This window comes from Lygodium microphyllum, chromosome 19 (genome assembly GCF_053477565.2).
Source record: "Lygodium microphyllum isolate KBCC chromosome 19, Lygodium_microphyllum_v1.1.10, whole genome shotgun sequence".
Taxonomy (NCBI): domain Eukaryota; kingdom Viridiplantae; phylum Streptophyta; class Polypodiopsida; order Schizaeales; family Lygodiaceae; genus Lygodium; species Lygodium microphyllum.
In genome coordinates this window covers 106,572,416-106,716,594 of record NC_141153.1, presented here as the reverse complement: position 1 = coordinate 106,716,594, position 144,179 = coordinate 106,572,416, and the positions used below count along the sequence as shown (strand labels likewise).

General features: G+C 41.1%; 2 protein-coding genes across 2 annotated transcripts; one reads left to right on the top strand and one right to left on the bottom strand.

Annotated features, from left to right (window-relative positions):
- The first annotated feature begins 42,402 nt into the window (after positions 1 to 42,402).
- On the top strand, positions 42,403 to 58,701 carry LOC148020251 (protein LHCP TRANSLOCATION DEFECT-like). The gene is made up of 2 exons (XM_087700582.1): positions 42,403 to 42,720; positions 58,208 to 58,701. Exons 1-2 carry the CDS (start codon positions 42,445 to 42,447, stop codon positions 58,451 to 58,453), a joined length of 522 nt encoding a protein of 173 aa, XP_087556708.1. The 5' UTR covers positions 42,403 to 42,444; the 3' UTR covers positions 58,454 to 58,701.
- Positions 58,702 to 62,276: 3,575 nt separating this feature from the next.
- LOC148020250 (uncharacterized) lies at positions 62,277 to 108,806 on the bottom strand. The gene is made up of 5 exons (XM_087700931.1): positions 108,645 to 108,806; positions 108,371 to 108,519; positions 108,147 to 108,195; positions 107,835 to 107,977; positions 62,277 to 62,487 (listed from the first exon to the last, which is right to left on the bottom strand). Exons 1-5 carry the CDS (start codon positions 108,691 to 108,693, stop codon positions 62,404 to 62,406), a joined length of 474 nt encoding a protein of 157 aa, XP_087557057.1. The 5' UTR covers positions 108,694 to 108,806; the 3' UTR covers positions 62,277 to 62,403.
- Positions 108,807 to 144,179: the final 35,373 nt, after the last annotated feature.

Genomic DNA, 144,179 nt, shown 5'->3' with positions numbered 1-144,179 from the left:
AGAGAAAGAGAGGAAGAAGAAAGAAAAGGAGGAGTCGAAGAGGTTGAAGGAAGAATAAAGAAAATTTAAGGAGGATGGAAAAAGGAAGGCAGCAGAAGAGGAGGAGGAGTTGAAAAGGAAAGAAGACAAAGACATGGCTCTGGCAACACATCTATCTATAAAGTAGCTATGTAGGCAGGACAAGTTGGGTGCCATGAGCCCGCCGTCTAGAGATGAAGGCCCAAGCTCAAGCACACAAGCACCATAGATCACGCCACTCGTAGTAAAAAAAGCCAAGGGCAAGGTCCCAATCGATCCCACCCCTACTCTCGTAGTTCCCACCACTCCCACAATCATATCCACACCAAGCTCCAAAGAAAAAGTGGATGCTACCAACCTCATGGCCTAGGTACAATACTTTATTAATAAGGAAATGGCCCAAAAAACAGGAGAGGGTGCCCCCATAATAGGAACTAAAATACCTGCAGCAGCACCAAACACCGAGTCTAGCATTAGGGGAGTTTTGAGGTCTCGAAAATGCCCTGTAAGAGATCCTAGAGAGAGAAAACAATTTACGAAATAAAATCATTTTATAGAATTTTTAAAAGGTTTATATTTCGGTAAGTTAAAATATCAAAATTCGTTAATAAGTCATTGTCGTGATATTCTCGTGGTCACATCAAACCTAGAAATCTAGGTCGCCATAAAGGTGGCAAGGTTGTCATAATGAAGATCTTACCTCTCCTCATTAAAGTGAAAAGTAATATTCAATTTGAATTTTGGTGGATACTCGATTGCCTCCCTCCATCGTTTCTCCATCGTTTCTCTCTTCTTTTTTTCTCCTCCTTATTAGTCTCTTCTTTGTTTTCGTTCTTGCTTCTAATTATATCCTTAGCTATGGATCAATCACCCAATGATCTCTGTAACTCAGCTATGGATCAATCATCTAATGATCTCTGTAGCTCTCATAAAAGACCTCTCTATCATCTTCATATTGAGTTGGACAATGAGTATGAACCAATAAGAAAGAGAACAAAATCTATCATGGTTACAGAGTCTATGAAACATACTGAGGTTTGAAGGAAAGAAGAATATTGATCTTTGGTTAGATGGAAAGCTATATCCCAAAGATCCTAGCAGAAATAGCACTCCTCCTTTCTATAATAGCTCATCATTAATGAGGTTTATTGGTGATGGCTACAATGGATTTTTAGGTTATACACTTAATCTTGTTGCAGAAAAGGATATCCTTGGACTAGAGAATCATCTTTTGATGAAACACAATATAGAGTTGTTGCAGAAGCTAGAGGATTGTCAACAAAAAATTCATTCATTGGAAAAGCGTATCAAAGCTTATCAACAAAAGCAAACTTTATTAGGCCTTCGAAATCGACAAAGAGCTCTTAAAAATATTGAGAATCTCAAACGAGGAGGAGGAGGCAGTGGTAAAAGAATCCAAGCAGCAAGGTATATTTTTTTTCACTTGAAAAATCTTAAATATGGCTTTATTTAAACTACTTGCATTGATTTGTGATGTTAATTTTGCTTAGATCTCTTCTACAACCAAATGCAAGTGAAAGAGATTCTTTAAAAGCAGCTCAGTTTTATTATCATCTTCTTCCTTCAGTAGTTTCAAAGGATATTTTGGAGAAGAAGAAATTTAAAAAGGCAAAGAAACAATGCTTGGAGTCATTTGTAAAGGATCATTCTTTGGATTCTGAGTTAGTACAGAAGACACTGGATAGTATTGGTATCAGTCGAGATGCTTATATGCAACTTTTCCAGCTTTTACAATCAAATATGAAGCAAGGACATGTACACAATTGCATACTTCCGAAACCATTTGTGGTTAGGACTATCAGACAGAGAGTTAATAACAAAGTGATGGAGATTCTAGGTGAGCCTTTTCATATCAAGGCTAGCTTCAAGGGCAAGAAAAAGGATGTTACATTCAATGAATTTAACAATATTTTCCTTGACTTGCCCACCCTACAATGCTTAATGATCAAATTTTATGACTTGTCAGTAGCAGAGGCACAGGGAGTGGCTAGATGTGTGATTAAACTTGATGAAAGTGAGATTCTGAAATGTAAAAAATTGGAGAGAATCTCTATCACCTTGATGAATAGAGCACTTTCGTCAGGTCATTGCAATCACTCAACATCATTTAGTGTTCAATTTGAATATAACATCTGGTGGCTAGGAGCATTTGAGGTAGATACTGAGAATTTTGATATACTATATTGGGTTTTTCATCAAACATCAATACCTAATGTTATTCAAAGGCAACAAGCATGAGAAGAGCTATTTGTTGAAGGATTTGGGAACTACAGGATTGAGTGGCACATAGCTGGTGACCTAAAGACACTCAAATGTATGTATAATGTATCAAAGGGAGCTAACTCGAGATCTCCTTGCTTATACTGCATGTCACCAGCTGCAGAGTTAAACTCAAGCAATTGGAATAGAGCTCCCTCTAGGCACAATAAGGTTCCACAGTTTAAACCAGTCTTGGACATTCCTTTAGCGAATGCCCATATTTGTACACTTCATGCACTTTGCAGGATAATTGAAAAGCTTGTTTATCTCTATATAGGATTTGCATGGAAGTTGAAGCCATTATTAACTAGAACAGATGCTATAACAAAGGTTGAAAAAGTTCTCTCTGCAATTGGTTTGCATGGTGGCAATGTTGTTATTGAACCAGATCTTCAAAAGTCTAAGGATGGTAATTGTGTCCCAAAAAAACCATCTATTGGTGGAGTGAAGGCTAGAAGGTTTCTAGGCTTTCATGGGAGACTTGGCAAGATAAACTTGAGAAATGGTGGCTCAACTATTAAATTTAATCAGTGGAAATCCCTACATAATGCAGTTAAGGATCACACTGATAATGGACAAGCTCGAAATAGAAAAGCTAAAGTTTGGGAAACACTAGACAAAGTGTTTTTTTATTATGATAAGACTGAATGGAATGATGATGATCTCAAAGACTTTAAAAACCAATTGAACCTTTTCAAAAAGGCGATGACAGAAGCTTGGGGTGATCAACACTTTACTCACTATATGGTAAGAAGTTTGTATATATTTGTTTCTTCATTGTCGAACTCATATAATATTTTTTAGTAACTTTCTTTATTTGTTGACTATGCAGCATATTCTATACAACCATGCTCCATACTTTATTAAACAATATGGATCTCTATCTATCTGGTCAACCCAAGGTATGGAAAAATCACATTATCAAGCAAGAACAAAATATTTCAGACACACAAGACATGGAGGTGGAAGACACAAAGCCAACAGTTTATTAGAGGTCTTTCAATGGTTCTATCGACAAATTTGGCATAAATTCAAGCTTAAAGATACAACCACATCAAGCAATACATCATCTTTAGCTGTTGGAACACAAGCAAGAGGACCTTCTTCATCAACCTGTGCACTTGTCTCGATCTCCTTTTCTTCCACCATTGTGATATTGTCACTCTTGAATAAACCTACATCAAAACCTTAGACAAGTTGATTCTCAACATCTTCTTGGAACATCTCCTCCTTCTCTTCGACCTCCTTATCCATACTTGCAATATCCTCTAGCTTTCTCTATTGGTCTATATCTGGAGAAGAATTTTCCATGTACTGAAGATACACAATAAATCCAACATCCTTGTGGATCAAAAGGCATTGGTGTTGGTACCTGTGGAAAGGGCAACATGTTTCTTTCTTTCTGAATTCCTCATCAATGAGGTTGAACCTGCCTAGCAAAGTTGACCTGGATGTATTGGTGGCTCCCATGACATCACTATAATGAACAAATCCATTGACTTCCAAACCTTGCACATGTCTATCATAAAAACATCTGTACTCCTTAAGTTTATCTTCAAGATCCTCCAATAACTCCTTCAAATCAAAAGGAACATTGAAAATTTCCCTGATATAGCCAAACTTGGAAGAATTTCCAGTGGTGTATAAGAAATCAAAGAGCCTATCATCAGATGTCTCAATTATCTCCTCCTCATCCATTCCTTCCAGAGATAGCTTCCTCTTTGTCATCTTGACCAGGAAAATATTTATCCCTGAAAAAAAAGCAGAATAGAACCAATATCCAATAAAACAAGATGGAACCATGGAAAGAGGCCCCAAAATTGATTTTCCAAGAAAAAAATCAAAAAAGAAGAAATTTTTTTAGTTGATCAGTGAAACGCGAAAATTCAAGTGTCCAAGGCAAATGCCTGTGAAGAAATCGCGTTTCACCGGACACTACCTTGAAGACAAAAATTATTCCAATATCTCGCCGATGAAACGCGATACTTAGCAAAATATCACTAACAGGGACATTGTTTCGTGTTTCACTGGTCAAAAGATGCAAATCAAGAAGAGAAACATGAACTATAAATTAATTCTATGGAAACACAGAAATTGATGATAAAATCATTTTTGGAAAAGCTATGCTGCTTTTAAAAGATACAAAGCACATAACATCTGTAATTATTCAAGTGTTATAAAAAAATCTTTCTATATTAATCAAATTTATTTTGTTAAAATACTTGTAATAAAAAAATTTTGTTACCTATCAAAGATTGTTGAACTGCTCTCCACACAGGAAGCAAGGACCTTGAAGGGAAGTCAAGACGAAATTTCGACAGAAAAGAAGACAATGTCGGAGAAATGGCTTTGAAATGCTTTTATATTGACCGTTAAGCATGTGGTGATAGTTCCAATGAAAAAGTTTGTGTAATAATGGAAAAATACGTGTACACGTGTCTCACTTAACACACCGTATCAAACTCCTCAGAAGACGTGCGCACTCTCTTTTTCCAAAAATACATCACACGTGTGTTACATAACCCTTTTCCAAGTTAAAAAAAATTTCCGATAAGCGAGAGTACGTCACACGTATGTTATTAACACTTTGCCAAGAACATTGAGTCCATGCAAATTCACCGCCTTCGCCTTTCGTCGCATTTCATCGCTACTCCACCTTTACCTTTGGTATTCCTTCCAATCTCCAAGCATTTCACTGCTTCCCCAACAAAGGAAACCTTCGAGCATATTGTCGTCTTTAGGCTGAGATTGTGAAGAACAAGCTAAAAAGAAGGTATGATTTCTACATCTTGCTTTTCAATAACAGGCTCCATTCAATGCATTCTTTTGATACTTTTCCTTAATCCTTTATGTTATTATGAGCTTATGACCACTACAAAAGAATTTTTTCCATAGTGGGAGCATTCCTTAATGTTGTGGAGATTTAAGGAAATCTTCAAACTTCTTCCCTAATTCTGTGGATATTTTATGTAATCTTAAAAGCTTTCCTTAGATCAAAGCTCTTTTTTCTTGGTTTTGTCGATTTTTATGCTATTCATGAGTTGTTCGGTGAAACGCAAAAATAAGGTGCTTCAAGCAGGTCTCCTGGCTTAAATTCGCGTTTCACTGGACACAATGGACAACAAGTCCGGTGAAACGCGAAAAGAAGCAGCTGCAAGGAGACGCCTTGCTTGACACTCGCGTTTCACTAGACACCTCGAGAAAAATTCAGCTGAAACGCGAAAACGCCATGCAGCATGGATACCTCTTGTCTGGGACTCGCGTTTCGCTGGACGTGCTGGAGAAGAAGTAACATGTCTTTTTTTGGCAGATGGCTAGGACTAAGGCAACAGCAAGAAAAGAGAAGATTGATCCTAGGGATTTAGCATCAAAGATTCATCAGTCTTCAAAGCCCCAGAAGCTCTCTAGAAAGTCAAAGCCAAGGAGAAAGTTTTCTCAAAATGTCACGTGCCTAAGGGAGATTAGGAAGGCAATAAATGCTCTTGACAATGCAATTCCAAAGTTGTCTTTTCAGAGGCTTGTCAGGGAAATTTGTGATAGATATAGTTTGGATAGTTTCAGATGGACAAGAGCAACTCTTAATTGTATACAAGAAGCCACAGAGGATTTTTTAGTTGAGTTTTTTCAAGATGCCTACATTTGTGCTGCTCATGCTCATAGGCTCACACTCATGGACAAGGACATGGTAATTCTTAGGAGGCTAAGATATAGATTTTCAAAGATCCTTGAGCCAATTCCCCTCACTGATGTGAAGACATTTAATATCCTTAATGTGCCCCCAGCTAGGAGAAAGAAAGATGATTCTAGTCTCAGGGTTGAGGATGTCACGCATGAGAAGGATACAAGGCAACATGAAAAAGAGGAGAAAGCTAAAGAGGAACAAGCAGATAAATGGAGAGAGTATAGGAGGCAAAGGGTTGAAGAAAGGGAAACTGAGCAACTAGATCCTTTGAAAATGAGCTAGCCACCCTTCTTGAAGCAGCTAATCCAAAAGGATTCAGTGTGTTTTGTTTCTTACCTGGTGACTTAGGCAAAAGAACTGAGGTTATCTCATTTGATGCTACATGTGTTCAGATTCTTAAGGATAAAAGAAGAGAAGTAAATGATAGTATTATTATTGTTGGCCTAAGGTATGTCCATCCATAATTACTTATACTTTTTGATATTTTTTTAACAATAAGATTTTTCTTATTTATACTCACTATTTCTATGCCTTTTCTAGGTGTATAATGCATGAGTTTCCTTTGGATATACAACAAAAAATTGAGGTTCTTGATCCATCTATCTCATTCTTTATGAGGAATGAGCTTGATACAAGTTTTATTGAGCACTGGCTCAATTTGATTGACTTCGATACTTTGGAGCTCCTTATAATTCCATATAATGAAAAGTAAGTGATTCAATATTCTATTAGAGTTTTTGAGATTTTATCCTACTAATTTGTTGAGATATGATTGCTTTTAGTTCTCATTGGAGCTTGATTGCAATAGACCTTGTGGATAAGTAATGCTTTTTAATCAACTCTATGAAAGGAAGCCATGGAAATACTAAATTGTAAGTTATATTATCCAAGGGCTCCTTGATATTTCAATTCTTTTTTTTGTAAGTACTCTAAATTTCAACATATTTTATATACAGAGGTGCCAAAAGATTAATTGAAGAGCTAGAGAAAAGACCCCCTATGCCGTCTGATTTGCTTGCAACAATGCAATATAGACAAGTTGCGGTAAGTTATTCATTAAAATAATTGAAACATGAGTTTATTCTATGAACTACCATTCATCCTCTTTATAGTTTTACTTTGTGTTGGTGGTTGCAGTGTCCCCATCAGGATGATAGCCATTCTTGTGGCTGGAGGGTGATTGCAAATGCTAGAAGAATGGTTAACTTTGTTTATCTTAATGATGATAAACATGTAAAGGTAATATGAAAGATGCTAAACTTTAAGATATATATTAATTGCAAATAGTCCATTGATGATAAAAATATAGTCTATTGTAAGAACAATAATGAACTAAAACTCTTTTTTCTATAAATGTGTGACAGTTTTCGAAGGATTGCTATACATCTGAGCATGTTTGGTACATCAGAGCAAAGCTCTTGAAGTATATAATGGTCAATTGTATACAACCAACAACAGAGATTGGTGGGGATTTGCACCATGAAGGAGATGCGGTGCCTATAACCACGGAAGGCAAATCCACAGTTTCAACACCTTCTATACCCAAGACATCAAAGAAAGGCAAAAGGACTCCTAGAAAGGATAGTTCTCCAAAAAAGAAATAGCTTTGCCATATCGCCTTGTAAGCCTTCATATATAGAAATTTGCCCTTTAGCCCTTGTATATCTCATAGAGATGGCAGATAGACATCTGCTACAAAATTTGTACATATATTTTATATTGATAGTAAAGATATCTTTTTTTGAATGTCATTGCAGTGTATATTATTTTCTCTCCTTTTCGATATCTGCAAAAAATAAATTACAAATGTTTGTTAGTTAGAAAGTGAGATCTTGATATACATCTAAGTAGATATAATATGATGTGAAAACTTACTCGTTTCTTGTCAAGTTGGAATACAAAGGAGCATGGTAGTTCAATGTCTTCATTTTGTAAATCCATCCTCACTTGATGTAGCGTACATGATTTTCTGATCTTTAAGATTGCAATAATATCCTCGTTGAACCAAATATCAAGATCCACTATAGGATCCTTGCTGAAATCATTAAGATTCTGGTCTAAAGCAACTAGACTACTACCAACAAAATGCTATCGACTATAATAAAAGCTAAGGATAAAATTTTGAGTAGCAATCATATATTTACAAGCTATAGAGTCTTGATCCATCTTACATATAATTTTTCCTTCTGTCCTTGTATCCCATCCTTCATCAACAAATTGTATGATATGATCATATGTTAGTCTCTTCACTGAAAGCATGGTTTTTGTTATTCTTATCTCCATATTAGAGAAGAAATCAATAAATATATTAATAGGCATAAATAAAGTAATTTTGCTTAGCCTACTTGAGATATTAGATTTTAGTGCTTTTTGGATCTCAGAAAATATCTTACAACTATAGCCTTCACTAGTAGCTGGACTTGGCAAAGGCCACTCAAAGCTTGAAAAATCTGGCAAAGGAAGGAGTTTTATTGATCCCCATTGGCAACGCCGCATAGGAATAACATAAGAATGGTCATAAAAGAATATTCCATTCTCTGCAAGCTTTGTCTTCTTTCTGCCTCTATACATTTCTTCTCCAATTGAACCATGTATAACATCAATAACATCAATAATAGATTCCACTGGTTGCCATTCCTCAAGATTAGAGGGATAGACATCTACAAGACAAACAAATATTATAATGGAAAAACCTAAACCATGTTTAAGAAAGGAAAAACTTTAAGAATCAAATTCTTACAATTTGGTCTATGCATTGGAAGCTTTGAAGATCAAGGTTTCAAACACAGCTCTCTATGCATGAACACATGTTGCACTAGTACCTCTTTGATGCTATTCTTATTTGCTCCAAGCTTAAAATCTCAGATTCTGCCCTTCCAAGCAGAGATAAACGAGCTCTCATGTCTTTGCCTTTTTCCACGTTTTGCTTGTTGCATGGTGATCCAACTACCTTTGCTAATGATAGTAAGAATCCATCTTCCATCAGTTTGGAATGAGTTAAACACTGATATGGATGTGATTTGGGAGCTTGGACGCCTTGTTGAAGGTCGAATTTCTGTATCCATGGTAGAAGAGAGAGATACATGCACAGAGAGAGAGAGAGAGAGAGAGGACTAGGCTACCATAACGGAGGGAAAAACAATAGAGGAATAAAAGAAAGGAGGGAAAAAACTGAGCGTCATGCTTTTCACCAATTTGAATTTTGATTACATCAGTCATTATCATTAATCTAGAAACATCATTAAATAAAAGTAGCCGAGACTCTATGCCATTAATGCAAAAGATGTCATAATCACGAATATAAGAGACTAAAAATACATAATAAAAATACAAATTTGTAATATTATCATATTTATATATTTTTATAAAATGATTTTTTAATTTTTTTAAAATAGAAGTTCCGTTACGGAGGCTTTGCTCTTATTGGTCTAGAGCACTCTCTCTCCACATCCTAAAAGGCATTTTCAAGACCTCAAAACTCCCCTAATGACAGGACCCCAACTATGACAAATACGTCAAGAAGCCATGTACTAAAGGGAGATAAGTGAACTGAAGGAGCAGCTATAAGTCAAGGACGAAGCAGAAACAGATTGGCATGCAAGGCTGGATGAAGAGACGCAAGCCCTAGTGAGCCTACGATGCTATAATGACGAGCTTGTAGGGCTCTATGAAGACTTGTAAGGGGAGATGGAAAAGGTCCATAAAGCCATAGAAGAGTTAGAGGTGGTAAGAGAGGAAAGGGCACGTAGGTACTGCGAAGAGATAGAGAAATTGAAGCAAGAGGCAACCTCAGAGTAGGAGGAGCAACAAAGGCTGAAAAGAGAGATCAAAGATCAAGAGCAGAAGTTGATGATACTGGCTCAAAGGCAAGGAGAAAGCCTTGAGAAAATGAAGAAGAGAGCATAGGACTGGGCGAACCATAATGAGATAAGAGTCAAAGTTTTGGCGCACTGTCTGGCTCTAGGTGAAAAATGACAAAGTGCTAGCAAAGAGCAGAGCAGAGGCTACCCAAGTGAGTTTCAAAGCCCAGCAATGCACTTTCTTGAACACACTATTGGATGTCACTCAAACGAAGGAAGGGGAGGCCGTTGACTCCATAAAAAAGAAGTTAGGGATTGCACACAGGGCCCTGAGAGCAGGCCTACAAATGCCAGGGCAGCCTGCCGGTGTCAGCCTTGGCCTTGAGGCACAACAAAATTATCTACTGTAAGCATGCTTAACCCCACATGAACTCGATGCACTAGGGTTCACTGAGGGGGCACGACAGGTAGGCCTACAAGGAGAATAGGCTAGCACAGGCTTTGACATGGGACCTCACGAAGAAGAACAAATAAGAGTGGATTTTAACCCAAGCATCCACGGCCAATATGACTTTCCATGGATCTACAATGCCAATGCTACTAAACCTGAAGAGGCCCTCGTTTTTGCACCAGAGGACCTATATGATTCAATAGTTTGCTTCATCAATAAATTCTCTTCATGTCCTGATTCCGCCTTCATCACGACCTACAATTATCTTAGACTACTTAGGATACTACTTAGACAGGATCCCATGCTATAAGAGCATTGCCTTACACCCCTCTTTTTAGATCCCAATGGAATAAACAATTGCACCATGGCAAGGTTGATGATGCGAGCTGCTCTACTTCCTTCATTTTTCTTAGCCCTCCTGGAAGATATGAATGATAGCTGCTTCACCCATTGTAATCATCCATTTCTTTCCATCACCACTCTCCAACTATGCCTAAATCTCAAAGGGTACATGCATAGCTGGCAATTCCTTAGTAAATCTCGTAAATCATGACTATGTAGTTCACAAAAAAAAGAAGAGAATAAAAATGCAAAGAGAAGGAAATCATAAGAAAAAGCAGTTAGTTCCACATTGGCCACAATCACTACACCTAGGAGTCCTCAAGTTAGAAACATCCCGTGGCTTCGGTCAACCAGATTCATCCCTAACTCCCTAGCCCATTTTAATTCCCCACTTCACGCTTAGGGTACCTCAAGGGCAGGGCTTGTAGACCTATCTCCCTAAGCCATGCACCTCACCTACAACAATGCACGAACTGGGTCCTCAAGTGGGGACAACACCCAAGCAACCCAACTCCTAGCTCCACTAGCACAAGCACAATGCACCCCACAGTAAGGTAGACACAACCCCCAAATAGTGCACCTTCTTTTCTTTTCAGGCAAATACAAATGCTACAACCCACCAACTTCGAAGGCCCCGGAATCCACTCAATTCACTCTCGGTCCCCCACCACCTCAACTAGTTTATGAGTTTCTTCCCAAGACCAATCCCCATGAAAACCACATCATCATTGATTTACATGACCACTGTTGCACAACATGTCACTATGCAGCCAAAATGAAACAAAGAAAGACTAAGGAAGCCCAAGTCAAAAAGCGAATGAAAAGTGCAACAAATGGCAACCTCAGAAAAACCATGGGAAAGCTCCAAATGTTTTGGCGTAGTTCTCTCAAGGATGAGAATTTCCTATCAAGAATGAAGGATTCTCTCTCAAGAATGGAGGAAATCACATAATATTCTAGCAAGGCTCTCTCAAGGATGAGGGACAACCTTCGAGGGCTCTCACAAGGAAAGCATGAGGTGCAATGTAGTTCATTTTATAAAAAGTGTCATGTTTCCTCTTGTGCAAGTGATAAAGTCTAAACGGACATAGGTAAAGAGATAAGGCAACTTGAAGGGAATAGGAAAAAGTCATGTTAAGCTCTTGTGTAGCAAGCTCGAAGGACAAGAGGAGGGATCCATCCAACACCATCATCAATTTCAAAGGCACATCCACCCACCTATCAATCTCTAGGGGAGATCCATCCAACACCATCTTAAATTTCAAAGACAGATCCACCCACCTATCATTCTCCAAAAGGGATCTGTCCAACACCATCTTTCAAAGGACCGATCCAGCCACTATCAGCATTAAGGAGGGACCAGCCCCAACACCATCTTCAATTTCAAGGGCCGATCCATCCAACACCATCCCCCACAAGGACTTGTATACAAACTCAAAAAGTCATCTGGCATTTCACCTTCCAACTACTACCCATTAGTGCCATGGGACTGGCACTAGGCTAGGAGGGGAGCAATGTTAACCTCAACACAAGAAAAAGTGAAAAAAGTGAAAAAGCGCAAGTCGGGAGCTGAAAGAGGTGGCCCAGAAGGAAATCGGACACAACGAAACAAACAAGAAGGAAAATAGCTGAAAGTGAAAGGGCGGCCTCAAAATCCAAGTCAAAGGCAAAAGTACATTTTTAAATGCAAGGCGCCCTTGAAACTTTTGTAAAAGAGTACCAAGATCCCTCCTATGCAAATCTCATGTGCGAATCTATTGTGCAAGATCCCTTCTGTGCTCTCATGTGCAAATTGTAAGGGTTGACGGGTGGTAGAAAGGAAGCTAAGAAGATAGGAGAACAATGGGAAAGAGGGCCTAGGCCCAAGGCCGGCTTTGTAAAAAAGGGGATGACTACCCAAAAGGAATTAGGGTTTTGTATAGAAACTCAAAAAGTGAATGAGAAGCTCGTTCTTTGGTGTGTGGCAAAGTGGACTCGTCTTCTTCTCTCCTCTTCTTATACTTGATTGTGTGTGCTTGAGAGAGGGAGCGTGAGAGTGTGGGGGAGTGAGTGTGCGAGTGTGTGAGCGTGAGGGATCTTGAAGGTGAAGCTCTCCATCATCTCCTCTCTTTTTCTCTTCTCTTCTATTCTCTTGTCTCATGCACAACTATGGAGAATGGAGCTTGGAGGTAGAGACTTGAGGATGCTTGAGCTCACATCTTGAATCGTGGAGCTATTGGTGTGCTTTGAGGAGGCAACTCATTTGGGCATCGAGATAAGCTCACTACACCCTGATAGGATCGAAGGTGTATCAGCTAGGTGAGAGATAGCCATAGGTGTTCGCTTGAAACACTTGAATAATAAGCAGTACGTGGGTCTTGGTAGTTGAGCAAGAGCTTCGCCTCTACAAAATCCCCTAAATTTACTAATAACTAGCGAATACCACCTTTCTTAGCAATATTCAATCCCATGATAATGGCTTTATATTTCGCCATATTATTAATAAATCTTGCCCTAAGGTAGGTAGCTAATTTCATCATAATTCTATGTCGAGGATCTCTAATGAGTATCCCAATACTCTCTTTCTTATTGGGACCCTTGGATGCTCCATCAAAATATAACATATACGTCCATAAAGGGTTCATGCATCTGGCCATCGTTGACTCCTTTATTCATAACTATGATAGTCAAATTTCAACATGTTTAGAGGATGAACCAAAGGCTCTATCCCACCTTCATTGAATCCAACATGGATGCTTGTTAAAATCCTTAAGCAGTGATGGTAGAAAACTTTGATCTCCCAAACAAATGTCCCATCCTCTTGCTCAATCACTTTATAACCCTTGCTCCACCAAACAAGTTTTCCCTGATGGTATCTTTGTAAGTAGGGAATTAGCCACCCCATCAACTAACTTTCAACCTCTCTTGCATGTTTTAAATTGATTCAACCTTGACATGTAAGATAGTTACCTCGTCGCTATGCCTAAAGATAACAAGGTCTAATCTTATTTAGATTAACCTTGTTTTTAAATTCCACTCCTCCCTGCAAATCTTCTAGTAATGCTATGAATTTATTTTTCCCAAATTCTAATGATTGTGTAGGGACATCCCACTTAGGCTCTAGTTTCCCAAGAAATAGCTCCCTTTGTGCATCATAGTATAAAACTAGCTGCCCTTTCTTGAAGGTATACTTCTTCACTTTTAAATTGTGAAGCTGCTTCTTTGTACACTTAGCTACTTCTTGATGTAACAAACTCTGCAAGTTGAGCTCATCGAGGTGTGCTTAAGTCATAAAGCACTCAAAGAGTGAATCTTTGTTCCCCAAAGAATGGTTACTTACAAATCTTATAATCGGTAACTTGATCTCTAGGGGTAGTATGCACTCCTCACCATAAACTAACTTGAATGGGGTGTGGCCAGTAGCCCATTTAAAGGTTGTATTATATACCCACACACAGCCACATATAGCTTCTTATCCTAATCTGATTTCTTCTCTGATACTATCTTCGATAGCATACCCACAAGCTGTTTATTGGTACTTTCAACTTGCCATTCGCTTGTGGATTATAAGGTGTCATTCTATTGTGTTCAGTATGCCATCCTTTAGGCTCTTAATCACTTTATTCAAAAAATGGGTTCTACGGTTTGACATTAACTCCTTTAATGGACCAAATCGGTAAATAATCTCCTCAAGTAAGAAGCTAGCAATCTCCTTTGCATCCCCCTTCCTTGTCACTTGTGCTTCTAACCACTTTGTAAATTAATCAGTTACCACTATGATATACCTCTTCTGTGTAGATGATGACACGGTAATAGGAGCCATAAAATCAATGCCTCCACTTCTCGAATGGTAGTATAGCCATAATACGAGTCAATGAGCACTTCCTATCTCCATACTATCATGTCTTTGAAATATATCACATCTCTTGACATATGCAAATGCATCCTGGAAAATGGATGGCCACCAATATCCAACTCTTAAAGCTTTTTGTGCAGTCAACTGTCCAGAGAAGTGTCCTCCATAAGAGGAGTCATGACACTCTTCCAAGATAAACAGAACCTCATCATGCATAACACATCAACAATAAACATCATCCACCCCTTGTTGATATAATATTCTTACAATCAAGGCAAATTTTAAAGCCTGCTATTTAATTTTCCTCTTCTCAGCTTTTGACAAAGCGGCTCCAGTCTCTCAGTATACCAAGATGGAATGGAAGCCATATCAACTTTGAATAGACCCTCAAGGTCACTGCCTTTAACCAAAATTTCTTTCAACTCCCCGAAATCCACAAGACATTCAATAATGCCCTACAACTTCGGTGGCTTACTTTTGATTTCATAGTCAAACTCCTGCAAAGTGATTAACCACTTTGTTAGACGGTCAAGCAGTTGCAACTAATTCATTAATAGCCTCAACCCCTCTGCCTTCGTACAAAAAATCACATTTTTATAAAGAATGTAATGCCTGAATTTCTTCGATGCAAAGACCATCCCAAGGTACAAATTCTCCATGTAGGTGTAATTAATCTCAAATATCTCCAATTTACAGCTAGCAAATTCAATGATACCACTTCTCCTTCCAAATCTGGGCTAAACAGCAAACTAATGTTATGCATTGTGGCTACTAAAAATATATAGAAGACCTCACCTCTTTTGGGTGCTTTTAGGGCTACCACTTTCGCTAATTTGTGCTTTACATCCTCAAAGGATACTCGACATGGGTCACTCCAAACAAACCGACAACTAAAAGATAATAGATTCATCAACGGCAATGTCCTCTCTACCAATGCATTGATAAATCTTCAATAGTATTCCACAGAAGATAAAAAGCTATGTGCTTCTTTAGGAGTACATGGCAGACTCATAGCGACAATAGCCTTTATCTTTTCAGGATCAATCATAATACCAACCGTGCTAGCCACATGGCCCAATAATAATCCATAAGGCACTCCAAAGATTCACTTTCTTGGATTAAGAGCAATTTAGAACTACCTGTAACACTGAAAACATTTTCTTAAAATGACCAGCTGTCTCTTCCTTCTATGGTGGCTACCCCAAATCATCAATAAAGATTTCCAACTCCTTTGGGAGGAAATACCACAAAAAGTCTTATCAATTGTACATTGCCAAGAAGCTGGCACATTATATAACCCAAATGCCATCACATGATATGCAAAGGTACCAAATACAGTAATAAATATCATTTTCAACTTATCTTCCTCTACAATAGCCATTTGGTTATATCCATAAAGCAATCCATGAATGAATAGATATCCCTACCTACCAGTTGATCTAGAATTTGGTCAATAAATGGTAGCGGATAATAGTCTTTGCCCGTTTGCTTGTTGAACCCCCTAAAATATTCGCAAAGCTTGATTTGATTATTCCTCTTTTTCCTAATAGCTACTGGCAAACACCACTTTGTGTGCTGTGCAGGAAATATCAAGCCAGCCTTATGCAATTTTTGCAATTCCTCAAATGGTCTGTCCCCCCTTAATTCAAAAGGCATATGCCTCACTTTTTGTTGCACAAGGTAGCTACCTTCCTTGAAGGGAATGGTATGCAGAGATAAACTAGGGAAATACCTCTCAGCTCATCATAGATCTAGGTGAAGATATCATGAAACTCTTGGATCAAGGACACATAGTCCTTCCTTTCTTCTAGATTGAGCATAGACCCTAATTTAATCAGTCGTGGATCATCCAATGTACCGAGGTCCAACTCAATCACATGCATGTCTCCTATTCTATCTTGAGCTTCTACTCATTTAGAGGCATCTGGTAGACATCCTCTGTATAATAGGCCCCTCTTTTGATTCGCCACTTGATAAAGTCCCACTATTAGATGGATCATCCAATGCATCTAATTTTGATGAAGATAAAGGTACTCTCTCACTTTGAGGAGATTTAGGATACACATACATTATCACACGTTAGGAAACTCTACCAAAGATCAAGTAGCCTATCAACTTGATAATCAGATTGCAAGATCCATGGCCTTCCTAACAATACTTGATAGCTCAGCTACCCTACAAACCTGATAACCCTAAAGTCCACAATGCATTCCACATTGGCAATAGTCACGCGAGGACTTTAGTAATGCAACCTTCAAGTTGCTTTAAACAGTCATCAGCGATTCGGAGAATTGTGGAGGTATCCTTTTGAATTTCAAGCCCTAATCTTTCCATCAATTCTGAACTCATAATATTGACAGAGGATCCCGTTTCCATAATGGCATGTTCCACTAATATGCCATCAACATATGCTGCTACCCTTGAGCAATGCTTTTCAGCATGTTCAAACCAATCATTTCCCACTTGAGCTATTCCCAAGGGATCAACGATATACCTAGTGTGAAGAATCTTCTTGAACTCTTTACACACTCCTGGAGATAGCTTGATCAACTGTAGGAGATTCACATCAGGCTTTACCTCGCAAAGAAAACTCATTAAATCAAATTCATGATAATTAGCAATGGTTCTCTTCTCACCAAACCATTCTTTCTCCTAGTTGTTGAAGAGGCTTTGGTGTTTCTTTCTTAGCTTTTGCCTTCTTCTTTGGCAACACTTTACTAGGGTCAATTTTTCCATCAACCGCTCTTTTAATGGACCAGCTTCCACATCAGGGTTAAGAACTTGCATCCCCTTATCATCTTGTTTAGGGTTTATCTCAATAGGTTTTGCATTATCCTTGTTGCCTTCTTTAGCCTTTTGTCCTCTTATGATAGCTTGCAAATTAGAAGTCTTGTTGGCATTAACATGCATAGCTTTGATAAGGTTGACACCATGCCACTAGGTAGCTCCTCTACAGTAGCTTTTCCTCTTTATAGTATTTGTTTTGGTCCTTCATCTTGTTAGAGATTGTTCCCTTGTGCTCCACGGTCTATTGCTGACCCCCTTGTTGAAGAGAGTTGATCTTACTCTAGCAAGTACTAGCTAAGTGGCCAGACTTCCCACATATGTCACACTTGACATTAGGATAGTTTCTTGGAAAGTGTTGACCCCCACTACACCATTTACAACTGAATCTTGATGGACCACCGTCTTTAGGGCATTGACTTCCTATCAAGTTCTATTGCTTCTTTAGGGAATTAACATCTCTGGCTATTTGTATATATTGTTCCATTATATCGGTATAATGCTTCATCGTGTCCTTGACTTTGCCAAGAACATTTGACACACTAGACTCATAACCACGATCATCTACTTGTCGTTCAGTCGGTCTAACCAATTGATTAGAGATCAGCTACTACTAATTAATTGAAACAACATTAGGGTTTGTTATTTGGCTTTCATTATTCAGTGGAGTTTCAAATGAGCTATTTGACTAGCTATCGACATAGTCACAATAGAGGGAGTTGGTAACATAGGCATAGTTTGCATTATGCTTCCTCTCCCATTTAAAGTGCTCATGGGTATTCCTTGACTTCCATAAGTCAAACACCAAGCTACTTCCAAGCCCTAGACTTGAATTTAAGTTTTCCCTAGAGACATAGACTACTTGTAATCATGACTCTACCTCCTTTGCTCATGTACTAGCCATATCAATGTCGACAAGAGAAACATTGCTCGATTGCACCTGGATATTAAAGTCCAGCTCATTTAAAAAGTATTATATTTGAGCAATAGCTACAACGGGAATATAAGTCTGCAAGTTATGAAATACTTCTTTTAGTTGAAATAATTCTTTCAGTTTCTTGGCATAGCCTCAAACATTCTCATGAGGTTCTTGGTGTGTTATATTAAGAACATATAGTCAATACTGACCTCCTCTTTCAAGGGCAAACTCTCTTCGAAAGGCCACAAAAAATAGATCAATCGGTAGTTATGGTTCCAGCTTCTAGGTTATGATACCATATTGCAGCTCCTTTCAGAGTCATATTAAAGAACATCATCAGGTGTCATTCATCTTGGATTCAACAATTGGACATTAACTTTTGGAACTCATTAATATGAAGCTCTGCATCTTCCTTCACTAACCCATTAAAAATGGGTAGAGGGAATCCTAATTCCAATGGGTTGCGCCATGACAATGATCAGATTTGCTAAGGGTCTCTGAGTTGTTGGAACTATTACCCCACTCAAAGTGGGCTGACCAACTGAGAGAGGTGAAGTACTAAAGCTTCCTTCTCCTCCTAGAGAACTGCTTGTAGAACTACAATTGCTAAGGCCCCTTCCTTGTCATCTAGCCCTTTCAACTCTTTCCTATTTCTGAAGCTCAACTTGATGGTCTTTTGGATCTGTTTCACTGCCTTTTGGCATACAGTAATTAACTGGTCCCTATCGACCAAGATTCGAAAACTGCCTCTTATTAGCGACTCTCAAAAAATCAACCACCTATAAGGACCTTAAATGGGCCCAACATTGGCTCTAAGGCTCTAGCTTGGTCTCTATGATCAACCAAAATACCCCATAGCCTCGTAGTAGCTAGGAGCGTTCAGAGGCTACACACACTGATCTAGCTTAAGCAAGTGTTTGTATTATTTATAGTCCAACAGATCCCTTCCCACCTCCTCACAGGGAGAACCCAAATAGATTATGTCACATACACAGGGCTCCCCTTGGCTGACTATCGAAGCCCACTTTGGCTCTTCTACACCTCAAGGATTGGCCCCAAGATGCATCATTCAAACATATAACATGTACGATACATAGTCCTCTCTTTTAATCAATCATTCTAGGAGATAAAGTATAATCCTCACTGAATAACTCCCCCAAAGGAAATGAATCACTAACCCTACCACTTGGGACTCCTCACCCTCTCAACATAGGTCAACGTTCATAAAAAAAGGTGATATGCATCCAAGATATATATTTTCAAAACCATTTAATGAATGCAATGCAAGAGTGCATGCCCACAAGTACACAAACTATTTATTTAATCAGATCAATAATGTGGATGTACACAACAAATTCTTTTCACGATTTCATACTAACAGCATATTTGCAACATTGTATAGGGACAACACCGAGTATACTCGTGCTACTAAACCCTTTATTTTTCAAAATAAATGCATTTTACATGGGTTTTGTATATAAAGTTAAAAAGTGAATGAGAAGCTCATTCTTGTGTGTGGCCATTAGTAGCTCTCCTCTTCTTCTTTTTCTTCTTGCTTGCTTGAGCTTGTGCTTGAAAGAGGGAGCATGAGAGTGTAAGGAAGTGAGTATGTGAGGGTGAGGAACCATGGTGGAGAAGCTCTCCATCTTCTCTTCTCTTCTCTTCTCTTCTCCTCTCTTCTCTTCTCTTCTCTTCTCTTCTCTTCTCTTCTCTTCTCTTCTCTTCTCTTCTCTTCTCTTCTCTTCTCTTCTCTTCTCTTCTCTTCTCTTCTCTTCTCTTCTCTTCTCTTCTCTTCTCTTCTCTTGCTCGCGGCAATGGATCTTAGAGTGTGAAGCTTGAGGATCGAGCTTGCTTGAAGCTTGCACTTGGATCATGGAGCTACTGGAGTGCTCGGGAGAGGAGGCAACTCGAACGGGCATGGAGATAAGCTCACTACACTTGTAGAGAGATAGTGCGTCGGCTATGTGAGAGGTAGCCATTAGTGCTTGACTTGAAACACTTGAACAATAAGCGGTCCATGGGTCTTAATGGTTAAGCTTGAACTCGCCTCTACATTTTGGTTCCGTTGCCGAGACCAACAGATTCAAGCTTGAGTGCTTGCATGCTTTAAGTCGAGTATTAAAGTAGGGTTTTTCTCGAACCGATGCTTGAGGTAGATAGGTAGGAAGTGAGGGAGTTTGAAGAGGTATTAGATCTCCTTAGCAAGTAGGTTTTTAGTTTTTTGGATTTGGAAAAGCAGGTTGGAGTAGTATAGGTGTTTTCTTTGTGATTTGAATGCATTAGGGTAGGAAAAAACAAAGAAAAAAAGGAAAATAGGCATTAGGGTTTCTACTATCATAATAGGGCAAGAGGGTTTGATTTGCTTGTCAATTTATATTTTGGAGTTTATTTGCTATTTCGAGTACACACAATCCTTCATTAGGGTCTATTCTTACATTTTGGAAGTTTGTGCGACCCCTTATAACCAAAATCGTTAGAATCGAGTGATTTTCGTCATCCTTGGAAACTCGTTCGTAGGAATCACACACTGTTACCAGAGTCTGATTCCTAGAATCGGGCTTGGACGGTCCGATTCCCATAATCGAACAATCTGATTTTCGGACTCGGACGAACCCATCTTGTCTGATCGGACATAACCTGTCCGATTTTGAAAATTGGATATCCCATAATTGGACTCCCAGAATCAAACGCACGAAAATTAGACACACCAAAAATCAGACACAAAAATCGGACCATCTAGAATCAAATACCTGTCAAATTGGACACACAACAATCGGACCACTTGGACTCGGCGGAGTTGGACTCGGTGGACCATCTGATTAGTCAATCGGACCAACCCAGAATCGGACATTTGATTCTGATAATTAGACTCCTAAGAATCGGATAGAAAACTGTCAAAATCGAACACGTGAATAGAATACAGATTGGATACATCTAAGCCCTGAAACCAACCCCCCGAAGACCATATAGAGTTGAAAGCACATCATAGATCTATCACCAAGCTAAAATCTAAAGCAAGTAGTTCAAAACTTGGCTACGAACAGTCCTTCAAATCGTGCATGGTGTTTAGCATAACAACCCTGCGGGTTGGGAGGGCCTGCCCCCCTAGGACTCTCACTACCCCTCTGCAACTCCCCCGTAGGTTGGAGAGAAAGTGCGCACTGTGACAAGTTCTACAAATTAGATTCTAGTGTAGTAATGGCTCTGCACAAGTATGGATTCTCACTTGCAAAACAATAAGCAAAAGCCCATATCTGAACAAAGATAAGCAGAGGCCCTAGAATCTCAATGGGCTAATCTAGCCAACAATGACAAAAAGACCACACCACAAAAGCATGTATAGGTTGCATTCAGACTGCATCTAGTCAAAGCGGAATGCAATAACATCAAGCTACAACTACAAGGATGACTAGACATGACAATCCTGACGATAGATGCACCTTGAACGGCACTACATAGATGACCCAAGACATCAGTGGAGAATCCACATCTGATTGCAGTTGGGGACTCAAAGGCATGTATCAGAACACTTAAATTTATAAGCTAAGACTCAAAAGATGAAGACATAGTATCGCCTGCTTATCTTAGGGTCAAACTCACCGCAAAAGGAGAGCAATGTGTTAATGCTCTCATCGATGAAGGAGCTAATTTTAATATCTTGACCTATGAAGCATGGAGCCTACTAGGCCAACCAAAGCTCACACTGACTAATGCAACTCTTAGTCCTTACGGAGGACACCCACAAGCACTTATAGGGAAGTGAAAAATCCTTGTAACTATTGAGACTGAAAGCTTGCCTATCCTATTCCATATTCCTCCAAATAGTGCTAATTGTGGAAAGGAAACCCTCCTAGGATGACCCTTAAAAAAGGTGATGAAGTGTGAGGCCGATTATGTAGCACAGAGGATACACATTGACACTACCGGATATGAGGATAATCAAACCTGAGCAAGAGTGACCTCATCGAACCTCGAGGGAAAGACAAGGAACATTCTGGCATACAAGGCAAGCCTAGTAACGAGAGTAAGGACTTATTGGAAAAGTTTATGCAAGCGCATCTTGAACAAAGAAAACTAGTGAGCGAGGCCATGCTTGAAACAAGAAGGCCAGGAGACAATGCCAAGGACAGGCTTTGGACTTACAAATATCGTATAATACCCAAGTCTTACAGAGATGAAGGTATCGATGGAGAGCCAACACAGCGCCACGATGGATATCAAAAGTGTTACTACATGCTCAAGGGTATTATGCAAGTAACTGATGGATTTGGGTACCAAAGCCCCCTGCTAAACCACCTCTATTAGTTGAAGGCCAGATCATATCAAAAGCAAAGAAGCAAAGGAGGAAATCTAAATGAAAATCCAAGCCTCGAGTCAACAACATTGAAATGAGTGAGCCCCTCACGATTGAAATCAAGAAACCAAACATGACTACTCGAAAGGTAGATCCTCAGCCTAGCGTGCTTAACAAGCAAATATCAAATGTAACTGTCAGGTGTGTACAAAAACCACTAGTGCCCAAGGAGCCTTTGACTTCTCAAGAGGATAATGAACACCACAGACGCAATGTTACTCATGATAAGGTTAATTTCTCAACAAAGCAAATCACAGAATCTCCAAACAACAATAAGCAAAACTTTCAACTAGTGCCAATTCCACCTAGGATTCCCAAATCTCCTACACCCTCTTTCCCTAGACGGACACAGGAAGCACAATAGTAATCGTCATGTGCGGCTGCTCAATCCCAATCTCTATCTCCATCTGAGCTTCCAAATATGCAAGGTGTGGGACATGACAACACCCCTAATTCTCAACATAGGGATATGCGTGTGCAATCCACTGTGGCTAACTCAATTGATGTTCGATCTGCATAAGTGAATGCTCAAGGGGCAACAAAAGACATGACCACTTCCGATCTGCCTAAGGACTTGACATCACAATCCACCAATAGTAGCCAATCCACTGAACTAGTTGCTACTACTTCCAATCAGGAATCACAACAGTCACAGCCTTTGGCCGTGACGATGCCCCTTGTGAAACGTGTCCTTAGCAATTCACCTGTGGAAGAGGTGTTGCAACTAACATCCTTGACACCACCAGCACTTCCAAAGCACCTAAAGCCTAGGCTTGAGGAGAAATATCTTACATATTTGGCCAAGGAGATGGAGCGTCTGACCAATGAACTAGAGATGAAGTGCTTGATGAAGCTCGATCACAAGCTGATAACCATCACATGTGCATAAGTCCATGTGGACATTGGAAGGCCAACATCAGAGTACACAAAGCTCATAGCCGAACTCCTGACTTGGAACGGGCAACAACATGTTTGCTCCCGTTATGTTCATAAAGGACATCCCAAAGGCCATAGCTAGAGAATTGCGCTTGACACCCTCACTCTATACTGCTCAATGTGAGACAAACAAGGAAAAGCTTGAAGCAATCAAACGAAAAGGAAAAGGATAAGGCAAGTTTCTGCAAAAATGGTACTCCAACTAGAGTTTGGCAGGCAAAATTGCCCACCAACTAATGACACTCGTTGAGCAAGGGAAAGCCCTTTGGACATCAATACATGATCCCATGTACGTTGCCCCGACCTCATTAAGAGTATTGGCAATGGTTCATGAGGTCCAACTTTCTACCATTGTCCAAAAACATCCCTTGTATGATAAACTACTTCTAGAAGAAGATCTACACATGGCTAGTAGGCTAGGAGTAGGGAGCATGATACTTGATGTTAGCGCATATGTCTTCTGCCTCACTCAAGATTCTACAATCCTAGATCTCTATGTTTCCCATAAATACAACCCTGACTTCTTCAGCTGGTTTGGTCCAACCCTACATGAGAGGAACCCTAAGTTGTCTCTTGGTTCTACACTAAAGTCACTCGAACCTCCTGAGAAAGAGAAAAACAACTCTAAACACAAGACCGGCACTGATAAGAAGCAAGGGAGGCATGTTCCAATGGGTAAGGACAAGAGTCTAGAGCAAACACCTAACCAAGAGCAACTGCCAATGCAAACAGATAAGGAGCTAAATGAAAGAGAATTGGCTAAAGAGCTAGACTTTCCATAAAGAGAGGCAGTTGTACCCTCACAACCTAGTGGGCTGTTCAGCAAGCCACAACTATCTCCCATGAGGACACACTAGAGAAAGAGAATGTTAAGGCCCAACTAAGCACATCAACGCGGTTGACCTAGTTCAGGGTCCTAAGTCTTTAAAGGATACACCTCAATTGCCCAAGAAAAAGAGGAGAAAACAATGAAATCAACACCAGTTGCAAGTGGCTATAGACGCTAAGAAGATTGGACCAAGTGCTGAAGAGTTGAGGAATAAAGCATCGAGTCCACCCACAAATGAACGCATTGCCATCTCTCCTAATAGCAGTGAAACCTCAGACACATCCATGTATTCTAATAAGTCAAAGCAACCATTACCATCAATAGTTGCTTGCAATACTCAATCCACAGACAGTTGAACTTGCATTGACCAATCAAGAATGGATACAACACTGTCACAATAGGTTGACAAAACTATACCGATCACATCCGAGGAGAACCATGACATAAGAGCAGCAAAGCCTTAGGAGAAACATGAAAATCCCGGGGACATAAGCAATCCTAGCATTGACCAATCTTGCTCATCTAGGCATGAGTCCCCAGCTATGCTAAAGCCTAGGGAAACTCCTAGAACCTTGCGTGAGATAGCAACTGAGCATGCCTTCATAGAACATAAAAGTGTCACTGAGTGCTTGACCGAGTTGGAGACTAAACTCAAATTATTCGCACATGCTTATGTCCTTGCAGACATGGGCACATTCCCTAGGGAGCAGCTTGAGGAATACTTGCCATATCCTCTATCCTAGGAAGAGCAAGAATATCTTAACGAGCACTATGACAAGCTCCTTCATGAATGCATGCAACTCATCTCTAATGAGGAGGCCGACGAACTATGCTTAACTGTGACATTCAACAATGCACTTTGCCAACCAAATCTCTTAGAGATAGAGCAACTAAAGTGACAATCAGAGGGTCAAAGTCAATTTGAAAAACATTGGTTTGAAAACTACGCTACAATGGCTGAACCTGGGGCCTAAGTCTTAGAGGAGCAATTGGCCAAATGGTGGTCTCAAAGAGACCCGACCTATGTGGCACCAACTTCCTTTCGAGTACTAACTACCGTTCGGGGTATGGACTTAGCCGGAACTAGCCAAGAAAACTCTCTAATTGATAAAATTCTCACCGAGAAGGAGATACATGTTGTGAGTAGACTCGGATAGGGTACCATGCTACTCGATGTTGCAAAATATATGTTGTTATTGAGTAGGCTACCATGATTCCTAGATATGTGTGCCACACTCCCTGAGTTCTACAATTGGTTTTTATCCTCACGAAGTGACATGGATTCATAAACATGTACATAAATAAACAATGAGTTTTGTGACTGTGTATAGATAATACCAAAAAAGCAAAGCCAGCACACACACAAACAATGATAATCAAGCACAGGTGATACACAACAAAGTCAACTCCATGGGATTCAGATAAGTGATGTCTCCTTGAACTGCACTTGTTCATTATGGTTGAAGCATATGACTTGCATGTACTCTCACGAGTTGCCAAGTGAACGCAAGACACATGTCTCTGTACAAAAGTGTTCAATGTCCAAGTCACCACAAGACCACCAACCCCACAAAGAGCCATTATGGAGAAAGTGACATAAATACTAAGAATAAAGAGCTATGATGGAAGCCCCACTGCTGGAAGAGAAAGTCACCCCTACAGAAAGCACACATTGCATTCGAGCATGGCCTAAAGCCTAGTCATTGGCTACTCTCTCTTTATTGGCCAGACTCTACATCCAGGGCAAGATTAAGGTGGCAAGCTCACATTCACGGTGGAAGAGCAAGCAAAGTAAGGCTTAATGGCGGAAACGAGGGGTTTCAGCTAGCTTACATTCAAGCTTACCCTAAACCTAAAAGACGCCATCATGGAGGAGCCATCCGTAAAACAACTCCTAGACCAGTGCAGTCTACAGAAGTATGTAGAGAAGATCGAGTAGGCTATCAATTACAGCAAGTGCGCAGAATTTTCGAGGAGCTTCGATGCCGAAAGAAACTATGCCATGGTGATGGTAAGAAGAGGAAAAGAAGCTTGTCAAGTAGAGGTGGAGTGGAGCCTTGTGATGGTGGAGAAGGCCTTGGGTTTAGCCAGTAGCAGGACTGAGAAATGCCCAAGGAGGGATGTGTTAGGGGTGAGCCCTCACCAATCCAAGAACAAGAGGGAGACAAAGTCCACAAGGAATAGCAAGACAACATGGAGAGAGTTACTAATAAAAAGGAGAATGACCAACCATCTCAACAGCAAGAGAGCAAGAGGAGAATCTGTGAGCAACAAGGCTCAAAAATTATCAAGCCAAGCAGAAAGGAAAGATCACACTCTCAAAATCCCCATAAGAAGAACTCAATCCACCTCCAGAGAAAATAGAGAGTTGCAAAGGGTGGAGGAGGAATCGAAGAGATTAGAAGAAGAGCGAAAGCAAATGCTAGAAGAGGAGGAAGAACGACTAAGGCAAAAATGGAGGAGGAGATTACTCTAAGGAAGATGGAATCAAAGATTTAGCCTACAAGCTAGCACATCGCTGCAACATGGACTCCATGCCATGACACCTAAGCCTAACACTAGCTTAGGAGTTGAGGAGCAATGTGCTCCCCTAATCTCAACTAGATGAACCTCACAGGAACTCTTCTTGCTAGTGGTTTTAGGAGCCAAAACAGCAAATGCAACCGCCTCAACAGGAGTCACTGGAGCTGGTCCACGAAGAAGGGTGTGACTCTAAATCAAATCAATGAAAGAAAGAACAAGTGTAGGAACTAAGCCCCTTCGTGGCCACAATAAGTATAGTCAAAAGAGAAAAGGGTTCCATGCCAATCCATGCGTTCCTTGGTAAATCTCTTAGGCCCCCTCGGAATGTAGCTATTGTAGAGCAATCGGGATGATGTCTAGCATGCCTCCCTCCCAATGCATCTCCAAAACAAACAAAAAAAGAGAAAGAAAAAAAAGAGCAAACAAACAAAGACTCGCACAAAGAAAAAGGAAAGAAAAAATGAGCTTTTCCATGTATATCAAAGTGCTACAAACATTGCACCTAGGGGTCCTCACATTAGGCATATCCGATGGCCTTGGTCAGTCGGCTCCATGCCTAACCTCCTAGCCCTTCATGTCCCCCCACTTCACATTTAGGGCACATCAAGAGTAGGACACACCTAGGGAGTTTGTACTCACCTATGGTTAGATCTATCTCCCTAAGTGACACCCACAACACCTCCCCTATACACAAACTGTGTCCATATGTGTGGGACAACCCCACAGGCTTCCCTGAGGTTCGACCCAACTCCCAGTTTTACTAGCACGAACACCATGCAATGTTGCATAGTGAGGTAGATACACCCCCATGCAGTGCACTTCCTTTTTCTTTTTTCAGGTATACTCAACAATGGTGATCAACCACCACCGACATTGAAGGACCCCACTACCCAATCAAATCTAATCTTGACCTTCACAATCTAATGTCAGCATCAATGAGATCAATTATCCTACATCGTGTTGACAAAAGCACAAATAATATCTCAAGAAGCCTTTGAGTGTACTCCTCAACATTGACAATTTTTTCCACCCATTGAACCCTCACTTCATTCACACACTGCTACAAAGAACCTAACCATTAGTCTTCTAACTATGTACTATCTAAGTATGCACGTGCACTCACATAACATCTGCACCACAATCTATACACAGTTTGGGTCCTCAATTGCAGCATAATACTCTCAGCTTGCTTAGAGTTCGACATGTCTCCCAAACTAATCAAACTATGTCTTGTGCACGATAAGAAGACTAGCATTAAGCCCAAGGGAGAGACTATATGAGAGGTTTTCAATTGCAAGTATTAAAGACTCCAAAGAAAGTATCGTCAAGTCTTCATCAACACTCAACTCTGAACTCTTATCTTTTATCATCATGCAAGCCCACCAAAGAATCATCATGTGCAGAATCCCCAAAAACCAACACTGCTGCCAGCCATTAGTGCAATTTTCAACAAAGAACAGCCCTATCACCAACTCCAACAACCCTACCACCAGCCAACTAGGCCAACAACATGCCCCCAACAACCTTCATCCACATCACCACCAAAACTCCTCCAACACAAATCACAATAGTCCCTTCCACCTACATCTTCGGTGCATGTCAAAGCTTGCTATCTACGACGGTGAGTGCAATGGGACTGGCACTCATCTAGGAGGGGGGTAATGTTAACCCTCAGACCCTCAGACGAACAAGGTGAAAAATTCAAAAAATCCAAAGTAAAAGACAAGGCCAAGACAAAAGTGAAACGGAAGACAAAGGCGCACCAAGAAAAATATGGAAACACAAGAAGTGTAGAAATGTCCTAAATCAAGGAGAAAGGCGCACAAGAAAAAGCGCAAATCCATACTTTTGTAAAAGAGTGCAAGGCACACCATGATTTATTTCAAGAGCGTTGGGCTCTCACCCATGCAAATTGTAAAGGTAGATGGGCAGTACGAAGGAAGCTAGGAAGATAGGAGGACAATGGGAAAAAGGACCTAGGCCATGGCCGCCCATATAAAAAAGGGTGCCCAAAAGGGATTTAGGGTTTTATATATAAAGTTGAAAAAGTGAATGAGAAGCTCATTCTTGTGTGTGGCCAAAAATAGCTCCCCTCTTGTTCTTGTTCTTGTTCTTCTTCTTCTTGCTTGCTTGAGCTCGTGCTTGAAAGAGGAAGTGTGAGAGTGTGAGGGAGTGAGTGTGTGAGGGTAAGGGACCATGGTGGAGAAGCTCTCCATCTTCTCCTCTCTTCTTCTCTTCTCTTCTCTTCTCTTCTCTTCTCTTCTCTTCTCTTCTCTTCTCTTCTCTTCTCTTCTCTTGCTCGCAGCAATGGAGCTTGGAGTGTGGAGCTTGAGGATCTTGCTTGAAGCTTGCACTTGGGTCGTGGAGCTATTGGAGTGCTCAAGAGAGGAGGTAACTCGATCAGGCATGGAGGTAAGCTCACTACACTTGTAGAGAGATAGCACGTTGGCTATGTGAGAGGTAGCCATTAGTGCTTAGCTTGAAATGCTTGAATAATAAGCGGTTCGTGGGTCTTGACGATTGAGCTTGAGCTCACCTCTACAACTTCACAACAACAACTGACTAATGCTTTGTCAAGGTATACTCAATGTTGGTGGCTAAAAGATTCAGGGGCTTTCTTTCATGTGACCCCTCATAGAGAGTGGTTCCACTCTCTATGAGGGGTTCCCCTCTCATAGAGAGTGGTTCCACTCCTATCACACTTTGATTGGATCTATCTGTTTGGATAATGACCTAGCACTAGAGATAGTTCATATTGGTAATGTTCATTCGTTCATGAAGCATGTTTACTCTTCATTGGATGATGCAGGTTATGCATTTTCTTTTGGTGGTTTCTTGTGAAAGATTACCAATGGAAATCTTGTCATTGCACATGGTACTAAGTCCACAATACTCTCTACCTCTTGCTTGTATCTGGGTCAATTGACCATGTTTTGGCAATGGATACAATTTCACATATATCTCTTTGGCATCATTGCCTTTGACATATGTTCTTGAAAGGAATGAAAATGCTTATTCGTTTGCATTATCTTTCATCCCTTGACTATAAGTGCTTTGAGTCTTGTGATCATTGTTTATATGGTAGGCAAACACGTAATATGTACAAAAAGTTTGGTATGACATTCATGGGTAAGCATTGGCTCTTGTTCATTTAGATGTATGTGATCCCATGCCCTGCAAGTTGTTAGGTGTAGTGTGAAGTATTTCATTACCTTCATTGATGACTATATACATAAGGTCTGGGCATATCCTATTAAGCAAAAATTGGAAGCCTTGGCTACATCTCAATGTTGGCTTGCTTTAGTTGAGAACCGATCTAGGTATAGGCTGAAATACCTACTGTTAGATAATGCAGGTGAGGATGTCTCTAAAGCCTTTGAGCAGTTTTGCGACATGAGGGGCATTAAGTTTCAGTTGAGCACTCCGTACACCCCACCCCAAAATGGTATGGCTGAGCACATGAATAAGACAACTCTGTTGTAAATCAGAGTTGGAAGCATGAGAGTGTGCACAAGAGGGAGAGAGAGAGCTCAAGTATAAGAATAAGATCTTGCTTAATCAGTTGTTCAAGGTACAACTAGTACACTCTCCTCAACTATGAGCGTGTACTTTAGGCTGTTTATATAGCCTCTGGAGAAGTTAGAGTTAGGGTTTCCCCTTGCTCCCCTATCCTCCAATCCATTTACACCTAGCTACCCTTATCCTCTCAGTATAAGAAGAGTTCCCATGCTTACTTCTCAACACCCCCCCTTTAATCCACAATGAGATGCCTTCAGGCTACAAAAGAAGGTTATAGGTAGAGAGTGTTACAAGACTCAAAAGAGTCGGTCATCTGTGGATTGGGAGGCAAAGTTGGCCTCCGATTCCTTAGGTACTTCTAGAACACTGGGATACTTACTGGTGATATGCCTAGTCTTTTTGTATTTATTACACTTCATTTTGTCAAGATATTTCTTCCAACAATTGCTTACAATATGTCCTTTTTGTGACAAAAGGAGCACTTAGTAGAAGCTGTATGGACTAGCACTTGCTCATGGGAAGTAAATGTTGAAGTTCCTTCAGTATGGTTTCACTTCTCTTCATCCAGACATGACTGGATGGTATTTGCCAAGGTTGGGTTTGGGATATTAGTTAGGGTAGTCACAAGGGTTGGAAAAACCTTCTTCATAGACTTCAGAAGAATGGCAATGGCATCTTCGTTATGAATTGATGCAAATGAAGGTCAGATGTGCCATAAGCCCTTTCATATGTAAAATAAACTTGCTTAGATATTCTCCATGTTTATACTCCAAGCCAAAAAAACTCAATCTTTAGAAAGATTTGGGAGTTCTTCCCTGTAGCGCCGTTAGCCTTTCAAGTTCATCCCACTTCTCCTTAGTACTGGAGAGTTGGTCAATATGATTAATTAAAGATTCATCCAAATAAAGCATAATGATGGCCTGAGCCCTTTCATCATCTTCTACATCAAGAGGACTGGATGGGTTAATAACTTTGGTCCCTTTTATAAAGGGCCAATAGCCTCATTCCATCATTTTATATTTTACCAGGACTTTCCAAGGATGGAAATCTTTTCCACCATTGAACTTGCGAATTTGAGGCCTTACATCTTCATAGGCCATGGCCATTATAGGAAGGTCTTACCTATTGCCTTGAGCAACGACAGTGTCTAGTCCTTTACAGGTGGCCAAGTACAAACCAAATAGTAGAAATGATAGCCCTACACATGATAACCAACTTTAAAGTTGTAGAGATGAAAAAGGTTGGAAATCGTACATATGTAATATCTCAAGATAGGATTTTGGAGGTCTTGTTCTTCAAACAACCTTTGATTTAAGCTTTACTATTTTCCTAGGTTTCAATTGACTGGACTTCAGGCTCCTCTTGATAATGTGGCCTATTAGAGGAGTTCTTGGTGGAGCACGGCTTATCAATCCACTCTATGCTATGGGATGAATCAGAGGAGAGTACAATAACACTCATTTCTCTAATTTACCAGCAACAAATAGTAAGGAGCATCAGTTGAATGCATTAGTAGTGCTAAGAAGCACTCTTACCAACATCCATTCTAGTACTCATAATGTACGTTAATCTTTACAAGCTTAATATTGTCCATGGAATGAGAAGCACTCTGCATTTAAGCTCCACAAGGCAGAAACAAATCTTGACAAGTGTTTTTCAGTTATTAAAATCACTGCAGTGATTAAAATCATTGTTGATAATGCCCATGTTGAGAAAAAATAAAAATGAGTGAGCTTGAAGCTCCATGGCTATGGCTGCCAAAAACCCTTAGCTAGGGTTTGGCTCATTGCAACTAGCACAGGAGGAATTTCTCCAAACCCTCTTAGAGGGAGATGGCCCACTGGGGGGGCTTTGAAAACCCTATGGTGGCCACCTCAATCATGCCCTCTACTAGTCGTGGTCAGGCCACCTGCAAATTTGCACTGATTTTTGTGTTTTCAATAATATTGTCCTACTACGTGGCCAATGTGGGGGTTTGTAGTGTTGGGCTGCTATGCCTTGAGCTAGGGAAGAGTGGAGCCCCAAGAGGAACACCAAGGAAAATGGAATTCTCTTGCAAGAAAATCTATCTTGTAACATCAACAAGCTTGTTTATTATGTTTCATATGATCACAATGAAGAAAAGAACAACATGCACAACAAATCTTCATACAGCATCATGTAGATCTCCCACGGATTTGATAGAATCAACCATATTCTTCAATATCTTCATAAAATCCATCAATAGAACAAAGAAAGCAAAAGAATACACCATCTTTGAATGGAAATATATCACATAGTATTCATCTTCAATATCTTCATAGTCTTCTCTCTCAATCTCTCATATACAATCACTCTGTTTCAGTAAAATTGGCTATCTCTGACTCTCTCTCTCTCTCTCTCTATCAATCATACATCATATCCTCACTACAATATCTCAAAATCACTCTCAATAATCCTTCTTAGGTCGTGGATACCCCTCCCAAGAGGTATGTCTGATATGAAGAGTCACCAGAGCCACTACAGTGTCCTTTCATAGCTCACTACTGTCACTTCACTCCAGTCTTCACTTGAGTCTTCAGCAGCTACTTCTTTCATTTCTTTCAGCTCTTTTGCACTTGTATTCACCTCTTTCCAAAGCTAGAAAACTTTCCCAAGCTACACTCTCATCCATCAGAACACATACAGAAGCATACAGAACAGTCACAGAACAGTACCAGAACAGCTACAGTACAGAACAGAACAGAACAGAAACAGAGGCTCTACAGAAGACCTATAGAAGGTTACAGAAGGTCATCAAAACCTCATAACTCATACTCAAACCATTCCATACTCTCACAAACCATTCAATAAGCTTTCACAAGATCTCAATCTTCATCAATCAATACTCCATCCCTCCTTACAGAAGACAATCAGAACAAAACAGACCAAAACAAAACAAAACAGAAGGTATACAAAACCAATCAGAACCTATCAGAACATCACAGAACCACATATCCCCACTGATAAACATCATGAAATTCCAAAACACAATCAATATCATCCAAAACACTCTCAAACCACTTCTAAACCAATCAATCATCTCATAAAATCAACAATTCAGCTCTCAAAAACAACAAAAATCAGCCAAAAAAACAAATCATTTCAACACTCAACAAAGAGTTCCTTAGAAGAACCCTTGATCTAAAACTCCTCCTTTGTTCTCCCCAAGTCCTCCATCAGAGGTGGTCTGGCTATGGATATGGTGGTCAAGAGGTAAGAGGTAGAAAATGAAGGCTCGTGTGCACTTAATGATGTAGGGAAGCTGAGGAAAGCTGAAGGATTAGAGATGGCTCTGATATCATGTTGCAAATCAGAGTTGGAAGCATGAGAGAGTGTGCACAAGAGGGAGAGAGAGAGCTCAAGTACAAGAATAAGATCTTGCTTAGTCAGTTGTTCAAGGTACAACTAGTACACTCTCCTCAACTGTGAGTGTGTACTTTAGGTTGTTTATATAGTCTCTGGAGAAGTTAGGGTTAGGGTTTTCCCTTGCTCCCATGTCCTCGAGTCCATTTATACCCAACTATCATTATCCTCTCTAGTATAAGGAGAGTTTCCATGCTTACTTCTCAACAAATTCAAAAGCGAGTTCATAGTATGCTTAGCTAGGCAGGCTTACCACAACATTTTTTGGCTGAAGCAATTACTACCGTTGTCCACTTGATAAATTGATCCCCATGTACTACTTTTGACTATTAGTTTGCAAAGGAGGTATGGTCTGGGAAACCTCCCTCATGTGCTCATTTGTGTGTCTTTGGTTGTGAGGCTTTCTACCATGTACCCAAGGATAAGTGCAATAAGTTGGATCCTAAGTCTAGAAAATGCATCTTTCTTAGTTATGGAGATGCAAGTGAGATGGGCTATCATCTATGGGAACCACAAGCTCGGAAGGTTATCTGCAGCCACCATGATGTTGTTTTCCATGATGAGAAAATGGATAAGGACTCTGAGCATGTTGTTGAGGTACGCAGGGTAATATTTCAAGAGGAGCCTCTTGCTACTATATAGCCAAGTAAATATCCTACAGCCGTGGTGGCTGATTCTCCAATGGCCCAAGTCCCTAATGCTCCATAGGATGTCCCTAGACCCCCTAGCCTATTTTGAGAGTCTACTAGAGATAGACAACAGTCCGTGTAGCTCGAGCCCTCTATGAATTACCCCTATGGTGACAGATGTTAGTAAGCCTCTTACTTATGATGAGGCCATGCGCAGAGGTGATCGTCCCACTTGGGAGAGGGCCATGCTGTCAGAGTAGTATGACTCACTACAGAAAAATCATATATAGAATTTGGTTCTTTTACCTAGTGAAAAGCATGCTTTGCCATGCAAGTGGGTGTACAAGTTGATGCCCCAAGCCGACATACAAGGCCAGATTGGTTGTTAAGGGTTTCAAGCATGAGCATGGTGTGGACTTTGATAAAGTCTTTTCTCCTGTTGTGAATATGACTATCCTACATTTGGTACTAATTTTGGTTGCTCAACTTGACTTGGATCTTTATTAGATGAATGTCAAGATGGCTTTTCTTTATGGAGACTTGCATAAAGAGATTTACATGGAGCAGCCTAAGAGCTTTACATAACCTGACAAGGACCGCCTAGTGTGTAGATTGAGAAAGATTCTTTATAACCTTAAGTAGGCACCTAGGGGATGGTACCACAAGTTTGATGCTTTTATGCATTCACACGAATATTCCTGCAGTAGTATGGATCTATGTTTATACACGAAGAAGGCTCATGATGGCAGCCTTATGATTCTGATCCTTTATGTGGTTGATATGTTGATTGTTGGGTGTGATCATGATGAGCTAGATGCCTTGAAAGGTCAACTCAACAAGAGCTTTGAGATAAAGGATATGGGATAGGCGTCACATATACTTGGGATGTGTATTATGCACGATCGCTCTAAGGGGCTTCTTTACCTATCATAGGAGTACATCTAGAAGGTCCTTGAGCAATTTTATCTATAGAATGTTAAGCCTATTGGTTGTCCTTTACCTTCTCATGTGAACGTTAATCAAGCCAATTATTCATAATCTGACGAGCAGAAGGCTGAGATGGCCAAGATCCCTTATGCATCTGCAATGGGCAGTTTGATGTATGCCATGATAGCAACTTGCCCTAACATAGTATTTATAGTAGGAGTTGTGGCACGCTATATGGCTACACCTAGCCAATGGCATTAGGATGCCTTCAAGGGTATTATGAGATACTTGATAGGCACAACAACTATGTGCATCTGTTATGGCGGCCAGGATACAGGAGTCATGGGATACACTAACTCTGATTATGCAAGACATACAGATAGTAGGAAGTCCACCTCTAGCTATGTCTTCATCTTTGCTGGAGGTGTTGTTTCTTGGATGTCGAGGGTGCAAAAATGCACGGCCCTATCTACTACACAGAGACAAAGTATGTTGCAGTCCCACTAAGGCTTGCAAGGAGGCTCTTTGGTTAGGTCGAAGACCTTGGCATTACTGATGTGGTCCCTACACTACATTTGGATTCTATGAGTGCTATTCAGTTGCCAAGAATCTGATCCTCCATGCAAAGACAAAGCACATTGAGGTGCATTATCACTTTATTCGAGAGGTCATTGAGGACAAGTCCATTGAGCTTGTCAACTAGCCAGAATCCTATAGATCTATTCATTAAAGTCTCTCAACTGAGTGTTTTGCCATCCTTAGGAAGTTAATGGGCATTGGATGAGATGATGTCTTTCCTCATCCTATTGTGTTTATATACATTTGTACTTTTTCACATTTTTCTTAGTCTCTCCTCATTAGGGGCACATTCACCTTTAAGTGGGAGGTTGTTGGAGGGAAAGGTGCCAGTGCCTAGCCACCCGTGTATTAGTTACACTAACAATACATGCACTATTCATTAGTTACTCGCACCATGTATTAGTTACTTGCACATTTGTACACTGCAGGTGGCAAGTGCCCATCATTGCCACTTTATTATTTATTCTTTTAGTGATACTTGAATGAACGAAGAGCCAGTTACACATTGTGATTGTTAGAGTTCCCTCATCTTGTGTGTGTCTCTCTTGCTCTTGCTTCTTCCATTGCTTTGCTCCATAGTTCCACTTCAAGGCTCACTTCCTTCATTTTCTACTAATGCGGAATTGTAAAAATCTCTATGTTTTTTGTGTGCACGTGTGTGTGTGTGTGTGTGTGTGTGTGTGTGTGTGTGTGTGTGTGTGTGTGTGTGTGTGTGTGTGTGTGTGTGTGTGTGTGTGTGTGTGTGTGTGTGTGTGTGTGTGTGTGTGCGTGCGCGCGCGCGCGCGTTATCAATAAGCTTATCTCCCTGATAATAGTTAATATAATTGTTGGTTTGTCAACATCAAAGTGCCATGTAAACCATATAGACTACACTATGAATGTTGCAATTTTATCAAAGCATCCTTTCGATAATAGCATGAAGAACAAAGTGAGACACAAACACACATTATGTAGTTATGAACCATCATTTGCACCAAGAGAATATATTGGGAATGTGTGGCAAGTTAAGTATTGTTGAGATAAGATTACAACCTTCACAATAAGGTACAAATTACATAGTGAAGAGGTGATCCTGGTACCTACAAACCAACCGAAAAAACTAGTTAGTAAGGACCAAAAAGCATTGATGAGTTGCATGTGTTAAGGAACCACCTCGGTTGTCATCCCCTTTACACCATATTAAATATACTTGATTAGAAGACAAAGAAGACATTTCACTTGTCACAAACAACAGTTACCTTTTGTTTCAAATGATAGAGTGTGCTCTAATCACCTAAATTCATAGAAAGGAGCACAAAATTGCCATTTCATAAGGAGATTTCTTGATTATGACATCAATTTTTGAGGACAATAAGTAGAGAGGGAGATGCAAATATAAATGGCTATTATAAGACCACAATTTATTGATGACAAAACGGACTACCTTGCAAATTTGTAAACCAGGTCCTTGTGAGCAAGAGAGTTTTGCCTTTAAGAGCTATGTGGGAGAGGGATAGCTATACAACAATCATGATAAAGGGAAAGAAATGAGTGCTTTGTTAAGTGTAGATAAGCCAACTTGGAGAGTTACAAGAGTCGTGAATTAGAGGAGTGATTTAGGACTTTGTGAGCTATGATGGTGGGATAGCCATGTGAGCTTTAATAAGGGTAGCTTAGTGAGATTGGCATACCGAATTTAGTAGACTGATTCAGAGGGGGAGTCTATATGGTTTATATAGGCCAATGCATTTTGAGGATTTCAAAGTAGCACTGTGAGAAGGAATGTGGTTATTCTGTTAGCCCTGGCAAGTGGTTGCACAAGAGAGTGGAGGCAAGGATCATCCATACATGTCAAATTTGGCCATGTCAAGACTTAAGATGGTTCCATCGATCAAAAGGCATTACCATTCCCTTGCTAATTGTCATGTTATGTGATTACCTTTATTAAAAGGTAACAAGTCTAATGTTTATAACTTCATAAGATATATCTTGTTCTTATAGATAATTAATTACTATCACCTTGTTGCAAAGACGAAGAAATGTGTATTTAAGCTAATGCCATTATGCTTAATCATTTTTACATAATTACCCTATATCTCCTACCTAACCACATAAAACATTGATAAATGTTGGTCAAGGCAAGCTACAACCCCATTGCAATCTTCGCCTAAGTCTACATTTTAGATTATACCAAATATTTATGTATAATTCCTTATAGAACAAGTTTGCCTAGAGAAGTGCCTCATGCTACATAGGAAACCATACTTAATTTCATAAGTTTGTATCTCTTATTTTGGTTTAAGTAGTATAGTCTTTCATTGCATCTCATGGGATAATTAGAGTGTATAGTGCATTGCTTTTTAGACCAATAAATAGATAGTCAAAGGTAATGTGGGTTATGTAGAGCAAAGGGGACTTTTGCTAGGATACACAATTTATGGCTTACATACAAGCTTCTTACAACTTTTTGAGGAACTGTTATTAAATGAGGGAGTACAATCACTATGCACCTCCAATCCCTGCCTCAAGTGGTAGGAATTGGCAACTAATTATGAGCACACTCCTCTAAGACTTTGGGTTACCCAAGAAGTCATTCATCAATGTATCTAGGTGGTAAGATAACCTCCAAACAAGATGTGGTCATCTTAACTTTACGTCTACATTTCAAGACGTAATAATTCAATGTGGTCATCTTAACTTTAGAGCTACATTTCAAGACCAAACAAGATGTGGTCATCTTAACTTTACGGCTACATTTCAAAATGCAATAACTCAATCTATAGGGAAATGTTCAAAAAGATAGATGTGTATACCTTTTCTTCTACTTTCCCAATGAAAAGGATAAGTCATTAGAAATAACTTTTAACAAAATATTTATTGGGAGATTGTGTGTGTGTGTGTGTGTGTGTGTGTGTGTGTGTGTGTGTGTGTGTGTGTGTGCGCGCGCGCGCGCGCGTGCGTGCGTGCGTGCATGTGCGTGTGCGTGTGCGTGTGCGGGCGTGTGCATGTGTGCACGTGTGTGCATGCGTGCATGTGCGCACGCGCGTGCGTGTGTGGAGACATATAAAGAGATATGTGTGAATATTTTGTTTTGTACTTTTGTGTTAGTGTGAGTGTGGGTGCACATGTAACTTATTCTATCATATTTATGAATTATCCAAGATAAGTTAAAAATAATCATGGTTTATATCTTTGTTATGCACGAGTATACTTTGTGAGAAAATATTACATAAGAAAAATTCGCCATCATAAGCGATATGAGAATTTTATTATATGATCATTTTGAAAGGTATTTTATCATTAGTGGGTACCCTTTAGAAAGTAGATTTGCCAAGCCTTAGCAATTGAAGGGTTCACTAGTTACTGCACACATACAAAAGATGAAGGTTAGAACTTTGCAACTAAATTTTATTGCATGTGGCAATGTGGGATCCACATTGGACATTGAAGATGAAGGTTAAAACCCTACAATTAATGGGTATTACATGTATAAAGCCATATTGGCATTGATGTCCACCCATTAAGAACCTAACGAACTCCTACTTGTTGAAGGACATCTAAGCAATCCATATAGGTCCAAGTTTCAACATAGTTTCACGGTACATGTGTATTGTCTTGTACTTTGTAGGAATACCTCTTATGTTTAAGATATTGTCCATAGTGTACCTACATTGTCTTCTAATTAACACCCATTGCATATTTCTTGGATTTTTTCTTCTTTTGCTTAGTAGTATCATCTAAGCTCAAGCTCCAAAGTGCACCCAAAGAACGTGATGTGAAGTTGAGTTGTTCTTATAAGTTAGATCAATCCTCCATCATGAATAGTTTCTACGCTAGCATAATGAACATATATCATGCATGTTATATCAACCTTATTCATGTATGATACCAAAGTAGCAACCTTATGGTAAAGTAAGCAAAGGGGGGATGTAATGAATGGGTACGTAATATGTAGAGAGTTCTATTCTAAGGTTAAAGTCTCCTACACTTGTGGAAAAGTTCTGAGAAGAAGAAGGCATTATGTGTGTGTGTATGTGTGTGTGTCTGAGCAAATGACAACTTGTGCCCTACCTAAAATATCAACTCTCTCTCTCTCTCTCTCTCTCTCTCTCTCTAAAGCACATATGTATACTATGTTTCTCACACTTTCAAATTATTCTAATCATTAGTAATCGCATTGGGCCATACTTGTTAAAAAGAGAATTTGATAAACACTTACTTATTGCAAATGTTGGAGTGTTGTACTAGTTACACTTATTCCAAGGTGATCAAATAGACAAGTTATTGTAATGAAAAATTTATCACAAAGAATAACTTATTGCAAATAATATTACAACAAAACAAGCAAATACAAGATCTTAGCAAATGTGCACGTGGTAAGACTATTCATCAAACACTGCTTGATGTAGCGGTTGACCATTGACCTATTTGGGCCTTGTCGGCGTTACCATTATTAATATGAGAATCGAAGTCATCCTCTCAATATTCCTCATGCATATTTTGAACAAGAAGATCGTGAAGAATGTAGCATGCAACAATGTACTTGAGCACACGATATGGATTAACCTTGAATGTCCCTCCACATACACAATTGATTTTTCAACATTGGAAACAAATGTTCAATATGCACTCTTCCATTTGACAAGTGGTGATTAAACCACTTCCAATCTTTGGTAGTTAGTGTGTGGGCCTCCCCTGAAGGAATTTATAAGGTGTGCACAAGATCTATAACCTGAATCAGCTAACAAATATAAGAGCATATGCATGTCTTGAAGGACAATTATTGGTTCTCGAAGAATTTGCTTGTTCTTGAAATTCTTGTAAATAGATGAGGCCTTTCAGTGTGCAACATTGTTGGTTCCATTAGGAGCCAAGACACAAACATTCCACATACACTTCTATGCATGATAAATTGCTTACACAAGAATAGAGTAGAAATGATGTCTACCACTAAGATTGAGTAGGGATATCTTTGATGTCATGCTTTTAGACAAGCTTGATGTGTATGCCATCAATGGTGCCACACAAAGATTGGGCAACCAAGTGATGATCTGGAGATCTGCAATGATGTTCCTTAGATGATCACCTAATGAAATGAAGATGAAGATTTGCCCTGAGCTTTGTCACCAGAATGTCAACAACAATGTGACAATATTAACACATTGTAGACTCACCAATGCCAAATGTAGTGGTGCATGGAGTTGTTGATCACCAAATCCAAGTAGAGCACAACTAAGTGCTCTTCAAGCTAGATGGGATGCGAACAATATCTCTATCACCTTATCTAGGCTAATGAGGTTGCTACAGAAGCTACTGGAAGGAACTATAATCAAATTTGAAATTTTTGTAAAATGGTTGGTTGCATGCGTGAAGTTCACAAATCAATATCAATTGTTGAATGTTGAGCCAAAAAGTGCATTGCCTTGGAAGAACCCACCAATTGTGCGAAAGGGAGGTGGAATCAGGTATTGCTCATCGGTGTTGGACACAAAATCAAGAAACACATCAATAATTCCAAGTAAAGGTGTGAGGGAAGGCAAGCTTTCCTTTACTTCAAACATCTCCAAGAAGGTGAGAAAATGGAACATCTAAATGGACTGGTCCATCTACTCTTTTGGCCAAAGAGGGAGGGGATTGGAAGAAACTTTAGAAGGCAAAGAATATGTGGATGACTAATGTAGAAAAGATTAATAAAAAGTAGGGATGTGGGAAAATGATAAGGGTAGTTGCAAATTGAAGGCAAAAAAAAAGATAGGATGGTGGATTATGCTTGAATGTTAGGGTGGATTATGATTGAAGGTAAGAAGGTGGAGAAATGACTTATGGCAAGGTGCATTATGGCAAGAAGGTAGATTATGGACTATTGAGATGATAAAGATCACAGTGGAAAAGGAGTAAGTGGCACTAAAGTGGCAAGTGCAAAGATTGATTATGGCAATTGCAAAGGAGGAAGAGCATTGCAAATTTGAACAATTAACTTGTTTATAGGTTCAATTATGCTACAAACATCTCTAGGGTAGACACAAGTTTGATTAAAGTGTGCTCTTATTAGCAACCAATCTAGTGCACATACCATGGTAAGGGCCATGCCACACATAGGTTCATTGATTTGAGCAAGTCCACTAAGTCACCAGTTCGTTGCACGTGCTATAACGCCATGGACTTGGAGGACATCAAAAGGCCAACAACTAGTGTGTTTCTTGGTATTGTGACCAATGATCAAAGTACCTCCAAAAATGGTGAGAGTCAATGAACGTGGCACCTATAGATTAGATACTGACATGGTAATTTCGGCTTCTCTCTCCTTACGATTGGGCTCTATCCGCTCCTCTCTCCTAGTGTTTGCTTCTCTCCTCGTTGAGCTTGAGCTCCACACAAAGCATGAACTTAGGTGTGGATTCAACACATGCACTCAATGGAGTGGCATGCACAAGTCCATTTACTCTCGCCTGCCCTTGCTATAAGTCATATGCTCTTCATATCACGAGATCTTTGTTTGTTTGTTTCTAAACTTAATATTTATTTGTTTCTACCTTATTATGTTTAGTGATATCTTTGTTTCTACCTTATTAAGTTTAGTGATATCTTTGTTTGTTTGTTTCTACCATATTAAGTTTGGAAATGGAGATCGAATTATCCTTTCGTGACCACCAGATAACATTTTAGATCGAGGCATGGCGTCTGCTGCCACGGTGTGTCCTTGCACAGTCGCCATATCCGGTGCCCGTGCTCGAGAGCCGCAACAGGGGCGGCACCAGCAGCAGCAGCAGCATTTGCAGCTGAGGAGCTTCTCTCGACTTGGCAGGCCGGGCCTCCCTCAACTTCGCCGTCTCTGCCCACCCTCCCTCTCACGCACCACTGCGTGGTTTAAGTTTGGGAAGGATGCAGAGAAGGCTGGTATCTATGCGAGCCAGGGCCGCAATGACTTCGATCGAGATGATGTAGAGCAGGTATTTTCTTTTCACACAGACCAAGGCACGCGTACGCACGTGCGCACACATACCGGCCCGAACCCCCCGCCCCCCGTTTCTCTCTCTCACATATGTGCGGTAGTGGTAGATTATTCATCATGATTGTACTACTACAGCATGCCCGATAGGGATATTTGTCTCATAGGCCTATGTGACCTCTAGCGGACAGCTCTCTCGCTTCCTCGATCCAAAACACATGTACAACACTTGCTCTTCAAATTTTGTAGTGTAGTACGGCCGCCCAATTATGTATGAATGGAGAACTTCTTAGTTTACATGCATATCTATCTGTAACAACCAGAACCAGATTGATTGGGACGAGACATTATGGAACATTATCTAGCCCCAAGTTTGCTACAGGTAAGCTCTCCAGCCGGCTGCCCATAGTTTCGCAACAGGTCATGCAAGAACTCTCTCTTGCTTCTCAGCCTTGTGGTGATCAGCAGATGTGCAGATTGCCATCAGTTGCTTTGCACTAGCGGACTTTTTAGTTTAAAGTTTGGGACTATGAATATTATATTGTGATGACCAAGAATGACAGAGTCTTCTGTTCGATTTGGAGGTAAAAGGACTGTGGATCCATGGAGCTCTTCAAGGACTAGCAAAGAATAGGTCGTTGGTGTGTCATGCCCTACTTGGTCAAGCATATCCTATGATGGGTGGACAGCTGGAGAAGCAAGGCAGAATGCTACAGATTGAAAGCATATCTATGGCAATGGAGGAAGAAGTTGGTGAAGGTGAGCACCCTGCTTGCAGTGAACAGGTGATGATACCATGTGAGACCGACAGCAGAAGAAGGAGAAGAACACTTGAGCAAAATGAGAATGAAGGCAAGAAGATGAACTCAGCTGAATGATGAAGAAAGCTGATACAAGGCTTAGCATCTTGCACACGCCACAGAGTGTAGCTGTAGTGAGGGCATTGGGAACAAGAAGGTGTGATACAGAAGAAGGTTATGGCTGATGATATTAGTGACCGACTGACAAGTGTGCCCATGCATAGATAAGATCCTACAATACTGTCGGGTGGCATGCAGAGCCAAAAAAAATCCTTAAATAAGGACAAAGGATAACATGATCAAAGCAACAATAATGAGTGGACACCGACAAAGCTCCTGATGTCCCTCATTGACTTAATGTAGGCCTCACAACCAGGACATGACCACGACCACTAACAAATGCTCTTCGTTATGCAGGTGTTGTACAATGGCAGAAGTGGAAGAGGGCAGCAATGGATAGAGGGTAAGGTGATGGTATAGGTGGTAGAACTGCTAGTACCAGGCAACTGGGCAGGACTAAAGTCAAGGGCTGCAATTACTAGTGGCAAGAAGAGCTGAAGGTGGCTCCTTGGCAACATTTGGCAACAATTGATGACAAGGGTGGTAGCAACCATTGGTATTTCTAGCACAATCAGTGGTTGCTGAAGCTTTAGCAACCTAAGGGGGTAGTCTTGTTGTACAGCCAATAGTGACAACTATGAAGTAAATGCTGATGTTGATAGGCTATAGAATCATTGAAGTTGGGGATGAGAATCAACATAGAGGCAAGGATGGAGCTCAATGGCAATGGTGGTTGTGAGGGCGAGTGATGGCAAGCAATGGGTATGGCAAAGCTAGCTCTGATACCATTACCATTATTGGCCCAAATGTGAGTGATTTTGAGAGAGAGAGAGAGAGAGAGAGAGAGAGAGAGAGAGAGAGAGAGTGTGTGTGTGTGTGTTAAATGATAATGAAGATCAATGAAAGTACTCAATTGAATAGAATTAAAGTACAACGATCAGAATGATCCACATTGATGCGCTAAAATGCACAAAGTATCTATAAATAGAAAACCCTACGGCTACTTGCACTAATTGTGTGAGAGTGCGCAACAAAAGAGAATCATGAACATGGAGAGAGAAAGAGAAGAGAAAAGAGAGCAGGAAGAGAAGAGAAGTCTGTATTGAATCTGAGATGAATGCTGAATACAAGAGCAGACCGATCAGTCCCTGCACACAGCCCAAAGCATCTGCGAGGGCACTAGATCAGACTGGAAAATGATGCCAGCACCTATGACAGTGATGGAGATGGTGATAGTGACGGAGACGGAGTGTGCAGTTTGCAGTCCTTCGACAGAGATGGAGAAGACTGCAAACTGTCAGAGCACTTGCAGAAGGTAAGAAGACAATAATCTGCCCGGCCTTGACAAATGCTATAAATAGCAGAAAAGCAGAAACTGGCCAATTGCTGATCTTCTGGCCAACCTGCCAAATCTGTCCAACTGAAATAAATGCAGTACAGCTGCATTTAATGCAGTGAAAATTGACAACATGGCAGGTCTAGGGAAAACCACAGTAGTTTGGGACTGGACAACATCTGACAGGGTAGCACAAGCTATGAAATGCTTGACAAGTACTAGAAATGCACACTAAAATGAATGAAGACACAGTCACAGCTCCTTTGTCCCTGCCAACTTTGACTAGGGCTCAGAACTAGGAGATGGCAAATTGACAAACTAAATAACGCAGGTTAACACCCCCTCTTACGTCTTGGGAGTGCATGAAGATCCAACAATCTCATGTGATGAAGCATAGAAGCCTTGGGCAATGACTTCATAAAGAGTTTGCCAGATTGTCCCTTGTGGGATAGGAGACCATTGCTAACTCAAAATCCATGATTTGCTCTTGTACATAATGATACTGAACCTCTATGTGCTTTGTGCAAGCATGTAACACAAGGTTCTTTGCTAGAGCTAAGGCACTTTGGATGTCTATGTGTTGTTGAGTAGATCCTTTCTATGAAAAGTCAATCTCTAACAACATCCAATGGAGCCAACCTACCTCTATAGGTACATAACAAAGGGCACAATACTTTGCCTCTATAGAAGAAATTGCCACAATATGTTACTTCTTACTAACCCACAAGATAGCTCCTGATCCAAGGGAGAAAGCATAGCCTATAATAGATTGTCTTGCAAATCCACATCATTAGCCCATGCGAGTCACTTCATCTACAAAGAGTACCCCCCCCCCCCCCCCCCCCCAACTTCCCTTTGTATATGATCTCGTAGGATCGAGTTCTCTATAAATAACGCAAAACTCTCAAAGTGGCTCTCCTATGAGCCTACATAAGAGTCTTCGTAAAAGAAGATGACAATGCCACCACAAAGAAAATGCTCGTTGAGTGTAAATAAGCTAGATCAACGAACTAACAAGGCACCTGTAGTGGGTAGCTTCTAGAAGGGAATCTTCAACAGCCAAAAGCTTGGACTCTGGGTCCATGGAGTAACAAATAGGTTGACACTTGACCATACTAAACTCTGAAAGTAACTCAGAGACGTACGTATACTGGGATATGAAGATGTCATGTGCCATTTGATAGATCTCCAAGCGAAGGAAGAAGTCTAGGATCCTTGCATTCATCATGTCAAACTCTTGTCACAAGATCTCCCATGTCTGATCAACCTCCTATGAGGCACTTCCTATTATAATCAAGTCATCTACATGCAAGATGATGATTATACACTTGTCACCCTTAACCTTATAATTATAAAGGTTGGGGTCATGATTTGATAGATGGAAGCCACTTTGTAAGAAGAATTAATCAATCCTCTCGTACCAAGCTTCAGAAGCTTGCTTGAGGCCATAGAGGGCTCTCCACAAACTATAAACATGGTCCTCCTTCCGTCGTTCAAGAAAACCAAGAGGCTGTGAGACATAAATCTCCTTCTTTGAGACACCATTCAAAAAGGCAGACTTCACATCCATCTAAAAAAGTGGTCAACAATAATGAGCTACAAGAGCTAAGATAGCTCAAATAGTGAACATTCGAGCTGTAGGTACAAAGGTCTCAGAGTAATCCAATCCAGTCCTCTAGGCAAATCCCTCAGCAACAAGCCTAGCATTATACTTGTCCAAGGATCCATTAGCCAAGTACTTGGTCTTATAGACCCGATGTACACTAATCAGCTTCTGCTTTCGTGGATGCGGAACCAACTTCCAAGTCTGATTACGCTTCATAGAATTGAATTTCTACATAGCACGATGCCAAATATCGTGTACAAGAGCCTCATCAACTACAGTAGGCTCATGATCCTAAAGAATTTGTGACGTAAAGGCATAGTTCACACAAAGTGAACTATCCTAATGGGCCTATAATTTGATTGATCTATGTGGGCCTAAAGGGGTAGCAAGAAAGTGGAAAGCATTGGATTTTTGCATAAGCCTTCAGTACCTCTGAGGAATGGTGATAAGCTCATCTTGCTACAAAGAAGACCGAGTAGCCTTTGATACTTGCTGTCAAAAGATGGCGTACCAGTGAGACAGTAGGGTTTGCGGGGAGGAACACGGAGTAAACTCGACAAACATGGAGAAGAGAAGAGAAGAGAGAAGATGATGAATGGAATGATGAAGTTCTGAATCATGGAGTGAATGTGATACAAGGGAACAAGGGTGCCGTAGCACAAAGAAGATGATGAAGACAGCCACAAACCACGAACTGCAATGTCCTCCTAAAGGGGTGTGAGGGTAATGAAGAGGCTAGGGAGGAGGTGATGGATTGAATGAATCAGCCGTAAGGAATGAATGAGAGAGTGGCCTATAAATAGGCATAGTCAGTCTAGGATGGCGTCCCTTTTTGGGGCTGCAAACCCTAAATGCAAAACGCAGAAACACAAACTGCGGGTGAAGGGTTTCTCAACACCCCTTCTTAGGCCCAAAAAGGGAAACAACAGAAGAGTGAGATGGAGATGCAATGCTACATGCGGAAGAATGCTCATGTAGTAGGTGCCACTTAGACAGTGTCCCTCCTGGGAAAATTGTTCACTTGCCCAAGTGCTCTAGTACAAAGATGATGAAAACATGCAATGCATAGGAGGAATGTCGGACTTTGTGTGGTGCCAAGAACCATAAGGATATGCCTGTACTCGAATCTCAGGAGGTGGCTCCATGTTGACCAAGTGACCAAGGCAAGAAGAGAAGAGGAGGAAGAAAATTAGAGGATCTCTAAGATCCAAGATTTCCATCGGAAAGGGAATCTGCAGTAAAGAACAGTAGACAGAGTGAACTGGAGAACCCTAAACTCAACCCCGGGAGAGAAGACACTAGCTCCGTGCATCCATGGTGGAAGGAATACGAAGGCCTCCTCACCAAGTCGCGGCTGAATCTCCGAGGTCCCGATCTAGGTGGTACCTGAAGATCCTGGGTATCAGTAGAAGAGATGACTGGTCGAAGATAGCCACCCCAAGAAAGTAGAGGATGGGTAAAGAACTTCATGTGGAGTAGGTTCCCCCTCTGAGGTGGGAGATGGAGGGGCCCCCACTGAAGTCGAAGAAGAAGTAGATGCCCCCTCTGAGGGCAAAGAAATAACATCCCCCTTTGAAGTAGATAGGGAATCCAAAAACTCATGGATCACGGACTCCGAAATGTCTGATGACGAAGGAAGTGCCGCCCGTCGTGCTGAAGAAGGTATTTGGGGTGCCGAAGAGCTCCCAGAGGTAGCCTCTCGATCCTGAGTAGTCGAGGGTGGGGAAGGGTGGGGCTCAGAATGAGCAAGAGGTGGACAACAATCGCTATCTCTCAGTGGAGCAGACTGGGTAGCCGAAGAAGAGGAAGGAGTCGAGCAGCCACTGTCTCTCGAAGGAGCAGACTGACGAGGAGACGATATCAAACAATCACTGTCTCTCGATGGAGTGGTCTGCGGAACCGCGGGCCATGGTAGCCATTGTACCCGAAAATAGGTGGGAGAAGATTGTCGCTGGCATTGCGACGATCTCCAGGAGGTCGTAGCGCCAATCGATCCTCCATGTGCTCGAAAGGACTTAGTGTACATCGGATGCGTCTTATTGCCTTGAGCATAGTACTCTTGATAGCCGATGCAAAACGATCTTTGTGGCCCAGAAAGGAGAGGTGGCACAAGTACTTGGTGGAAGATATGTACTTCGAAGGGGTGGGGAGCAAAGGTCAAAGTCGGCAAGCATCGGTGGTGTGTCCGGTTATGCCACAGTAGGAGCACCCAAGAATTGGGTCATCTGTTGGTAAAGAAGCCATAGATACCAATGTGCCTTGCTGAAGAAGGAAGAGGTCAGTCACCATGACCCAAGAATTGCAATGTCCGCCTCAAGGGGTGTGAGGGTAGTGTGAAACACGAATCGCAATGTCTGTCTCAAGGGGTGGAAGGGTTGGAAGTGAGCTGCTTGTGGGAGGAGGATGCGACCAGCAGTAAGAGATTGCAACCAGTAGAAAAACGCAAGTGAGGAGAGAGAAAGACTAAAAACGCAAGCAGCACAGCCTGCAGGAGAGAGAGACTAAAAACGCAGGCAGCAGGACTGTGATGACATGGCAGGCTGTATGGCAGTAGATTTGCACAGGAACAGCAGTCGCTTGGCTGGAATCAGCTCCAAACTGCATGAAGAGGGCTGGAAATCAGGCGCCAACTGATGGAGACAGAAATGGACAGCTTCGGCTGAGATGTCCTTTGCGAACGGGGTGTGGGCAGCAAGCTGAAACACCTGAAATTTGCAAAAACAAGATTTTGATGTAGCGGAAGAAGAAGAGAAGTGGATCCCAAACCCGCCATCGGTCTTTGCCATCACCGGAGTGGAGGATCTTTGTTGCTGTTTGAGCAGATCCAACCCTGATACCATGTCAAAAGATGACGTACCAGCGAGACAATAGGGCTTGTGGGGAGAAACACGGAGTGAACTCGGCAAACATGGAGAAGAGAAGAGAAGAAAGAAGAAACTCTGACGAATGGAATGATGAAGTTCTGAATCATGGAGTGAATGTGATATAAGGGAACAAGGGTGCCGTAGCACAAGGAAGATGATGAAGACAGCCACAAACCACGAACTACAATGTCCTCTTGAAGGGGTGTGAGGGTAGTGGAGAGGCTGGAGAGAAGAGATGATGGATTGAATGAATCAGTCGTAAGGAATGAATGAGAGAGTGGCCTATAAATAGACATAGTCAGTCTAGGATGGCGCCCCTTTTTGGGGCTGCAAACCCTAAACGCAAAATGCAAAAATGCAAACTGCGGATGAAGAGTTTCTCAATACTTGCGATACACTTGTCTAGGAGAGGGACTCCCCCTCACTAGGTGAAGTTAAATCCCCCTCATCCAAAGAGGAAGCCTTCCCTTTTGACGACTCAACATCCCCAAAAGGAACCGAAGGGAATGCAAATGGAGTAGAAAGACTCGAAGACGAAGTAGTAGTAGTAGTAGTAGAAGGAGCCATCAAAGAAGGGAAGCTATTACGCCCTAGAGCGCGAGGATCGAGACACGCAATGCTTTCTCATAGTAGAGAGACAGAGAGTGCAGAGTAGAGAGGAGAGCGAGCACGGAGTCTTGGGTACAAATTACAATGATGAGTGTACCTCTTTAGGTTTTTAGATAGATATATATATAAAAGTACAAATGTGCTAAGGATGTGTTTATACCCGTGTACATGTAAAAGGCATAATGGCCCTTGATTCCCAACAACCTTCCACCTAAAGGCAATGTGCCTTAAGGGGAGAAAAGAATCAGCTAAGTCTAGGTATGTACAATGCTGAAATATATATATCTATCCAACTCCCATTATCTGTCAACAATGAGCAAACCACTCTATTGGAAGACCCTTCGTGAGAAAATCTACAGGATTATCATCTGTATGCATTTTGACAAGCTCAATGCTCTTGCTGTCAAGTACATCTCTAATGAAGTGATACTTCACCTGTATGTGCTTCGTCGTTGCATGAAAGATGGGATTCCGTACATCTCTAATGAAGTGATACTTCACCTGTATGTGCTTCGTCGTTGCATGAAAGATGGGATTCCGTACTAGCATGATAGCACTCTAACGGGTATCTCATAATATCTTTCACTGCTTCCCAATGCTTTTTACCAGGGTTTGCCATGTATTTGCTAACCACTCCCACTACAAAGGCAATATCAAGATGTGTAGCAACCATAGCATACATAAAATTGCCAACAACTGAAGCATATGGTATCTTAGCTATTTCAACCTTCTCATCATCCGATGTAGGGCTGTCCTCTGCACTGAGTTTCACATATGGAGGCAATGGAACCCCAATTGTTTTCCCCCGCTCCATATTGAAACGTTGTAAAACCTTGGAGATATACTCCTGTTGAGATAGATAGAGTAATCCTTTTGATTTATCTCTGAGTATTCGCATGCCAAGAATGTGATTTGCATCACCAAGATCCTTCATGTCAAAGCTGCCATGAAGACTTTGCTTTAGTGAGTCCAAGGCATGAATATCCCTACCAGCAATCAGCATGTCATCAACATAGAGAACCAAGATAATCAGGTTGCCATTTGCTGCCTTCTTGGTGTACTAGCAGTGATCCACTTGGCTTCTATGAAAACCTTGAGACTGCATAAATGTATCAAACTTATGATACCATTCTCTTGGTCCTTGTTTCAGCCCATACAAACTCCTTTTGAGTTTACATACCATCTTCTTTTTCCCTTTTGCCAGAAAACCTTTAGGCTAGTGTATATATATGTCTTCATGCAGATTACCATGTAAGAATGCAGTCTTTACATCCATCTATATGAGCTCCATATCTTCAACTGCAACCAAGCCCAAAATGGTTCTCAATGTAGTCATCTTGACTACAGGAGAGAAGATCTCATCAAAGTCAATTCCATATTCCTGCTTGTACCCCTTCGCAACCAATCTTGCTTTGTACTTTGGCAAGGAACTAGAAGTGACCTTCATCTTGTAAACCCATTTGCATGGAAGGGTTTTCTGCCCTTTAGGCAACTACACCAAGTCCCAAGTGCCATTTTTCTCAAGAGATTCCATCTCTGATAACATGGCTTTATACCATTTCTTTTTGATGTGTCTGTCCATTGCTTCCTTGAAGCAAGATGGTTCACCACAATGTGTCGACATGACATAATCAGCCACATTGTTTGCACCAAGAACAAATCTATCAGGTTATCTAGTAGCCCTAGACGATCTCCTAACCCAATGATCATTATTTGCTAGTTGTTCCTGCAAATTTTCATTTTCAGCTTGTTGTTCTAGCATTTCAGCCTGCAAATCAGCATTAGCAGCTTGTTGTCCTGGTTGTTCCTACACATTTAGTGACTCATCATTATGGGCAATAGCTGGCTGACCATTTTCAGCATTATTTTATGCATTTGCAGGTTCATTTACAGCAGGTATTTGCTGCTGTATAGCCAGCAGATATTTGTTGCTGTACAGCGGGCACATTTTGCTATCCAAAAGGTATTTCTTCCCGGAATACAACCCTACGGACTTCCTCTGTTCTTTCGGGCTGTTTGTGCATGTGATCTTCTCAGAAGATAACATCATTGCTGTGTACTACTTTTCTTTTCTCAGGATCCATAATCTATACCCCATTTCACCTTCATCGCCATATCCTAGGAAAATACATGTACAGGACTTTGGCTCAAGTTTGTTGCATTCTTCCTTACGTATGTGCACAAATGCTTCGCAACCAAACACTTTCAAGTGTGTATACGAAGGTGGCTTGCCTGACCATGCTTCTTGGGAAACTCCCCTCCCCCAAAGACCTGTTTGGTGACCAATTAATTAAGTGTACGGTTGTCATAATGGCCTTTGCTAAAAAACCACGAGGTAAAGCAGCATGGGACAGCATCGTATGGACCTTATCCTGTATGGTCCAATTCATACGCTCTGTAACTTCATTTTGGGGTGGATTATGAGGGGCAGTAAGCTCCCTCTTTATCCCTTTGCTGTCACAAAATGCCTGAAAGGCCTTGGACACATATTCCCCACTATTGTCAGAGCGAAGACACTTAAGTGTCTTATCAGTCTAATTTTCAACTAATGCCAAGAATTTTTTAAACTTGTCAAGCACTTCGTCCTTGCTACGAATAGGGTAAACCCATACCTTTCGTGTAGCATCATCGACAAAGGTGACAAAGTATTTCTCTCTCCCTAAAGATAACTTTGACATTTGACATACATCGGAATGTACTAACTCTAGAGGAGAAGATTTCAGCGAAAGAGACTTCGTATGAGACATCTGTGCATGTTTACCATAAACTCAATGATCACAATGCTCAAAATCAGCATAACGAAGACAAGGCAAGTAACCCAAACGAGAAAGCACTTTCATTCCAGTTTGACTCATGTGTCCCAACCGGCCATGCCACAAAGAAACACTGGGCTGCTCGGTTACGGCAACAACATGGTCACGCACACTAGATACATGGAGAGGATATAAGGTATTACTTTTACAACCTCTGGCAATCACTCTAGATCCCTTACAGATCTTCCATTTCCCATCACCAAAGGTGGTATGAAATCCATCGTCATCTAGCTGCCTTGTGCTAATCAAGCTCTTCTTGAGTTGAGGTACATGCTGTACATGTTGAAGTGTGAAGATAGATCCATGCTGAAACTGCAACTATACACTGCCAATACGTGCAATGTCACATGCATAGTTGTTCCCTAGATGGACAACACCATGTTGACCCCCGTGTATAGTCAGAAAACCACTCACGATGAGGGGTGGCATGAAAGGAAGCACTTGAATCTAGAATCCAAGTGTGCATGTCATCATCTGTACCTGCAAGTAAAGCATGTGTACTAAAGTGTGAAGAGACAAAGAGTACATCATTACCACTATCATTGTCATGAGTGACTACATTCACCTCTTTAATTTTGACACTGCTTTTCTTAGGTTGACTCTCTTTCTTCTCTCTCTGCTATTATATGTCTTCTTGCCCTTTCCTTTCTCTTTCTTTCATTTGTAGCAGTCATGTTTAAAGCGACCATGCTTGCCACAATGATGGCATTCAACATCCTTACCACGTGATTTACTGCGTCCCTTGCTATCAGATTTGCCTTTATGTTTTGATCTGCCTCTAGTATGCAAAGCACTGGAAGACTTATTGGATGCATTGTTCTGCCAATTCATTTCTTCCATGAGTAGAGTACTCTCTACATTAGCATACAAAAGGATCGCATTAGAATTGCTCATAGCAGTCCTAAATGTATCCCAACTCTCTGGCAGAGTGCAAAGCAAGAACGTAGCCTTAAATTCTTTATCAATCAAGAACTTCAACAAGGCAACCATCTGGTTGAAAATGGAGTTAAACTCACTCAAGTGAGTAGACATTGCTGTACCCTCTTTCATACGCAAATCCATAAGCTTTTTCAACCAATAAACTTTGCTTGCGGCACTCTTCTGGGCATACAGTTCTTCCAGTCGAGTCCAAATAGCATAGGCAGAATCCAAACCTTCAATGTTAAATAATAAGGCATCAGAAATCGATAGCTCGATGGTTGAGCGTGCAAGCTCATTTAACTGATCCCAATCTTCCTGTTTGTTCCATGTTTGCGGGCTTTGCCTCTTTGGTCTTAATCGATTTTGCCTTCTTCTTTTGCAACAAGATATTATAGCATTGTTTTTGCCAGACTGCAAAGTTATGTGCTCCAAGCTTCTTAATATGCATGAGATTACTGCTGTCACTGCTGCCAACCATGATTTTCAGCCCAAATGTGACCAAAAAATTTAGCAAATGCAGGTCCACCAAGGTACAAGCAAGTACCAACCAGCAATAAATGACCACGTAAAAGCAGAAATTTCAGACTTGCCAATAAATTTTCAGAAGCACTAAACCTTGTTTTACAGCACTCCACAACTGATTACAGCTGTTCCAAGGACAAATACATTACATTACATGAGAAGTCCCAAATTTTAGCTGCAATTTCTGTTATACATGCATCCACAGGCACGGTCAAAAGCCCCAAAATTTTTGTGCTCAAAGCATCAATTATACATCTGCATTGTCTCTGACATGCACATAATAGACCAATTTTGCCAAAATAGAGCGATTTCAGCAAAATCCCCAAATTTTTCAAGTGCTATATGTCCAAATTGCATGGAACTAAACCCGCATGTACATAAAATGACCAAATGGCACACAAATTTTGCCCAAACAGCAAAAGCTTCAAATTGCACAGGGTCCAATGTGCATCAATGTCGAGAAATTGAGTAAATTTCAGCCCAATTCTTGCATGTACATGAAAAGCCCCAAATGTCAGAGGCAAAATGTCACAAATCCTTGCAATTTCTGAGACAAATATCAGTGTTGTGTCTTGCTTGTATCAAATTTGGACAAATCCCCAAATTTCTCGGGTTTGGTATGCACAAATTTTAGTGAAATTGAAAAAAATTCACTAAAATGTGAAAACCCCCAAAATAAGTCAAAATTGCACATTGTGCTTGTGCATATGAATACCCAACAAAGGGGAGAAGGAAAAATTTCAGGAATTTGACAAAAAATGACGAAAGAAAAAAGTTTGTCTTGTTTGGCGCCTGTCCCCGTGTGTCGCATCCCGTCTAGCGCCTGTTAGCATGTGTCGTCAGCTCGCCTGACCGTCAGTCGTTGTGCGTTAGCTACTCGACCCTTCCGCTTGGCAGCGCGTCAGTTACCTAACCCCCCGTCCATGACCTATCGTGTGCCTTGCGGTGATGTCTACAAACTGTCGTCTGCTACTCGTCGAGCCGCACCTGGGACTCTTGCAACACCTACAACACTTGCTCGCCTGCGACACTTCCTATTTGCTTGGACACTCAATGTGATGACTGTAAGCTCCTGCTCGTTTGTCACTCAGTCTAACGACTGTTAATGACTCTGGAAAGCGTGCATGACCTGTGAGCTCTAATACTAGTTTGTTACACCCTGGAGCGCGAGGATCGAGACATGGAATGCTTTCTCACAGCACACAGAGAGAGAGAGAGAGAGAGAGAGAGAGAGAGTGTGAGTGTGTGTATGTGTGTGTTTACGAAAAAAAAAGAGAGAGAGAGTGCAGAGTAGAGAGGAGAGTGAGCACGACGTTCTTGGGTACAATGACGAGTGTACCTCTTTAGGCTTTTAGAGATATATATATATATATATATATATATATATATATATATATATGTATATATATATATATACATGTATATATATATATACATGTATATATATATATACATGTATATATATGTATATATATATATACATGTATATATATATATATATATATATGTATATATATATATATATATATATATATATATATGTATATATATATATACATGTATATATATATATATATATATATATATATATATATACATGTATATGTATATATACATATACATGTATATATACATATGTATATATACATATATACATATACATGCATGTATATATATATATATATATGTATATATATATAAGTACAAATGTGCTAAGGGTGTGTTCACACCCGTGGACATGTAAAAGGCATGATGGCCCTTTATTCCCAACAAAAGCAACTAGAGAGGAAGGAGGGGGAGGAGTCCTAGACGAAGGAGTGTGAACAGGTAACTTGGAAGGAAGGGGAAGCCCATGGGTCTATCCAACATGGATCCATCCTAGATACAATTGGAGGCTCAATGCAAAATGTCCCCCTAGGATCCAACCTACACACGAGACAACACAAGCCATATCCACAAATAAAGGGGACTCGACATTAAACTCGCCTTCCAACCATAGAGCCAAACAAGTTTACATACAAACTTAGGAGCTAGCAGCATTATGAGTCACAACCACATTGCAAGGATTGGTGTCCCAGACAAGCAATCCAATCCATGCCGGTGTATAGATGTGTCAACCAACGAACCAAGAGTCCAAGAGTAGTGATCGCATGATAAATGTGTACGATAGGGTCTTGAGTCTTATAAGTACAACTCAGCGGCCCAAAACATGGACTTGGTGGTAATAGTAGGTGACAAAGAAGAGGTTGAAGGTGAGGGTATCCTCCAACACTTCTCCTCGAGGTGCGAGGTCTTCCCACAATGAGGAAACGTGGGATATTCTCTATGCTTTCCCACAAGATTTGAATTAGAGTCGGAAGATGACTCCAACCTCTTCCTTTTCCCTTTCTTCTACTTGGCTGGTCCTATACCTATAGAGAAAGCCGCATAATCATGGCCATGTGCACAAGCCCCAAAATTCGACTCACCGTGATGTGCATCCTACTCGAGCACCAATGGGAGTACCTTCTCCCAAGTGAGAGTCTCCCGGCTATGAGAAGTGAAACACATCATATATCGATGACGGAAGATGTGAGAGAAGTGTCACAATGAGGTCCTCCAAAGAAATGTCTAAACCAAGAGATGCAGGCACATCTCGAATCTCCTCCATCCTATGGATGTGAACCCTCAGCATAGGGGAATTTGCAATAGAAAGCTATCGTAGCTTCAACTCGAGATATGTGATGCCCAAATGTCCGGATCCAAAAGAGAGATGTCAATCTCCAAACCTTTGCAATGGTGTGGATATGTCTAACATGCACGAGCACAAAATCTGTACAACTCAAGAAGAAAAAAAAGCGGCCTTTGGTATTCAACTAATCCTATAAAGCTGCCGAATCCGCAATCAGATCATCATGAGGATCCGTGGTAGGTCGAGGTATAGGGATAGTAACAACATCCCAGAACAGTCGTGGAGGAGACACTCCATGTGGCATGACCATAGAGGGTAGTTTCTTCCAGCCTGCAAAGGTACTGCCTAGGAGGATTGATGACCTGCGTGCACAGAATGCAGAGTTATAAGGGCTGCTTGTGCTGAAATGCAGATTGAACAAGGGGCTGCCTGCAAGAAACGTGGATCTGAACCTACAAAATGATGCTGTGCAGCCTGATACAGGCCACCTAGGGTCAGTAATGGTGCCACCCAGCCTAGTAGAGGCTGCCTAGAAGCACATGAGGATGACACCGGGCAAGTTTTGTCGTGGACAGCACACTCCTCTTCAAGATCTCTAGCTCCCACGCATGGCTTTGTAGTAAGTTTGATACCATGTGAGTGCGTGCAACAGAAAGAGGAAAGTGAACACGGAAAGAATGAGACAAAGTGAGAATGTAAGAGAGAGAAGGAACAGTGTGACTGCAATGGCTGAAGGTATAAGGGTGCAACAGTCAGCCCCAACACGCAGCTCTACACGTCAATGTGGGCACTAAACAATAGTAGGGGGATGAGAGAGTTAGGGGGGTTGGCTGATCTCGAAGGATCAATGATGGATAATGAAAGTGGGAGGGCAAGCTGACACTTTTGGCTGTCATTTTGTCCTCGTTTGATACAAAATGACAGACAAATACAATGTCAGAGCTCCTAATGTCCTCTTGTGACTCAAACTGAGGCTCGCAGGCAATAGATGACCACACAAGACACGCACAACTGCTAATAGAGTTTGGGTACCATCCTCAAACTTACACTAGATTCTCCCTTTCATCTTAACTTGATGCTCACTAGCCCATTCTTTTCTTAACACATTGAACAATTATGTTGGTTGTTTGTTTGTGAAGCTTATGGTGAGTTCATGTTTTCTCCTTCTGATATCATCTCATCTCATCTAGTGCCTGTTTAGTTGAAAGAATTAGGCAAATCAAGAAAAATTTTGTTTCTGGACTTAAAATCTTATGGATTTGGGTATTTGTGCATGTCATTTACAGTATTTCAACTATATGGGCATGCTTGCCACCGAAGGCACCTACGATAAAATGGAGGCTTTGCTTAGTAAAGGAATACACCCTGTTGACATCTTGTTACTCTTGGCTGCATCAGAGGGAGACAAGCCTAAAATACAAGAATTGATGAGAGCTGGAGCAAAATATGATGTCACAGATGTCGAGGGAAGAACAGCATTGGATCGGGCTCAAGATGAGGAAGTTCGGCAGTATATACTCTCTTTTTCCTGATCGGCAATACCTGATGAGACAGCTGATATTTTGACTTCTTTCTTGTAGAGCAGTTTATACAATCTCTCGTTTTCTTGTTCTAATTATCATGTCTACATGTCTGCTATTAATTCATTGTAGGATAGCTTCACTATATGGAACAATGTTCGTAAGCATCATGGCACACTTTGTTCATGAGCAATGTTGCACGTTTCGTGCAGAGTAATGGTGAAAGGCTCTTCTGAGCTCGTAAAGCTTCCACTTGTTAGTGGTTAAAAGATCTACCGACTTCAAACTGTTTTGAGCTTTTACATAAGCAATTTGACGTGTATTGATGTATGTTTCATATATCTGTTATAGAGTAGAATCCAGTGTAAAGTGCTGGTGGAGGTGACCTCCTCTTGTGGAAGAGGGCAAGAAGTGGGCACAATTGCTATTTGACCCTTCATCAGTTTGGGCATGACCGCTATGATAGACCCGACTCTTTATTTGTGTTGCACTGCCTCATATGGGAGGAACTGGTTATTGCATGTGATAACGAATGACTTCACATGGATGAACCGATAGTGCATCATAAGGACTGACCTGAGTATGGTCCGGTCAGGTATGCTGAACAGTCATCTGGATATTGTGGGCCTGTCCAAACAACCATGGCGTTTCCAACTTGGAGACAAGTGGACTGCAGGGAGTCAGATTTGCTATGCGGGGGGGGGGGGGGGGGGATGATGTTGGGGCTGTAAACTACTTCGGTAGTTTTGAGTGAACTGCATTATCGGGGCTGTAGCATATGATAGAAGAGGACAGTTGAGCGCCTCGAGTTGTCCATCATGAAGTGAAAGTATAAAAAGTGTGCTTAGTGACCATGTGCTGGCCGAGCTTCTCTCGTGCATACAACGAATCAAAATTTGACAAGATATTTCCTTTAGTAGACAAATTTATGAGGCTTTGGATTGTTTCATTAAATGAAGAAACCATATAGATTACACCTATTAGGCTACGATAATGTCTAATAATCTAACGCTACGTTCCAATCTATCCCTTATCACTCTGATTCTGTGTGGGTGATCATGGTAACTGAGTTTTGCAGCATATCATCGATAAAAGTGGTTACATGTTAGATTGTATATGCCAGCAGCATCTTAAAACGAGGGCCCACGTAGCATTTGCGTGAACGTTGGCCTGCACTGCAAATTTCTTTTCGTCTCTGGAATTCTGGAAATACTCTCATCAATGATATGGACATCCATGGTTTGATGCGTTCAAGGCATGCAAGGTGCTTGAAGGTAGAACGTGTGCAGAATAGACTGCCTCGAAAAGCTGACAAATTAAGAGAAGAGTAAATATCTGAAGATTAGGCCAGTTGACATGACAACAAAAGCCTGCAAATTGTCAAGCAAGTCAATACGAAGGATATAAGACATGACCAATGTACTCTGCGGGAAAGGTTGCATGCAACGCACAAATTTGGGGAAGATTGCAAGTGATATGTACAAATTACTCAAAACCTGATTGATATAAAAAACAGATGCATAGACTATTAGAGAGAGAGAGAGCTATGCGTAGACAGGAAGCAAGTGCGTAGTCCTAAGCAAACCGTGTCAGATGCTTTTGCATATGGATATGCCTTCGATGTGTACACTAAGAGTTCCCGAGCCTACGGACAGATTAGAGTCGTGCAGAAAGACCTGTGCTTGCACAGAGAATGATTATCGCAAAATAAGTCTTATGTCAATGAGTTTGTAGACCCGGTTAGGATGATTTTATAGCTAGGTATGTACCCATAATTTTATAGCAAACATTAGGCGTATTCTTGGAATGCTCCTCAAGTGTGAAGGGACCAAATATTGGTGGCTCTACAAATGTATTTAACTCTTAAACAATACAAAGTACCCCATAGAGAATCCAAGCAACATGAGTAATAATATATAACACAAGCATGTCTAGAGGATCACAAATGAGATAAAATGTCTCTCTTGAGAGCAATCAAAGAGTAATTCACCAAAATGGCATGGGGCCCTTCTTGTCCTTTTCCTATTATACTAATGGCATGAACCTCCTCAATCCAATTCCCTCTTTTTGTTTGTATTCTACTCTTTGATATTTGTTGTAACCCAAACCCAAACTTTGTGTTAAGTACAATGTAATAACAAAGCGTGCAATTTCCAAAGAAGGCATTTTAGTATTCTAATCAAATGATTGGTGGAAGCGAGTTAATTGGTTACATTTACACAATCTTGAGGAGTCTAGAAAAATCTCTCTTTGACTACTAACTATTCTTTCTTGGTGTTTTTTACATACAACATGAGTTAGATTCCTTTCATCCATAACTTTTACCATACCATGCCTTCTTTGATCCACTACTTTGACTAAACATGGCACATTGCCCTCTTGGATTCCACCAATTCAATTAACCATGGCTCAATGCCTTCCTTAATTGTTAGCACTATAACATAATAGCATTACACGATTGCATCCTTTGAAGAGATTGGCCTCATTAAAAATAATCAAGTAACAATCATATCAATTGGCTTATATCATTAGAACCTACAATTGGTTTAATAAATATTTGATGAATTTCTTAATGTGAGTCGACAATGTAAATCTACTTTAAACCAAAAAAAAGAACTAGAAAATGCAAATGACTATTCTAAACAGATTCTTCAACAAACGACTTTAGGCTATTCAACTTGTTTTTCCTCAAGTTGCTAAGATTCTTTAGGGCATCCACACATTGATACACAAAGGCCTTTCGTAAGGTTTTCATCAACAAGTTCATGGGATATATTGAGCCTCTCTTAAGGAGGGTAAGATAACTTTTTTTTTATCTTCCTACTATAAAGCTTGTAAGCCTATTTGCAAAGAAAGCTAAATGAAATTGAACAAAGCCATGTCTCTTACAAATTGACACATAGACGACTTAAAATCCTTAAGAGCAAAAACTTCATTGCTTTGGTGGTATTATATTCTTTGCTTTCAAGAAAAGAACAAGTTAGGCAATTGAATTTTCCTCGAGAAAAGGGTGGTATTACCATAGATTGTGCTTTGCAAAATCACAAGGATCATCATGTCACTTGAAGAAGAATATTATGAAAAGACGTACAATCACGAGCATCATGAAGAGCCAAAGAAAAGTGCTACGTTGAACATAACATTGAGCACAAGCATTGTGTCAAGTTGAAAAGGACAAGGTTATATAGCCATTAGTCATCATCAACTTGTCAATCTTGGGTAACTCCTTCCTTTTGCCTTGGATTAAACGTTTTGAAATTTTAGACACAAAGTTCAACCATTGGTAATCAAGACATTCTTATGCTTAGAGCTCAAAATGTGATGTGTATGCACACTTCCGATTTGACTTCATGGGACTATTCTTCAATAGTGAGACTAACTAAAGCCACGATGTCTAAACAATTACCTTTTTTGTTTGCTTATGCAACAAAATATGAATCTAAAAAAAGGTCAAATACCCCATTTCAAAGGCATTAAGTTCTCAAACATACAAAAGAGCTAGAAGGAAATGCACAAGCAACTCCACAAACAAATTCACACTAACAAAACAATTAGTACTAAAGTGGTTTGATGAGATTCATGAACACACTATCACCTCGTTTCACGTCTTATATTACTTTTTGTGCTTCCTTAATCCCCCAAAAGTGTCAGGCCACTCATAATATGTTAATCCAACATTTGCTTCTTGAGATTTACTTTCTCAGAATTATAATTTTAATACTCAATAATCTCACTACCAGAAATATGCTTCACAAACTTCGACTACATGCAGATAGTAGTACAAGCAGCCTTGACTTGTGTGGCTCAAAATACATGGAAAACCTTGCCCTGGGTGTAGTATAAGGTGTAGAATCAATATATCCACAAACCTTGATTGCAACAATGCCCTGGTCATGATATTCACGATGCAACCCACCAACTTGATATTGACTTTCAATTCCAGAATTTGAAATACATCATTTTCATGGTGCAATACCTCCCATAAATGTCTTAGGATTGGGACAGGAGCCTGTAAATTCTGCCTGAGAGAAGTCAAAACCTGGATGCTGCATAGCAACCAATAATATGTTACTGTTTAATTATTGTCATCCTTGAATATTATGAAAAATTCTCACTTTAGAAGCTGTGTACAAAACATAGTTGAATGGTAAAACAAATACTTACCTTAAGACATGATTTAGGGAAAAGAGTGAATCTTTAAACTCTGAAATCCAACCTAAACAAAGTCTGGCAGGTGTAGCTGAAGCTTGAATAAATCTAATGCATTTGAACGAGCCAAGCTATGGTGGGTCAAGGACCACATAGGGGAATGTATGATAAAACTTTGTATGGTATGCAGCAACCGTTGCATGGAATGCAAAACCCAATGTATCAAAGGTATGGCTAGTGGAATGCAAAATCCCATGTATGGGAACATTGGCATGACTCCGAAAGGGCCAGCAAAGGACTATAGTGAAGGTGGTGAAGGGGTCAAGTTTTAATCCTTTAGTGGTGCACAATATAGGCTGAAAGCTGACTTTTATTCAACAGTTTGATACAGCCTATTCAAGAGGCAATTTCATGGAGTCTTCTAAAATTCGAAAGGCAGCCACTTTCTTCAAGGGGAATGCATTGCAGTGGTGGACCACAGCCAACATGGGTACAATTTAAGTAAATGTTTGCTTCAAACTTCTTATCAAGCTGTCCCCCTTCATGAGCAAGTGGAGAAGTATTGTTATGGGCTGCCTCAAGAGATCAAAGATTTTTGCCGCATGTCACAACTTATATAGACGGCAAGTACAGCTGATGCTTTGCTGCATGGTAAGGATTCAAGCTTCCAAAATGATGATGAAAAGTCATCTAAAAAGTCTTCCAAGGTTAAGAAAAGGTGTAGATCAGAAAATGAGACTGAAAAGTGGCAAAAACAGCAAGGAGAGACTTGGAAATTGGTGGCACAATGCAAAGAATTAATGGCTGCAAACAAATGCTTTGTATGTGAACACGAGGGGCACATGGGAAATGACTGCACAAATAAACAGCAAGCTAAAAATAAGAGAGATTCCAAGGGGGAAAAGCACAAAACCTCTGTTTGTTTAGTCCCTGATGTTGTGACAATTCAGCCCAATGATGATGCTACTGAATTATGTAGAGCATTGGGGCAAGATTAGGGATCAACATGCACTGACTTTCTTTGATCTTGGTGCACGTTTGAATTTCAACTCCTTTGACATGGCTGCCCATCTAGGCATCAGAGAGGAGGAGATGGGTCACGACTCACATGGGTGAGATTGGTATGGAATGTAAGGGGCACGTAGAGCTGATCACTCCTATCATTGAAAAGCTTGGCTTGCACATTCAAAGTTTTGTGGACAACGAAGAGTTTTTTATTGCATCTTGGAAGGATGCGATATAATGCTTGCGATGCCTTGGTACCACCGTGTGCATGCAGTGGTTGATACTCTTGATAAAATTGTAACTCTTTATCATAGAGGTAAAGTCCATACATTGGACGTAAAATTGAAAGGAAAATTTGTCCCTATTGTATGAGTTTCTGCCATATCCATCCAAAGCAATGAAAAATCATCTTTCAACATACTTGGTCTTTACTAAGAACAAATATGTAACATGTAAGAAACGTGTCTAAACTAGATCGGGATCCAGTTTCATTTCTGAAAATGTGTGTTGATTGCTTTTCAAAGTCACTCCCAAGGCAGTTATTGCCAAAGATGTTGGACGATCATGACATAGCTTTGCTTTAGTGCTGAAATTGTATTCAACTGAGCATTACAACAAGAATATCTTTAGATAGTGAGATAGGATCAAGCAAGGATGATGCCTCTCAATCTCAAAATTCATGAAGTGTTGGAAAAAATGCAATGGCTAATGGTATCAGATTGCAGGATCGTTGTTCCTACTACTGTTTTACATTGTTTCAGGTCTGACTTTTGACTTTTCGTCTGCTGTTTTGACTTGTTCTTGCTGCTGCAACTGATTTACAGCCTAGACGACCTTCATCAACTAATTTTCAGCTTGTTCTTCTGCTATTTTCTCAGCATTTTGCAGTCTACCATTTGTGTTTACAGATTTCCAGGGCTATTTCAAGACTTGAGACCTGTTATTGACCCTTCTAAATCTGCATTTTGGGGACAGCAGGCTGATGTGACCTGTTTTCTTGCAGGTCAACTGCATTTAATGCAGGTACTGTCTGTGTTTTGCTCTTTGCTTCTATGCAAGGCTGGGCAACACATTTCAAGCTATTTTTTTGGCTATGTTTGGTCTGTATTTTCCTTTTTGATACACTGCTCAGCTTTAGAGCGGGTTCATGTGCATCCAATTGTCACGTTCTCATCACTACACTCCGCTTATTGTCGATCTTTCCTCTATGTGCTTTCTTTACTACTATGAACTCATGCAATCCTTGTGAGTCTATCTTTTTGGCATACTTTTCTCCATGAAGATCCCTTGCCTCTCCTCATCTTCTCTGTATCCCCCTCCTTACAGCTCCTCTAGCATCTCCTCCTGATGGTCAGCATGCAAACATTATTTACTCGTCTACCAATGTTATGTTGGAGAATTGCTATGTTCAGCTTCACTTTTCTATGTGGATGCTATCTCTTGGTGATTCAAATGTTCCAAGTTCAGAGAGGGGTGCCATACAACGGAAGAAGAAGTCTTCGTGCTATTATTGTGGAAAGAAGGGACGCCTTCGGAAGGACTACAAGACATTAGCAGCTTTACAAAAGGAGCAGGTGAGGATGGTGATGATGTCAGAAGTGGTGTAGCAATGGAAGCATAAACACAAGCTGTAATAAACTGCTAAAGCACAAGACAAAAGAGAAAGGGAAAGAAAGAACACAATACAAATGAGAACTCAGATGTATGCTCGGGAAATGGAATCCATATATCAGACACAAGATTGTTGCATACAACATTGAGTCACTCGCTGCGTGGGCACTGACACCGGCTCTTCTCTCCACAGGAACTCCAGGTGGTGAACTGACCAACTGAGAAGGAGGAGCCCAGAATAAATAGGCACAAATAATGCCATAAAATATGTCAGGTCGGCCAGTATTTAATGCTGGTCAGCCAACAATAAATTCCCAATATGACCATAAAATGACACAATAAAAAATGCCTAAATAACTTGTTGGAAATAAAGGGCCATCGTGCCTTTTATATGTGCACGGGTGTGAACACACCCTTAGCACATTTGTACTTTCATACATACATATATACATACATATATATATCTATATATATATATATAACCTAAAGGGGTACACTCATCATTGTACCCACTAACATTCGTGCATCTCTATCTCTGACTCTCACTTGCTCGCTACTCTTGCTTACGTTTTGCTCTCTACCTAACATTTCCATCGCCGGACATTGCATCGCCACTATGCATCACTCACTTCAAACTGGTATTAGAGCTGCGGCTAAGGTGTTTTTGCTTCTCGGAGTCCATGCATGTCAGCTCATCATTGTTCTTTCACGTTTCAGTCAGGCGACAGCTCACGCAGTCACGTGGTTGCAAGCGCAAGTCAAAACGTCATTTCCTGGTCAAACGCAATCACATGGTTGCAGGCGCAGGTTAAAAACATCATTTCTGGTCAGACGCAGGTCACACGAGCATGCAACTATAAACAGGGCAGATTCGTCATTCTTCCTTTGCAAAATTTTTAATTTTTTCAAAGGTTCCTTGCAAGCAAGCCCTTTGCTCACTAACGGGCGTTCATGCGTGTAAGCACAATTCAAAATTTTGGACACGGGATTTTTCTCTCCCAACAGCGATATGTACAGGAGCTCTTGGTGTCTTTTGAGATGGAAGATTGTCGGGCCCTCTCTACTCCTATGGATCCGAACTGGAAGGCCACTTCCCACTCAGCTTCTCCTTTGGCGGATGCTTCCCGCTATCGACAGTTGATAGGGTCTTTGATTTGGCTTCTCAACACCAGGGTTGATCTATGTTTTGCTGTTGGGCTCTTGGCAGGGTTCATGAGTGAACCTAAGACGGTGCATTGGCAGGCTGCTCAGAGGATACTTCGGTATCTGAGGGGGACGTCTGATTTGGGGATTCATTACCCCGCAGGGACAGATGGGTCTGATCTTGTACTTGCAGGTTGGAGTATCTTGGTTACTCTTCTTGGATGCGTCCTTGGAAGCCATTCATTTCACAGGTTTTTCAGCTCAACATACATTTCACTCTTCTTCCTTCTCCTTTCACCATCCGACAATGAGAGGGAGTGGTCTTCTACTCTTGGTGTTTATACGATTTCAATTACTTCAAAGACATTATTATCATTATTGGTCCTTATGTCTATAAATTCTCATTCCTCCATTCTTGTATTGGATCACATCCACTTGGAGAGCGGGAGACTAGGGATCCTTCTGGTCACTAGACGCGCCATTGACCTATGTGGTTTGTACGGTACATCTCATTTATTGTGTTAGGGATTTTGTTGTTTGTTTACTCATAACTTTAGTTATTGTCTTCTACATTGCATGATTTCATCATCTTTGTACTAGGGCACTTGGGCAAGTGAATAATTTCCCCATGAGGGGCACTATCCAAGTGGCACTTGCTGCATGGGCATTCTTTAGCATGTAGCATAACTATGCATCGCATTGTGCAATGATGTAGTGGAAACACCACCCTCCTCCTTCCCATAATACTTCATCGCCCTTTCCCTCATCATCAACATCCTCGAGTGGTTGTATAAGCTTATACTACTTATTATTCATATCATTAGGATGATTATGATTGTAAAAGGTGATTTCGCAAGTGAACAATTTCCATGCGAGAGCACTAGCCCAATGGCACTATTGCATAGCATTTTGCATAAGCATGATGATCTATGAAACCAGCCTTCCTTCTTGGAATGGGTGGTGATAACCTGATTTAAGAATTAATTACAGCAATAAATAAATGCACATAAAATGAAATACACACTTTACCATAACATTCTTGGACAGTAGACTCCCTCTTGGCCCCAAAACTGGCGCCCCTTGCGGTATTTCTTTAGCTTTCATTCAATTGGAAGGAGTACAATTTGAGATTCTTCAATCTCCTCCTGCTAACCAATTGCTCCTGCTGTCATAAATGACCAGCAAGCCTTTTGGGTCATTTGCCCCTTCATTCACCCAAGACTTCTTCTCCAATTTGACCCTTCACTGGCCAAATGTTGCCCCAAATCAATTTGGGATGGGCTGGCTCTTGAAATTCCTTGATAATCTTCAATTATCAGCTGCTAATTTCAGTCCCTTGAGCCTTCAATCTCTGGCACGGATCCCAAGGTGGCTGCTAAACCCTAACTTCTGCTGTAAATTAGGGTTTACTGCAGAAATTACAAATCAGCGCACCAAAAATGGCTGAGATCTCCTCCGAATGGCTAAGAATTGCTGAGAATGGCTGAGCATAGGCTGAAGGAGATGAGAGAATGCTGTAGAGAGAGAAAATTCTGAGATTTGTCGCAAAGAACTAATCAAAATCAGCTGCTGCCCTACTGTACCAACCCCAAACGGATGCACCAACAACAATAGGAGCATCAGAGAATCTGATCTTCAGGAGAAAGTGCATCAGCAGCAATTGTCAGCTTCCCAAGGTCAAGAATATGCAATCTCCATCACCAAAATGGTCTCCAATGGCTGGGAATTGGCCCCAAAAGCTGGTAGCCACAGTCCAACAACTCCAAAATGAAAAAACGAGATTTCCCTCTCCCTTCAGCGCTATTTAGCCTTTCCCCCACTTGCATGGAAAAGTTTTGCCAAGTGGCAGCTTTCTTAATCCATTTTTAGCAATTTCCAACCATTTAATTAATTTTCAGAACTAATTAATTCTTAAAATTAATTCAGCCGTTAATCTATGCCCAGAAAATTGACCTTGCCCATCCAAAAATTAATTGGCTAGGCCATTTGCAACCCAAAGCGGTCCCATGCATTAATTGACCCTTGGACAAGCATTAATCCATTAATAAATGCCTAGTCCCTAGTATCACCACTAACACTTAATGGCCAATTAATGGTCCTAGGGGCAAACTGACACCAAAATTCACCTAGAATCTAACAAGTGTAACTTGTTACAACTTTTGCCTTTGACACCCATCTTTTTCACAGGGTCCTTTAGCCTTCAACTGTAAAAAAGTAGCTTGCACCTCACATGTGCAACACATGTGTATCTTTTAATTGCACATTTGATTAATCCTTTAATCAAATGTCAATTAAACATAAGCAAAGCATCAAATTTTCACGTCCTCAAGATAGACCACCCCCTTGAAATCCTTGCAATCGTCCTCGATTGCACTGCAATGTGTCAAAGCAAACAATATTGCACTGGAATTTTCACAAGGCATCATAGTCAACACAACATTGGCCACTGCTGGCTAACTATCTCATATGCCCACCATTTGCTGAAAATTTCCAACCAGCATAAAGCTCAACAATAGTCTAGAATTATTGCCAGAAACTCATCGGATGCATCCCAAACTCTTGTTTCTCAATAGTGTTGACTACACAACCATAGTAAAGCATAAACCGAGCCGAAACCATGGCTGAATTATCAATGGCATTCAGTACACATGCTGCTGTCCATAGAACCGGCTGAATACAACTGAAACTAAAGATCATATACTGAAAACCAGCACTCGGTAATCAGTCTCTCATGATCATAACCTGATCACCCAATAGCTTATGGAAGCTTTACCTTTGACCTTTTCTCTTTATGTGCCAAAATCTGCTCAAATAACAATATCTTATTCAGCTCCTCTACATTGGACTGAATTTCAGCATATACATCCTTAGGCACATCGCCATAAAAAGGCCTCAACAAGCTCACAAGAAAGGCATAGTGTATCCACTAGTGTAGAGGCAATTTCCATGATAGCCAGCATTAAACGGAGCATTTGCATGACCAGCACTTATTCCTTGAGCCCCAAAAGCACGATCGGGTACCGATGCTTGCCATATGCGTCATTTTGCACACCAGGCAACATACCGATACTGCCATACATCGGATTATGCACTCCATGAGCCATACCCGAGTGCATTGGGTTATGCAAGCCATGCATTGGTTGCTGAAAATTATGCAGAGGTGTGCCATACGTTCCCACATTCAGTCGCTCACCCACCATAGGATGAAAAATTGTGCTACCACCAAGGTGCTTGGTTGCCCCAAATTCTCATGTAAACCTTGCTGTCCTAAAACCATAGGATTAGCATTTACATCATGAACTTGCATTTGCATTCCTTGCCCAACTCGCACCAACTGCTTTTCGCCATGAGCATCTTTAGGAGCATCTTGAGAAGGCTTTGGTTTGTTCTTCGGTGCATCTTGCTGTCCCGAAGTTCTAGAAGAGGATTTTCTCTTCTTGCCCTTGTTGTCCTTCGTAGGAGTGTTCAAAAACCGAGTAAACTAAGGATCTTTTGCCAATTCAATAAAGATATTGGCTGCTGCCCTCATTTGATTCTTAAATGCATCATCAAATTCCATTTCCCCTTTGTTGATCATCATCCTTTTCCGCATTGAGGGTCCAACATCTTGGCCTTCAGCCACATTTTCAGCATGTTGTCCATGATTCGTGCCTTGTCCAAGATCAGGCATTGCATTTCCGTCTTCCCCATGTGAATGTGCATCATGAGAGGCATCATTACTGCTTGATTGCATCCCACTGTATGAAGACATCTTGCTGTAATTTCTCAGCTGAGCACAAAAATCAGCACTAGCACAAACCTTTAACTTACAATCAGGTACCTCAGGCCCACCAAATCAAGAGATTTGATGTATCCCAGCAAATGGAACCTTGAAACCAGCCTTCCTTCTTGGAATGGGTGGTGATAACCTGATTTAAGAATTAATTACAGCAATAAATAAATGCACATAAAATGAAATACACACTTTACCATAACATTCTTGGACAGTAGACTCCCTCTTGGCCCCAAAACTGGCACCCCTTGTGGTATTTCTTTAGCTTTCATTCAATTGGAAGGAGTACAATTTGAGATTCTTCAATCTCCTCCTGCTAACCAATTGCTCCTGCTGTCATAAATGACCAGCAAGCCTTTTGGGTCATTTGCCCCTTCATTCACCCAAGACTTCTTCTCCAATTTGACCCTTCACTGGCCAAATGTTGCCCCAAATCAATTTGGGATGGGCTGGCTCTTGAAATTCCTTGATAATCTTCAATTATCAGCTGCTAATTTCAGTCCCTTGAGCCTTCAATCTCTGGCACGGATCCCAAGGTGGCTGCTAAACCCTAACTTCTGCTGTAAATTAGGGTTTACTGCAGAAATTACAAATCAGCCCACCAAAAATGGCTAAGATCTCCTCCGAATGGCTAAGAATTGCTGAGAATGGCTGAGCATAGGCTGAAGGAGATGAGAGAATGCTGTAGGGAGAGAAAATTCTGAAATTTGTTGCGAAGAACTGATCAAAATCAGTTGCTGCCCTGCTGTACCAGCCCCAAACGGATGCACCAACAACAATAGGAGCATCAGAGACTCTGATCTTCAGGAGAAAGTGCATCAGCAGCAATTGTCAACTTCCCAAGGTCAAGAATATGCAATCTCCATCACCAAAATGGTCTCCAATGGCTGGGAATTGGCCCCAAAAGCTGGTAGCAACAGTCCAACACCTCTTTCTAACAACTCCAAAATGAAAAAACGAGATTTCCCTCTCCTTTCAGCGCTATTTAGCCTTTCCCCCACTTGCATGGAAAAGTTTTGCCAAGTGGCAGCTTTCTTAATCCATTTTCAGCAATTTCCAACCATTAATCTATGCCCAAAAAATTGGCCTTGCCCATCCAAAAATTAATTGGCTAGGCCATTTGCAACCCAAAGCGGTCCCATGCATTAATTGACCCTTGGACAAGCATTAATCCATTAATAAATGCCTAGTTCCTAGTGTCACCACTAACACTTAATGGCCAATTAATGGTCCTAGGGGCAAACTGACACCAAAATTCACCTAGAATCTAACAAGTGTAACTTGTTACAACTTTTGCCTTTGGCACCCATCTTTTTCACAGGGTCCTTCGGCCTTCAACTGTAAAAAAGTAGCTTGTACCTCACATGTGCAACACGTGCATCTTTTAATTGCACATTTGATTAATCCTTTAATCAAATGTCAATTAAACATAAGCAAAGCATCATATTTTCACGTCCTCGAGACAGACCACCCCCTTGAAATCCTTGCAATTATCCTTAATTGCACTGCAATGTGTCAAAGCAAACAATATTGCACTGGAATTTTCACAAGGCATCATAGTCAACACAACATTGGCCACTGCTGGCTAACTATCTCATATGCCCACCATTTGCTGAAAATTTCCAGCCAGCATAAACATAGCATAAAGCTCAACAATAGTCCAGAACTATTGCCAGAAACTCATCGGATGCATCCCAAACTCTTGTTTCTCAATAGTGTTGACTACACAACCATAGTAAAGCATAAACCGAGCCGAAACCATGGCTGAATTATCAATGGCATTCAGTACACATGCTGCTGTCCATAGAACCAACTAAATACCATTGAAACTAAAGATCATACACTGAAAACCAGCACTCGGTAATCAGTCTCTCATAATCATAACCTGATGCAAATGTAGAGTTTCAGAGTTGCAGTGAAAACCATACCCATTTGCATACATACTACAGTGACTAGTACACTGAATAGTGACCTCATGGCAGACATACTGTTAGCACAGTACCTTGGATGCACGCTGAATACATCCGAGATCCACTATACACGAGAGCAATCCATTCCTGGAGGAGTGGAAGTGCTACCTCCCCCTTGAGTATCAGGTGGTACTCTGGACCCTTGCCCTGCTAAACCTGAAAGAGCCCGATCCAAAGTCGGCTCTAAGTGAAAGGCATCAGGGCAAAGCTGCAACAACTGAGGACGGTCTGCCAAGTCATCCTCTTCCATCCATTTAGCATCCATTGGTGAATAGTTGTGAAACTTCACCCAATAGCTTATGGAAGCTTTACCTTTGACATTTTCTCTTTATGTGCCAAACTCTGCTCAGATACCAATATCTTATTCAGCTCCTCTACATTGGACTGAATTTCAGCATATACATCCTTAGGCACATCGCCATAAAAAGGCCTCAACAAGCTCACATGAAAGGCATAGTGTATCCACTAGTGTAGAGGCAATTTCCATGATAGCCAGCATTAAATGGAGCATTTGCATGACCAGCACTTATTCCTTGAGCCCCAAAAGCACGATGGGGTACCGATGCATGCTATATGCGTCATTTTGCACACCAAGCAACATACCGATACCGCCATACATCGGATTATGCATTCCATGAGCCACACCTGAGTGCATTGGGTTATGCAAGCCATGCATTGGTTGCTGAAAATTATGCAGAGGTGTACCATACGTTCCCACATTCAGTCGCTCACCCACCATAGAATGAAAATTTGTGCTACCACCAAGGTGCTTGGCTGCCCCAAATTCTCATGCAAACCTTGCTGTCCTAAAACCATAGGATTAGCATTTACATCATAAACTTGCATTTGTATTCCTTGCCCAACTTGCACCAACTACTTTTCACCATGAGCATCTTTAGGAGCATCTTGAGAAGGCTTTGGCTTGTTCTTCGGTGCATCTTGCTGTCCCGAAGTTCTAGAAGAGGATTTTCTCTTCTTGCCCTTGTTGTCCTTCGTAGGAGTGTTCAAAAACTGAGTAAACTAAGGATCTTTTGCCAATTTAGTAAAGATATTGGCTGCTGCCCTCATTCGATTCTTGAATGCATCATCAAATTCCATTTCCCCTTGTTGATCATCATCCTCTTTCTGCATTGAGGGTCCAAAATCTTGGCCTTCAGCCACATTTTCAGCATGTTGTCCATGATTCGTGCCTTGTCCAAGATCAGGCATTGCATTTCCTTCTTCCCCATGTGAATGTGCATCATGAGAGGCATCATTACTGCTTGATTGCATCCCACTGTATGAAGACATCTTGCTGTAATTTCTCAGCTGAGCACAAAAATCAGCACTAGCACAAATCTTTGACTTGCAATCAGGTGCCTCAGGCCCACCAAATCAAGAGATTTGATGTATCCCAGCAAATGAAACCTTGAAACCAGCCTTCCTTCTTGGAATGGGTGATGATAACCTGATTTAAGAATTAATTACAGCAATAAATAAATGCACATAAAATGAAATACACACTTTACCATAACATTCTTGGACAGTAGACTCCCTCTTGGCCCCAAAACTGGCACCCCTTGCGGCATTTCTTTAGCTTTCATTCAATTGGAAGGAGTACAATTTGAGATTCTTCAATCTCCGCCTGCTAATCAATTGCTCTTGCTGTCATAAATGACCAGCAAGCCTTTTGGGTCATTTGCCCCTTCATTCACCCAGGACTTCTTCTCCAATTTGACCCTTGGCTGGCCAAATGTTGCCCCAAATCAATTTGGGATGGGCTAGCTCTTGAATTTCCTTGATAATCTTCAATTATCAGCTTCTAATTTCAGTCCCTTGCGCCTTCAATCTCTGGCACAGATCCCAAGGTGGCTGCTAAACCCTAATTTCTGCTGTAAATTAGGGTTTACTGCAGAAATTACAAATCAGCCCACCAAAAATGGCTGAGATCTCCTCCGAATGGCTAAGAATTGCTGAGAATGGCTGAGCATAGGCTGAAGGAAATGAGAGAATGCTGTAGAGAGAGAAAATTCTGAGATTTGTCGCGAAGAACTGATCAAAATCAGCTGCTGCCCTGCTGTACCAGCCCCAAACAGATGCACCAACAACAATAGGAGCATCAGAGACTCTGATCTTTAGGAGAAAGTGCATCAGCAGCAATTGTGAACTTCCCAAGGTCAAGAATATGCAATCTCCATCACCAAAATGGTCTCCAATGGCTGGGAATTGGCCCCAAAAGCTGGTAGTAACAGTCCAACACCTGTTTCCAATTGCTCCAAAATGAAAAAACGAGATCTCCCTCTCCCTTCAGCGCTATTTAGCCTTTCCCCCACGTGTATGGAAAAGTTTTGCCAAGTGGCAGCTTTCTTAATCCATTTTTAGCAATTTCCAACCATTTAATTAATTTTCAAAATTAATTAATTCTGAAAATTAATTCAGCCCTTAATCTATGCCTAGAAAATTGGCCTTGCCCATCCAAAAATTAATTAGCTAGGCTATTTGCAACCCAAAGCGGTCCCATGCATTAAATGACCCTTGGACAAGCATTAATCCATTAATAAATGCCTAGTCCCTAGTGTCACCACTAACACTTAATGGCCAATTAATGGTCCTAGGGGCAAACTGACACCAAAATTCACCCAGAATCTAACAAGTGTAACTTGTTATAACTTTTGCCTTTGGCACCCATCTTTTTCACAGGGTCCTTCGGCCTTCAACTGTAAAAAAGTAGCTCGCACCTCACATGTGCAACACATATGCATCTTTTAATTGCACATTTGATTAATCCTTTAATCAAATGTCAATTAAACATAAGCAAAGCATCAAATTTTCACATCCTCGAGACAATCTACATTGCCCCTTACATAGCCCTATACATTGACATTTCTTGTTGTAAACATTTTGTGAATACTTATCCCTTTTTGGTCTTCTAGGGTGGTCGACTCTGAATCCACCACATTCGCAGTAGCTCAAATGGCAATCTCCCTTGCTTGCTTAGCTTAGCTTATCCATATACTCCCTATAGCTTTTTCATGCACATCTTTCTCATCATTGACACCCAATGGTGGTTGGGATAGCCTGTTTGTTTTGTGAAGGTCTTAAATTTGACCATCCCTTTATTCTCCCCAAGGGGCATAGATTACTCGATAGGATGAAAACTGATTGAAATCCTAACCTAAAGCTAAATCAATTCAAAAACAATCAAAAAGCCCTTTTATTTTATTTGAGCTTTTTCAAGCAAAGTCCATTATGGTTTCATCGGCCTTTCCAAGCCTTGGTAAGCCATTGGATAGCCGACATACATCCTTTGTCCGATGCCCTAGCCTCTCTGGGGTAATCACTTGGGATCTCTTGGTAAGATAACCATCACCCCTAGTCTTGGTAGTGTGAGAGTGCGCTGCGGAAGAGGGAATACGAACACGGAGGGAGAGAGAGAGAAAGCAGAAAATAGGGAAGAGAAATCTGCACTGACTGAAATGAATGCTGAATACAAACGGGAAGGCGGAAGGAGACTGATCAGTCCCTGCACGCAGCCCACAGCGTCAGTGAGGGCACCAGATCAGGCTGATGATGATGGCAGCACCACCACGAGGGAGGAGGAGTGTCGGAATCTGCAACAAGACAAGTGATCAAGTGGGGAGGGGGGCTGCCTATAAATAGGCAAAAGGACAAACCCTAAAAATGCCCTAAAATGGGCGCAAACCCTAAAAATGCCCTAAAATGGGTGACAAACATCAATGACCAAAAAAATGGCCGGGCAGCCCAGTGGCTGCCCACTAAAAGAGGCCAAAAAGAAATACACATCCTAAGACAGCCAGTCGAGAGTGACTAGCCTCCCCCATCATAACACATGACAGACATGTCAGAGCTCCTAATGTCCTCGTCTGACTCAGACTGAGGCTCACAGGCAGGAGATGACAAGGCATGACAAACATGACTGCTAACACCCCCTCTTAGATCCTGGATGTGGCTGAAGGCTGAAGAAGAAATAGATCCTAGGGTGGCAAGAGAAATGCCAATGTCGATGAAGTCCGTCGATGTAGACTGCCACTAAAGGAGCTCCTCACGATCCCGGAAACCCCCCTCTAAAACACTAGGGGCCAGGGAATCCACAGCCGCATCATCGAGATCGCCCCCCACTAAAAGGGATGGGAGGTACGAGGGAACCACCGGAGGAGAAGGTGGGGGATGGGAAGGAACCTGTGGAATAGAAGGTGCACAAGCGGGAATGGGTGTAGCAATAGACTGCCTCGGAGGACCCTGCATCAAAGAAGGGGAATGGATCCTATAAAGCCCGCTCTCCTGCCAACCTGTAGATAAGACAGCTCATGTAAAAGAATCCTCAATAACAACGGCGTGCTCGGTGAAGATCACTCGTGTGCCAAGCCTCGTAAGGCCATAAACTGAGAGGAGGGGAAGGCCCAAATCCGGAACATGTAGGGCCTGTGAAAATGAGCTCGAAGGTCGGTCGGTAAACAAAGGCAATGTGCCAACACCACTAATAGGCACCGAGAAAATGTCACCAACAGTGACTGAACCCTCTGATGGACGGAGATCCTGTAACAAATCACCTCGAGGAGTCATATGACTCGAAGCACCACTGTCCACTAACCAAGGCTGTGCAAAAGACACTGCAACCACGGAAGAAGGATCCTCCTCCAAAGCATGGATATGAAGGAACACTGACTCATGGATAACGGCCGGTGTAGAGGTAGAAGAAGGCTCCGATGTAGATTCACCCTTCGCTCCCGGACGAAGGTGAGAGTACTTCCAGCATTTCTCCTCGGGATGTGTCCCTTTCCCACAGAGTGGGCACTTCGGTCTCTCTGAATCTGAGTCAGAGCCTGAAGAATTGTCCTTCTTCTTAGCCTTTGACTTCTTCTTCTTCTTCTGTCCTCCCGAACCTGCAACAAAGGCTCTAGTGGAGTCGGATCCACTAGCACTGACCTCTCTGAGTCGCTCGTCATGCTCCAAGACAAGCGGGGATAGCTCCTCCCATAGAAGCTGGGCACGGGTCCTCGAAGTAAGAAGGCTGGTGTAGAAGACATAAAACCGAGGCGATGGCAGCTGAGTCAAGAGAATCATAGCCATGTCTTCAGAATATATCGTCCGACCGAGGGATACAAGCTCATCCCTCATATCCTGTAATCTGTTGATGTGGTCCTTCATGGAAGGACTATCATCAATAGCGAGCATCCGCAACTTCTTTTTGAGAGATATCCGGTGGGCAAATGTCTTCTGTTGATAGAGAGACGCGAGCTTTCTCCACACGTCTGCTGCAGTCTTCAACCTGTGAACATGAACAAGGACAGAATCCTGCAAACTTAGAAAGAGGAAAGATCGGGCTCTAGAATTGAGCCGATCCCATAAGGCTGCACGATCCATAGATATCCCATCTGCGGGATTCACCTTAGGCCGGGGAATAGGAACAGAAACAAGCTCCCAAAGATCGAAGGAGTCCGAGATACGCTCCACCTTGCAGGACCATAGAGAAAAGTTGGAGCCATCCAACCGGTCTTCTTTGGGCAGCTGAGGAAGTACGTGTACCTGTACAGGGGGTACCAAAGGCTGCATCTTCGGCCCACTGGAAGGGGCTCGCCGAGATACATGAATAGAAGGGGGACGGGAAAGAGGAATAGACTCCGGACGACGGTCCTCGTGATAGAAATCACACCTCCGTTCAGATGAGTGTCGAGACAAAAGCTTGTCATCTGAGTCATCAAAGCCCATAAACTGATGAGAAGACATCTTCCAATCTGCAAAACACCAAACACCAAAGAAAACTTTGCCGATGCCGAATAATGACCAGCAGTATGGTCACCAATCACCAAAACGCAGGCGGGGGAGGCCTACAGACACCTGGAGCTGCAAAACGCAAGGTTTTCTGATGAATAGCACCAAGACAAAAGCCGCCAGCACCAAAACGCAGCCTGGGAGTAGGCCGCCAGCAGGAGAAGAGCCGCCTAGAGATGGAACAACAGCCAGATCAGCAAAGCGCAGCCTAGAGGAGTGTCGCTCAGCTGTAGGAGTGGCCACCCTGATGAAAACGATCCCAGAAAGAGGTTGTTGATGACGTGGCAGCCACTAGAGAGGGCGCCTGCAGCAAACGCAAGGATTGTGACCTCTTGGAAGGGCCGTTTTGGCTGTTGGGGATGAGGCCAGCAGCAAACGCAAAGATTTGGGTGATCTCCCGCGTAAATCTCAGCTCCGTGTACTCTCCTTCGGCTCTGATACCATGTGAGAGTGCGCTAAGGAAGAGGGAATACGAACACGGAGGGGGAGAGAGAGAGAAAGCAGAAAATAGGGAAGAGAAATCTGCACTGACTAAAATGAATGCTGAATACAAACGGGAAGGTGGAAGGAGACTGATCAGTCCCTGCACGCAACCCACAGCGTCAGTGAGGGCACCAGATCAGGCTGATGATGATGGCAGCACCACCACGGGGGAGGAGTGTCGGAATCTGCAAGAAGACAAGTGAACAAGTGGGGAGGGGGGCTGCCTATAAATAGGCAAAAGGACAAACCCTAAAAATGCCCTAAAATGGGCGCCCCACATCAGTGACCAAAAAAATGGCCGGGCAGCCAATGGCTGCCCACTAAAAGAGGCCAAAAAGAAATACACATCCTAAGACGGCCAGTCGAGAGTGACTAGCCTCCCCCATCATAACACATGACAAAAATGTCAAAGCTCCTAATGTCCTCGTCTGACTCAGACTGAGGCTCACAGGCAAGAGATGACAAGGCATGACAAACATCCGCCATAGCCCACTGGTCACACATGCGAGCTCCATCCCCAACCGTGGTATCAAAGCAAGGTTCGAGTATCATCTCAACCTATTGTGCAAGCTTCTTTGTTCTACTTGATCACTTTTGTTGTTTTCACTACCCGTGCCACAAGAAAGAGAAGGTCTACATCCCACAACTGTTGCTGCAATAGCAGCAGCAGAAGAAGAAGAAGAAAAAGAAGAAGACAGTTGCCAATGGCCTACGGCTATGCCCGTCACTTCTGTTGTGGCTGCACCCGTCACTTCTGCTGATACGTGCTGTTGTGCCCAGGTATTGCCCTCTGTCAGTCCAGTCAGCCATCACTTCTCCTGATCCATGTGTGCTGAGTGCCGCTCACAGCCTGTCTTGCCCGTCGGCCTTTGCCTGAGTTGACTATCTACAAGCCACGTCACTTTTTCAAATGAGGCCCCGACTTAAGGTAACTATTATTTACCGTTTATTAAAAAAATACATACCTGCCCTGCGCCCACTAGTCGCCCTGCTCTCGCCAATCGACATGCCCTGCTTGTGCAATGGCACATCTTCTTGCACCAGCCCTGCCCATGCTACGCACCAAAACTTGGATCTTCACTTGCCTTGACAACCACATCAACATCAACTCGCACCAGTCGTCACATCTCCTCCAGTCCGTTGACCAGCCACATGATCATTCGGTAGTTTGATCAATCTTTTCTCCTCGACCTTTAATCATAAAGGTTTAATTATTTCTTAAAGGGAACAGTTCACACACAAATTGGGACATTTCAGTATTCTATTGAAATTTCTCAAATTTCTTCACCAAAATTTAAGAAGTTTTCAACTGTGATTGAAAATTCTTCAAATTTCATGAATAAAATTTGGGGTTTTTCAGTCTGAGCTCGAATTCTCAAAAGTTCTTCTCCAAACTTTGGGACTTTTCACATTGGTGCCTATCTACATCAAATTTTGGCCTTTGATGACATGTTGAATACCACCCGAGTGCTCACGCCTTCAAGAGTGAAAAATGACCCACTAAGCATCCAATGTTTGGTGATGTCATCACAAGCAATCAACATTGATCGCGATATCCTCCACATCAACCTTGAGGTGGGGGGGGGGGGGGGGGGGGGTTGTTATTCGGATAAAAAAATTTAAGTTAAAAATAATAAATAAAAATTAGAATATAAAATTTTTGAATTAGACATTAGCCATGCTCACACATGGGCTAAGACCTTTCCATCACTTATTAACATTGTGTGGGGTCTTCTATACAGATTAAAATCCAAAATGAGTTGTTTTTCTTTCTATTTCTTTTCCATCCAATTCACAAAGGAGTTACATTTCATGGGGGATTCTGACCACTTTGCACATGACCTCTGAGATAATCCTGAAAGCTATACCTACGTATATGGCCTCTGACCAGTGCCTCTGAACCACGTTGGCTTTTGATCAGCCTCTGAGCCATGCACACACACCTCTAAACCATATCTTGCTTCGAGTCCCTAACCTTCTCAGTAAACCATGTCATAACCTATCTCATGTTGTCTCTCTCTTACTTATGTATCTCCTTTTCCAAAATCATTGTATGGGATTAAACAGTGTCTCTTAGACATAAGACCTTTTATTTTCCTTTTCCATATATTTTGTATCACAGGTTCAATTACCCATGACCCAAAAGGGGGTTTATTAGCTTTATTTATCCTCATGTGAGGACACACATTATTGTGTATAAAAGTGTGTTCAGGTGTGAATACCTTTTACACCATTTCACATTAAATAAGGATCAAAGGGTTAGCTACACAATCTAGCCTATATATTTAGGCCTTATCACTTGTGCTTTCATCCCACATATCTCACTATCAATCTATCTACTCAATTGTGTATGAAACCATCCTTCCTTCTAGAAAAGGGTAGTAATTCATTGATTAAGCACTTAATTACAGCAATCAACAAATGAACATAACTTAAAATACACAAATTACCTTAATAATCTTGAACATTGGACACCCTATTGGCCCCAAAACTAGTGCGCCTTTTGGTATTTCTTTAACTTATTTACTAATGGAATGAGTACAAGATGAGATTCCACAATCTCCTTTGTTGTTCCAAAGGCAGAGCTCTTGTTGAAATAACAATAAGTTCATTCATTGTAAATTGGGGCAGCATTTGACCAATTGGTGGTTTCATTGGAGCAAGTCCTAGGTGAAAAATCAAGGGGCAATTGGCCCAAATTGATTGTTGATTGTTATTTCAGTGAGGGGCTTTTAGAACAACAAAGGAGATTGTGAAATCTCATCTTGTACTCATTCCATTAGCAATCAAGTTAAAGAAATACCACAAGGAGCACAAGTTTTGGGGCCAACAAGGTATCCAATGTCCAAGATTATTAAGGTAATTTGTACATTTCAAGTTAGGTTCATTTGCTAATTGTTGTAATTAAGTGTCTAATCAAGAAATTACCACCCTTTTCAAGAAGGAAGGCTGGTTCCATCACTAGAATTCCATCAATTCTCTTGACTTGGTAGGTTCGAGGTACCTAATTGAAGATCAAAAGCTTTGCTCTAGTACTGAAATTATATTCAACTAAGCATTATAACAAGAATATCTTCAGATACTGAGATGGGATCAAGCAAGGATGATGCTTCTCAATCTCAAAATTCACAAAGTATTGGGAAAAATGCAATGCCTAATCTTGGACAAGATATACAACATGGACAGCAAGCTGATAATATTGGCTTAGAACAAACTGTGGGTCCTTCTAGACCTCTTGAAGGTAATGACCAGCAGGAGCAAGAGGAATGGATAACCAATTTAAAGATCAGCTAAGGACAATAGTTGAAAAGTTTATGTAATTGGCAAATAATCCTTAGTTCATGCACTTTTGTTAAAGAAGGGCAATAAAGGCAAGAAGAGAAAATCATCTTCAAGAGCTTTGGGCTAACAAGATGCACCGAAGAAAGAGCCAATACAATAGCACGATGTTCCAAATGTGGGTGGTGAGCATAAACCAATGATGCCAATGGGGCAATTGATGCATATGCAAGGCCAACTTGAAAGTGCCAATCCAATGTGTTTTTAGCAGCAGAGCATACATGCAATGATAGGGCAGTCATGATACTTTGATGGTGGCATTAGTTTCCATGCAATGGTGGGTCAAGGACCATATATGGGGATGTATAACACAACTTGTTATGGTATGCAGCAACCAATGTATAGTGTGCAAGGCCCAATGTATCCGAGTATGGCTGGTAGCATGCATAACCCCATGTATAACAATGTTGGCATGTTGCTAGGGCACAAAGTGGCAAGTTTAGCAATGCATATATGCAATCACTATGTTTAAGGCTCATGGTATTAATGTCGGTCATGCAAATGCTCCATATAGTGTTGGTCATGAGGAAAAATGTAGCTAGTAATGCATACAATGTATGGGAAAATGTATCTTGGTATGGCTGGTAGTATACAAATTCCCATGCACAATCACATTGCAATGGTCCAAAGTATATAAACAAAAATATCTTCTAATGCATCTAGTGCTCCTCACATGTCAGGTACACATGAGGGGCTAGTCAAATGGATACATATTAGTTAAGTTGGAATTTCAACAATGTGAAAGTATAAAGCATCACAATGCTTAGAGGAAAGAAGAGCCTGCAATCTAGTGGAGGTTTGACACAAGTAAAGTTCGAGATAAAGTTTCCATACGCTTCTTGGTGAAGCTTCAGCATTGTTTCACCAATAGATACAAGGTGGATCGAAGAGGATGACTTGGCAAACTGTCCTTACTTATTGCAACTTTACCGAGATGCCTTTCAATTCAGGCTCAGTCAGGTTTAGCAGAGCTAGGGTCCGGAGCATTCCCTGATACTTAAGGGGAAGGTAGCACTTCTCCTCCTCCAGTTGTGGACAGCTCTCGTATATAGTGGATCTCAAATGTATTCACCATGCATCCAAGGTATTGTGTTGACAGTATGTCTGCCATAGCATCACTACTCAATGTACTAGTCACTGTGAGATGTATGCAGATGAGTACGGTTGTTACCACAACTTTGAGACTATACTTTTGCATTAGTTTGGGATCAACTCATGATCAGTTAGGTATGAGCTTTTGCCTCAGTTTTGAGATCAATTTCTTATTAGTTTCAGCTCAAGTTTTGATCAGTTTGAGCATTGTTTATAGTCACTTTTGGGATCAATTTTGCATTAGTTACTGATCAGTTTCTACACTTAGTTTCAATGGTTTACAGCTTGTTCCCGGGATAGCAACATGTGAGTAAATGCCATTGAGAGTTTCACCTATGGTTTATGCTTAAAATATACTTTACTCTGGTTCTGAAGTCAAAACAGTTGAGAAACATGAGTTATGGATGTATCCAATGGATTTCTAGCAACAATTCTGGATTTTTTTTCAGATTTATGTCATGTTTATGCTGGCTGAAAATTTTCAGCAAGGTTTGGGGCATGTGACATGGTTAGACAACAATGACCAATGTTGTGACTGTGATGCCTTATGGAAATTCCAATGCAATATGCTTTTTCTTTTGCACAATGCAGTGCAATCAAGGACGACTGTAGGGATTTCAAGGGGGAGGTCTATCACGGGGATGTGGCATTTTAAGATGTTCTAATCTTGCCAATAACATTTGATTAAGATACTAATCAAATGGGCAAGGTCATAGTTTTCATCATACGCGTCCGATTCACCATGCAAACTTCTGAAATACGTATGGAAACAGGAGTATGAAATCCTGTTTCATACTTGACATACTTTTTTTCAAAAAAAGGGGCTGGAAAAAGGCTAATAAGATCACAATTTCGCCAAAAAGGTTGTGGCCTTGCAAAAAGCATACAAATACTTAACGATTTTTTATCAAGATCATGTCTTGTTGCTGTCACCTGCCTTCTCCCTGCCCTAAAACATGGAAACCTGCTCATGGACTGCTCAACAGGTCAATTTAGCCTTCAGCCCTGATATTCTCTGCCCCATAGTTGAATAGTAAGCTTTTTCTTACTGTTTTTTCCCTCTCTCTCATCTTTTACATGTGTTGTTTTTGTCGGTCTAAAATTTCAGACTGCATCTCTCTCTCTCTCTCTCTCTCTCTCTCTCTCTCTCTCTCTCTCATGTGTCTTGACTCTCAAGTCTGAGTGGCTAATTACTGTTGCAGATTTCTTAGACTAAAGTCTGAAATTTTTATGAATTTCAAAAAATTTAACAGCCATTTGACTCTCAAATTCAGCCAGTGAACACTCAAATTCTTGAGAAACTCTCTTTTCTCCTTTAGTGTTGGCTTTCAAATCTCTGAAATTTCTAATTGCACAGCTGAAATTAACATTTTAGCAATGGCTAAAATAGTTGAAAATTTTTAGCGTGATGATACGGAAGATGAGGAGAAGGATGGCAATGATGAGGATGAGGACATTCATGTAATATCTCCGCACAATAAAAGTTAGTTGGTTGGTTCGTAAGTTAGTTAGTCAATTAATAAGTTAGTAAGATTACTAACTAAAGACTAACTAAGGTAAAAACTAACTAACATTAATTATTGATAATTTTTATTTAATTTAAAATATTTTATTTAGAAAAATCAAGAGTCGTAAATTCGATATTTTTCTCGAATTGGCAAAGACCGTAGCTACCCTTCACGTAAATTACAACATGAACGAGACTTATGAGTTATATTAATCACTAAGTTCATGTGTATAGTTTGGAAGGTCCAAAAAACATTAGATTTTGGGCAAAGCTAGTATATTTTAGATATTATCCTTAAAAACCGATATGAAACTGGATGTCATTTAAAAAGAAAAGACAAGTGATATTTTAGTTAGTTTGAAGATTTTATAAAAAGAAAAATAAAGAAAAGTGACTGGCGAAATCGCGCGCGCCGCGATCGCAGTTTACAGGCAGTAGACAGCACTTTGAACACAGAAAAGAAGGAGGAGTGAACTAAGAGCTTTCTAACCAAGTGTTTTGCCCCCCTTTCGGAGCCAATGGAACCATCAGATTTATGATCTGAGCATCAGATCACTGATCTTTCCAAGATCCCCCTCCACAAAGAGCTCCACTCCTCAACCACAAGCCCTCTTCTCTAATTCACTATAAATATGAGGCATGGGAGAGGCATAAGGAAGCATAAGGAGACCCCGAGAGGCTGCGAGAGAGAGGTAGAGAGGAGGATACTCCTCCACGGTTTACCGTCTTCGACCTTAGAAATTGTTAGGATAGAACCTCGATTCATGCCGTTTTAGGGGACCGGAATGGGACTGTGCCCTATGGGCAAAGAGGTTGAGCAGCGCATCCCTCTCGTTTCCCATTCTCTTTGAACCAAGTGCGGCATAGATCTGCTTCGGGTTGGGTATCTCTGCATAAAGTAGGATGTCCAAAACCCGACGCTAGAATGCTAACAGGAGACCTTGACAACTAGGAACCCAAATTTCAGGTCGATCCTAGTGGGTTCGGTCGTGAACGTTCCGTTGCGAGGCGGATTCGGGAAACCCTAGGCGACAAAACTCGGAACATTCCCTGGGAGTGCCGGGTAGCGACGCTTAGATTCGTTTCTCGATAGACCACTAAAAGAGTGCCTGGAAAGCCGATGGGCGGGGAACATTCCCTGGGAGTGCCGGGTAGCGACGCTTAGATTCGTTTCTCGATAGACAGCTAAAAGAGTGCCTGGAAAGCCGATGGGCGGGCACCTCACAATTCAGGAGGAGGATAAGGAGGGTGCATCTTGTCCATGATCAATATTTCTACTCTTCTTCGCATATAGTTTGCTCAGCCTTCTACTGTAGCTTAGACTCTAGAGTCTAAACTCTATTGTTATGCAACCCTTTGACTTTATGGGCAATTTGTTTTGGCCTTGATTTCTTTCACTTGTCGGACCTTGCCATGATTAAAGCCATCAAAGCTTTTAGGTTCTTTGTGGAATTTGTTCCTTTCACCATCAGAACAGACTTAAAGCATGTACCAGGATACTTAACTAAAAAAGCACCAAATGAAATAGGGAACAAAAGACTTCCTCGGTGGTCATTATTCTTTGATGCTCTTGATGTCACTTTCGAGCATGTACCGGGAATCCAAAATACTGTAGCAGATTTACTTTCCCGAAAATCACCCTGATAAAACTACCAAACATGTTGTACAATATTCTTTTTCACTTTTGCAAAATCCATTTGTTTGTTCCCGCCTAAAGGCTTCAACTCTCCGCTCCACTTCTTAGTGGGAAAAAGTTTCTGCCCATCTCAATTTGCCTGTATAAGGCTCTCATTTGTAACTCTTAATACAACATAAGGAATACAAATCCAAAGAGCAAGTTCCAAGCAACACCAAGTCTTCTCAGTTTTCGCCTTGACACTTCATCTCCATCTCTGCATCAGTACTTATTGGCTCTACCTTGCATCTCTCGTTTATACGCATCGCTCGTTTATACTGTTTTATCATCTGTTAGTGCTACTTCCGCTGTGTACTCTAGTGAGTTTTTATTAGAGCCAAGTTTCATTCCTTTACTTGAGTGAAGTGAGGTAGTAAGTGACATTACGAGACATAGCTCATTGTGAGGCATTGAGGCTTTGTGTTGCCGTGTTGCTGTTTCGAGCACTTCCGTCCTTCTACGTCGAGTAAACCCTTTTCAATGGCTTCCAAGCAAGTTGGGAATGCGTTTTCTTCTGCCTTCAAGCATCTCTCAGAGCGGTACAAGTCGCTTGGTAACTCTACAATCATTGTTGATGAAGCTCAACCAAGTTCAAAGTGGATCCTGCCAGAGATTGGTGCATCTCAAATCTATGGAGAAAATGGAATCTTCAAGTTTAAGGCATCTACCATGTTTATAGAAGACCAAGGTATTTTAACTGTTGGGGACTCTCTTTCAGAAGATCAGCATGTTAATTTGTTATCTTTAGTTTATCCCAAAATCCAAAAACAACAAAATAAAAAAGAATACCCTTACCTACATCTAGGCTATATTGCTATAGGTATTATTCCTTTGTTTCGCAAAGGATTAAATGCATCCTATATGGCAGCAGTCTTAGATACTCGCCACTTAGAATTACAAGATATAATAGTAGGAGCTGCAGTTTCACCTCTGTCAAATGGCCCAATATTTTTTGAGCTCAGACCTAATTATGTTATAGCAGTTGATGATCCTCACCTCTTAGAACTTCTTATGTTACATATTAGAACCTTAGGATTGCAAATGAAAGCATCCTCTGCACATCTAGCCATCTAGTACAGAATGGTACTTCGTTGTATGTCTCTAGCTATACCAAGGGTAATTGAAGGGGTTAATTCTTCAACAGATAAAGGACAGACCATCATTATGAAATCTGATGAAGTCACCCAAAGGTTCTTGCCTGACTGTGTCAACTGGTCAGAAATAGAACTACCTACAGAATGGCATCTTGATATTAGTTCTATTAGGAAAAAGGAATTACTTCCTCCAAAGATCATTAAAGTTCAGAATATAAAAGGAAAAACATTATTACTCCCACAAAAACAGTTGCTACCAAATCCTTCAGAACATTCAAAGGCCGTTGTACAACCACAACTGAAGGTTTCTCCCTCACAAAGAACAAACCTTCTCAAGTTCCATACACAGCCTTGCTCTCATGATCATGTGATACATGGAGTTTGTCAGCATTGCAAAAAGCTTATTGAAAAAGCTTCTTCCTCTGTTCTCAATGTCATCCAGACCTTTGAATATGGAGAAAATAATTATAAAGTTGCCCCTTATCTACGTCCTCAAAATGGTCACTCTTGGACACCAGAACTACAGGCAGCCAATTGGACACATTTGGCTCTTTCAGGACTCATAGAAAAGATGGATTCTCTTCAGTAGATTGCAGGCCAATTACTTGTCTTATGCCAACAGACACTAAAAACACTATTGTAAAGCAAGCTACTAATGTTTCTTCGGCAATAGTAGTACATACACCAAGTATGGCAACAGGCTGGTCTACCTTTTCTAACAAGAGGCTCCATAAAGAATGGACATCACACTTTTCCTCACCAACAACCGGTGCATTGAATATGCATATCTCCAGCAAAGGCAAAGAAAAAGAGATTATACCCACAGGTGAAGGTACTTCTACTGCCACTGAAAGCCCTAAAACACCTATACTTGATGAAGATGATTTGCTATGCTATGAAAATCTACAAGAAACAGATTATCCTGAAAACATCTTGCACCAAATCCAAGACATCTACTGTCAATCTACAGGTTCGTAGACTACAACAGAACCCCCACTGCTCCAGAAGACAATACAACCAGGCTCTACAGCATTAGAACTGTCAGAATACTTGGAATTTATGTTCCCTGATTGGTCAGACTCTGACTACAAGTTAGCTTTTGATGATATTGATCTTGATCTAAAAAAGATCAGAAGAGTAAGAGAAGAAAATCTAGTTCTTGAAAACATGCCCCTGTGCATCGACCCTGAGTAACAAGATGACGAAGATCTTACCAGAAATGTCCATAACAGACTTAACTCCAGATACATAGGTGAGAGTATTCAACAGACTCCACCAGATCTACCCTCTGTAGAAACACCTGCATGGTATGCTCGGGATCAGGCTTATTTTGAAGAAAGAATAGCCTACACCCTCACATCTTTGGATGAAGATGGTGATAGTGTGATTGAGGAGGAATTCACACCCATTAATCCTCACAGGTCCAAATCCCCTACTAGCATTCTCCGAGCACAAATGAATGCACATCATTCTGTTATTCAAATTGCTTCATTGAATGCAACTACTTCTAAACCATCCCATAACAATTTCTATAAGAAGATTGGCGTTCTAGAGAAAGTTGATTCCTTTCCTATTTGGTCCATTGATGGAAAAACACCAGAAGAGATTAAACTACTCATCTACATGATGTATGCATATGCAGGACAAAAGATAGTTGATAAACCACAAACCAGCAGAATTGATATATTAAATGCTATCACACATGGATTTGTCGGTGGAATCAAGTATTGGTGGACATCTATACATCCCCAGGTAAAAGCCGCCATTGCACAAGACCCAGACCCTGTACAGATATTTTTTGAATTACTACTAGGAGAATTAGTAGGCAATAAACTTGATGATGTTTTAGAAGCTCGTGAAGCATTCTTCAAGTCCAAGCTTTGCGACCCCCGCATGTATAAAGAATACTTGATCTATATGCGAGATCTTTTATATGAAGGCTTAGGAGCTCATGATAACACCATGAAGAAACACCTTGTTTGTTCTTTCCCAGAACCCATTCCATTTTACTGCAAACAGAAAATGAAGATAGAAAATAGAGATTTTACAGATAGTGTGGGACAAATTATTCAGACCATAGAACAAACAGTCAAAGAAGTGTGTCACCACCAGAAGATGACTCAGCTAAACCAAAGGTTTTCCCAATCCATTTGCAAGCAGGTACATAAATTTGACATGGATTTCGGATGTGACAAATGTAGCTGTGATTATGTATCAAGGTACAGACATCGGCACCACAGACATCGCCATCCCCCCAGGTACCATAGAACTTATTCTCATGCTAAATCCTTTTTCAATAAACAAGATGATACAATACCTAGGCACCCAAGGCATTCAAGGTACTCAAGGCATCCAAGAAAGTCATACAGACACCCAAAAGGAAAGCCACGGTACAGCCAGGAGCATATGGATGAATCAAAGAAAAAGGAACTAAAATGTTTCATTTGTGGAAGTCCGTCTCATCTGGCTAACAAATGTCCAAAGAAGAAAGAACAAGCAAATGCAGCCAAAGTCAATATGATGCAATATCACATTGACTATGACAGCTGTTACTCATATGACAGCTACCCGGACACTGAATACTCCCATGAAAGTGAGTATGACAGTGATTCTGTTACTGAGACAGAATCCTATACCTCAGAAGCTTCTGCTACAACAGACTCTTCCAATTCTTGGCACACAGCTGAGGAAGACGAGGCAGAACAAGAAAAAGGAGACACTGTTTCTGATGCAACAGAAGTCTCGGATGAGGATACAATCATGTCCTATAATTTTCATCCAGTAAATGCTCACAAGTCTTATTTCCCAGGAGATAGGAAACAAAAATTCATCGCTTTAGCTTTTAGTTCCTTCCCCAAAGACTTGAAAGGAAAACAAAAGAAGTATGATTCCTCTGAATCATCAAATACTTCAAATACTGACACATCCTCTTCCAAAACCAAAAAGATTAAGGATAAAATAAGAAAAGAATTTTTCTCTAACCCTTATGATTTGCCTAAACCAGGTACTTTGGCCCCAGAAACGAAGAATCAGGCAAACATGTTCATACCACATAAACTGGAAAGTCTACATCAACCAAGAACTGCATCCCAGTTGTTACAATCCTTGACACCAACAACCATTGCTACTCGACATACAGGAGAAGAAATGCTAAATGCATTTTCTCAAATGCAACAAGAAGTCAAGTCATTATGCAAGGTTTACCGAAGAATTCTTTCTAATCAGAAAGACCTAGCAGAAGGAACAACTGGCATCTTAAAGGAATTACAAGAATTACCTTCTACTTCTCAATGAAGGCCTACTCCTACATCTCCAGTGAACCAGATCAGATTACATAAGGCATGCACATTCAAGGTCAATGCCCTAGATACTGGTGGACCCATTTCTATGGTATGTGTTCAACTCAAGAATATGCCACAATTCTCTTTGAATGTTAATGCTTTACTTGACACATGATCTAGTCTTACCATTGCCCCTTTTGAGCTCTTCCCCAAAAAATGTATAAAGGTTACCACACCTATTATAGTAAAGCTCTCCAATAATAAGAAGATTACACTTATCCATGTTACACATGCATATCTTCACTTTAATAAAATCAAAGTGCCCATTGAAATTCAGCTCATGAGGCAAATGAGGTATGATCTTTTGATTGGTACGGATATCCTACAGCATCTTGTTCCATACAACTTTTGGTCTACTAAATTTGGCATCACCTATAAACACCGAACAACAGAACTCCCTCTACTCCCTCGGATTGGTAGAACAATCTACTCAATCACAGAAATCACTGGACATGGCAAAACAGTTGCCAAAGAATTCTGGATAAAACAGGAGATGAAGAAGCATGAAGATCAAATCACACATATGAAGAACAGACTTCAACAGTTCATGCATGAGGACCCCATGATGTACAAAGAAAAAAGACAAAAATATGCTATTTTGCTACCTATACAGTCAAATGCTATACCTACAAAAGCTATTCATCAAGGTATGAAAGAAGAGGATTTAATGCTCTGCAAAGAAGAGATACAATCCCTACTAGAAAAAGGGTTGATAGAACCGACAACTTCCCCTTGGGCTTGTCAGGCATTCTATGTCAACAAGCATTCAGAGCAGAAACGAGGCAAGAAGAGAATGGTTATCAATTATAAACCTCTGAACAAGTATATCATAGGTCATGGTCATCCTATTCCTCTGAAGGACCTACTGCTAAAAAGAATCAAAAAGGCTAATGTTTTTAGCAAGTTTCTTCCTTTTTAGAGGCAATTGCCAAAAGCCAGATTTAAGATCAAACTTGCTAAAAACATTAGCCTTTTTTATTCTTTTTGGCAGTAGGTCCTTCAGAGGAATAGGATGACCATGACCTATGAGATACTTGTTCAGAAGTTTACAATTGATAACCATTCTCTTCTTGTCTCGTTTCTGCTCTGAATGCTTGTTGACATAGAATGCCTGACAAGCCCAAGGGGAAGTTGTCGGTTCTATCAACCCTCTTTCTAGTAGGGATTGTATCTCTTCTTTGCAAAGCATTAAATCCTCTTCTTTCATACCTTGATGCACAGCTTTTGTAGGTATAGCATTTGGCTGGATAGGTAGCAAAATAGCATATTTTTGTCTTTTTTCTTTGTACATCATGGGGTCCTCATGCATGAACTGTTGAAGTCTGTTCTTCATATGTGTGATTTGATCTTCATGCTTCTTCATCTCCTGTTTTATCCAAAATTCTTTGGCAACTGTTTTGCCATGTCCAGTGATTTCTGTGATTGAGTAGATTGTTCTACCAATCCGAGGGAGTAGAGGGAGTTCTGTTGTTCGGTGTTTATAGGTGATGCCAAATTTAGTAGACCAAAAGTTGTATGGAACAAGATGATGTAGGATATCCGTACCAATCAAAAGATCATACCTCATTTGCCTCATGAGCTGAATTTCAATGGGCACTTTGATTTTATTAAAGTGAAGATATGCATGTGTAACATGGATAAGTGTAATCTTCTTATTATTGGAGAGCTTTACTATAATAGGTGTGGTAACCTTTATACATTTTTTGGGGAAGAGCTCAAAAGGGGCAATGGTAAGACTAGATCATGTGTCAAGTAAAGCATTAACATTCAAAGAGAATTGTGGCATATTCTTGAGTTGAACACATACCATAGAAATGGGTCCACCAGTATCTAGGGCATTGACCTTGAATGTGCATGCCTTATGTAATCTGATCTGGTTCACTGGAGATGTAGGAGTAGGCCTTCATTGAGAAGTAGAAGGTAATTCTTGTAATTCCTTTAAGATGCCAGTTGTTCCTTCTGCTAGGTCTTTCTGATTAGAAAGAATTCTTCGGTAAACCTTGCATAATGACTTGACTTCTTGTTGCATTTGAGAAAATGCATTTAGCATTTCTTCTCCTGTATGTCGAGTAGCAATGGTTGTTGGTGTCAAGGATTGTAACAACTGGGATGCAGTTCTTGGTTGATGTAGACTTTCCAGTTTATGTGGTATGAACATGTTTGCCTGATTCTTCGTTTCTGGGGCCAAAGTACCTGGTTTAGGCAAATCATAAGGGTTAGAGAAAAATTCTTTTCTTATTTTATCCTTAATCTTTTTGGTTTTGGAAGAGGATGTGTCAGTATTTGAAGTATTTGATGATTTAGAGGAATCATACTTCTTTTGTTTTCCTTTCAAGTCTTTGGGGAAGGAACTAAAAGCTAAAGCGATGAATTTTTGTTTCCTATCTCCTGGGAAATAAGACTTGTGAGCATTTACTGGATGAAAATTATAGGACATGATTGTATCCTCATCCGAGACTTCTGTTGCATCAGAAACAGTGTCTCCTTTTTCTTGTTCTGCCTCGTCTTCCTCAGCTGTGTGCCAAGAATTGGAAGAGTCTGTTGTAGCAGAAGCTTCTGAGTTATAGGATTCTGTCTCAGTAACAGAATCACTGTCATACTCACTTTCATGGGAGTATTCAGTGTCCGGGTAGCTGTCATATGAGTAACAGCTGTCATAGTCAATGTGATATTGCATCATATTGACTTTGGCTGCATTTGCTTGTTCTTTCTTCTTTGGACATTTGTTAGCCAGATGAGACGGACTTCCACAAATGAAACATTTTAGTTCCTTTTTCTTTGATTCATCCATATGCTCCTGGCTGTACCGTGGCTTTCCTTTTGGGTGTCTGTATGACTTTCTTGGATGCCTTGAGTACCTTGAATGCCTTGGGTGCCTAGGTATTGTATCATCTTGTTTATTGAAAAAGGATTTAGCATGAGAATAAGTTCTATGGTACCTGGGGGGATGGCGATGTCTGTGGTGCCGATGTCTGTACCTTGATACATAATCACAGCTACATTTGTCACATCCGAAATCCATGTCAAATTTATGTGCCTGCTTGCAAATGGATTGGGAAAACCTTTGGTTTAGCTGAGTCATCTTCTGGTGGTGACACACTTCTTTGACTGTTTGTTCTATGGTCTGACTAATCTGTCCCACACTATCTGTAAAATCTCTATTTTCTGTCTTCATTTTCTGTTTGCAGTAAAATGGAATGGGTTCTGGAAAAGAACAAACAAGGTGTTCCTTCATGGTGTTATCATGAGCTCCTAAGCCTTCATATAAAAGATCTCGCATATAGATCAAGTATTCTTTATACATGCGGGGGTCACAAAGCTTGGACTTGAAAAATGCTTCACGAGCTTCTAAAACATCATCAAGTTTATTGCCTACTAGTTCTCCTAGTAGTAATTCAAAAAATATCTGTACAGGTCTCGGTCTTGTGCAATGGCGGCTTTTACCTGGGGATGTATAGATGTCCACCAATGCTTGATTCCACCGACAAATCCATGTGTGATAGCATTTAATATATCAATTCTGCCGGTTTGTGGTTTATCAACTATCTTTTGTCCTGCATATGCATACATCATGTAGATGAGTAGTTTAATCTCTTCTAGTGTTTTTCTATCAATGGACCAAATAGAAAAGGAACCAACTTTCTCTAGAACGCCAATCTTCTTATAGAAATTGTTATGGATGGTTTAGAAGTAGTTGCATTCAATGAAGCAGTTTGAATAACAGAATGATGTGCATTCATCTGTGCTCGGAGAATGCTAGTGGGGGATTTGGACCTGTGAGGATTAATGGGTGTGAATTCCTCCTCAATCACACTATCACCATCTTCATCCGAAGATGTGAGGGTGTAGGCTATTCTTTCTTCAAAATAAGCCTGATTCCGAGCATACCATGCAGGTGTTTCTACAGAGGGTAGATCTGGTAGAGTCTGTTGAATACTCTCATCCATGTATCTAGAGTTAAGTCTGTTATGGACATTTCTGGTAAGATCTTCGTCATCTTGTTGCTCAGGGTCGATGCACAGGGGCATGTTTTCAAGAACTAGATTTTCTTCTCTTACTCTTCTGATCTTTTCTTGATCAAGATCAATATCATCAAAAGCTAATTTATAGTCAGAGTCTGACCAATCACGGAACATAAATTCCAAGTATTGTGACAGTTCTAATGTTGTAGAGCCTGGCTATATTGTCTTCTGGAGCAGTGGGGGTTCTGTTGTAGTCCACGAACCTATAGGTTGACAGTAGATGTCTTGGATTTGCTACAAGATGTCTTCAGGATAATCTGTTTCTTGTAGATTTTCATAGCATAGCAAATCATCTTCATCAAGTATAGGTGTTTTAGGGCTTTCAGTGGCAGTAGAAGTACCTTCACCTGTGGGTATAATCTCTTTTTCTTTGCCTTTGCTGGAGATATGCATATTCTGTTAGCAGTCATGTTTGTCATGTCTTGTCATCTCCTGCCTGTGAGCCTCAGTCTGAGTCAGACGAGGACATTAGGAGCTCTGACATGTCTGTCATGTGTTATGATGGGGGAGGCTAGTCACTCTTGACTGGCTATCTTAGGATGTGTATTTCTTTTTGGCCTCTTTTAGTGGGCAGCCACTGGCTGCCCGGCCACTTTTTTGGTCACTGTTGTGGGGCGCCCATTTTAGGACATTTTTAGGGTTTGCGCCCATTTTAGGGTTAGGGTTAGGGTTTGCCCTTTTGCCTATTTATTGGCAGCCCCCCTCCCCACTTTATCACTTGTCTTCTTGCAGATTCCGACACTCCTTCTCCCCCGTGGTGGTGCTGCCATCATCATCAGCCTGATCTGGTGCCCTCACTGACGCTATGGGCTGCGTGCAGGGACTGATCAGTCCATTCCGGTGTATTCAGCATTCATTTCAGCCAGTGCAGATTTATCTTCCTTATTTTCTGCTTTCTCTCTCTCTCTCCCTCCGTGTTCGTATTCCCTCTTCCGCAGTGCGCACTCACATGGTATCAGAGCCGAAGGAGAGTACACGGAGCTGAGATTTACGCGGGAGAACACCCACAACTTTGCGTTTGCTGGTCAAGACGTCTCCAACAGCTGAGGCGTCACCTTCTGCACCATCTTCTTGATCAAGGCAGCCTGTTTTGGTGTCACATCTTTGCGTTTGCTGTTGGCGTCATCCCCAACAGCCAAGGCGGCCCTTCCAGGAGGTCCAAAAAATTTGCGTTTGCTGCTGGCGCCTTCTCCAGTGGCTGCCACGTCATCAACAACCTCTTCCTGCTTGCGTTTTCAGCCAGGCGGCCTCCCCAACAGCTGGGCGACATCTTCCTTACTGGCGTTTTGAGGCAGGAGGCTGTTTTTCTGTGGCGATTGCATCGTTAGCATTTGCGTTTGACATCATCCTTGCGTTCTGTGCAAGGCGGCCAGCTCAGGAGCCTCTGGTGTTTGTGTTTCGGCACCGGCAACCTTCCCTTGTTGTGTTTTGGTGTTTGCAGATATCGAAGATGTCTTCTCATCAGTTTACGGGCTTTGATGACTCAGATGACGAGCTTTTGTCTCGACACTCATCTGAACGGAGGCGTGATTTCTATCACGAGGACCGTCGTCCGGAGTCTATTCCTCTTTCCCGTCCCCCTTCTATTCATGTATCTCGGCAAGCCCCTTCCAGTGGGCCGAAGATGCAGCCTTTGGTACCCCCTGTACAAGTACCCGTACTTCCTCAGCTGCCCAAAGAGGACCGGTTGGATGGCTCCAACTTTTCTCTATGGTCCTGCAAGGTGGAGTGTATCTTGGACTCCTTCGATCTTTGGGAGCTTGTTTATGTTCCTATTCCCCGGCCTAAGGTGGATCCCGCAGATGGGACATCTATGGATCGTGCAGCCTTATGGGATCAGCTTAATTCTAGAGCCAGATCTTTCCTCTTTCTGAGTTTGCAGGATTCTATCCTTGTTCATGTTCACAGGTTGAAGACTGCAGCAGACGTGTGGAGAAAGCTCGCGTCTCTCTATCAACAGAAGACGTTTGCCCACCGGATATCTCTTGAAAAGAAGTTGCGGATGCTCGCTATTGATGATAGTCCTTCCATGAAGGACCACATCAATAGATTACAGGATATGAGGGATGAGCTTGCATCCCTTGGTCGGACGATATCTTCTGAAGACATGGCTATGATTCTTTTGACTCAGCTGCCATCGCCTCGTTTTGATGTCTTCTACACCAGCCTTCTTACATCGAGGACCCGTGAGAAGCTTCTATGGGAGGAGCTATCCCCGCTTGTCTTGGAGCATGACGAGCGACTCAGAGAGGTCAGTGCTAGTGGATCCGACTCCACTAGAGCCTTTGTTGCAGGTTCGAGAGGACAGAAGAAGAAGCAGAAGTCAAAGGCTAAGAAGAAGGACAATTCTTCAGGCTCTGACTCAGATTCAGAGAGCCTGAAGTGCCCACACTGTGGGAAAGGGACACATCCCGAGGAGAAATGCTGGAAGAAGTACCCTCACCTTCGTCCGGGAGCGAAGGGTGGATCTACATCGGAGCCTTCTTCTACCTCTACACCAACTGTTACCCATGAGTCAGTGTTCCTTCATATCCATGCTTTGGAGGAGGATCCTTCTTCCGTGGCTGCAGTGTCTTCTGCGCAGCCTTGGTTAGTGGACAGTGGTGCTTCGAGTCATATGACTCCCCGAGGTGATTTGTTACAGGATCTCCGTCCATCAGAGGGTTCAGTCACTGTTGGTGACATTTTATTGGTGCCTATTAGTGGTGTTGGCACATTGCCTTTGTTTACTCACCGACCTTCGCGCTCCTTTTCACAGGCCCTACATGTTCCGGATTTGGGCCTTTCCCTCCTCTCAGTTTATGGCCTTACGAGGCTTGGCACACGAGTGATCTTCACTGAGCATGCCGTTGTTATTGAGGATTCTCTTACAGGAGCTGTCTTATCTATAGGTTGGCAGGAGAGCGGGCTTTACATGCTCCATTCCCCTTCTTTGCTGCAGGGTCCTCCGAGGCAGTCTATTGCTACACCCGTTCCTGCTTGTGCACCTTCTATTCCACAGGTTCCTTCCCATCCCCCACCTTCTCCTCCGGTGGTTCCCTCGTACCCCCCATCCCTTTCCGAGGGGGACAATCTCGGTGATGCGGCTGTGGATTCCCTGGCCCCTACTGTTTTAGAGGGGGATTCCCAGGATCGTGAGGAGCTCCTTCAGCGGCAGTCTACATCGACGGACTTCATCGACATTGGCATTCCTCTTGCCACCCCAGGATCTATTTCCTCTTCGGCCTTCAGCCACATCCAGGATCTGAGAGGGGGTGTTAGCAGTCATGTTTGTCATGCCTTGTCATCTCCTGCCTGTGAGCCTCAGTCTGAGTCAGACGAGGACATTAGGAGCTCTGACATGTCTGTCATGTGTTATGATGGGGGAGGCTAGTCACTCTTGACTGGCTATCTTAGGATGTGTATTTCTTTTTGGCCTCTTTTAGTGGGCAGCCACTGGCTGCCCGGCCACTTTTTGGTCACTGTTGTGGGGCGCCCATTTTAGGGCATTTTTAGGGTTTGCGCTTGTCTTCTTGCAGATTCCGACACTCCTTCTCCCCCGTGGTGGTGCTGCCATCATCATCAGCCTGATCTGGTGCCCTCACTGACGCTGTGGGCTGCGTGCAGGGACTGATCAGTCCATTCCGGTTTATTCAGCATTCATTTCAGTCAGTGCAGATTTCTCTTCCTTATTTTCTGCTTTCTCTCTCTCTCTCCCTCCGTGTTCGTATTCCCTCTTCCGCAGCGCACTCTCACATATTCAATGCACCAGTTGGTGGTGAGGAAAAGTGTGATGTCCATCCTTTATGGAGCCTCGTGTTAGAAAAGGTAGACCAGTCTGTTGCCATACTTGATGTATGTACTACTATTGCCGAAGAAACATTAGTAGCTTGCTTTACAATAGTGTTTTTCTGTGTCTGTTAGCATAAGACACGTAATTGGTCTGCAATCTACTGAAGAAAATCCATCTTTTTTATGAGTCCTGAAAGAGCCAAATGTGTCCAATTGGCTGTCTGTAGTTTTGGTGTCCAAGAGTGACCATTTTGAGGACGTAGATAAGGGGCAGCTTTATAATTATTTTCTCCATATTCAAAGGTCTGGATGACATTGAGAACAAAGGAAAAAGCTTTTTCAATAAGCTTTTTGCAATGCTAACAAACTCCATGTATCACCTGATCATGAGAGCAAGGCTGTCTATGGAACTTGAGAAGGTTTGTTCTTTGTGAGGGAGAAACCTTCAGTTGTGGTTGTACAACGGCCTTTGAATGTTCTGAAGGATTTGGCAGCAACTGTTTTTGTGGGAGTAATAATGTTTTTCCTTTTATATTCTGAACTTTAATGATCTTTGGAGGAAGTAATTCCTTTTTCCTAATAGAACTAATATCAAGATGCCATTCTGTAGGTAGTTCTATTTCTGACCAGTTGACACAGTCAGGCAAGAACCTTTGGGTGACTTCATCAGATTTCATAATGATGGTCTGTCCTTTATCTGTTGAAGAATTAACCCCTTCAATTACCCTTGGTATAGCTAGAGACATACAACGAAGTACCATTCTGTACTAGATGGCTAGATGTGCAGAGGATGCTTTCATTTGCAATCCTAAGGTTCTAATATGTAACATAAGAAGTTCTAAGAGGTGAGGATCATCAACTGCTATAACATAATTAGGTCTGAGCTCAAAAAATATTGGGCCATTTGACAGAGGTGAAACTGCAGCTCCTACTATTATATCTTGTAATTCTAAGTGGCGAGTATCTAAGACTGCTGCCATATAGGATGCATTTAATCCTTTGCGAAACAAAGGAATAATACCTATAGCAATATAGCCTAGATGTAGGTAAGGGTATTCTTTTTTATTTTGTTGTTTTTGGATTTTGGAATAAACTAAAGATAACAAATTAACATGCTGATCTTCTGAAAGAGAGTCCCCAACAGTTAAAATACCTTGGTCTTCTATAAACATGGTAGATGCCTTAAACTTGAAGATTCCATTTTCTCCATAGATTTGAGATGCACCAATCTCTGGCAGGATCCACTTTGAACTTGGTTGAGCTTCATCAACAATGATGGTAGAGTTACCAAGCGACTTGTACCGCTCTGAGAGATGCTTGAAGGCAGAAGAAAACGCATTCCCAACTTGCTTGGAAGCCATTGAAAAGGGTTTACTCGACGTAGGAGGACGGAAGTGCTTGAAACAGCAACACGGCAACACAAAGCCTCAATGCCTCATAATGAGCTATGCCTCGTAATGTCACTTACTACCTCACTTCACTCAAGTAAAGGAATGAAACTCGGCTCTGATACCAACTCACCAGAGTACACAGCGGAAGTAGCACTAACAGAAGGTGTATGGAACAAGATGCTGTAGGATATCCGTGCCAATCATAAGATCATACCTCATTTGCCTCATGAGCTGAATTTCAATGGGCACTTTGATTTTATCAAAGTGAAGATATGCCTGTGTAACATGGATAAGTGTAATCTTCTTATTATTGGAGAGCTCTACTATAATAGGTGTGGTAACCTTTATACATTTTTTGGGGAAGAGCCCAAAAAGAGCAATGGTAAGACTAGATCCTGTGTCAAGTAAAGCATCAATATTCAAAGAGAATTGTGGCATGTTCTTGAGTTGAACACATATCATAGAAATGGGTCCACCAGTATCTAGGGCATTGACCTTGAATGTGCGTGCCTTATGTAATCTGATCTGGTTCACTGGAGATGTAGGAGTAGGGCTTCCTTGAGAAGTAGAAGGTAATTCTTGTAATTCCTTTAAGATGCCAGTTGTTCCTTCTGCTAGGTCTTTCTGATTAGAAAGAATTCTTCAGTAAACCTTGTATAATGACTTGACTTCATGTTGCATTTGAGAAAATGCATTTAGCATTTCTTCTCCTATATGCCAAGTAGCAATGGTTGTTGGTGTCAAGGATTGTAACAACTGGGATGTAGTTCTTGATTGATGTAGACTTTCTAGTTTATGTGGTATGAACATGTTTGCCTGATTCTTCGTTTCTGGGGCCAAAGTACCTGGTTTAGGCAAATCATAAGGGTTAGAGAAAAATTCTTTTCTTATTTTATCCTTAGTCTTTTTGGTTTTGGAAGAGGATGTGTCAGTATCTGAAGTATCTGATGATTCAGAGGAATCATACTTCTTTTGTTTTCCTTTTAAGTCTTTGGGGAAGGAACTAAAAGCTGAAGCCATGAATTTTTGTTTCCTATCTCCTGGGAAATAAGACTTGTGAGCATTTACTGGATGAAAATTATATGACATGATTGTATCCTCATCCGAGACTTCTGTTGCATCAGAAACAGTGTCTCTTTCTTCTTGTTCTGCCTCGTCTTCCTCAGCTATGTGCCAAGTATTGGAAGAGTCTGTTGTAGCAGAAGCTTGTGAGTTATAGGATTCTAGTTTTCATTCAGCTTCTTAGCTTCTTTACTCAATTTAGTATAAAATACTAGATCTAGATACATTTCAGTTTTTCTTTTTAATTAAAATTAGGGCAATGTATGATTCAGCCCCAAGGTCTGAATCATACTCCAATCATACTTTCATACTCGTCTGCGTATGACGTATGATTGCAGTATGAAAAAACTATGCGCAAGGTTGTTTAGCACATGTTATGCACATGGTAGTTATTTCATAATAACAAGCCAAGGACCCTGAGAATGCAGTGGCATCAAGGGCAAAAGTTGTAATAAGTTATGCCTAACAAGTACTAGGTGGTACTCCGTGTTAGATTTGGGCCTAGACCAATTTATTGGCCACTAATGTCAATGGTGACATTAGAGACTAGGCATTTAATTAATTAATTAATGTCAGTCTAAAGGGTCAATAACTACTCAAGTGTTTGGAATAAAGGGCCACCCTGCCTTTTATATGTGCTCAAGTGCGAACATGCCCTTAGCACTTGTACTTTACATTAACTATCACAAAAACCTAAAAGAGATACAACTCATTGTACCCACACATTGTGCTTCTCTCTCTCTCACTCTCTACTGATGCTCACTCTTTCTCTCTCTCTCTCTCTCTCTCTCTCTCTCTCTCTCTCTCTCTCTCTCTCTCTCTGTTCACCATTGCCATTGCTAAACATCACATCTCCACTACGCACCCATCACTACAAGCTAGTATAGTTATCCCAGCCATGCTTCTTGAAACTAGTCCAAGCTATGCCATAAGCAAGTAGTCAGTTTGAGACGGGCGCAGGTCACAAGTCACGAGGAGCTTCGACAAACAGGCAACATTCCTTCCAGTCAATCGCAACCAGCAAAAGTCTTTGTGCAAGCTATAAGGCAATCAGGCAACATGTCTTGGCAATCAGACAACAGGTCTCAATAGTTTGACACATGTCACAAGGTAGTTCAACGCAAGTTACGGGGTAGTCAGGCCATGTCGACACAGGTCGTGTACAGCCATTGACCCGTCAACAGTCAACTTTTTTTTTAAAAAAGAAATCGCATATTTTTTTTTTAAGGGTTTATCCTTGGTTAAAGTTCTACAGGCTCTCACGCATGTACAAGCACAGTTTGACAAATCTAAAAGATTGGGCATGCATTTACTCTTGGAAATTGGGGCTTTTCAATATGCTTGAAAATTTTACTTGGCTGAGTAAAATTTGTGGAATTTGCACACTCTTGGGTCTCAAAAATTGGGGCTTTTCATTGAATTATGGAAATTGCAATGGGGTGGGTACAATTTCCTGAAATTGTGACACATTGGACCCCACACAATTTTGGGGCTTTTGATCGTATGAGTCAAATTTGTGTCCATGGATGCATTTGAAGCAAAATTTGCAGCTAAAATTTGGGCCTTGCTCATGAAATTGATGTATTAGCCCGTGGCACAGCTCCAATTACTTGTGGTGTGCTGTAACACACATTTTATGACTTTGGAAATTGATTTGCAGACCTGAAATTTGTGCAATTACTGGTTTTTCCATTGCTAATTGGTAGTTGCTTTGTACCTTGGTCATTTGTGTAACAATTGGGCTCGCATTTATTGACTTTTGAGTCACTTTTGAGCTGTAAATCATGGCTAGCAGCAATGATAGCAACAATCTTTTGCACATTAAGAAGCTTGAGGGTACACACAACTTTGCTATATGGCAGAAGCAATGCTCTAATGTCTTGGTGCAAAAGAAACAAGTCAAGCCCATAAAGAAAAATGAGATAAAACCAACAATCATGGATCCAGATGAGTGGGATGAGTTAGATAAGCTTGCACGCTCTACCATAGAGCTTTCAATGTCAAACACTTTGCTCTTCAACATAGAGAAATTGAAATCAACTTATGATATGTAGCAAAGACTTGAGAAATTATATGGTCAGAAAAGTTGAGCAAGCAAGGTTTATCGGTTAAAATTTTTTATGGACCTTCGTATGAAAAAAGGTATAGCCATGTCTGTATATTTGAATGAATTTAACTCTATTTTCAACCAACTGATTGCTTTGGAGTTCCACATTGATAAGGAGTTCAAGGCAACATTTTTGCTATACACTTTGCCTAAAAGTTAGAACACTTTTAGAACAGCAATGAGTAACTCCAATGCCATGCTGTTATATTCAAATGTGGAAAGCTCTTCCCTCATGAAAGAGCTAAATAGACAAAAATATTTCAACAAACAAGTCTTCCAATGCACTACACACTAGAGGCAAATCCCAATAGAAGGGTAATTCCGAAAACAAACCAGGCAACAAGTCTCGTGGAAAAAAATGTAAAGTGCCATCATTGTGGCAAGAAAATACATCTCAAGCGGGATTGCTTTAAGTGGAAGAGAGAGAACGGCAAGGGCAAAAGCACTGTTGATAGCAAAGATGAGAAAAAGAACAACCAACATGCAAAGAAGAGTAGTGCAAACATAGAGGAAGTCAATGTAGTCAATCATAAGAGTGATAGTGTCAGTGATGTACTCTTTGCTTCTTGTTTTAGTACACAGTCATTGATTGCAGATTCTGATGATGACATGTACACTTGGATTCTTGATTCACGTGCTTAATTCCATGTAGCACCATACCTTTGTGAAGAAATACTCTGACACAGAAACACAAATAACACCGTACGACAAAGCACAGACTGATAGAAGAACACAGTTAGGGTTAGGATAACTAGAGACAATGAATATAGAGAATGAATGAAGTGATATGACTATTGGATATACAATGCTCATGCAGCAAACACACTATGTAGTGAATGAATATTGTACCTCGAACTCCTCTATCTCAAGGATCAGGGTAGGGGTAATGAGCTAGAGAGTCGTACTCTGAACGGATCCTAAATCACAGCAAGGCAACCTTTGGATGTCAAACACCAACAAACGCAGTCAAGGAAGGGTGGATCTGATGCAGACAACAATGCATGAGAGAGAAAGACAATGCAAGTGAGGAGAGAGAGAGACTAAAAACACTATCTACAAGAGAGAGAAGACAACAAATGTAGGCTGCAGAAGAGAGAAAGACAAAACGCTAGTTGCAAGACAAAAAAAACAGCAAATGCAGGCTATAGAAGAGAGAGAGACTAAAAACGTAGGAAAAACCAACAGCTACAATTAGCATGCTGAAATCAACTCCGAACAATGTGTGGTAGGTTGGCACCGGACTGTTGTAGACAACAATGGCCAACTTGGACCGCGATGTCCTCCATGTCCGGGGTGTGGGCAACAAGCTGAAATATCTAAAATCTACAAAAATGAGATTGAGACTAAATGGACGGCAGCATATCTATTTAAAGAAAGCTTGGACCCTCCCCAGTGGATTTGTGCTTATGGGATACAGACACTCTCTAGGAACGTATTTCTTTTTAAATAAACAAGGTTTCTTCCTTAATTAATCATGTTTTGGGGCTGTTTAAGTGAAGGTAATGCATTTTCAGCTCAACAACCTTGAGAGGCGTTCTGACTATAGTGGTAATAAGACATGGTGTTGTCCACTTAGGGGACAACTATGCATGTGACATTCCAAGGATTGGCAGTGTGCAGTTGGCATTTCAACATGGTTCAATGCTCACTTTGCATGATGTGAGACATGTACCTCAGCTCAAGAAGAGCTTGATAAACACAAGGCAACTAGATGATGAAGGCTATCACACCACTTTTGGGGATAGCAAATGGAAGATATGTAAGGGATCTAGGATTGTTGCTAAAGGCTCTAGAGTAACACTCTATATCCATAACATGTATCTAGTGTGCATGATCATGTTGTCGCCATAACCGAGCAGCCAGGTGTGTCTTTGTGGCATAGCCAATTGAAACACATGAGTCAAACTGGAATGAAAGTGGTTTCTCGTTTGGATTATTTGCCATGTTGAGATATGCTAATTTTGACCATTGTGATCATTGTATATTTGGTAAGCACGCTCAAACATCAGATAAAAAGTCTTTCATTCAAATTTTCACCTTAGAGTTAGCACATTCAAATGTATGTGAGATGTCCCGGTTGTCTTTAGGGAAAAAGAAATATTTTATCACATTCGTTGATGATGCCACATACAAGGTATGGGTTTATCCGATCCATCATAAAGACAAGGAATTAGATAAGTTTAAAAAATTCCTAGCACTTTCTGAAAATATAACTAGCACAAGATATTATAAGTGTCTTCACTCTGACAATGGTGGGGAATATGTGTCCAAAGCCTTTCAGGCCTTTTGTGACAGCAAATGGATAAAGAGGGAGCTCATTGCCCCTTATAATCCACCCCAAAACGGTATTACAAAGCATATGAATAGGACTATTAAGGAGAAGGCCCATACCATGCTATCTCATGTTGCATTACCTCATGGATTTTGGTCACTAAACACATCTTTGTGGGAAAGAATCCCTCAAGAAGTGTGATCGGGCAAGCCACCTTTGTATGCACACTTGAGAGTGTTTGGTTACAAGGCATTTATGCACATACGCAAGGAGCAACGTAGCAAATTGGAGTCAAAGTCCTGTAAATGCATTTTCCTAGGATATAGTGACAAGGGTGCAATGGGATATGAATTATGGAATCTCCAGAAAAAAAAAATTGTACAGAGTAATGATGATATCTTCCGAGAAGATCGCATGCATAAACAACCCGAAAAGACTGAGGAAGTCAAAAGGGTTGTGTTCCAAGAAGAAATACCTATAGAACAACAAAGAGTGTCCGTTGTACAACAACAAATACCTACTGTAAATGACCCTATAAATGCACAAAATGATGTTGATATTGATCAACAAGTAGTTGACAATGATATACCACAGTTTCAATAAGAAAATGTGCCATTAGAACAGTCGGAATAGGTAGGACAACATGCTAAACCATTTAAACAACGAGTTGTTAATGTAGATTTGCACGCTAAACGGCCAACAAACACTAATCATTGGGTCTGTACATTGACCAAAAATACCAACAGCCAGATAAGTTTGTTTCTAGTGCAAATTATATTGTTGATTATGTCATATTGATAGATTGTGGTGAACAGTCATGCTTCAAAGAAGTAATGGATAAAAAGGACAGCAAGAAATGGCATAAAGTTATGCTGTCAGAGATGGAATCTCTAAAGAAGAATGTTACTTGGAATTTGGTGCATTTGCCCAAGGGACAGAAAGTCCTACCATGCAAATGGGTTTACAAGATGAAGGTCACTTCTGGTTCTTCGCAAAAGTACAAAGCACAACTTGTTGCAAAAGGATATAAGCAAGAACATAGAATTGACTTTGATGAGATCCTTTCTCCTATAGTCAAGATGACTACTTTGCGAACCATATTAGGCTCGATTGCATGTAAGGATATGGATCTCATACAGTTGGATATCAAGACTACTTTCTAAAATGGCGATCTACATGAGGACATATATATGCAACAACCAAAAGGTTTTGTAGCCAAGGGGCAAGAAAAGATAGTATGTAAACTCAACAAAAGCTTGTATAAGCTGAAATAGGCACCGCGTGAATGGTATCATAAGTTTGATACATTCATGCAATTTGAAGGATTTAAAGAAAGTCAAGTGGATCACTCCTTATATTCTAAGAAAGCGAAAAATTGTAGCCTTATTATGCTAGTTTTATATGTAGATGACATGTTGATTGGTGGTAGGGATGTTTATGCTTTAGACACATTGAAGCAAAACCTACATAGTAGTTTTGACATGAAGGATCTTGGTGAGGCAAATCACATTCTTGGCATGTGTATACTCAAGGACAGATCTCAAGGTCTTCTTTACTTGTCATAGCAAAAATATGTATCCAAGATTTTGCAATGTTTCAATATGGAAGGGGGAAAAGCAATTGGTGTACCATTGCCTCCATATGTAAAGCTCAATATAGAAGACAGCCCTACATCTGATAATGAAAAGGCTGAAATGGCCAAGATTCCGCATGCTTCGACTATGGGTAGCTTGATGTATGCTATGGTTGCTACACATCCTGACATAGTATTTGCGGTGGGAGTGGTCAGCAAGTACATGGCACATCCTAGTAGAAGGTGTCGGAAAGTAGTGAAAGGTATCATGAGTTATCTTAAGGGCACAAAAGATTTGTGCATCTGCTTGAAAAATTCAAAGTACGCAACAATAGGGGACCTGTTGTGGATGTGCACAACAGTGATAACCCCCTCGGCCCAAAGGATAGTGGAAGCCCTTTCTACTCCATCATATCAATAAGGCATCCAATCAAGCAGCCTCACCTTAAGTTTGGTCAAATTGGCTATTCATCTTTGATCCTTCCAAAATCCAATTCAGCCGTATCACCCCGATTGGATAGCCCATGCATCTGGTAAAAGTTCCTTGCTGAAAGATTGTCCCTTTCCAAACTAGGTTTTCTGAGCATTCCTTTATGCAGCTCATGCAATGCAAAAAGAGAAGCCAGACGAGAAAACAACCAAGCAGCCATTGCTCTGTCCATACTATCCTTCTGAAAACTAAGAACAAAAAGGAATCATTAGCCAGAACCTGCCCTACAAGCTGTAGGCAAGCCATAACAATCATCCACAACCTTGCCACCAACTGCCATTAATCTTCCACATATTCATGTGCAGGCAGCCTTCCTCAGCCAGAGATGGCCTCGGACATGCAGATAATATACACTCGGCATCCCTGCCCTGTTAACCTCTTCATCTCTGGAAGAGCATATGCAACCTGTGGACTGCCTGATAACTCCTTATGACTCCAGCAACTGCCCAGATGATTCACCTGAACAAATTCTCCTCAGGCATGCGAAAGGTATCACACAACCAATAGCTTCAATGGCCATATCTTTCTATCTTCATGGTGATCCTGAGTCGTCCTTCCCTGCCTCTGTCTCTCAAAGAACCTTCTGCATGCCTTGGTGATGCTTCCAAGAAGGTTAGTATGTGACTGATCAAAGGCATAGGAATGCACACCCATGCACACACACAAAAATGCATGCACACATAGATATTTAGCGAAAAAGAGATGTAAAACTGGCATTATTACTACACCAAATATGATAGACAAGCAATTACCTCTTCCTGAAATCGTTGAAGCATTAGGCGCCGTTGCTCTTGATCAGCTAAAAAAGGATCTAGTTCACCTTGCCCCAATATAGCTGAAGGCCAAGGTTCCCCTTTTTCCCGCTTTTGTAATGTGATATGCATTGTCTCGTCTTCTGTACACGAGTACAATCAGAACTTAGACACAAAACTCTTTTGCACAAGCTTTTCTCAAGTATTCTGGACCTACAAATATGTCAAATTATACTGTAAATAATGAGTGTAAGGATGCAATGAACAAGAATGGCGACTATTACAATTTGCAAACACTGCACAAGAACTTACCCAGAGTCCAAAATGAACTATCCAGCTTCACAGGGCCAGCCAAATCATGCTGTCATTGCAAGCTAAAAAAGTTACGTCTGAACAACTTTGATCATTAACTTCTGCATCTCAAAGATAGCACATGAATATAAACACAACAGAAATAAAAGCTCTTTTTTGTCTGATTTCTGTGCAAACAATGCCACTTAAGCGTGTTAGGAACACAGAGCAAGAACACCACATACGTTAAGGTAAGGAGGACTCCCTTTGATTCCTACTTCCAGATGCTTGGTCTTGATCGTGCAGTAGAACAGCTTCGTGGGCACACCCTTAGGCAGTTGGATATACATGTTCACTTCCTCCAATGTTTGATCCCATTCAAATACTGTTTTACCTGCCCAGGCAAACCATCTCTCTCTCTCTCTCTCTCTCTCTCTCTCTCTCTCTCTCTCAAAATCAATCAATCAACCAATCACACAATTCAAGCAGAAAACACGTGGACCAGAAAGGCCACCCTACCATCGTGGGTGAATTTGTGGCGTTTCGTAGGGGCCAACTTATCGGTCATGGCGACAGAAAGATCGATGCCTGTGCAGACACAAGTTTTATTCTGTGCGGGTTCTCAGAGAATTTTGCGACACGCGAAAAACCAACACCGATTTCGATATTGTGCTATTCTCTGTGTTTTTGGGCCTGCCCTGTGCCCATAGTGATGATCACTTTCACTAAACAATTTTCCATAGCACTTAAAACTAAAAACATTAATATATAAAGTTTTATTATGTCTTTTTCAATTTGGAGATTTTTAAAGGTTGCAACTTGCAATCCCACAGGTTTTGTACGCGCATACACGGGTGGCCAAAAAGATCAACTGCTCCCTGACATACACGGGCAATAGTAGCCCAAATAGCATAGATACCATACAACAGAGAAGCAGGACGGCCATAACTATAAATCCCAAGCACTATCAAAGTCCATTGATCAGTAAGTATCTCACATATCAAATGCAAACAAGCAATCACAGCTTAATATGCAACTGCTAAAACAAGGGAGCAATTCATTGCTCAATACATGTAAGTGCATCCAAGTAATAGCCAAGATCCATAATCAGAGTATCAAATCCCATATAGCATCCAAGGTCATAACAGAAAAAGCCAAGTCAATGTCCAACCGCTCAAGGGAATACTCAAATGAATGTTGAGATGAGCTCAAACAACTGCCATCCACAGCCAAAGCATAAAGCATTCACCAAGACATCATAACCCGTACTGGGTAGCCTAGGCATAAACCATGTCATAGATGAAAAGCCAGCTGCAAAGAAGTGATAGTCAAACCCAAATCGAGATCTAATCTCAGCTCAAAAGCATTCCGGAGCATAAACAAGGCATGTGGCATAGTCCAAATACATCATGACATCATACCAAGTAGCCGAGAGCATCCCGTGACCAATAGGCATAACCTAGCAAATCATTAAATAGCTTCAGTCCTGAAGTTTTCAACAGCATATAACCTTTGTAAACTGAGTAAATCAATGCTCAATCCAAGCTCAAATCCATAGGCATACATTCCCGTATGTATAGGCACCAACCGGGCATAATCGAGTATCAAATGCCAAGACATGTAAGCATAAAATTGAAGTAACAAGTGGCTGCCTTGTTTTGGACAGATTTGGGACTATTCAAAATAGTTAATGGCTAAGCTAAATCAGCTCCAAATGCGTCTCACATAAGAGGCATAATATCCACAAGTGATCCGATATCAATAGACATTAGTAGAAGCATCACATAAGCCATAGGCATACAAATACATGCTGTCTCAGACCTGAAATCTGTTGCATAATATTCTATCATCAAAGTTTAGCAAATCCAATATCACCACACATCCGGAGCGTGCCAAAACCCTAACTTAGACTCTTATCTTACCTGAATCGGGTTCTAAATGCCCGAGATATAACAAAAATAGTGATTTTTGAGCCATTTTTGTAAACATGCACAAATAAAACGTGAGCATGCTACTGTACTTAAGGGGCCAAATCAGGGTGGGTAGGGGATAAGCAAGAGCCCAATGAAGGCCTACAATAGGCCTACACAAGCCTAGGACAAGTCCAAGCAAGAGGTGAAGAGAACAAGCTTCAATGATGGAAGCTATGGCTGCCTCTTCATGAAACCCTGTTGTTCATGTCAAAGAATGGCTAAGAACTGAGTGAGAAGCAAGCTCTCATACCTCGTGTAGATGCTGGGGAAGGCCAGGCAGCGCTCGCGAAGGACCTGCTCTGATACCAGTTGAAAGGGATGTAGGAGATGTGGGAGAGGAGCACACACAATGTAGGTGTTGCCAACAATGTTATGATAGCCTTATTGCACTTTCATATATATATGAATAAAGAATATGGGCAGTCACTATACACGAGCAAGCCCAAGGGCCTTTTACCCCAACACAATTGTGCACATATACATTCACATGCATGCATACATCTACATTCCACCCCTCCCTCGATTCTTTGCATGTGCTTTATTTACACATCATATAATACTACAATTGAGTGAAACCACATACTCAATTTGCTTCACTTACACATTCCTCTCTCTTTCTCCTATTCTCTCTCATTCTCGTTTCATCATGCTTGAAAACTAATACAATCAAATAATTATGAAAGCACATATTCATTGTGCACATCAAATATCAATCAAGTTCCACTAGAGGGTGAAATGGATAATCCTTAACAAAGTCTAAGACTAAACCATTGAAGCACGCTAGCTAGTAATTAATATGAATAGATTAATATATTAAATACTTAATAACTTTAATAATTAATATATTAGTATGTTAATAAATTAGCTAGTTAATTAATTAACATATCTATTAGTGAATTATTATGATTGTTAAATATACTAATTAATATTGATAGTACTAAATATTGAATGATTAATGATATACTAATTAGTATAAATTAATATGTTAGTATATTAATATTAATTAATTAGTATGTTAATTAATATATTAGTATATTAATATGTTAGTTAAATAGGTTTTTTATAGAGGGGATGTAAGAGAGAGTGTGTGGGCTAGGATCATTTTGTTGTCAAAGAAGGGGTCGTCGGCACTTGCATTTTTTGTGAAAAAATATATGTTGAACACCCCTCCTGCCCCTTGGCTCTCTCTTCATATCTTACAAAAGGGGTTAGTCGACAATCAAATAGATTTATGGAATGTTGGGGATTGAGGCGGTAGGCAAGAGAGAGGAGGGATATAAAGAGAATGTGATGTAGAGTTATTTGGGTTTTGTATAAAGGGAATGGGAAAGAGAGTGCACATGGACAAGGATCATTTTATCGCCAAAGAAAGGGTCATTGATGCCCCCATATTTGGTAAAGAAAAATATGTCAAACACCCTCCCTCTCGTGGCTCTCTCTTCATACCTTACATGTCTCTCAGTCTCTTTCTTTATCTCTGACAAGTATTTAATGCTCTATTATCTCAAAGTGGTTATATAAGGCCACACACCCCCTATGACACCCCCAAGTTATGGAATATTTACTTAATTCCACACATACATACACTGCTCTTCCTTGCCCTAGCCCTCTCTCTCTCTCTCTCTCTCTATCCATCTCATCCCCCCCTCTCTCTCATATCTGGTACCTGCATCCACACACACACAACACACATATACTCTCTATTTGCCTCTCTCTCTCTTTATCACACACACACTTTATATATCCTCATCTCTCTCTCTCTCTCTCTCTCTCTCTCTCTCTCTCTCTCTCTCTCTCTAACACTCACCCCCACACTAAGTCTTTTACTGTCACCCATACCTAACATGCATATCCATACATGTGTAGATAGCTTGGGAAATAAATCCATCGTAAAGTGCTACACCAAATACCAAGGTACGCATATATGTGGCCTCCCTCTCTGCCAAACCAATTATGCACTACACAAGCAATCGGTTATTGATGTTGAAGGAGGAAGACATTTGCAATGGAAATGGCTACCGTGTTCTTACTATCACCCATGTGAATGGCCAAATACAAAGCACATTGATCCATTGCAACAATGACCATGAGGTTGGCCAAGTATATATTCTAGATACCTTGGTCTTGCAAGTCTATTTTGTTGAACAAGGAAATAAGCCTACATTGTAGCCTTCCCCCACACTAGACCTCACTTAGAGCCCTTGCAGCTTTGAGAAAATGACAATTATTGTGGAAACCTCACCAACCCCCCTCGAACATGGTAGAAAACAAGACCATCCCAATTATGCTTGGTGTGGAAAAGGAGGGGATAGGGCCATCCTCCTATGCTGTATGTGGTTGAGTACGTAATATCTTTGGGAGGGTGATACCTAGTGTTACGTTGTTTGCTTCAGAATACAAGTGTTATAGAGAGAGCGGAGGAGATCCCAATTTTGTATGATGGCAATGTGGCATATGAGCTTCCACCGGTAGAAGACAATATGCATCTTATGGAGAGAGTGGAGGAGATCCCAATTTAGTATGATGGCAATGTGGCATATGAACCGGTAGTAGACAATATGCATCTTATGGAGGGTATGGAGCAAAATTACGATGTCCATTGTTGGATGAAGCCCACGTCAACATCAATGGCATTTCTTAGTACCATTCACCAAAGTAAATATGCCATAAAACTAGAGTGTCCAAATCGAAATTATGTTAGCCGCTTAATTTTTGGATCACCAAACTAGGTAGCATGGACAAGCATAGGATTCTTCATTTGTAGAGTCATTAAAAGGATCGTGGGATAGCATGACCTAGTTTTTATACCTTATTACAAATAAATTATACTAATTAAGTCCCATAACATACCATGCAAGAAAACTTAATACCAACATACCAATTGCCAGAATGTTAGTTTTGATGGTCTCAGAAGCCTTGGATACTTCTATTGTAAGTATCCCCCCATCCTGCTCTCCAAGTGCGAATGTATACTGTATTATGTTATGTTAGTAAGCACAATGTCAAGACTGTTCATTCATCAGGGCACATATAACCATGAGATGTAAAGAGACATGTGCAAAGCTAATGTCAAAGAGGTGCAAAAGATTGTAGAGGAAATGGTGAGAGACTTTAGTGCACTTGGACCTTGACACTTGCAAATGATTGTGGCTAGAAGACTAGTGACAAGTGCCTTGGTTCACAAGCAAGGTGTTTGCATGTCTGACATTGAACTCTCAACAATGCTTAAGAAACACCAACCACTCATTCAAAGAAACAAGTAACATATTATTCCATTCAGGGATACTAGTCACACCGTAAATATCACAAACAAGCCATGCATATGATGTTCATTCAGTATTCTGTGCATGTAGGTTCAAACACATAGTCCATGCAACACACATTGAGAGTGATTAAGGGATGGAATCTCGTCTTCTAAAGTTAAAGCAACACTGTGCATACATATTTTTCCATGGTAGCCTATTTCCTGAGCAAGCCATTGACCATGATAATAGGTGCTTTATATTCAAAATGTCAATGATTGGGCTAGCCTTAGGGGTTGATTTAGTGAATTATATGCAAAGGAATGGCACCAGGGACCTATACAATAGTTGAATATGCTTCGACCATGTGCATTGTATTAATGATTGGACTACCATGGTAGCACCTATGTATGACCCAAGGTAGTTTCTCTTACAGAGTTTTACCATCATAACACAAATGTAACGAACATAGTTCTTCTTAAACTTCAAATTCTATCTTATGTTTCTATAGCATACAAGAGTTGATGACTCTAGCATTATACGAGATGAAGAAAGAGGATACAAATGCACAAGTCTTATTCTGGCAATGTTGAATGAAGTGATGGAGAAGTGTGACCACCCAAGCACTGGTCTTTGAGAAATCATGGCAAATGAGGTAGCCACCAACAACTGGAGGGCCACCCACATAGCGTTCAATGGTGGTCCAGACAAGATAATGCAAGGAAGGAAGAGATTTTGCTTATTTAATTGGGAACAACATCTCAAAATACACACATCATAGTAAATGCACAAGAAATTCCAAGATGAGTATAAGTGTTTGTGCCTCATATGGAGGTGTGCAACCACCACTGAAAATGATGCAACAATGCAATACCAATCCATTTAGGCTTGGTGAGCCTCAAGGAAAGTTGTAGATTGCAATACTCTAGCAATCAATCATTGGCTTAGTTGGTGGCACATTAGATATCCATGTTGGAGGTAAAACTTTGTTGGTAATCCGTACAAGTAAGATGTGATGTGTGGTGCACTTGTTTTCTCATGCTCCATACACTTTCATGTTGGTATCTGTCCATGTGGTAGAGGACATTGCTCATATACCAACCATGAACCTAATAGAGCTAATGCATGAAAGTGGTTGGCCATGGAGGGATTCAAAGGATCTATCAGCTTGTATGATGCATGTGTAAGTAATTTGACCAATGCTTTATTATAGAGCATGAAATGACATGCATTCATTGGTGGAAAGTTCCATGGCGTAGGATCCAATGCATAGAAGATTTTGAGTCGACTAAAAAAAGGAATTAGCCCCACAGCTCGAGTAGCAGTAAGGATGGTTGAGGAGGTAGCAATTGGAATTGAACTACATCAACAACTTGATTTTAGAGGGGACAATGTGATTGTAGTGAGGTAACGAAAGGTTCATGGAAAAGTGGGGTATGAGAAAGCAAAAGCCTCTCACATGCTTGAGTATATGATAGAAAACATACCTAGTAGAAAGGGCACAAGAAAACTAAACTTTGAGGACCCTTTGCCTTCCAACCAATCAAGGGCACTATTTCCAAATCCTTCAGAGGAAATGATGGCGGAGACAGTCCTTCATGACACTGTTTGGACTATAAGCAGGATTCTAGCTCGCAATCATGTGCAATGTCAAGGTTAGTTGAGAGCTAGACAAGGAAAATGCAAAAAAAGATAAAAAATACAATGCATGGGGTGCTTACACCTTCATCTTAGGGTATCATCAAGTGGTCTAACTTAAGAGGAGAAGCTAGCAATCAACATGGAATATAGTGCCAGTTCATGTGGTTCTGTAATGAGAGAGAGAGAGAGAGAGAGAGAGAGAGAGAGAGAGAGAGAGAGAGAGAGAGAGAGTATGTGTTATTTACACATCACAAGAGACAGAGAATGTAGAGAGGGAGGGAATATACACATAAAGAGGGAAACTCTCACTCAATTGATTGCTTACTACGCGTTCTCTATTTAATAAATTCATGACTCACTTTTCTTTAAGTGTTGATGATGATCTAGCATGGCCATGAGACCATTTAGAGACTAGTATTCCTAGTGCATCACTTAATGGGGTGATCAGAGCATTGTGAAGGGGATATCTGGTACATGCAGTACAAGTTATGAAGGGGAAAAGAAGTGTCTGCCAAGTGTAAGAGTGTACACAAGAACCAAGGAGTTACATATAAAATTGAGTTCTAAGAAGAGGAAGTGCATTAGCATTGTGTATATGTATTTATGTGTGCATCCAGGGACGCCTAGGAATGTTTACTTGTGTGTAATGAGCATTGCATTTATTTGGGGTCATCCTCTCCCCTACAAGTCAAGGTTTAGTCTTTTCTTTCATTAAGAAAGACGAGAGATGGAATTCTCTCACTAAGAAAGACGAGAGACGTGATCCTCTGGAAGTGAGGAGAGAAGTGTTTTTCTCTTTCCAAAGTCTAAAATGGCACAAGCTTTTGTGTGGAATGCAATCTTAAGGTTGAGGCTCAAGGCAATCTAATGAACTCTCCTTATCTATGACTCAAGGTGGTTGCATGGACCACAAGTTAAGAGTACAGTTTAAATAGCTATTTTTTGAAAAATCCATTTTAAAAATATATCGCAATAGAAAAATGATCTCTAAAAACGGCCCACGTAGGTTATCGAAAACAGCGAGATCTACAACTTTCATATTGAACGTTTTTTCATCCAAACAACGCACAAAGAGATATCTCGAAATTAGTGATACAGAGTGGAACAACCATATCTTGCATGAAGATCAACTCAGTTCTCTCTCCAAGAAGAGAAGCTCTTGAAAGCCTATAAAAGAGGAGGCTCTCCTTGGGTGTAAGGGAGAGGTGAATGAAGCATCACTTTGCATGTATCCAAGAGGAGAAGAGAAGGTGCAAGTGCTACGAAAGCCTTGCTAAAACGAAGTGCTACAGAAGCTCTGCTGAAATCAAGTTCCAAGAGGAGAAGAGAAGATGCAAGTGTTGCGGAAGCTCTGCTGAAATCAAGTTCCAAAAGAGAAGAAGAGAAGGTGCAAGTGCTGCGGAAGCTCTGCTAAAATCAAGCGCCAAGAGGAGAGCCCTACACATATTGTGTAGGAGAGAAGGAGACTCAAGAAAGATCAAAATGTGTCAACTTCCAAGTTGTGCAAGTGTTAGCCGGTTGTATATCGTGCAAGGAACCGTGATCTTGTTTCCAAGATCTATAAGTAAGAACTGGCTTATGCGTAATGGAGGAGCTTGCTCCTTGTCAATAATATAACTCCACAAGAGGGGGGACTGGCCCATCTTCCAGTCCCTGATGTGTTGCCAATTTCTCTACCTCTCTCTCTACATATTTCTTTTCTCTCATCTATTCTCCCTCTGTGCCAACATAATATTCACCATATATATTTTAAGTATATAAGAAAGTCAAGCGTGTATCTCGGATTCTATAACAGAAATTAAAAGAGTAAAGTTGTTAACCCTTAGACAAACAAGGGAAAATCTGGAAAACCTAAAGTAGAAGATGAAGGTGCGCCAATAAAAATATGGAAACACAAGAGGCGCAGAAGAGTCCTAAATCAAGGAGAAAGGCGCACGCCAATATTTTTGTAAAAGAGTTTTAAGAGCGCCGGCCGTGCAAATTGTAAAAGTAGATGGGCGGTAGGAAGGAAGCTAGGAATATAGGAGAACAATGGAAAAAAAGGGTCCATGCCATGTAAAAAGGGGATGACCGCCCAAGGGAAAGATGGTTTTGTATATAAAGTTCAAAAAGTTAATGAGAGCTCATTCTTTGGTGTGTGGCAAAGTGAACTCTTCTCTTCTTCTCTTCTTCTCTTCTCTTGCTTGCTTGTGAGTGCTTGAGGGAGGGAGTGTGAGTGACTGAGGGAGTGAGTGTGTGAGGGTGAGGGATCTTAGAGGTGAAGCCCTCCACCATCTCCTCTCTTCTTTCTTTCTTTTTTTCTTCTTCTTCTCGCGCGTGGCTCTGGAGGATGGAGCATGGAGTATGGAGGAAGAGGCTTGAGGATACTTGAGCGTGCATCATGAATCGTGGAGTAATCAGAGTGCTTGAGAGAGGAAGCAACTCAATCGGGCATCAAGGTAAGCTCACTACACTTGTAGGGAGGGATAGCGCATCGGCTATGTGAGAGGTAGCCATTAGTGCTTGCTTGAAACACTTGAAAGAATAAGCAATTCGTGGGTCTTGGCAGTTGAGCTAGATCTCACCTCTACAAAAGTGATAGAGCAATTTGAGAGAGAGAGAGAGAGAGAGAGAGAGAGAGGAGAACAACGAGCTATTTACAATAGATTGATAGAGAGAGAAATCGAGAAAGATAGTGGTTGTGTCCAAGTAATATATATATATATATATATATATATATACATAGAGAGAGAGAGAGAGAGAGAGAGAGAGAAGGTAGTGGTGGTGATAGTGAGGGTAGCAATGGTGATGGTGGGTGGCAAAAGTGCAGGTGGATGTATCTAGGGGTGGAATAAGTGAATTATGTGGAACAAAATTAGTGGGGTTGCCTTAAAAAGCTTGCTCAAAAAGCTCACTTCTTGCCCTTCCCCTATATTCAATGTTATGATTGAGATTGTGTTTTCATTGTCCCATGCTATGTCTTGACTAGGTGGCTTTAGCATCTGGAGCTACCTCACATTATCAAAGCTCATCAATAGATTAGTCTTATGGAGATGGATCTCAAAGATGGTGAGGTGTGAGTAATAGACAATATGAACTCTATTTACTACTCACCACCATCAAAGAACAAAGGAGCGCTAATAATGGTGTTTTGACCCTAGTACCTTACTCTTTTGTCTAGGAATTTTCAATAGCCCGATCATAAGAAAAATCTTAAGAAAATTGCTATGATATGACAATGAGCTCTATTCTTCTACATCATAAATGGATATTCCCTCTAAAACATACATTGCCACTCCAAGCTCCATTTTCAAATATCATGGTTTACTCTCTCTCTCTCTCTCTCTCTCTCTCTCTCTCTCTCTCTCTCTCTCTAATTATATACAATTTAATAGAATGATCAAAGAAACATAACCCTTACCAATGGAATTTTTGTCTTATCATTTGAAAGACACATATCACAAACAAACCCTTCCCTTTTGATCTAGATGTGCACATGAAATCCAATAACCTCAACATCCATGTATTCAATGCTATTCAATGCAACAATGACTTAATTTCATCACTAGAAATAAAGTAACACACATGCACCATGCCTTAGAAAAAAACTAGAGTAATATATCACGATTAAGAACCATAGAAAACATTAATACAATCTAAAATTACTTTAGACATTCACTGAATCTCGATCTTGACCTGCACATCCATGCTCATCGTTTGGTTGATAGTGGTGATAGCGAGGCTACTGCCATGGATGCTAGTAAGCCCATCGAACATATGATTGTTGTTAAGGCTATTGAAGGAAGGGAGGTATCATCGATTGTTGTTGATGGGGAGCCTAGACATGACTCACTATGTAGATAAAGTGGATGGTCAGAGCATTATGAAGAGTTATAATATGACAAAGGTCAATGATGTGAGTGGTTGATGTAATTAAGGATGATGATGATGATGATGGTATGGACAAGGCGATTAATGGAAGGGATAATCGTGATGATGATGTGGAGCATGCGAATGGCGAAGGGAGGCCATGGATATACATGTACCAGTTGTTGCGAGATTATAAGGGAGGGGTTGGTGGGTGCCAAGCAGAGAAGGAAGGGTACAAGGATTAGGGCTGCGATTGTCTGTTCTTTAGGAAGCTACATAATCAAGGACTAGGGTGGTTACAACAACCACAATAACCTTTGTTTCACACATAAATGGGGGCACATGGTCTGCTGCTATGTATTTTACATAGCCTCTTACCTAGATGCTTTTACATAGATATTTGGGGTTTTATTGGAGCTTAATTCTTGCAGGTTTATTTGCCACCTTCCGTTCTTGGTTGGACATGTATGTCAGTACATGGTATGAGACATTACAAAGTTATGTATACTCCTATGTTTCGAGGATGCTTATGCATTTATGGCTTCGAGGCATGCTTATGATTTTATGGCTGCGAGCTACAGTGGTTGGATATGTCATGCTTTTGTCTGCTAGGCTTGTCCATGTGGGAGCTTTTGCATCCGTGGTTGATGCCTTTGTGTTCTCCCCTTCTGGTTTGGATGAGTCCCCTTTGCAGTATGCTATGACGACTTCCAGCTTTTCTAGTCATGCAGACAGTCCTCTTGATGAGTCTGTTCTCTCTGATGAGAGTTCCCCTGATTCTTTGAGCTCCTTGGATGTATTAGACAGCCCTACTCATACTATTACAGAGCAGTTGTCCTCTTCTACAAGTTTTACAGGTTCTGTTTGCTTTCATTGTGGAAAGACAAGGCATGTGAAGCGTAAATGCTTCAAGTGGATTAGAGAGTAGAAAAGATTGCGCCGCACTAGACATGAGCACAAAGTCAGTGATATAGTAGGTGAGACCACTGTTAATAGTGGTATGGTGCATGTAGTTACCCATGATGATGCAACTGAGCCTAGACTCCTGGCATCGTGTTACCCTATAGATTACTTGCTCAGTGATATGGCCTATACCTTTGATTGGCTTTTAGACAGTATGGCATCTTGTCATGTTACTCCGCATAGAGCTTGGTTCTCTTCTTACACGGAGGTTGACGGATGTATTTCTTTGGGCCTTGAGCAAGATTGTCATGTTATTTGTATAGGGGATATACACTTGGCTTTGCCAAATGGGTCTTCTCTTATGCTCCGTGATGTCTTGCATATACCTATGCTCAGTAAGAGCCTGATCTCTGTCAGTCAGTTGCATGGTGCAAGATATTATGTCTCTCTTGAGGATACTTCATGGAAAATCCATTGTGGTTGCTTGGTATTGGCCAGAGGTGCTAGATATGGCAGTGATTATGTAGTGCATATCTCTCATGTGGGAGATTCTATGGTTGCAGTTACGCAGATACCACATGCATTGTTATGGCATTGTCGCCTAGGCCATGTACGACACACTGAGATGGCTTTATGTGACATGGGCTTATTGCCTGCTCTTCCCCATGTTACTTGTCCTCATTGTACTCGTGATCCATGCAGAGCCTCTTTGGCTTATGGCGATCATGTGAGGCATGCTCCTCTAGATCTAGTCCATGTTGCAGTATATGGATCTATGCCTTCCTAGTCACTTGGTGGAGCATCGTATTTTGTCACTTTCATGGATCATGGTACCCACCATGTTTGGGCTTACCCTTTAGTACGGATTGAGGATGCTGTTACTATGCTTGACAGATTTATGGATTCTGCTGGAAGCAGGCCTAGATGCTTGCAGATGGATTATGAGAGTCATGATATCTCTCCCAGCTTATGGATCTCTTGTCAGCAATATGGCATTGATTTCTTATGCCCATGGTATTATGGGATTGCTCATGGCATGTGTTGACTTTACAGGCAAAGGTTGCTTCTATGCTTACCACATCTAGGTTGTCTTATGACTTTTGGGCTAAGGCCCTTATGACGACAGTCTACTTGGTTAATCGGACGTCGTGTTTCTCTTTGGATGTTATTACTCTGCATGAGGCATGGAGTGGAATGAGACCCTCCTATGATCACTTGAGGATGTTTGGCTGCCAGGCATTTGTCAGTATGCCACATGAGCCTATGTCACGCAGATGCATACTTCTTGGTTATGGAGATGGTGACTTTACGGCTTACAGGTTTTGGGATTTGGATGCCCAGCAGGTTCTACGCAGCCATCATGCTGTCTTTTATGAGACGCAGACACCTCTAAGGTCTCTTCATGCGCGTTCAGTGCCTTTATGGCTGATTCTACAGCCGTATGTTGGTCTTTCGCTTTGCGGAGGCTGCATACTGCCTTGAGACCCCGTCTGCTGGGATGTTGGCCCTCTTTAAGTGATTGACTCTGGAGAGTTTGGATGCTCTCTGCTGTCTTGTATATGCCACGTTGATGCTATGCGCTGCTTTGATGATGATGATGTACAGCCTTGCACTCATGAGTTATGCTAGATTGCTTCGTTGTATGGAGCTGCGGGATCACTTGCCTCCCAGATATCTTGGACTCGGAGATTCCTGACACTTATTGCACAACTCGCTTTCCGATTGGGCATTGGGTGAGATGTCAGGATTCCTCACCCTGTCTCTTTTCTTTTGTTTTGTTTTTTCACTCCCTGGCCCATTGGCCTTTTAGTGGGAGGTTGTTGGGGTAAAAGGCCCTTGGGCTTGCCTGTGTACAGTGACCGCCCATATTCTTTATTCATATATATATATGATGAAAGGTGAGAAGGATCGAAGCTTGCACGCGAGAGCTATGGCGGGAGAGCAAGAGCAAGAAAGAGAGAGACAAGAAATGGGAACTCCAACAACCACAATGTGTGGCCGAGCCTTTCTTTATTCAAACTGTCACTAAAAGAATAAAGAATAAGTGACTGTGACAGGCAACCGCACCTGCAGTGTGCAGTGGCGGATACTGTCAGTATAGTAATATACAGGCGGCTAGGCAGAGGTGCCTTTACCCCCAACAACCTCCCACTTAAAGGCGAATCTGCCCTAGTGAGAGAGAGAAAAAAGAAAAGACAGTACAACATGTATACTTGTACAACAGGATAAGGAAAAAGATGTCATCTCATCCAACGCCCATCAATCTCCTGAGGAAGGCAAAGCGCTCAGTAGTGAGGCTCTTTGTGAGCAAGTTTGCAGGATTTTGCTCAGTCGGAATCTTAACAAGGTCAACAGACTTGTCCTCGACAACGATCTCGCGATTGAAGTGATACCTTACCTCAATATGTTTCATCTTCACATGGAAGACCGGATTCTTGGCCAACTGAATGGCACTCATAGAATCCAAATGCAGTGTAGGCATAGCATGTGTCATACCAAGGTCTGCAATCAAACGACCTAACTAGATAGCCTCTTTGCAAGCCTCTGTAGCTGCAATATACTCAGCCTCTGTAGTAGAAAGGGCCATACACTTCTGTGCCCTGGACATCCAAGAGATAGCCGCTCCAGCATAAGTGAACACATAGCTAGAAGTGGACTTCCTACTATCTGCATGTCCTGCATAATCAGAGTTAGTGTACCCCACGACTCCTGTATCCTGGCTGCCATAACAAAGACACATATCCGCTGTGCCTTTCAGGTACCTCATGATACCCTTCACAACATCCCAATGTTTCTTGCTAGGTGTAGCTATATAACATGCCACAACCCCAACTGCAAAAGCAATATCTGGACGGGTGCCTATCATGGCATACATAAGACTGCCCACGGCTGATGCATATGGAATCTGGCCATCTGCTCATATATCTACAGACAATCGGCTTGTGAAACCTTCACATGAGAAGGTAATGGGTAGCCAATAGGCTTAACATCCTACATACGGAAGCACTCAAGGACTTTATGTGCGCACTTCCTCTGTGTGATAGATAGAGGAGTCCCTGAGATCTATCACGCGTGATGCGCATACCAAGTATATGAGAGGCCTATCCCAGATCTTTAATCTCAAAGCTCTTCTTGAGCTAAGCCTTAAGAGCATCGAGCTCCTCATGAGCTACCCCTGCTAAAAGCATGTCATCCACATAGAGTACCAAAATCAGTAAAGAACCGTCACAGGCTTTCTTCGTGTACAAGCATGAATCCATAGCACTGCGGCTGTAGCCCTGTGACTGCATGAATGTATCAAACTTATGGTACCATTTCCTAGGTGCCTGCTTTAAGCCATATAGACTCTTCTTTAGCTTGCACACTAGGTGTTCCCTGCTAGGGTCTGCAAAGCCCTTAGGCTACTCTATGTAAATCTCATCATGCAAGTCCCCATGTAGAAATGCCATCTTAACATCCATCTGGTACAAGTCCAGGTCAAGCTGTGCAATCAAGGCCAAGATTGTAGGGTAGTCATCTTGACCATAGGAGAAAAGACTTCATCAAAGTCAACACCATGCTCCTACTTAAAACCCTTAGCAACGAATCGAGCCTTGTATGCCATCTTGGGGTGTCTAGGGGTACTTTTCAGCTTGTATACCCACTTGCATAGCAAAGCCTTCTTACCTTGAGGTAAGGAAACCAAATCCCAAGTCTGATTATTATGCAATGAGTCAAGCTCAGACTGCATAGCCCTCTCCCAAGAGTGACAATCACCTCGGCGCATAGCTCATCATAAATGAGAGGCTCTCTTACATTTGTAACCAGTACATAATCCATAGAGGGCACAAAATGGTCAGGAGGTCGTCTATCTCTAATAGAACGTCTCAATCCAGGCTTTGCTACCTAACCGACATCCTATCTAACATTTGGGCCATGAGCATTAGGTGATGTTGCACACTGTCTAGCTGGCCGTGGAGCAAGCTGAACGGGAGCAGGTCGCTCCTCTTAAAAAATAACTCTGCGTACCTCAACCATTTTTTCAAGCTGCATATGCATTTTGTCCTCATGAAATATGACATCATGGCTGCAGATCACTTTTCGCGCCTGTGGATCCCATAGATGGTAACCCATCTCTCTTGCATCTCCATAGCCAATGAAAATGCATTTGACACTCTTAGGATCCAGCTTATTACGTTTGTCCTTGGGCACATGGCAGAATGCCTCACAGCCAAAGACACACAAATAATCATAAGAGGGGGGTTCGCCTGCCCATACCTCCTCTGCAACCTGAAAGTCGATGCCACTGCTAGGCGACCTGTTAATGAGATACACTGCAGTAGTAACTGCCTCAGCCCAAAAGTGCTGCGGTAAGCTAGCCTGGCTAAGCATACTACGGACCCTTTCCTAAATGGTCCTATTTATGCATTCAGCTATACCATTCTGGGGTGGATTGTAAGGGGTGATCAATTGACGCTTAATACCTCGCTCATCACAAAACTGCTCAAAAGCACGCAATACATACTCACCCCCATTATCTGATCTTAGGCATTTTAGCCTTTTCCCAGACTAGTTTTCTTCCAATGCAAGCCAACGTTGAAATGTGTCTAAGACATCGAATTTTCTCTCTATGGGATAAGCCCAAACCTTACGTGAGTAATCATCTATGAAAGTAAGAAAGTACTTTGCCCCACCAAGTGACTGATAAGGCATGGACCCACATACATTTGAGTGCACAAGAGCCAAGGGCTCACCCATGTGTTTCTTACCAAAATTTTTATACGTATTTCTAGTCTGCCTGCCATACAAACAATGATCACAAGAATCAAAATGCGAAGAGTCAAAAGGCGGAAGATACTGCAAAGCACAGAGCATTTTCATTCCTTTAAGAGACATATGCCCCAAACGAGCATGCCAAAGGGATACATGGGGAATAGAATCCACAGATAAAACATGATCCAATGTAGCTCCAGATACAAGTAAGGGATAGAGGCTGCTAGACTTGGCACCTCTTGCAAGTACAAGCCTCCTACGAGTAATCTTCCATGCATAGTCTCCAAAAGACACAAAATACCCTGCATCATCAAGCTGTCCAGCTGACATAATATTGCGTGTCAACGTAGGTACATGGTGTACATCATGTAAAACAAAAGAGCCACCATAAGAAAACTGCAGCCTAACTCTCCAATGCCCACAATATCAAGAGACTTGTCATCACTGAGACGCACAGAACTAGACATGGTACGATAGGTATGAAACCAATCTCTATAGGGTGTCACATGAAAGGATGCACCTGAATCCAAGAGCCAGCACTGTGCGTACATGGAATGTATCTCCGAAGTCTGTAAACGGTCAATGCATGTGAAGAGCGGGAAGCATCATTGTTTCTCTTGTTGATTTCCTCAGCCAATAAAGCACTCTCAACATCTTTGATTTTCAGCCCATCAAGCTTGTTCATGCATATGGCAGTATAGAAGACATCCCATGATTTAGGCAAGGTGCCAAGCAGAAACAACGAGTGCAAGTTATCTTTGAACTCAATACCCTGTGACAACAAACTCTTCGTAATAGCATGAAACTGACTGAAATGAGATGAAAGGGAGGTCCCCTCCTTCATGCAAAGGTCCATTAACTGCTTCAGCCAATACATCTGTGACGCAGGACTTTGCTACACATAGAGCTCCTGAATCTTCTCCCATAAATCCCATGCACTCTGATTCTCATCTTCAACAACATTATGATGGACCTCTTCTGAGAGTGACAAAATAATGATAGACTTGCATAGCTCATCAACTTCCATCCAAACATCATCAGCCATATCCTCAAGTTTGACACCTTTGAAATGCAAGGGTTTAATCTGCAACTTCTGCACCCAAAACTTACCATATTTGGGACTTCCAATACCCATAGTTGATACCATCCAACTTGGCAATGTTAAAGAGAACTGTGTCTTTCAGATGACCAGCCATACTATCCCAAATCAATGCAAAAATGCAAAATTGTATACTGCTGTAATTAGCAAAAAATGCACTAAAACCACTGTTAAAACTGGCTGAAAGAGTGGATTTTACCAAGAGAAGCACCTGCCCACCAAATATGACCAAGATAACATCAAATAGTAAGCATTACTCTCAGAGAAGTGCTCAAAATTTGTAGATTTTAGCTTGCTATAATAAATGACAGATTTCACAAGACCATAACCATCATCATGCGGGCATAACATAGGCATATGACAGTCAATAAGCATGAATCCAACACCCAAACATGTCATGAAATATCTGCCAGTGAGTAGGCACACCCCCTAGTCAACGGAGCAAAGTGTGCCTGCCACTACCAAGACTTGACAAAAGTAGGTGTCAGCTCACAAGGAAAGGGATCCAAGTCAAAGAGTCAGCTCATAAGCATTGGAAGGAACCAAGACATATGAACCATGCATCATTCCAAAGGGTAAAAATCCCAAATAGTCTCAAAAGCTCAAATAGCATAGACCGCCTGCTCAATGTTTGTCAAGCATCCAAAGATGCTCCCATTGGCATAAAAGCTACAAATATCAAGCAACAAAGCTCAAACAAAGCATGTACAAGCACCAGTGACAAGTGTCCAAGATCAAGCATCAATGATACATCCCGAACATGTAGGCGGTAGAGCATCCATATGTAGCACCCATAGACATCAAGTACATCCCAAAATAAACTTTGGCAAGCCAATAAATAGCCCAAGTAAGCTCCAGGAGTCCAAAGTTAAGCCAAGACAAAGCTCCAGTAGCAAACGGCTCCAAACAATGTAACTAGCATACATAGGTGATATAACCCTTAATGGTGGCCAAGGCGGTCAAAGCATAGACCAAAGCATACAATAAGTGTATCAAAGATGGAGCATCCAAATGCTTTCCAAATCTGAGCTCAAGCTCAATCAATGATCCGGAGTGTAAGCCAAGCTCAAAGTCGGTTCCCAAATGTCAATACATCACTATGTATGCCCGAAACATAGCCCGAATAGCATAGGCATAACCAAGCATGAGTTAAATAGCTTCAGCCCACTATATTACAGCAATGATTTACTGTGCAAAACTGAATATGTCAGCATCAAAATCAGCTCCAAAATGGTGGCAAATCAATAGGCATGCATCCCCGAATCAATAGGCATCAATCGGGACCAACTGGGCATCAAATAGCAATGCCGGGCAAGCATAAACATCAAATATCACTATAGCACTGTTATAAATTGCCTGTGGACTATTATGACAGTCCCAAAATAGTACCAAATCAGTCCCGAATCGATATCAGTGCTCAAACCTTCAATGCCAAGCATCAAAGCATGTTCATATGCCCAAAATGGAGCCTTTGCAAGTGCCCAATGCCTGGGACGTTGGAGATGAGGAATATCAAACTGTAGCTGCTGGAAACAGGCTGAAAAAATAGTGCAACCTGATCTAGGGTTACTGCAATGCCACATGGCCTAAATTGCAAGTGTGGGGGGTAGGGTAGGCACCAATGAAGCCTAGTAAGAGGCCTTAATAAGCCACATGAAGGGGAGCAAGATATGAGCTCCATGGACCTTGGATATGGCTGCCCTGTTGGCTGCACCCTGTGGATTGAATAAAACCCAGTAAAGAATGAAGCAATACCTTTGTGTGAATGCCCTGAGGGTGCTTCAATAGGCCGAGAGGAAGCTCGGAAAGCTGGGGAGTGATGGGAGCTCAAGGGAGTCGGCTATGGCTGTCGGGATGGAGACCCAATGCGAGTAGGGAGTCGATGGGAAGCTGAGAATGCCACGAGCCAAGATCAAGAGTTGGGAAGCCGAGCTCTGATACCAGTTGAAAGGTGAGAAGGATCGAAGCTTGCACGTAAGAGCTATGGCGGGAGAGCAAGAGCAAGAAATGGGAACTCCAACAACCATAATGTGTGGCCGGGCCTTCCTTTATTCAAACAATCACTAAAAGAATAAAGAATAAGTGACTGTGACGAGCGCCCGCCACCTACAGTGTGCGGTGGTGGGTATTGTCAGTGTAGTAATACACAGGCGGCTAGGCGGAGGCGCCTTTACCCCCAACATATGAAAGTGCAATAAGGCTGTCATAACATTGTTGATAGCATCTACATTGTGTGTGCTCTTCTCTCCGGTGTCTCTTGCATCCCTTTCAAATTGATTGAGTAACAATGAGGTAACATTGTTATCCTGATATTAACAATTTGAACAATTTGAAAAAAACAAATATCACACATTTTTGTAGGCGTAACTAACTATTTGATATCATACCCTCTTGTAGTAAGTTCATGCAATAATGCATAATTGAATGTAGCAAAAACACGTGCATTGTAGTTTCATTCATGTGTGCACAGTTGAAGTATTGATATATCAAGATATAATTGCAAAACACACACATAAGAGTATAGAAGAATGTGAATACATATATACATGTGGGAGTAACAATGTGATATTCTTATCACCCTAATATTAACTAAAAGTGTTAGAGACAATGGATCTGGTGCAAACTCTTGACCCTTCCAAAATTAACAAGATTATGAAAAATGAATGCACATCATGACTTCGTGTGTGAGACTAAGCAAATGAGAGAGAGAGAGAGAGAGAGAGAGAGAGAGAGAGAGAGAGAGAGAGAGAGAGAGAGAGAGAGTGTGTGTGTGTGTGTGTGTGTGTGAGTGAGTGAGTGAGAGTAAGAGGGAGAGAAAGAGGGAAGTTGCTAATTGAGAGAGAGAGAGAGAGAGAGAGAGGTGGAAGTTGCTGTGTGTGAGAGAGAGAGAGAGAGAGGGGGAGGGAGAGAGCACGTGTGTGTGCCTGAGTGACACAAAGAGAGAGTGAGTGAGTGAGAGTAAGAGGGAGAGAAAGAGGGAAGTTGCTAATTGAGAGAGAGAGAGAGAGAGAGAGAGAGAGAGAGAGAGAGAGAGAGAGAGAGAGAGAGAGAGAGAGAGAGAGAGAGAGAGAGAGAGAGAGAGAGAGAGTGAGAGTAAGAGAGGGAGAAAGCAGGATGTTGCTAATAGAGGGAGGAAAGGAGGGAGGGAGGGAGAGAGTGATCCCTCACTCACAGAGAGAGAGAGAGAGAGAGAGAGAGAGAGAGAGAGAGAGAGAGAGAGAGAGAGAGAGAGGTGGGGAGGAGGGGGAATAGAGAGAGAATAATTGGTGGGAGAGAGAGAGAGTTGTACTTGAGATACTTAACATGGGGAAAAAAACATGGGTGGGGATGGTGGTGGCGAAAGCGATGGAGGTGGTGGTAGTGGAAGTGGTGGAGGTGGTAGTGGCAAAGGTGGTAGAGGTAGTGGTGGAGGAGGTGGTGGTAGAGATTGTTAGAATATCAAGCTCTTGTTACTCTTCATTCAATCTATCTTTATGTGTGTGATTGACATTATTTGGATACAACTGTACATGTGTGTAACATTCAATAAGTCAGTGTAGTCAGTGACTTAACCACAGTTAGTTTTGGTTAGTTATACCTATGTGTGTAAGTCTCTTTCAATGAGTATAATGGAAGAATAATGGAAGAAGAACAACAATGAGCTTAGGCTCATCTTCCGCTCCACTCTGTCTCTCTCCCTCTCTTCCAACATGGTATTAAAGCTTGAATGCCTAAAGCTTGAAGGCTTGGCAGTGACTATTTGACATCAAGACATCAGATATGAAGAAAACATCATCAAAGGAGACTATGCATGTAGCACATTTTTTTGCAGAAGCTATATCTTGCTACAAAAACAGTTTTTGGAGAAACAGCTCTTCAATCTTGACCGTTTCGATGTGGTCTACAACTTTGCAGAATATTTTTTTAAAAAATTCCTCACAAATTTTGAGATATTTCACACAGACCTGTGCATACTGACTGTTTACTGCAGTAAACATCAGGTGATTCCAGGGCATTGGTGGCTTTCATCTTAACAATGTATATGCCCTTATTATCATGCATTTGAGCATGATATTAGAGTGTTAAATGCTCAGTTTTGGAGCTTATTTGCATGTTGGAAATATTGAACTAGTTGCTATCCTGAATTTGGAAACAATATACCTACAGGGTTGAAGTATCTGTGATGCTTATTTGCTACTAACGAATGCTTGGATCATACCATTTGAGTGGTAGATGCTTTTTGGGATATTGTAAGTGCTGAAAGTCCAAAGTTTGGACTGATTTTTTATTGGTTATACCAGGGTATTGACTGGTTATTGTCTGCAGGAAGGATACCTATCATCTTCACTTGACATACATGCAATATATTTTGACCAATTGGACATGTATAAACTCTTGCATAGAGTGGCAACTGAATGAGATATTTTGGGGCTATTTTATGCATAGAGTGCTACAAAAATGAGTGGTACAAAAATGCGATGTTTGGGCTATGTTTTGGTAGTGATTTGAGCTTGGTTTATGCTCAGCTGATTGTGTTTTTTCATTGTTGGAATATAGTTTACAGTAAGCAGGTTGTTAGGAAAACTGTCTTGAATTGCAGGAAACTGTCATGAATAGCAGAAAATTGGTTTTGAAATGTAGGAAAAGGAGCCAAATACTTTTAGATTGTATAGATCACTAAATACCTAAGCTGCAACTATGGCAAATGCTCAAGGCACTGACAATATTACTCAAATTGTGGGAGAAAAGTTGGACAACAAAAATTTTGCTTTATGGAAGTTCCGTATGAAGGATTTTTTGGTTAGCAGAGGTTATTGGGACTTATGTATAGGTGATGAGGCTGAACCTGAAATGCATGAAAGGAATCTGACAAATGATCAGAAAAGGGCTCACAAGCTATGACTGAGAGAGCATGCAAGGTGTTACATTGGTTTTCCTTATGTATATCAGATGCTATGGTAATACTGATTACTGAATGCAGTTCCCAAAGGATCCATGGGACATACTCATGAAGAATTATGGAAATGTGACACATGCAAGAAAGATTCAGCTAAAGCAACAGTTCAATAACATGTTTAGGAATGACAGAAGCATTCAAGCCTACACTACAGAGATAAAAAACATAGCATATCGGCTTGCCACCATGCTGAAAATGAGTTGAGCTGTAAAATTTCATGTCTTAGATCAGATTGCAGTAACATTGAATGGACTTGGCAAAGAGTATAAAGCATTTGATACGTCTATTTCTGTGAGAGCTGAATCCCTTGATTGGGATGAGCTGATTGCTTTGCTACTGCATGAGAAAGTTAAGCTTGGGCTGAATACAGGTTTTAGTACGTCTCAAAGTAGAGACATTGTCCTTTACTCTAGCCAGTGTGGTAGAGGTGGCAGAGGCCCTAGCTCTTTTCGAGGTTAAGGAGACACTCAAAATGCTTATAGACAGCATCAGTAGAATGCCTGTCATGGCACAAATACATAGGGCTAGATTGGATCTGGCGGCTTTAGAGGCAAGGGGAGATCACTCCATGATAGAGGTGGTGGGTCTGGTTCATGGCAGTCAAATGATTAGTCAAACAGAGATAAGGACTATCATTACTACGGTAGATATGGACACATTGCAAAGGATTGTTACAAGAAGCAGGGAGATATGAAGGCAAAGGGCAAACAACATGGGCACTATGCATCTTCTAGCAGTGCTCATGATGAGCAGGTTGACAGATTGTTTGCGATACAGCATGTTTCTAAGAATGCATCGAGGCAGAATAGAGATGAGAGATGGTACATTGATTCAGGGGCTTCAAATCATATGACACCCCATGGAGAATGGTTTGATGAGATCATTGCAAGTTCACATGGTTATGTGTGTACTAGGGATGATACCCAACATGACATTCAGCACACAGGAATTGTTCTATTGTTGATGCCCGATGGCAAGCAAAAGAGCCTACATGATGTACTACATGTACCTACAATAACCAAGAATCTTTTGTCAATTGGATAGATGGCAGAATAGAATCTGCAGATGAGATTTAATAGAGATGGATGCTTTGTTGAAGAATATGGTAATGGCTGCAAATTAATTGCTAGAGACCGAAGAGATGGCAGAATGTTTACTCTTGATGCGTCAATTCTAGAATTGAAAGCAACCATGTTTGCACATGATGATGGTGCTATATGGGATGTTGAGATATGGCATAAGCGGATTGGCCATGTGAATGTACAAAAGCTGAAATCTATGCAGTAGAAGGAGATTGTGCTTGGACTGCCTAAGTTCAAGTATCATGACTTTGGACATGTATGTGATGCATGTCAGTTTGGAAAGCAAGCATGGTTTTCATTTATGAGACATGTACGGAATAGCTCACAACCCTTGTAGTTGGTACATTCAGATGTATGGGGTCTGTCTCATAATGCTTCATTTGGTGGTGCTCATTACTATGTATCCTTCATTGATGATTTCAGCCCCGGTATACTTGGCTTTACATACCGAAACATAAGGATGATGTGTTTGATGCATTCAAGGACTTCAAGAAGCATGCTGAAAATGAGTTGAGCTGTAAAATTTCATGTCTTAGATCATATGGAGGTGGAGAATATGTCTCTAATTACTTTGACAAGTACCTTGCTAAGCATGGGATTAGAAGATAGTTAACTTGCAGCTATATACCGCAGCAAAATGGTGTAGCAGAAAGGAAAAATAGGGTATTTATGGAATCAACAAGAGCTATACTGAATGAGAAGATTTTGCCAAATGGTTATTGGGCTGAAGCAGTAGTGACTGATGTCTATGTGTTGAATAGAACCCCTACAGTAGGGATTCATGATGTAACTCCATATGAGAAGTAGTATGGTCATAAGCCTGACATTTCACACTTGAAGGTATTTGGTAGCATTGCATATGTGCATGTTCCTGATGAAAAGAGGAAGAAAGTGGATCCTAAAGCTGTCAAGAGTGTGTTCCTTGGTTATGCATAAGACTGAAAAGCTTACAAGTATTATGTACTGTCTACACATGAGACATTGATTAGTAGAGATGTTTTTGATGATCTGGCATTGTGGTATGGTAATCCTGTTTCAGTGGCTACTGATGGATCAGCCAGCACTAGTAATGGTGAAAATACACCTACAGTGAGTATATCTATGAGTGGTCTGATAGGTGATGGGTCACCTATAGTAAGTCCTTGGTCAGGACATTTGCGAAGTCATACTCCTATGTCCACTGACATGGATATGTTAATGAGGGGGAGATTGGATAAGGAAAAAGAAAAGATGCTTGAGGATGTGACAAGTCCACTTACAGCAGGTTATGAGTCATCCAATAGTGATAGCTTGGATAGTTAGTTGGCATTCCATCTACTATGATTCTTGGAGCAAGGCAGAGTCGTTATGTACCGCCTCATGAGAGGCAAGCTCAGAGTGAGACACAGTTATGGAGATCTGAGAGAGTCAGAAAACCAGTTGACATGTTTACATACACTAGTTATTCAGCCTGCCATTATGCATATATGGCTAGTGTGATAGGTTACAAAGAACCTACAAATTTTGATGATGTAGTTATAGATGATAACTGGTGTGCTGCCATGGATGAGGAGTATGCAACCCTAGCTGAAAATAAGACATGGGAATTGGTTGAGTTGCCTGAAGGCAAGTCCCCATTGGCTGCAAATGGTTGTACAAGGTTAAGTGCAAGTCAGATGGTTCATTAGAACGCTATAAGGCTAGGCTGGTTGCAAAAGGGTATGCACAGCAATATGGCCTTGACTATGAGGAGACTTTCAGTCCGGTGGCTAAAATGGCAACAATTAGAATTGTTATTGCTTTGGTAGTATGCAAAGGCTGGAAATTATGGCAAATGGACGTCAAGAATGCTTTCTTGAACGATGATTTGGTTGAGGAAGTATATATGGAGCAGCTTGAAGGCTATGTTCATGCGGACTTTCCTACACATGTATGTAAACTGAAAAAAACTTTATATGGACTGAGATAGGCACCTAGAGCATGGAATGCTAGGATCAATAGTTATTTACAGCAACATGGATTTAGATTGGGTGATGCAGATCACAGTCTATTCATGAAGAAGACATGTCATGGATATGTATTTCTAGTGGTTCATGTAGATGATCTTATCATCATTGGAGATGATGAAGAGGGCATTGCTGAAATTAAATCATGTTTACAGGTTGAATTCAGAGTCAAAGACCTTGGTGAACTGAAGTATTTTCTTGGGATTGAGGTAGTCTCTACGCCTCAAGGTATTACAGAAGCAGTATGCTCATGACATGTTACAAAAGTATGGTATGGCTGAATGCAAGCCTATGGAGACATCTCTTGATCAGAATGTCAAGCTACAAATTGGTGTTGGAAATGACATAGAGAATGTGACGATGTATCGATAGATGGTGGGCAGCTTGATATACTTGATTATTACCCAACCTGGCTTATGTTATGTAGTGGGGCTAATTAGTCAGTTCATACAGAAGCCTTGCAAACCACATTTAGATGTAGTCAGGAGGATCATGAGATATATAAAGGGTACTATAGATTATGGGATGTTTTATGCATATGGAAAATCCCTTGACTTGACAAGGTTTACTGATGCTGATTGGGCTGGTTGTGCCTATGACAGGAGATCAACCAGTGGTTATGCATTTGGATTGGGCAGTAGTATGATTAGTTGGCAGAGTAAGAAATAGCCTACTGTTGCATTGTCTAGTATAGAAGCTGAGTATAGAGGAGCTGCCTTAGCGGCTTGCGAAGCAGTTTGGTTAATGAAATTGCTAAAAAACTTGTGTGGAAAGCAGAGTGAGATTGCATTGTGATAACCTCAGCAGTGTTATGTTGGCTAGCAATCCTGCTTACCATGCTAGGTCCAAACATATTGAGGTTCACTGCAATTTCATAAGAGAAATGGTTCTTACAGGGCAAATTGACTTGATTCATGTGAAGATTGAAGACTAGGTAGCATATATATTTACCAAGCCTCTTGGTAAAGAAAAGTTCATATACTAAAGGTAGCTATTTGGAGTTTATCAGATGGTTTGAGCTTGAGGGGGAGTGTTAGAATATCAAGCTTCCATTACTCTTTAGTCAATCTATCTTTATGTGTGTGACTAACATTAGCTTGATACAACTGTACATGTGTGTGACATTCAATAAGTCGGTGTAGTCAGTGACTTAACCACAATTAGTATTGGTTAGTCATACCTATGCGTGTAAGTCTCTTTCAGTGAGCATGATGGAAGAACAATGGAAGAAGAACAACAATGAGTTGAGGCTCATCTTTCGCTCCACTCTGTCTCTCTCCCTCTCTTCCAACAGAGATGATGATGATAGTGGTGGTGGTGGTGGTGGCAGTGGAGGAGCAGTAGTGGTGCTTGATATATGCCCAAGAAAAGAGAATGAATAAGTGGACTATGTGGAACTTTAGGCAACGCATGTGCTACAATATTGCTAGAGATAAAGAGTCATGAGGGCATCTCTATTTTGGTCGTACATCTTTGCTTCAAGAATTGGAGGGTGCCTAGAAATGCTTGCTCAAAAAGCTCACTTCTCACACACTCTTGAATATATGAGAGAGACAGAAGTTATTTAACACACAAAATTTCACCAACAATAATATATATGCCATTAACAATATCAAACACACACTTAGTAACGTAATATTGGTGAATTTAGAAAAATTTCAAAAGTTTGAGACTCATGGTCAAAAATTTATTTATCATAACTTCGTGTTATCTATATCCCACTTTTTTCAAAATCCAAAGATGAAAATTTAGATATTTCCAAATTCATGCATATGAAGTTTAATAAGTAATGTTTCCCTTTTAAGTGAAATTTCACTCTTTATACTGAAAAAAAGGCCCTTAAGTAAATTTGGCCACAAATAGTGACATATTTCAATCCAAAAAATTATGATGATTACCTAGGGTTAAGAATTTTTGCTTCAATTTTGGATATTTGTAGCCAAAAAATTCACTATATATGTGCTTATTTTCAATAAAAGGCTAGTGTAAGCCTATTTTTAATCTACAATAAAAACTTACAAGCATGTCTACACAAGCACCTATATGTGCATCTAGAGACCCACGTCCAAATTTTAGAAAAAACATCATTATTTGCTATCGGTGAAGGTATTGAATGTATAATAAAAAATATGCATGTAGTAGGGAAATCTTATTCTATTCATTTTATCTATTTTTCTTTGTGCATTCAATTCAACTCATGTAGAATCCTTGTTAACCCCAATGTAAAGAAAGCAAAAATAAAATTAAAAAAGATGCAGGGCAAAGCGAAAAAGGCTACTCGACTGAAGAAATATGAGGAAAAAAGACCAAAAGCAAAAGGACAACCTTAAAAGTTCAAGGCAAGTGCAAAAGAAGAAAGACACATTTTAAATATAAAAGCGCACTCTAAATCCTTGTAAAAGGTGCAAGGTTCCATCTTGTGCAATTTGTAAATGTAGACATGCATGGGTAAAGGCACAATGCAAATAGGAAGGGAATAGGAAAAGAGGACCTAGGCTAAAATGGCCAAGCACATGAAAAGGGATGGGTGCCCAAGCGGGATTAGGGTTATATATAAAAGGCAAAAAGTGAATGAAGAAGCTCATTCTTGTGTGTGGCTAAAACTAGCTCTCTTCTACTCTTTTTCTTATTGTTCTTGCTTGCTTGAGCTTGTGCTTGAGAGAGGGAGTGAGTGTGTGAGGGTGAGGGACCATGGTGGAGAAACTCTCCATCTTCTCCTCTCTTCTTCTTCTCTTCTCTTGTCTCATGTGCAGTAATGGAGCATGGAGCTTGGAGCTTGAGGATTGAGCTTGCACCTTGGATTGTGGAGCTATTGGAGTGCTTGAGGGAGGAGGCAACTCGATTCAGTATGGAGGTAAGCTCACTACACTCGTAGGTATGAGAGTGCATATACGACTATGTGAGAGGTAGCCATTGCAATTGGCTTGAAACGTTTGAAGCAATAAACAGTTCATGGGTCTTGGCATCGAGCGAAAAGCTCCCACATTTTGGTTCCATTGTTGCCGAGACCAATAGATTCAAGCTTTAAGTGCTTGCACTATTCGAATCAAGCATTGAAGTAGGGTTTGCCCCGAATCGGTGCTTGAGATAGGTAGAAAGCAAGGGAGGTAAAGAGATATTCGATCTCCTTTGCAAGTAAATTTTTTTGGTTTTTTGGATTTAGGTAAGTAGGTTGGATTAATGTAATTGGTTGCTTGTGATTTGGATGCATTTGGGTAAGGAAAAATCAAGAAAAACAAAGAAACAAGCAGTATGGTTACTGCTATAAATAGGGCAAAACCAGAAGAAAAAGGGGCAGAGTTGAGAGAGAGAGAGAGAGAGCTAGACAAGTTTATTGCAAGGCAACAGTGAGGCAATGAGAGCTTTGATTCATGTGATCGAGTATATTCAGAAGCTATAGGCGAGTTGTTTTGATTGATGACCCCTTGTTGTTTGATTTTGGAGCTTGCCATAGATTAAGAGGAAGCATCAAGCCTGATACATTGGATTTTAGTCGAGTTTGCACTCATTTTTGCCGCCGCGTGTAGTTTGAACTGTCTGACTACCTCGAAGTCGTCAGATTTTCAAAATTAGCCACAATCAGATTGTCAAATCAGACAAAACTTTGATTAGTCCAAAATCAGACATCTGATTATCGGAATTAGACAAAAAATTTGCAAATCAAATGGGAAAATTGAACATCAAATTCTGACAAGCTTTGACCTCACTAGACCCTATAGAGGCCAAGCCCTAGTTGTACGACACCACAGTAGATCACCAAGCGAGTGGAAGGGGCAATAGAGTCGATTGACTCAAGAGTTGAGACTCGATAGTCTAGGAGCCATTGCGGTCACTTCTCATACCCCAATAAAGATCTGGACAGACAGCCTAAGCCCACTACCCTTCAAACCATGCTTCAAATGTATAGCTGGGATGACCTCGAGTGGACCACTACGAGCAACTGACACTTGTACGGAAGAGCTAGCACTAGCCGAAATTGATTAAAGAGAGTGTGATTTGCATTGATTGTGATTGAATTCACACATTTCATCACATAAACACTTGGAGTGCACCAGAAAAGCTAAAAGCTTGATTTCTCACTACGCATATTGAGGAGCACCCCACTAGCATCGAAGTGCATGTAACATTGATAATTGTTTTGAATAACAAGGAATTCACACAATATAAGAGATAAGCTAAATGAATACACCAGTAGTAGGAGAAGATCCCTAGACATTGAATATGTAAAAATTACACGGCGCAGCAAACAGAATCTGAGAAAGATATAGAGAGTACACAACATATAAGAGGAGAATCATTAAATTCTTTAGCTCCAAACAACTGATACAAAGATGGCTTTGTCCACCCGTGCGCTTCCACTGTGTGAAGCTTAGATGGCGATCTAGACAGAAGATAGGTGAAGAGTTTAAGGCTAGCTGGAACAACAACTCTAACTGGGTGAAAGATGAATGATCGATGGCTGTGAAGGGGTTTAGCTTTTATAGCCCGCGAAGGCCGTTAGGTCGGCCTGACCAACCTACCATATGAGCCTCCACTAGTCGGCCAGGGAATATTCTAGGGAATAGAATATTCCCTTTACCATCGGGTCGGGGGCGCTGCCCTTGGACCCCCGCTAGGGGGGCCGCTGGCCCCCCTGGGACCCCCCAGCCAGGGGCTGCTTTCGTGGCCCCCAAACCCCAAAATAGGGGCCCCTTTTAACTCCCTTACCCCGCAACTCGATGCAATGCGCCTCGAGTGCTACCAGCTTAACCACTCCGCCTAACCCAAAGATTAGATCCATAACGGTCACCTTTTTGCCATCCGGTCACATAGACCTCATCTGATATACAAGTCAGGACTCAACCAATGTCTAGGTTCACATTTGGCTTCTCCTCATAATGGGGGCCTTACAACTTTGAGCACCATGGATCATTGGTGGCACCTAATGAGGGTGGGGCATTGATCATATCTAACAGAATAGTGGCCAAGGATCCCAATCACCAAAGAGACTTGAATCGTTGAGCCACTTAGGGAGAAACAATAATAACATGCACGATTAGGGACATAGTTCTACCTGGCTTGATCAATATGATCTAGTTGCTCAAAAAGTTAGTAGTATGTCAAGAGCTATTACCAACTAGAAAAATGATAAGCTTGACTTTGAAGAATTCCTAGTCAACATCTTGCAATAACTGATGACTCGGTATGACTTGCAAAGCAAAATGAAGCACCAGGGTACACTAGCCTCGAGGACATCATAGCCAATTTAGAGGAAGATGTTAGAATATTAGAATGTACTCATATGAACATGTACTTAGAGAATATCTAGGAAGACAATATCTAGATATACTTCACTAAGAGAACCTACCATATCCACACCTTTATTGTATATATATGTGTACTCTCACCTATTCCAATGCAAGGAGTGTGTAAGCAAGTGTGAGCAATACAAGTGTGTGGTTCATTCTCCATCTCATTGTCTCTCTCTCTTTCTCTCACCATCACTTTCACTACATGGTATTAGAGCACATCAAGCTCTTGATGGCCTAGCATCCTCCATCGTATGCAACCTTAGAGCCAGCCCTAGGTTAATAGGTTTTGCATGTATCTTAGAACTCACCTCATGTAATTGTTGCATTGCCTAATTTAGTTCACTCATGATAGGCTTCTCATTAAACAAGCACTAGTCTACATCTTGGTTTTCTCACTCATTAAGTTTGCATTAGGTTACTGAGAGGGTTTCTTCATCACAAAGTTACTTCTATATTAAGAGCTTCAAGGAGGAGTTTCTATTAAGCAAAAACAAGGTTTCTACATTAGCAAGAAGGTGTTTTTCATCAAGGACATTTGCAATAAAGCCTACATTTCAAGGTCTATTTCAAGGAGTATTTCCACATTGAGTTTCATCAATACTGGGTACGATAGCAAGTTATATTTATCTTGGAATCACAAGGTGGTAATATTCATTGGTGATTATCTACCTTAAGAAGAGTTTCACAGAGGCCAATATCTACAACAACATGGGAGTATCTTATTGAACTGGTAATACAATCATTTGTGTTGACTATTTCTTCCATTGATTATCTTGGCAAAATCTACTATATTTGGAAAAATGTATCTCTAGCATCTATCTGTTGAGTGAAAGTGGGACTTGAACCCACGTTTAGCCCCATTTGGCACTCCACTATAAGGCAAGTATCACTCCTATCATTTTGATACTTTGAATTTGGAGCATACACACATCTATGGTGCCTACTAAACCGTTGTTCTCTTGAGGAGCTATCATTATTACATCAAGAACTTCTTGGTCATTATTGAGCATTCTTAGTTCTCTTTATGATTCTACTGTGCTTCTGTCTTCTATACAAGGTTATTTATGTTGCTCCTAAACTCATCACTTGAAAGCAAGTGCAATATCAATTGACATTACATTTGGAGGTCCTACCTATTGCATTTTGGCTCATACATCTATCTCAAGAAGGAGATTTAAAAAAAAAAGTATAAGAAGAAGAAAGAGGAGAAGAAACTTGTCAAAATTCCCAACAAGATCAAAGGCTACCCTATCATCACCTACTCCAGCTGCCTCTCCATCTAGCGCAAATCCAGCAATCAACATAACTAAATCAATGCTCCACCTCAGGAAAAAATAAATCAATGCTTTTTATTTCAACTCAACGACTTTCACCTGGAGCTCAGTCGCATAAGCAACTTCAACACAAAGGCCAAACTCTCCTCATCTGAAGTGGTGCGATTCTTAGTACTCAATGCTCCCAGAACCAGTGTGAAGTGTAGCACCACAAGGCAAATCTTGCATGTAGCACAATCATCTGTGTCCCTCCAAGCGACAGATTTGTGATCTCACTCCATGCCATCCATCTTAGCATGCTCTAGCAAAGCTAAGGTCCTAGTTAGCATGGGCGAAATACGATGTCCTTCCATATCATCAATGCCAACTCAGCTCACAGCTTTGGTGGACACACATGTCCAGTGGAGAAGATGAGCTTCAGGCCTGCATATTTAGCTCATAAATCAAGTTAACTCAGCGAGCTTCAACATCTGCATCAACACATAGGCTACAACGTGCAAACTGCAGCAACTTTGGCTCAACCCCATCATAGATTTGGCATCCAACTTAGCAGAGACAAAGGCCATTACATCATCGGCAATATCAATGTTGATTGCACAACATCACTACTCCACTCCATGGTACCTACTCCAACTCATGGTCCATGAAGTAGCTGGTCGTGGATCAGCATCAAAAACGACGGATGTGGCTAATCATCAGCAATGATAAAACTCTCCATCAATTCTTCAATGTCAAGCATGTGACAAGGTCCATAAAACCATCAATGTTGTGGGCTCCACATCCAATCTCTACATGGTAATTGCATCCTTTGATATTTCAAAATATTAATTTCACAACTTTAATATCACCCGACTTCATCCTCTTATCCTTGAGGCTTTAAGCTATCCAGATATACTTCACTCATTCCTTATCTACCTTGAGCCTTTACATTAACTTTCATTGTCCTCCACTTTTATTGATCCTTATCCACAAATCTTATCTCTTATCTTATCCTTGTTAGATAACATCATGCAACACATATGTTCCTTTCTTGCATCCTCATTAAGTCCATTGTTCACTCTCTCCCATCAACTAGTGGAATATATAGGAAATTCTCTGATGGACAACCCCACTTCTCTACCAAATGAAGGCCCCTCACACCCATCTCTCTGTGACTCTTCCATGTTGTGCTCTCATGCTCTCAACTCATCCATCTTAGTATGTTCTAGCTCTCCCAGTCACTCTCAATACTACAATATTTGTCAACCCTGTGAGTCTCTCCTCTTACATCCTGAAATAGAGGACTCTACCTCTCTTGGAACAACAATTGAAGAAGGGGATGCCCTTCGTACCCAACATCTTGAGGCCCAAGAAGGCATTATCTGTGGCCTCTCTATTGAATTGTGTTCTTCAAGACTTTTTTATGGTACTTTAGTGGCAAAAAGATGGGAAAACCTCGTTATTCTCTCAGTTAACAACATGGATATGACTACTATTCCTCATCAATTCTTATTGGATATTTCTACCAATCTTCAAGATCACTCCCTCATCAAGTACATTGCTTTCGCTTCTCTTACATCTTTGTGCTCTATCTTATTTCCTTATATTTGTCACTCAGCATCTAGTCTTTATCTAAACTCTGCTTCAATCTCAAGATCACATCTTGGTCCTTATCTCACACACTCTCTATATGGGCACAATATCCTCATATTCTAATGGTCACACACACACTCCACTTCACCTATGTGCCACTATCTCTTGAACAAATGCAATTGCACACACTCTCGGCTTCCCTACACATTCGGTATTCTCAAAATGTTTCCAACTGCACATAAAAATCCTAGCTCCTTGAGTTTCTCATTTTCACATCACTATTTCTCAATGTGCAATCCTGAATCCCTACACATGATGTTATCCTACGATCACATTCCATCCACACTATATTTATTTATGTCCCATCAATCCCAATCTATCAAATCATCATTTCTTTCTATCCTATCCTACCTTCCTCTTGCAATCATATTGCTCTAATTGTATACCCAAATCTCAATCATTATTCTATGTTACATGGCAACAATCTCATCAACAATCACAAATACTCTCTCTTCCAATTTTCTCTCAGTACCATCATGAAATGGTCTATCTCTTGCCTTACCCAAATCATCATCTACAAATTGTATCTTTCTCAAATTGGCCAACTATTTTGGCCTTCCAAAGGAGGGGAAAAGAATGGATAAACTACAAAGAAATACTTGTGTACATTTGCACAAACTACTTTGCATGGATAAAAGAGCACACTGACATGAAGTATGCTATTATTGAAGATGTGATACTCAACTCTTGGAGTCCTCTCAAAGACAATATGCTTGAAATTGCTCATCAATCACTTGCTATTTTACACTTACGTATTCATCAACAACCTTCCCAAAGATCATGTCACAAGCACTTTATCAATCTCTATCTTACTATGGTATCTAGTGACATTGGGATCATATTTCCATCTACAAATATGCTCTCACTTTACTCCACAACTATCAAGCTCCAATTGAAATACATCATCTATCTACATGATGAGCCCAAAGTCTATCATGAAGCAACCTATGGTGATCGACTATTCATCAAGGTATCCATCAACCAAAGCCCAAAGATCTTCATCATCAACTTACATCCCTTAAATCATTGCAAGCAAAGATTGATATATATCTTCTACAACAATAAGGAAAATATCTCATGCTATAGTTATCATTGTAATCTTACTTCTCTTGTAGCCAAAATGATTGGCAAAAAGTCCTTGTACTGCAAAAGAAAATCCTATTTTCTTTTGAGAAGGGAGGAAGAATGTTAGAAGATATTGTTAACCTTTTGTAGAGAGGGGGAATGTTAGAATATTAGAATGTACTCATATGAACATGTACTTAGAGAATATCTAGGAAGACAATATCTAGATATTTAGGAGAACTAGATAAGATGGATCTAGAACATGTGGATGATACTTCACTAAGAGAACCTACCATATCCACGCTTTTATTGTATATATATGTGTAGCCTCACCTATTCCAATGCAAGGAATGTGTAAGCAAGGTCTGAGCAATACAAGTGTGTGGTTCATTCTCCATCTCATTGTCTCTCTCTCTTTCTCTCACCATCACTTTCACTACAGAAGAGAGAAGGTTAGTAAGGAAAGTGCTACTAAGCATAGCCACCTATCACTAAGAGCAACAAGCTTAAAAGTTGAGACAAGACATAGAAATGCATAAAGTCCAATGTGTCTTAGCGCTCGCCAATTGAAATAGGACATGACCAAACACTAAGAGGAAGAGAGCACTAGAAAGAAGCTAATCTTACATCGAGTGAGCTTCTCACCAAATGACTCTTAGATGACATGGATGCAGAACAGAGTGGATTAGCCTTGGTAGCTTCGTTGCTAGCAGGACTAGGAATCACCCTAAATTCTAGGAGATAGACTAAGATACATGTGGTTGCTAAGCAACTCGACAAATATTAGCTGGACAATGACCCGTATAGTTTTGTGGAACAATTTGAGCAAGTATGCAAAGCTAATGGCCCCACGCGTCCTAGGAGACAAAGGACGATAGACATGGTTTACTAGTCTAGACAATGCCAAATGCAATGACTTCAATAACCTCAAGGGTCTCTTCATCAAGAGATTCTCTGAGGTGGGATACTTTGACAACCTCATCATTAGGTTAATGAACGCCAGTTAAAAGGACAAGGAGGATATCCAAGACTATGTCACCCACATGTGGAGTCTCTTTAAGAGAATCCCAGCTCCACAGTGATCTAGTGAACGAGTAGTCTCCACTGTGTTTATAAGCAGAATCCAAAATGAAAAGCTTTACAAGGCGTTGGTGACCAACACAACCCTAAAAAGGACATGCTAGCTAGGGTATTTGAAGAAGAATCCATATGAGTGGATGACCTACTCAAGGAGAGAAGCTCAAGACCCACAACTCGAGATAGCATTGTTTCTCTAGAATCTCAGAAAGAGCTATGATCATTAGTGAAAGATCCAACCAGAGCACCTAGG

Coding starts and splice junctions, on each gene's coding strand:
- LOC148020250 (XM_087700931.1), bottom strand. CDS start 108,693: ATGACCGATAAGTTGGCCCCTACGAAACGCCACAAATTCACCCACGAT. Junction 108,520..108,644: donor CCACAAATTCACCCACGATG/GTAGGGTGGCCT, acceptor TTGCCTGGGCAG/GTAAAACAGTATTTGAATGG. Junction 107,978..108,146: donor TAGTTCATTTTGGACTCTGG/GTAAGTTCTTGT, acceptor ACTCGTGTACAG/AAGACGAGACAATGCATATC.
- LOC148020251 (XM_087700582.1), top strand. CDS start 42,445: ATGGCGTCTGCTGCCACGGTGTGTCCTTGCACAGTCGCCATATCCGGT. Junction 42,721..58,207: donor ATCGAGATGATGTAGAGCAG/GTATTTTCTTTT, acceptor TGTCATTTACAG/TATTTCAACTATATGGGCAT.